The sequence below is a fragment of the Empidonax traillii genome, unplaced genomic scaffold (assembly GCF_003031625.1).
Source record: "Empidonax traillii isolate 1590-97213 ecotype Southwest subspecies unplaced genomic scaffold, ASM303162v1 scaffold35:size4298261, whole genome shotgun sequence".
NCBI lineage: Eukaryota > Metazoa > Chordata > Aves > Passeriformes > Tyrannidae > Empidonax > Empidonax traillii.
Window position 1 is genome coordinate 4,141,210 of NW_020955228.1, and position 144,179 is coordinate 4,285,388.

Below are 144,179 nucleotides of genomic sequence, written 5' to 3' on the forward strand. Positions count from 1 at the left end.
CTTTGTGTAGACACTTTTTTTGTTGCTTTTATTTTCAAAATCTTGGTGTTAATTCACAATTATAAATGTCTTTGGACTTGGAAAATTGTGTTTTCTGAAGGATTTAATCCACTTTTCAAATAAAGAACTACCCTGTATTATGTAGTTGGCTGGATAGACCACTTGGCTGGCAGGAGGGCAGCCAAATTCTCCTTTTCTCCTTCCTTTATACTGTGCAGCTTTGTCAAACAGGGCACCATCTTTTGGAGCAGGGAGATATTGATTATATTCCTTTTGAAGTGAGGAGGCTGGTGAAGCCGGGTCTGCCCCCTCGCAGGTGTGTGCCCCAGCCCCAGGTGCAGACGTAATGGCTGCCCTATGATGACTGTTCTTTGCTATCCTGATCCAGAAAGGGATTCTCCTAGCTGTATCCCTGACATTTCCCTGTGCTCTTGGCACCTGTGTACCCACAGGCTTGCTGGTTTTGTCCAGATGAAGACAATTGGAAGATGGGCTCAGCCTCCCCGTGGGTATAAGGTTTGCTGGCCTTCAGGAGCACGGACCTGCTGTGTCACAATTTTGGCAGTGTGTTAAGGAAAGAGAGTGCTGCATGTGTGAGGAACACATATTTTTGGATACAGTATTATTTAAACAGGGGAATTTTCTGAAACAGACCCAAATATTAAAGTTGTTGAAATAATAAATAACTAATAATAATAATAAATAAAATGGAAATAAATAATATCAAAATAATAAACAGTTTAATGAAATATGTGTTGATAATATTGTCACATTATTAGCAGAATATAGAAATTTACTGCTCCATTAGATGGGGTAGGAATTATGTTCTCTGTGTACACACACAAATTTTTCTTACAAATATAGGGCTTAATCTACATAATTAAAAACCCAGAGGCATGGTCATAAACCAAATCTAAACTAAATGAATGGCACATGTTTAGTTCATATGGAAGCCTTGAAAAGTTGTTTATGTCTTTGGACTAAAATCCTGGTACTGTTTTCAAATCCATAGCAAAGCCTTCCATCTCTTAAGGTCAGGACTCATTATACTGTACTTCTAAATTTCATCACTCCTGACAAAATCCCTTACAATTCACAGTAAATTCCTGCTAATCCCTGCATAAAGCTGCAAAGCTGCTGCAGAAAGGAAAAATGAGTGGCAGCAGTGACCTATTGCTACCTTTTTATTCCCTCCTGAGGCAGCAGGATGCTCTGAAGCATCCTTCTCTGTGGGAGATGTAGTTTCAAGACACCCCTTCTCAGGAGTGTGTGTGTATAGTTTGTCTGGTTTTGCCTTTATCTCTGTGGAGTATTCCTCGCATACTCAGTATATAAACATAAATGTTGGTGAGATACATGAATAACAGTTTTAAGCTGCTAGGTAGAGTACGGCAATTATCATATTTGGTCAGATGTGGACTGTGAGAGGGTTTGAATTGATTCATTTTTTGAGCAGAGAAGTCCTTGCTTAGTGACTTGGCTGACTTAGGACAAAAACAGCCTTTGTAGGACGCTTCTGAATGAGCATTCTGCACTGTAAGTTTGCTTACTTGACAGCTTATTTCTGAGTAAAGCACAGTCGGTGAATTCTGTTTTTCAAGTTTGAGCCACTCTCTCTCATACATGCAGTCTTAGCGTTGACAGCAGAAGTGCAGGTGAAATACCAAGCACCAATTACTGTGTTGGTTTTACTGTCATCGCTGAAACATTTATTTTCCAGGTCCTTCAGAAACTATTTGCCTTTGGGTTTGACCATATTAATCAGGAGCTTTATCAAACAATAGCTGTCATCTTACAGCTAATTTATTTGTCAGAAGCTTCAAGGTTCATTCTGTTAAGTGTATGATATATGAATAGTGTCCACATATTTCCAAGAAACAAGTTTTACATACTTCTGGATAGGCAGGTATGTGTTTGGTTAAAATGTGAATGGAATTGCCCAAAAACCAGATTACAGCAATTTTCTGGTTTTTGGTGTGAGTTGGAGGAGTCTGGTCCCAAAGAGGATCAAAAGATGCTTAGCTTTCAGGGCACAGATGTGGGCTTCTCAGACTTACTGTCTTAACTGGATTCTTGATGAGTTAAATATATGTATTTTTAAAAGTGTATCACACCCGATCACAGAACTAAATCTAAATTCTTTAAGAAGGGCAGTATTGCATCCTGTCTTACATTTTGTGTATATATGTGTGGGCTTGTACAACATGTTTGAAACAAACAAACAAGCAAAAAAATGCATGTTAGTTGGGGGGTGGAGGGGTTAGAAAGGAAGAAGATTCTTAAATAAATAAGTTAATCTGATATGCCTAGCCAAAGATGCTGGATTTTATTTACATGTCCACTTTGGCTACTAGTACTTCTATTTGTTTATTTAATTATTTTTCAATCGGCTTGCAACAGAAAAGAGATGCAGACAAGCTGCAAAGAAAAAAAAATCTCGTGTGATGAACATACTTAGTGAAGTAACAAGTGTAGCTTTACATATATATGTTACATGTTGATGTTTGTGTTGCTCATGGAACAAAGCCAAAGTTGGTGGAGCTTTCCCTCTAGAGCTAGGATGAGCTTGCATTAATATGCACCTCTATTTGCTGCTCTAGTATTATTTTTCCTAAGTTGTCATCTGTGAACATGGTTAATTACCTTGAATATTAAGAAAGTGCTGTAGAAAATGACTGTTATTTAGTTGCCTGATACATGTGGTAGCTGTGGATTAAGATAATGTAATTAAATGTAACAATGATTCAGAATCAAAAGATAGTTTACTTAGTGACTTGACTTCAAGTATTTAAGTTGGTGAAGTTTTACGCTTATAATAACCTGCTTAATGATAGTACACAGAGATAATTTAGGCTTCTAAAAACTTGTTGAGAAGTTCTTTATTTCACAGGAGATTTAATAGGATGAAACAACATAAAAGTAAGGAGCAATATAGATGCAATATGTCCCTCTTACTAATCTTCCTAAACAAAGTGCTAAGCAAACACTTCAGTTCCTAACTTGATTTCTGTAAAAAAGAATAAAAGCCAAGTATCACTTTTAATAATATTAATCATTGATCATTGGTAAAAATAGTACTGAAAAATCTCAGAAGTTTGTTCAGGGACAGAGGTGAGCCAAGTGTTTAGGACTAACACATGCCTCCCATTAGATTTTCCTCCCATAGGAAAGAGTATGGTGGTTTGGTGGTTTGGTTTTTTGGTTTGGTTTGGGGTTTTGTGGGGTTTTTTGTTTGTTTGTTTGTTTGTTTATGTTTGGGGTTTTTTTTGCCTTTTTTTTCCTAACATTATAGGAGTTTGGAGAGGATGATACTGAATAACACTATTTCAGCTGGGAATCAAACTGTTCTATGATTCTGTGCTCACTTTAATGATGATCTGAATACAGGTTCTTTCCAGAAGTTAACCCATAGCTGAGGCCAGATCTAAAACGTAATTCAAAGAAACAAAGATTTTCAACTCACTAACATTCTGTATTTTGCACTTGTCTGCATGAGGCACAGAGAACCCATGGATGACAGATGTGTCCAGGCTCTCATCCAGTGTAGCATAGAGTTAACCTGGGTAGTTGAAGCGTTTTTGTGCAGTAGTATGTTTTATTCTGAAACAAGAATAATTAAAATGTAAGATTGGAAATAACTTATTAAAAACAGTTCTTCAAAATATGGTTTAGGAGTTGTCATATGTAGACCATGAGTAAGTGAAGTCATGTTATTAAGAAAGAGGTAAGTACAGAAATATTCAAATGGGTGGTTGTCCTGAAAAGCACAAGGAGAAATCTCACATTTCAATCACCCTTGATGAGGCCTCTGGTGGACTATTGTGCTCAGGTATAAACATTTCACTTCAGGAAAGAGGATCTGTTGATAGTCATTTGGGTTGAAGAGGAAAAGAGAGAACAGGCATAAATCTTCAAAATAAGTGAAAGATTTCTGCATATAGGAAAGAAATAGTCTATTCTCTACATCCAGAACATAATGAACTTAATTTAAAGTGCATAAAGTTCAAGTCTGGTGACTGGAAAAACCACTTTATGCCAAACATAATGAATTGCTGGAACAGATTTCTAAGGGGTGACAGGCACTTCATTACTGGAAAATCTTTCAGGGAGGGATAGGAAAACCTCTTTTGCAAATGACATAGGTATAGCAAGCCTCATCTTGGAGCAGGGAGGTGAAATAATTACACTTGAATTCCCTTTTAGACATACATTTTTAAGACAGTGTATACATCACACTCAAACTGTGGTAAAGTGTTGTAAATTAGTTGTGGCAGTAATAATGAATATTTAACTACTAATTTTGTGTAAATTAATTTTCCTTAGGTTGCCACTTTTGGCATTGTTAGCAATCACATGAGTGTCTTGCATTTAATGTTTACCCTGTTTCTTTCCAAACTTATTTTCTCATTGATTGCATCTACTCTTTCAAAAGGCAGACAGCTTATCTTAACTTTAAACATGACAGTGAGAATGGAAGGCAACTTATCCTTAGAGAAATCATTTCTACTTGCCACTGTTTTTGTAATCTTTTACAGCAGTAGGCTTTTTTTTTTTCTCCAGAAAACATTAACTTACAATTAAGACTTTGAATTTGCATGAGACTTAAGGGGAAGAAGCTAGTGACTTATGAGAGAGCATATATCTGAAAAAGAAGTGAGAAAACACAAAAGGTAGAAAAATGCAGGGTAGGATTTCACATGAGAGTTGGACTTGATGATCTTTATGGGTCCCTTCCAACTCAAAGTATTCTGTGATTTCAAAAGTATCCAGAGTGTGGAGTATATGCCTGGATCTGGAAAGCCTAGTTCCATAATTCCTAGGATCTGAGCTAATCTGTCATTCTTAAGCATTCTAGAATTCATCTGTTGTGCACAATTTAAAAGCATATTTTAAAATATGTGGTCTGTTGATTAACACGACACATGCCAACAAGTATAGCTTGGCATGGTTCCAGTCCTTGCACTTCAGAAACATTCTGGATGAAATTTCAAGTCGAGAGTATTACAGAAAGAGAACTGTAATGCTTACTTTGCTGTTTGGCGGTTTTTCTCTTTATTTTCTTCTCAAGCTTATAACATTTTGGAAGCTTTCTAAAAAAAGCTTCATTTTGGAGATGTTTAGCCCAAATTGCAGTATTTCATTGAAAATATTTGGTGAAGAAGTGCATAACTGCAGATGTGTACATGATGAACACATTAAAAAGGTATTGAACAGTGCAAAACCAAAACATTATTTTCTTGTAGGTTCATAATGGCTTAATTTCTAGTCCAATAAGTGTGGGGAGAGAATTGAATAATTAACAAAAATATGCCAGTTACTATGGGAAGCCTTAAAAGGTCCAGCCTAAAAAGAACTGGAGGAATGAATACAAGCATTTTGGTCCTACTTCACACAGAAGTACATAAACAGTGTTATTGCTCTATAGGGTCAAGACCTTCAAAGATACATCCAAATTATTTGAAAATTATGCCCCGTCCCTTTCTCTTGTCACGATCCTTCAGCAAACATGCTTTTAGGTGGGAGAACAAAGGATGGAAGTTCCTGTGAGAGCTTTAGACACACATGAATTAAATTATCAAGTAATAACGGTTCCAACCATTGAAAACTGACATAGCTCATAACATGCAAGGGGGACATGGCCGTCTTTTCCCCCCAAGTTTTAATTGTGTCCAGTGTTCTCACTTCTTGTTTTATGCATCTTTTCCACTCTGGTTCAACTCAGTAAAGCTATGGATAGCTTAAAAATAGACAGCATACACAGAACTTCATCTAAAAATGAAAAAATGTGGGCAACTAAAACTTTTCACAAGAATTTGTTCATGGGTTGCTATCAGTAAAATAAAAAAAATGATTAGGTGTGGGGTTTTTTCCTTGCAGATTCTTAGAAAGTCCAGAAACCTTTATTTCACAGAAATATGTGGAGAAATTGAAATCCATTGAACAATACAAAGATCAGACCTGCTGTGAATGGAATTTTAGGTGGATGAAATTTGTTGGTTTAATTTAGACCAAGTTCTAATTAAGCCTAATCCTCAAAACAGCCTCCTGACTGTGAATTTTGATCCAATGGTATGTACTTATCATTGTAACTAAATCTGTAGCTGATGTTTTTCTTTGACTTCATATTCAAAAAATGACAATAATGTTCTAGGGTACGAATAAATCTTAATAGCTTAAGTCTTAGTTATTTTCATAGACTTATACCATCATTCAGTTTGGAAAAGACCTCTAAGACCATGAAGTCCAACAGAGAAGTGTAGGATCATTTAGCTTGGAAAGGACCATCAAGTCCAAGGACTGACCCAGTACTGCCAAGTCCACCACTAAGCCATGCCCCCAAGTGCCACATCTACACACCCTTTAAATACCTCCAGGGATGGTGACTCTACAACTTCCATGGGCAGCCTGTTTCAGTGCTTGGTTCTAATTCTAATGCTATTTGAGATTAGCTGAATATTTAGCTTTTGGTTCTTGTGCTCCCACCTTGGGGCCATGCTGAAGTGTCTAAATAGTAGAAACTTAATCTCTTAGACAAGTAAGGGAGCATCCATTAAACTGGGAGTGAAAATTATATGTAATTCATGCAAAGTTCAGGTTTTAATAACTTGCAAAGGATTCTGTTAATTTATGTTCATATAACGTAATATAAACCCAAAATAGGAACAGATGAGTGAATGACAGTTCTTCTGTTAATAGGTCTCTGGGGAAAAGGGATGGAGTTCAGTCTTTCATCTGCATGTAAATTGTACTGATTGGTATTACTGTCTCACTGCAATAACAAAATTTTTGTTTGATGCCTAAAATGATATGGACAGCATGTTTGATCTGTCTGAAATCAGGCAGGCAACAATGGATAGAGTGGCAAATGTTAACAATGTTACCAAACATTGCCTTGCTGACTGTGCATCTCTCTGGTGGGAGAGCTGGTCTGAATTTATGAAGTAACTCCTTCTCTGTGGTCATGGTTTAGCATCCACAAAGATGCCTCTTACTGACAAAGTCTCTCAACAGCCTCACACTGTTAAAGTTTTTAAAGAGCAGACGAGAAAGCAACTAGTATTACTAACTGGGTTTTTAGTGGGGGATGGGGAGCAGGGATGGAGGAGTATATGTTTTTTTTTCTCTCTCTTCTTCTCTAAATTCATACCTGTGAAAACCTTTCTGTTCAGATAAGTAACTCTGAGGACTCAAAATTTCTGACAGTTGGTTTAAAGTGGATACAAAGCCTTTCAAAACAAGCTTGCTAAACATTATTAAGAAATGGAGCTGGATGGTTAAGGAGTGTCTCCTGAGATTCGTCAGTTGGGTAAAATGGAGTGTGTAGGTGCATACACCTTTAAATGCACTAAAGGACTAACTATAATCTTGGGGACTTTTTACATGTAGTACCTCAATGAGCTGGATTTTCAGCTTTTTAAATTTTATTATCTTAGTGGGTTTTTTTTTAGTCTTTTGGGTTGGTTTTTTTTCTGCTTTCCAGGTATTATACATGCATATCCTGTAGGGTTAATTGTCAACTGTAGCACTTGCCACCTCTGAAAATCAAGACCAGACAGTCTTAAAACGATTTAGTAAAACTATATTGGTTTGATTTTATAAATAACTCTTTTTATTTTGTATAACATTGTAAGTAGGACTTACTACATTTTTATTTACCATAGTAAGGAAGGTTTTCTCTATCATCCTACCTGTCTCTCTTTGGTAATCTAACTGAATTAGAAGAATTTATAAAAGTGACAGACACTGGACTCCAAAGAGAGGTGACTGAGAGAGATTACTGTATGCTGGTACCAATCATGGGCAATCTCATAGCTATGAAAGAGAGGCAGACAACTGCTGACGAACTCTTTGAACCTTTAAAAGAGTTGGCTGCACTACTAGAAAGATGTGGACAGAAGATGACAGGTGACATTTGTGCCAAGTTGGAGGTACTGTAGCAAAAATAATATTTCATATTTACCTATGTGTATATATCCTAAAAAAGCAGTGTTTGTTTTCAGGGATGTAAATAATTCCATTCTCTTTATTTCTTCTCAACTACTAGCAATAAAGCCAGGTAGCTCTTTTGTTTTCTTTTTAAAAACTTGTTGTATGTGAATGATGGAAAATAAGTTCAAAAAGAGATGCTACATTTTGTTCTGATGAGGTCCATAGTTATTTTTTGCTATTTTCTTTTCTTAATAATGGCCAAATCATGTTCACATTGATAAGCCTCCTCCCAGAATCTGAACCATATAGGAGGAACTCAAGTGAGTGTATTTTCTATATTGCTTTGTCACCCATGGCACAGTTAGAAGAAGTTTAGGACTCTGTTAAAATATAAATACAAAAGGTGAGATTTGATTGTTGTCACATTATGCTGTCTTACAAACATCCTTAGTCACTTGTTTCTCTATATGTTCTGTCCCACACCCATTCTAGTTATAATTATTTTGGTTGTCAAGCTAAATTAGGGGGAATTACCTGAATTAAGTAAAACTCAGTGATAAGAATAGGTGGGAAAGCACTACAGCTGTAGTGGTTTCTACTGACACTAAAAGACTGACACTTTTTTCTACTGACACTTTTTAAGCTATGGTTTTCTGAGTAGCACCTGCATATGAGAGACACTTATTTGGTCTGTTTTGGGAAATGCAGTACACCTTAAATACTGTTCATTAGAATTGGGTGGAATTAGTGGATAGCAATTAAACTAATGTTTTTCATCAAATAATCTAATTAGTCAAAATTATGACTCCTCCCTAGTTTCAATGAGCTTCCTGTCCACAGTGGAATTTTTATTTCTGTGTTGATCTGGTCTAGTATTTTTTAGTAGGGTTTTTGGCATGTTCGTTAAACTGGTTTTCTACTTAATCTGAAGTGATTTCTCTTTCTTGTATTTTTCATACAGACAAAAACCACCTGTCGAGGTATTTTTTTCATCCTGTTGGAATTTTTTTCACATGGTTTACTGGATGTTTTTTTCTAGAGATCTTGGGAAGAATGAGAAAGGTATTTCCAGGTCATCTTTATATACTCGAAAATGTGTTAAAGCAGAAGAAGTAGAGCTCTCTGTTTTGCTGTGTGGAAGATAATTTAAATGAAGTTATATGTGATTATACATAAAATAACTAAGTTCATCAAGTTCAAGTAGTTTATAATTACCAATGATCCATAAAAATCAGTTCTTTTATAGTTGACAAAAGTTCTAGTACAAGCTATGACATAGAGTAAGTATACTTGTGGTTGAATAATTCATCCACTGTAATTTCTTATTCATAAGCAGCTGCTGGAGTATCCTTACTGTTAATATATAGACTTTAGTGATATATTTCTGTCATGTGTGGTATTTTTTGCTTTAAGAAAATGTTACTCCATTAAATTGGAATTGCCTGAAGAATTGAATGCCGTTAGGAAAAGACCTGCATCGGCAAAGTACAAAGTAACTCCTCTTCAGGCATCTGATGTTGCAGTTAATCAGAAGAAAATGCACTTCACTTGATATACATTGAATTGTTGAATCAGTCTTTTTTATATCATTTTTTAAAATAAGAACATGGTTAGTGACAAGTGTCATTACCTGTACTTCATCGAGGAAGCGGATGGAGTTCAGAGAAAGATTTAAAATGGAAGTTCCCTTTTGGTTTGATGTAGAAAATCCATATGCTCATCTCAGTAAGGTGAGGAGGAATTTCAGAAAAACATAATTGCTTGTAATCTTTCAGTATGATATTCATTGATATTTCAGTGTACACATTAAAATATTTGTGGTTTGTGAGGTTTTTTGGGGGGAGGGCAGGGTTTTGGGGAGTTGTTGGTTTTAGAGGGTTTTTTGTTTTATTGTCTTGTGGGGGGGGTTATTTTGTTTATTGGTTTGGGGATTTTTTTCCAGAAGCTGGTATAATTCTAATGCCACCAAATTCATGTTTCTTGTTTCTCTTGTTGCATATGCTATCTAAAATTTTAAAAAAATCAGAATACTTTCTTATGATCCTTTAAACAGTCAGTATAATGTGCTCTTGATTACAGCAGCCTAAAGTTGACCATTTAGTGAATCTTTTTTAAAACATCGTGAAGGGACTTTGTTAACATTTATACGACTTTAAGTAGTGGTTGACTAGGTTCAGAGATTTATCACAAGAGTATAAACTAACTCCTTTCTATGCAGCTTTTCTTTTATGCTTCAGATACAAAGTCCTTTGTATGCTTTTGGGAGCTTTCAGAGGCAATTCAGAGCTTTTTAACCTCTGCAATAATTCTCTCAGCTTTTCTTATTGAACCATATATACAGGATTTATAGATTTTGCTGACAGGCTTACGTAAGCTCAATATACTCTACAACTATATTTTGAGTGCTCTTTTCCTCTTTGAGGCAAGTCAAGAGCTTGAGATACTGGAAAGAGAAGTGTTACTAATGGAGGAATCTACCTGCAAAACTATTTGAAGTAGGTATTCCAGGCTACAAGCGTATGAAACCATGTTGAAAAGAAGTGCAGTCACTCAAGAAAGTTTGGTATATGCATGTTGATATCAGTATAAGATTTTCGTGTTGGTATTTACAAATTTAGAATATATTTTAATGTTATACTTTTAACTTGATTCTAGAAGTGTTATAGTTTTGTTTAAAAAACTAGTTTAAAATGCAGAAGATTTTAATATTGGTTTTGTTTTTGAAATTATAGTTGCTGGGTTTACCCAGAGTAAAAGTGTCTGTTCTCAAGTCAATCAATTTCAAGAGATTCTCAAAACAAAACAAACTTTTTAGTTTCATTTAGAGATTTTTTTAATACCAATAACTTGCTTGAATAGTTAAAACAACTGAGTAAAAACTCAGAAATCCAGAAAATTCCGCTTCAGGACTGAGGACTGTGCATTGGAAAGCCCTACAAAGTTAGAAATAGGAGTCCAGAAAATTCAGTGTACAGACCTGTCTGGGAAATCAGTCTAGTAAAGTTCTGTTTCCCTCAACAAATTGCTTTTCATGGACGTGGTTAGAAATATAGTATCAGATGAAAGCAAGAAACTGGTAAAATGCTTGGCCTTTGGGTTGAATTTTCAGAAGATAGATTATTATGTGTGCTTTCTAGGTAGTGGTGGTGTAGGTTTGGAAAAAAATTAAGGTCCAGGAGCTATTACAGTGTGATGGGCTTTTCCCTGCATCCATTTATCTCTTATGTACCAGAAGCTCTTCTTTACCAAATGTTGTTGATGCTGTTATCTGTACTTTCTGTTTCAGAGCAGCATTGATGATTGGACTAAAACCCAGTGGAGAGAGATTAATGTGGAACAGATGGATGTGCAGCTCTGAAGGTTTGCCAAGGCAGGTTCCATAGCTGTCTATTTCAGCAATTTATCTGTCTCAGTGCCAGCCCTTCCTCATTCTTCCCACCCACTTTGATGTTGCATTGGATTTATTACTCATGTCCAAACTGAATTTTCTGGAACATGCTTTGTTTTGGGGACTTTCCTTTAAAACTTTGTTCTTTTGAATGAGTTTCCACTTCCTGTGGAGGTACATGATAAAACCATGCTGTCACTTCTCTGAGCTGAGACAGTATGTGAAAGAATAAAGAGGTTGGGGGTTTATGACAGATCTCACAGACCCCACCTGTTGACAGTTATTTTTAGAGACAAGTGGAATTTGCAGAGGTCTATCTGCTCTGCTCACAGACATAGAGAGTGTTGGGAGCTGCAGGAAAGGTACTAATTTTTGAAGGGAGGACACTTTCTTTGCTTTAAGTATTTGCAATGCTTTGTTAACAGTAGCCCTGCAGAAGACAATTCCCATGAGATAAGGGAAGTATGAACCAAAAATAACAACAAAGGCCTCCCAGACTATTTGCAGGACACTAGACGAATAACTGTGGTTCACAGACAGTATAGTAGTTGAGTATAAAGTCTTGACCTTAATGGGTATAAAATTTCTTCTTTACATATTTATTTAATTCAGGAATAAAGAAGCTTAATTGCATGCCCAATTATTAGTGCTTTAAGAGAAAAATCAGACTTCATGGTAGATAGCTTAAATTGCTTCAGAATTGTGTACTCTGCTTAGCCAGTTCTGATACTGGGAGTTGTCATGTTGTGATAGGCGTGGTAAAAACAAGGAGAGGATTGAGATAACTGCATTCTCCTTCTGCTTTTCCATCATTCTCTGCGGCACATATGCCAGTTCCTGGAACACAAAAGATGCAGTTCACTGCCTGTGAGCTGATCATTTATGTTGTGTTCATCATGCTCCAGTGGGTATTTGAGTCTCCCTTACTCCTCTGAGCAGCGGTTTCAAATGTATTAATTTATGTATCATTTTATCTGCAGTAAATAATTAAGTGTGTTAAACTAAATGGCTCTGATCCAAGTGGAATAATAAAATCACTGTGTAAATATGTTATTAATACAGTTCCATTACTTTAAATGACGTACTGGAAAGTATATTTCTGGTCTTTGACTTACCTGCCACATAAACCAATTAGCCAAATAAAATCTTCCCTAGTCCCGTGCTAACTACAACTTTCCCATGTATCTGCAAATGCTTTCTTTTTCCAGGTTCTTTTTAGGCACTGGAAGGTGCTATAAGGTGTCCTCGGAGCCTTCTCTTGTCCAGCCTGAACAACCTCCACACTTTCAGCCCTCTGATTATCTTCATGTCACTCCTCTGGACTCGCTCCAAGAAGAGCACATCATTCTTATGTTGGGGGCACCAGAGCAGGATACAGCATTCCAGGAAGAGTCTCACAAGAGCAGAGAAGAGATGGAGAATCACTTCTCAACCTGCTGGGTGCTCTGCTTTTGATGCAGTCCAGGACATGGTGCATAGAATGAGTTCACAGGGAGACTAGACCTGAAAGTAGATAGAAAAGAAAAAAAAAAAAAAAAAAAAAAAAAAAAAAAAAAAAAAAAAAAAAGAAAAAAGTGAAGGGTACCAGAAGAGGCAACAATATTTAACAATATTTAACAATATTAAACAATATTTAACCCAATTGTTGATCATATAGCTGGAAAACCAAAGAAGTTTCTATGGACCAAAAAAAAAAGTAATTTCAATTTCTCAAAAAGAATCCCAGTGGTTTTGGTTCCTTAAGCTATAACTTGGATCAGTTGTTGGTTTTCAAAATGTGAATGATTTTTTTTTTAATCATTTTGAGAAAGAAATTTGAAGACAGATTTCCAAATGTTTAATTTTTTTTCATTTTTAAAGTAAAAATAACTATAAAGCTGAAAGCACATGAGAGTGAATGTAATATAGTGTTTTTATTCTATTTCCATATACCAGTCATTTATCACATACAGTTTTAACAAAAGAACATTTAAAATTATTTTAATTGCAGAAAGTCCTATACAGGGTTAGCATAAAAATCTTGTGATTTTTTTAAAACAAAAATAACAAAAAAAGGATTGACTGTCATCTTTTTGAATCATAGATTAAAAAATTGGGGTTTTTTTATTGATATCTTACAAAGTAGTAACAAAATACAGCAAATACCTCTACCACTCCCCAAGGTTTCTAGTCTGCAAATACTGTGCCTGTAGCTTACATTAAATTCAATGCAGCTGTGCAAACAAATTTACCTTTTAGTGTTAAGATGTACAGTATATCACAATACAAGACAAAACAAAAAACCCACACAGTATCAACATCAAGAAACATTTCACCTACGCCATTTAAGTTCACATTTCTGGTGCAAATCTGAAAGTATATCCAATATCTAGAGTGCATATAATTTATTTCATTGTGGTTTTTAGTTAGATACTGTTTGAACACTTTGTTATATGCTTCTGTGTGACTTTTCTTGGTCACGGAATTCTTTTGCTCTCTGCTGTCTCTTTGCTTTAAAGGTCAGGCTTTTAGTATGGGAAGATACTACCTTGCCCAATCTTCTGAGACTCCAGCTTCATGAAAGTAGAAAATGAAGTCCAAAGTGTAGTTGTCAATGCTGTGCAAGAGCTGAGTACTGAAAAAGAGAGAGGTGCACGTTTCTTTCTTCTGTGTTTTGCAGAATAGTATGTAACAAACTATTTGTCTGATTAGGTTTTGTTCCAAGCAGTTAATGATAGAAGTGAATATTTTCATGTGACTTACCTAGGGATCAAAATTCACAGCTTAGAGAAATTAACTTCTTGTTTGTGGTGTAGTTTACCATCACTGTGAATTAAATAATTTAATTAAAGTTACCAACTCAAAATATGAAATGTGATATATATATATATAGAGAGAGAGAGAGAGAGATGTTATTATTACTCTTCTTTTTTCCCAGATTTTGGCAGAAACCAACCACATATGGACAGCCGTTGAATGTTCTTATGAAGAGCATCAGAGGAAATAAACTCCTTTATTGAGGTCAGATGAACAGCTGCTTGAAACTTTAGATAACAATCAAGTAAAGATTCAATTAATAACAATACCATTAGTGTATCAATATTATTCACTCCCTTGATACACTTTTATTTAGAACTTTTTTCCTGAATCATTATTGCAGAGAGTTATATTTTCTCCATGTGTTAGTAGTGGGAATTTACATGTATGCTATATAACTGCATGTATTCTAAAAAATTCCTGTCTCCATGTAGGAGTTAAACAAAATCACAGCTTTCTAAGCTAGTATTTTTTTCTATTTTTTAAAAAATCCTTTAATAATACGCTGTGCATTTTCATTGCTTAAAGATGTCTTATGTTGTGATATACAGGAACAGTTACAGGAGAATTTGTTAAGCTCTTGCTAGCTCTAGTTCCTCTGTTTGACAAATTATTTTGATTAGTGCAGATTTTTCTTTTTTTTTTATATATTTTATTTTATTTTTCTAGTTTCAGCTGCAAATAATTCTGAAAAGTAAATATGTGGTATATTTCACTGAACAAGTGAAAGGTTGGCAAAATAAACATGGGAGATTCTGTCATTTTCATTTGGATGGAAGTTCAACACACATGGTCTTTCTAGAAAGTATTTTCACTGGCTCTGAAAACATCAGAAGCTAGCTGCCTTTAAGATACAAACAAATTTGATGAAATCAACAGACTTCAAAGTTAATAGAGTTATTAGTTCCTATTAATTTAAATCTTGCATTTGAATTCTTCAGAATATTTCATAAATTATACCATACTGACAATTAATTTGAGTATTTCTTTCACAGACTTGTTTCTAACCCACTGAATTAACATTATTATGAGAGTCTCAGGCTTACTTGGGAGAATATCAAAAGTGGATTTTGCATTTCAATTATTAAAATCAAAGTAATTATTTTCCTTGTTTTCCTCTCACACGGACTGGCAGTTGCTGGTGACATAATTTGAGACAAAGTTCTGGAAGTCATTCCTTCATGTGTCTTTAATATCTTCTTTATTTACTCATTGTTAGTTTTTTGACCTCTTGGAATCACATAGAGATGCAAAACTTCTGAGCTGCAGAAATCTCTTCTGCTGGACTCCATGTCATTTAGGACAATGATGGTTAAAATACAAGTTTACAGTCCAAAATTAAGTACAGAAATCAACCTTAACATTTGAACTGACAGAAAACATTGTGCTTTCAGTGTTCATTCTGACCAAAAAAGGTCACTGAACCCTTGCATAGTAAAGATTTTGCATTGTCAGTATACCTGTAATTCAACCCACATATGCCAGGGAAAGTTCTCATCGTGGGCAATTCTGAAAAGCTAATATATTATAATGTTCTATAGGGAAGTTCTATATTTGAAATTTTAAATATATTTCTAGTCATTTAAATCTGCAGTTTAAAAACATGGACAGCAGCATGTCTTACTATATACCAAAAAAAAAGAAGTATATTTATTTACTTTTTGTGTCAATGCGAACATGTGTTTTCAGGTTTGTAATAGTTCATACATCAAAGATAAAATTTACATCTTGAAAAAAGTGACTACTTTACACTCACATTCAGCTGGTTCTTTTCTGCTGCTGTCTTTGTTGTTTTGTTTTGTTTTGTTGGTTTGAGGAGTTCTTTTCATTTGTCTGCACATAACTGCCCTGTTGAGTACGAAATTTTTTTCTTGTCCCTTACTTGCCAAGGCTGGACTCTTTGGAAGGTCAAAGAGGATTTTGCCCCTAGCCAGACTTACCTTTTTAGGAACTTTTCTGACAGAATTCCCTTCTCTTGGGTTCCTTGGTCTTAATTATTACAAGATGATGTTCCCTTTCATTTTCTGGAAAGGAAACATATAAGGTTTGCCACCTTCTCTGTTCCTTACAGCTGTGTTCATTGTTATAATTTTAAATTAAAAGTGGATGGTATTGTTCTATTGTACTGTTTGATCTGATTTTTACCTTTACTGTGAGGAAATTCTTGGCTTTAAGGTGATTAAAGGCATGTGTGGTTAAAACCTCTGTCATATTTTCAGACTTTCTCTTTGTGGAAAAGCTTTGTCTGCGTACGTAGAAACCAAGCACGTCTTTTCCTCGCTTCTATTTTGTTTTTTCAGCAGACTTGCTAGACATGCTTTCAAAAGGAACACAGCCAAAACAGGTGAGCCTCGTTGTGAATGTACTTCATTCTTTATGAATGAATGTACTTAATTTTGTCTACAGAAAGGCAAGTTTTCCAGCTAATTGCGTGAGGTGATAGTATCATTGAACTGCACTTTTTTTTCTGAGCATTAATTTACTTTGCAAATAGGAACACTTTGCCTAAGGAAGGTAGTAAACATTTTTTCCCCCAGCTAGGACAAGTAGAAAGTATTCAACAAGGAGAGATGAGAGGCATTTTACATGTCCTGGGCTGTCTTTGCTGGAAATTTAGCCGGTGAAAGTTGCATTGATTTGGATTTTTGGATTGTAGGTTTGCAAGAATTAGAAATGGAAAAGGTCAGTGAGATCATCAAATCTCTTCTCCTTCTAGCACAGATTGATCAAATTTCAGGCATACTATGTGTAGTGATGATAAGTAAGACTGAAAGATCTATGGTGTCTAACTGAGCTGCTGACTATTGTACGAGGAATGTTTTTGTAACCATCCTTCTGTGTTCCTCCCTTGAACAATAATCTGCTACATTTTGTGGCGCTTTGAGAGCAATTTATATAAAAGCACAGGCACTTTGATGTATTTCAGGAGCCTCATACTGTGTTATCTACATGCCAGGTTATACTCCTGGCCTCGGTTAGTAGCCAGCCACAGCCATCAATTCTCGTGCTAGAGTTTTTAGTGTGCCCCAGGCTAAGCCTTTTTGAAGGGCTGTGACATATGACAGAAAAACTGATACTTTCCAAGAGGATGAAGGACTTGTGAGGCTCGAACATGGAGTCTTTTCAAACATGATGATAGACTCTCATAGATTCTTCATGTAACAAAATCTCAGTGATTTGTTTCATCCACATATAAAAGCAACCAAACAAACCTTGCATTCTAGTTGTCAGGCATAGAGTATGCTGATGTGTAGACATTGATCTTCAAAGTCTACAGCCTTTGGATAGGTATCTAGTTACACAAGGCATTTAGACCTCAAAAGGTAATTTGTGATATAAGCACTAGCCATAATTAATAACAATTTCAAGGCTTCTCAGTTTTATATTGAGCTGTCTTTGTCCTTCAGACTCTTCTGACAACTGAAAGTCAGAAGAGTAGTGTGATTAACTCCATTCACTGATTTACCTGTGACCATTTTGCCCCAGCTTTTCCCATAAAAACCTTGTGTGTAGTAATCATGCAACAGTCAGATAGTCATCCACTTTAACAGAAGTATGCATTAGTGTGATTGATACAAACCTAAGGTAAATTGTTTCCTTATACTTCTGCTATTTTTGGGTGGAGGTAGCTCATCATCTTACAATACTTTTTGACAGAGTTGCTGATCATAAATTTCAAGAGAATACAGAGGAATCTATAAATGCTGCCCTTGGGCAGAGAAAAGGAGTGTGTGCTATTTCATGACAAATGTGGATCCAATAGCCAGATACTGTGAATTATGTGAAACCTCCTTCATGGATTTTACCATCTTTGAGATGCTACTTTTAAAAATGTAAATTTTGAAAAAGTAATGGTAAATAAACAAATAATAATAAAACCAGAACATTTTGTTACCCAAAGCTGTGTAATTTAGTAATAATTTTAAGAAATGTCTATCTGCCTCTTGTACATAAGGTGCTTTTTAAAAGAAGTATAGAGAGTTTACTGTTGAGGAGCAATGAAAAAGAAAAAAAAAAAGTACTAAAAGTCACCGAACTGATCAAGATTATGGTTAAATGTTTCATTTCTCATACTTCCTCTCTTCTGCCCTTTTCATTTCATCTTTTTTTATGTAGTTTCAGATCCTCTCCTCTCATGCTTTAGCACATACCTGTCTAGACCTCCAGTGCTCTCACACGTCCCCTGTCATCTGAACAGGGTTTCAGCTGGTTTTGAGCGTTATATTTGCTAATTGGCCAGCCAGTATTTGTGCTAACTGTGTAGTGGTAGGTCAGAGAGAACGGATCAGCAACTTCTGAGACAATAACTTATTGTTCTCAGAACAGTGCTGAATGCATAAGCATTCACATTGCATAAAATCAATGTTGCTTGTGGTTCTAATGATTGATTGTCTCAACAGGGAGGCCCCAGACTGAATGGACAAATATATGCAGCTTGCCTCTTAGAGATAGTTTCTCCAAGATACAGCTACATTTGAGTACATAGAGACATAGGAAAGGCTATTGTCTGGGCTCACTCTATGTCTGTGAACACAAAAACTTCAGACTTTCATATTTGGAACTCTAAGACATTACGTCTGGGTGTTCCAGTCAAGCGGATATGTAAAACAAAGCAATGTCTGTCATCTCATCTAAATCCTAATGAAGAGGCAGTAACAGAGAAAATGGAGGGAAAAAATCCACTTTCGTTTCAAGTTGGTAAAACCTTTTAATGTAAAGAAAATCCTTTGTAAATATTAATGAGATGAACTTCCTTTATTTTTGGTATAAAATGTACCATTTATTTTATGTGCATAAATTTATGCATGTGCTTGGGTTTTTTGCTTCAAAGGTAGAGTCTTGGTTGCAACACCTTCAGGAAACTGTACACAAACAAATAAGTCTCTGCATCATGGAGGCAATAATGGCCTATGAAGAGGAACAGAGAGAAGAGTAAGTTTTTTACTACCCAGCCCAGACTAAACTCACTGCTTTACAAATCTGTTGGGTTTCAGATGTAGGAGTAGCATTTGGTAGGCTGGACAAGGGCTTGGCATCAGCCCCAAAGGATTGCCACAAGAAGCAGGAATGGATATTTTCCTTTTGTTTAATTCAAAGAAAATAACTACAGTGTGAAAATGGTCCCGTAAAAAGATATGAGTAGCATATTGGAAAATTTGAATACTATAGTAAATAAACCTCTATTTGCATCTACTGGATAAAGAAACACGGCTTTTGCTTCCAATTCTGTTGCCTCAAGGTCATTTTTATCCCATTTTAATTAATTATCCCACATCTTTTGTGGGATTATTCCAAACTGAGATGAAAGGTAAAGGCAACGATATTGCCCAACATCAATCATTATACTGTGCTAAGAACAGAGTATGCAGCCAGTATGCATACAAGACTAAGCCCATATATTTGTGTAAAGAAGCCAAAATTTTTGAGTTTGTTTTTGTCAAACCAACCAGTTTACTTCTAGGATTAGTTTTAGTCCCATTTCAGAAGGGTGGCTTCTGCCATTTCATTTTTGCTTTGCACTTGTTTAGTTTCAACTTCTCCTGAATGTTTCTGTCCTGTTGTGAGTACGCTTTCTCTTTGCAAAAACTTTCAGTAGTTTTGGTTTTGTTTTTTCAACATAGAATATCTGCTGAGGGGAAATGCAAAATAAGAAAGAGACTTTAAAGGGGTGGTGGATATCTGACAGAGTTGGTTTAAGATTTGCCTGTAATAGCAAAGATATTATAACTTTCTATTGAAATTAGCTGTATTTTCATCCTTAGAATGACTTGCGGTAGCTGTGTATGGAGGTTTTTTTCTCTTAATAATATGAAATCTGAATAATTCCATAGTCACTTCCTACTATGTAACCCCGTATAGTAATTTATGTCGTATTTTGTGATCATCCCCATATTGCATTGCCTATTTTTAAAATCTGATTTTAAGTCACTGATCTTTCATAAGGGCTATTTTTAGTTTGCCAACAAATGTTCTCATGCAATTAGTACAATTTTCGCAGAGTCTGGTGGATATTTCTATGAAGATTATAACCACAGAATTCACAATTCAACTTCATGCACATTATCTTATCCATCCATTCCTCCTACCCTGCCTGGTTGACCATTTGCAGTATTTGTGCTCACCTGGATTGTCATTGTTTTAGAGGTGATTCAAATGTCTGTTTTAACAGGATTTCTTCTGGCATCTCAAGTCTAATACCAGCAAGTTTGTACATACAAGCCAGTTTTTATGGTGATCTAGTTCGTAATGTAGGCAGAACTAATTTCTAGTATCAATAATGGTAGAGTTACTGAGGGTTCATCTGAGGTTTTAGATGGTTACCTAGATCCTTTCAGGTCACTTGGAGAAATGCTCTTGTTACCATGATGCTTTGAGAACTTTTATTGGTTGATCATCAAAAAACATGTCCATTGTCACTGTAGATGTTCATGCCAGAGAAGTATTAGCAAGCCTTTGAGCTCAGAAGGTGTGAGTTTGAATCATCTACATTTTGCATGCACAGGTATTCTACCTTCAGTAATTCACAGTGTGTTTTGATCTCCTTTTAGAGACACGCATGCATTTCTAGAGCAAGTCACTCCTCTCCTGTGGTGACTCTTTGTAAGTGCATACAGTTGACATTTTCAATGTTTAAACCAAAGTGCTCACTCTGTGTAATTTTGTTCAGGTAAACCTAAGGTGGCTGGCATATACTGTTTGAATGGACAAAAAATTTCAGTGGATAGGGATTGAAATAGGAAAGAATTCTCATTCTCCTTCTGACCTCCTGAGCCTCAGAAATAAAATGATTTTCTGAGACAGCATTAGGATAAGAAGAAACAAGGCTTGAGGAGTAAAATGAAACTCATTCTGGTCAAAGTAATGTCTGCTCCGAGGCAAAGATTGCATTTTTTGTAAAGAGAGGTCTTAGTCAGTAAGTGACAACGTGTATTGCTGTAATAGCTCTATTGAAATTATCTCCTATTACACTTGCATCTATATAAAAGCACAAATGCCTCCAGGTTCATCTAATCCTCTATAGCTGGTTGTAGTGGTTATTGGTCCTAAGTGGCTAGGAATGAGGTGTGAGACCTAGTGATGACAGAATTCCGATGGGTGGCATTTCTTCCATCTGAATAGCTCCTGCCTGGCATCATGACTCTACAAGGGCTTTTTAGGTCACCAGTTTCAGATCTTTTACTTGGTTGTCATAGCTATGCCATAGATGGGATGATGTCCAGAAACACTGTTTTGCCAGCATTAGTGATGCTCAGTTTCATTTATGAGCACTTGGGAAATACCCCTTGGCTAGTTATTACACCTTTGACTGACAGGTAATGACTGCTACTTACAAGTCTGCCTTACGTGTTTCTGTGAATAACAAGTTAAATGTTTCTTAGAAGTTCAATGCTCTTTCCTAACTCATATGTATAGGGTTGTTAAGACACATTATCTTTGAGCATGTGTGTGCATGTAGGTGTGCATACTTCTGTAATGGTATGATATTAATGACCGTTACATTTAAAATAACTGAAATAATCTTTGCATAAGTATGTATGCAGTGTCTAGTCTGAAGGGGAATATGAGTGGATTGCTATCAAGGTTAATCAGGATTTTTCAGCAATTTTTTTTTTTTTTTGGTTTCTGTGTTAGAGCCCAAACCAGTTTGTTAGTTTTTTTTACATCACATACAATGATTTTTTTTTTTTTCCTGGAAATATTTCTACTCCAGTATGGAATTTCTTTCTAAAATAAGTGATCCAAAAAGATGCACCCAGACACCATGGCTGGCTTAGTGCTTATGACCCTCAGTTAGAGGGACCAATTCTGGGACTTAAGTCTTTAAAATAGGCCAAGCAGCAACTACAGTCTCCTGTTTCCTGTCCTATGTGACCACTGATAGGATGTTCCTTCTTGCTAAAAAATGCTGATGTGGTTAATTTTCTAAAAGAAGCATTTTCCGAGTAGTATCACACCGTGATTTTATATGAACATGGAAGAGATACATTTGTGGTTCAGGACATTCAATTTTAATGAGAAAGTCTTGGGATAAATCATCCATGAAACATAAAGTTTGGGGGAAAAAACCCACAAAACAAATCCTCCTGACATTGCAGAAGTTCACTGCAATGTGAATAGTCACTTTTCTTACATTTAGGTGTTATATTACTGTAGCCCAAGCTCTTGGCCTGAAAGTGAGTGTTTCTCCTGAAGAACCAGCTGGCACAGATAAGACAGAGACCACTGAAAATTTAGGCTGTGCCCTTCATATGATGGGCATCTTTAACTGTTCAGGAAACATGAACGACAAGGTGAGATATTCTGCTAAGCAGTATGCAGATTGGTGTTTAGCTTCTTTTTCACGTGAGTTACATCAGAAACTGTTACTTTCAAGAAAAAGATGTTAAATCTTTCACTTCCGATTTTATTCTATAGAGAATATCTGTAAAGATTTGGTCCAGACAGGAGCTTGGAGGTGCTTTGGTGAATTCAGTCACACCTTGGTAGCTCAGTCAGTGAGGGCAGTACAATTAAAGACTATCCATGATACAATTAGGAACAAGAAAAAGGAGTATTTCAGCAGTGCATCTTTATTGTCCTTCGCAGGCTATAAATGCTGAACCATATCTTTTTTCAGAGCTCCTCTGAAACCCTTTGTAAATGAGGGAGTAGATAGAAACACTAAATCACCTGTGTAATATACTACCTTAAAATAACTTTATCTTCAAAATGTAGCAACAAACATCAATGAAATCCTGATCCTAAAGGATTCAGATTAAAGCTTTGCTATTGAAACTCTGGCCCTGTTCAGTCCCACCATGTGAGATCATGGCAAGATACAGGTGAGAAGTTTGACACGATTTAACTTTGCAAGAAGTCTCAGTGGTTCCAGGGTTTTCCAGTGTCCCATCTTCTTCTTCTGCTTTCTTTACTCGATGCTGTCTCCTGGCCTTTTCAAACCCTCTGCATCGCTACCAGTCTCATTTATTCTGCGTGTTTCAAAAGATGATTCTTTCTGTAGACATGCTTCAGCAATATGCACTCTTTGTGACTCTAGCAGTCTGATCTTTTCCTTCCAAATTCAGTGCTGGCTACAGGAGCCACAGATTACTAAAAGCTGATGGTCACCTCTGTTTGATAAGCTCTAGTAAACTTTCCCTTTTTGTAAGTGTTATCTTTCTTCTAACACTTTTTTGGTGTTACCTCTCTTTTAACAGGTTTGTATTTCTTGGTGAAAATATTATATTGAAGTCCACAGTTGGAATATTTATCACCATGATCCTCGGATGCGCAGGTCAGACAGAACTACCTGAAAACCTCATAGCTCTGTTCAGGCAGTTATGCTATTGTGTGATTTTATGGTATACTAGTGTCTCAAGTCCACATTTAGAGAACATATCCCACCTAGTGTTCCTAGCCCTGGTTTGCAATGAAGGGCATCTTCTTTTTGCTACAAAATTTCTGTTAAAAAAAGATCAGTATTCATGTTGTGCCTGCCTCTAAACCATAATGAAAAGGGATATTAAATGTCTACCTTGCTGGATTTTTTTGTTTTGTTTTGGTTATGTTTGTTTGTTTGTTTTTTAAATCTATGTCAAATTTTAAAGGTACCTGTGAACATATAGGAGGTACCTAAACATGTGCAAGAATATTCACTGTTTTGTGGTAAGTAGGAGTCCTCACAGCTCAGTTAACCTAGTAAAATCACCACTTGAAAACTGTCTAGCTATCACATTCTTGGTTGGGTGTAGGCATGAAAGTATTCATAGATGTTTCAAAACTACCAGCTGAAAATGAAGCTTCATACTCTCATCTAGTAAGATATTGAGTGTGTGATTGTTGAGAAGCTGTGAAAAGTACAGTGCACATCAAAAACAGTCATAATGCTTTTGCACACTGTGGGACAGCCCATTATCTTTTTCTTAAAGTATGTATTTATGCTTTGTATCTTACCACTAATGTTTCAAGGAAGAAAGTTTTGAACTTGAAAGATCTGAATATATTTTGCATGCTCTGCTCAGTAAGTTTATATCCAAATGGTGTTTCTGGAAAAAAGCAATTGCTCCAGCCGGATGGGCAGTAAGACAATGCCAATCTCCTCCGACAAAGTTTTGGAGCTGTCCTTTGAACTACATGGTGCAGGCCTTGCTTAAAAAGGAATGGTCACTCGCATTCTTGTGCAAAAGTTGTCACCTGACTCTTGCATTGACACTTTTCACTGATTTAATCAAGACTTGAGAAAGAAATTATTCTGTTATTTCATTTCTTCACATACTGAAGTTCAGTGAGGCAAGCTGCAAGGCATTGTCAGGCTGTTTGGGGAGGCACAAGTATGCACATGCTATCTGCATAGTAAATCTCTTGGATTTGTAAAAGATAGGATAGAACCAAGCATCACTTGCTTCTGTGAGCAAATTCAAATACAGGCAGTATTTTCTTCTGTATTTAAAGTACGTCCAGATCTCGGTGTGTTTTATTTTTTCTACTTTAACCATGGAATTCCTGATACCATAGACCTACATGCTTTCCCTGCAGAAAGACATAAAATCTGCTAAAGTTAGAAAGCTGTTTGCTCAGGCACATCTCATCCTCTTGCCAGCCAAACATCATGTTCCTTGAGCCCAAATTACACTCATTTTTAGCAAGCAGTAGGTAATATCTGCATACAAGGAGGAGTTTAGGATTTGAATTCCTATGCCTCTGCAAAGAATGTGTCTAAGATGCTATAGCTGAGTCTTAGCAAAAGTTGGAGGGAGACCCTCAGAGATACATTGTGCTTCCTTATAAATGGTGGGAGGACGGCTGTTAATATTTCACAACTTGACTGTAGCATTACCAAGCCTTCTCATTAATTGCCAACTCGGAACCCTCAAGGCCAAGCAGGATTGATTTGCACCAAGAGAACAACAATAGGCAGCCCCTCAGTTCAGACCGTTGCACAAAATAGTACAGAAGGACAGGGACCCCTGCCCTGTGTCTGTGCTGTGTGGCTGCCACCCCTCCTGCATTCAGAGTCAGCTGTCTTGGTGGCCTCATCTTCCACATTCAGCTGGTTGTGGTATTGACAAGAAAGCAGGAGTGTTCATTCCCTGTCACTACCAGGTGTTTCATCTCTCAGTGGACTACCAGAGAATGGAGAATGCATGTGATTTGGTTGTTTGTCTGTTATTTTTGTTGTCCTTTGTTTGTTTGTTTGGGAAGAAAAGGGTAAGGGACATGCAATAATATTAATTAGCAAAATCTCTGCTGAACGATGAAGTCAAATCATTGCTTTCAACTATGGTTTTCTTTGGCTTTGGTTGGGGTTTCTTTGTGGTTTTGTGGGGAGTTTTTTTGTTCGTTTTATTTTCAAAATCTACTTGTTGCATAAAGCAGAAGTCTCACATTTGCTTGGTTTTCACACACACACAAAAATAAGCCAAATAAAAAGTCTTCAAAATTATAATATGAACTGCAGCATTGAGACTCAGGAATTTAGCTGAATTCCCTGTAGCTGATATCTCTTAACAGCTCCTATCTATTGTATGGTGCAGAGGAAAGACAGGAAGATAACTGCTAAAGCATCAGCTCCACATATTTGCCACTTAATAAAATCCCACAAGAGAGACAGGACAGAATAAATTCTGTTTGCCTGATATTTCTTGTATATTTCAGTTACTCTATTTGCAAAAAGTGTCATAATTATGGTAGGTAGAAGAGCAAGTCATTTTTTATAATTGGCTGCAATGCATTGGGCTTATGAAGAAATGCCTCTTAGAGAACAGTTCGCTTAAAAATTGTTTAGCAGAGGGGTTCTTACTCTTTTTCTAAACTATGTCAGAAATACACTGCTGACTTAAATTACCAATCTTAATTTTGTCATATTCAAATGGGATAGGGATCAAAAAAATATTTGTTTTGCAGGAGTTAGAAAGTGCTCTGAGGGACAAATTTGCTGGTTTGTAGCTGGCCTAAACAAAAAAAAAAGTCAAGGTTTCTTCTTCATTATCATATAACTTAAGTAGTGATTTTTAAAATAAGGATATTGTTTAGCAATAGCAATATTAATTTGTGTTACTTTTAAAATGAGATTTAATGAGATTTCCCCCATTTGTATCATTAATATGTCTGTGATTCTGTTCTAAAAGTTTGAAGTGGAGGTTATATTTTAAAAAGAAATTGTGAAACCTCTAAAGGCAAGCAAGACTTCATATAAAAGCATTAAAGCCCTCCAAAATAATCAAAGTGCTTTAAAAAATTATGGCATTTTTAGTAATGGTTGGGTGTTGTACTTCCAGACCGTGTACAGATGCCGGCTGTGACCTCTAGTTGTCAGTGGCAAATGGCACCACTGCAGACTGTGGCTGCTCGAAGTTTCAGCAGTACCTGTCTCTATGTTTCTCAAGTGCCTCCTTTGTGTGCAGCAATGTTATTGAATATTAACAATCAACAGTGACTAATTAGCTGCTCTTGCTTTGAAGTAAGCTTTGACTGACACTCTTAATTGTGGCTCTTTTGAGCTCTACTTTTAAAAATGTTTGCACACATCAGACATTTGATTTAAATGGCTTATTCTCACTATGTTTAAATACTAGTCTGTGTATTTGAATTATGGGGTTTGTTTTCTTTTCTAGAACCTGTGCCATGGTTGTCCCTGGCATTGAACTGATCTCTGAAATTGCATTGGTTGCTGAAGGGTTTATTGATGCGTATCTGTTAGCCCAGGAGGTTTATCACCTTATAACCTCTCTGCAGGAAGCTGCTCCCTGAACAGGTGAGGGTCTCTGGGCTTCTGGGTTGGACATGTCAACACATACTCCATCCCAATGCAGGTGGATATCTATAATAATAGGAGAGATTTATGTATATAGTCTTATTTTTTATTTTGAAGACATTTTAAATCACATGTCCATCCTTAATAAATTATCAGATATGAATTTGAAAGAAAGTGCCTTTCCTCTGCTCTTGTGATATTTTAATGTGTTAATTTTGCACTAAATAATTGTGTATCATCACTTCATACCTGGGATGACTGACTCCAGCGTGCTGCAGTTTCCTATCCACATTAGAAAGACAACTTTATCATTTGAAGAAGAGAATAGCAGATTAGGAATTATTCTGAAAAGCAGATAGCGTATTCTAGTTGGATGAACACTTCTCTAAACTTTTCCCAGTAAATACAGTGGAAGACTGTTTGAAAAATGGAAAGGGAAGTGGGGGGTAGCACTTCTAAATAATTTAATTATTATAATAGAAAGAGTTCATATTCAGAAATATTATCCTAAAACCTAAAATATAAAAATGATATCATTTCTTCCTGGTATGTATACTGTTTTAGTCATTTTGAACAATATAATTTTTCCCAAGACATTCTTAATATTCAGTTTTATCAGTGTAAGAATATCTTAGACAACCCTTAAACATTAAGCTATAAACACAAATAGCAGGCAAGGCCGTGATGAAATCAAAAGCAACTTTATTTTCATGCCTGCATAATTTTGAAATTACCTCTAAATATCCAGATGATTTCCTGACACATTCTTGCCATTTTCTAGAGATAATGAAATTAAGCCATGCGTATCTTAAGATAATTAATATTGTTTGCTTCAGTAGAACAAGGATGCCTCAAGTCTAATGATTACTTTGTCCTGGAGGCACTTTATGAATTGAGAAAAGTAATTTATACCATTCTTTGCCAGTTCAATATCAATCATAGTATTAACAATAATGTTTGAAGCAAAAGCTAGAACGCTCTTGTTTGTTTGCTTTTAATGGAAATGGAAGAAATCAAATTCCTTCGACAAAAATTCTGGGCTACCAAGAAAAATATACACCAGTTCCGAGAGTTCTGAGAATATTGGCCTACTATGGGAACTTATAGAACTTCAAATATTCCTCTGGGACACTAAGATCCTAGCCCATGAAAATTCCTACAGAACAGGGTTCAGGGCTTTTAGTGCATATGCAGTGAAGGAAGGGATTTCTGGTCCTGTCATACCATGGCAAATAGCCTGTATGTCTTAAAGTCTTTGTGTACTGGACAATCCACACACCAGGCTGCTTTTAAGATACATAGCCTGCATTTCAATAACCCATGAGAAAGCAAACTAACAAAAAACCTCAAATTTACCTTGATCTAACCAAAAGCTTATTAAGCACAGTATTTCCTAATTTCTTAAATTTCCTAGTTTCATTATCAGCTGTATGTTTAACTTCTTTGCCTAGGTGTACCATTTCTAAAATGTGGAGACTCATATTCAATGAAGATAATTGGCATCTTTGTTACCTTATGAAAAAATTTTTTCTTACTGCTTGTGAACTGTCATGAATTGGAAAATTACTTTTTAGTTTTTATCATTTGTGACATATTAACTGCATTTGATTCACACTTATAGAGTTAAAAATGGTATATTTTTCAATTGTGAATTTGTTTCTGGTTTTGGTTTGAGTTTTCGGATTTTTTTTTTTTTTGTTTTGGTTTTGGGGGTTTTTTTTGTTATTGTGTTTAGGTGTGATAATACTAACTAGGCTGTATTTATACTGAATTCCTAGGTGTGGTTTGCAGCATATGTTCTCAAACCTTACCCAACTGGTAGCCAATTTGGGTGATGACAGCAGGATGGTTGCAACCCCAGACAGATTTTTCAGATTGAGGAAAACGTAGTGTGCACACACCAAGGAAACTGTTGACCAACATGAATATTGTGATGCAAGCTGACATAAGGAGATAGTAGCCACAGCAACACAGAATTTAGAGAGGAGTGATTATCCGCATACTTAGCCAGATGCTCTTATGGTAGCTGGTCCCACTGCTGGCTATACCAAAATTAGCCATCTGGGATCTCTACATGAGCTGTAAGAACACCTAAAGGTGTTGCTGTAACCTTAAATTTAGAGACTTGTAACTTCATAGTAGACCTCTTCAAAACTGGATATTAGCATGCTCCAGTCAGTCAAGGTGCTGTTCAAATTGTTTTGAAGTCCTTCTCTTTCTGCTTCTACATTACCTTGGAATGAGAGGGAGAGAGGTAAGTATTACACAGCCCTGAAAAAATGAAAAAGAGTATGTATATGTGTCGTGGACAAAGTTGTGCCTTTTGCACTGGGTATCTACCTTCCCGCTGGCAGGACTTAGAGAAGGATACAGGCTTGTTCTCTGCCCTTCACTTGCCAAATGTTTTTACACTTTCTCTCTAGACTGAGTATCTACATGTTTAACTTTGGTGATGGAGCTGGTGCAAATGTGTTGATAGTCTGCCCAGTCTCACCTTTCAGAAACAAAAAAGCATTGCTATCAGGTCAAATTGAAGTTTGGAAGCCGTTTTTTGCATTCCTTATTTCATCATGAAGGTAAAGTTGAATGAATACAATAATACTTGATGATGCAAATATTGCCATTTAAGAATAAGGAACAAAGTGGTGGAATACTGAAGATTAAATAGATATACATTTCACCCTTTTTTTGTCTTTTTTTCTTTAGTAGAACTCTAACACTACCCTAAAGCCACTGCAAGGCTACAAGTGAATAAAAATGTGTAATTTTGCTCTGTGTGTAAATCAATTGTTTTCTTCATAAAACCCACTTAGTTTTATTTCCTGTGCTAACATGACTAGTTAAAATATTTTCATAGCATTGTTACGACTGGGGACTTCAGGCTATCAAGTCAGTTTTGGTAATTGCTGGGCCCTTGGAACAAGGAGACAAGAAACAGACCTGAGGATCAACTAAAATCTTTGCTTAAAAACATCTAAGTGTAGGAGCTATTTCTGATGTTTTGCTTTGAATAAAAACAGAATCATAAAAAGAGAATTATTTAATGCTTCTGTGATATGTTATTTACTGTCCTTCTCCAGGTGCTTATATGAATCTAAAGAGACTTTAATTGCCCTAAAATAGTGACAGATGATATCCCAATTTTCACAGGCATGATCAGTGACCTGTTTCCAGCTCTGGATGTTCCTAGGAAGAGGAACCTACAGTTTGAACAGATGGGTAAACAATCTACCCTGAAGCTTCATTTGAAGCCTGAAGAGAGCTTTATTCTCAAAGTAAAATAATTCATTGCTTTTAATTACTCCCCTTAAGAGTTTCAATCAAAATAATTGCAAATGGATTTGCAATTGCAAATGAAGGTTATTTTTGAGTATATTATAGTATTGATAAGGTGTCCCTCAATGACTTAATATTTCAAAGGCATTTTGTCATGGCAGTAATGCTCCTCCGTATGATAAATATACCTGTAAGAAAACATATCCTGTTCAAAAAAAGCTGTTTATAGTTACAATCTACAGGGACAAACAAGTTTGTTTGTGCTCAGTACCAAGCATTTGTACTTGGTAGAAAATTCATTGTTGGTTAATTATTTATAGTGAGGTAAGAAGAGTGAAGGAGCAAAAACATATAAATAAGAAGGTGTGGATTTGGAATGTGCATGGCTACATGTGACTTTTGTGTGCCCGGGTATTTATGTTTAATATAATGCACATTGTGCTACACACATTAAAAACATGCGTGTACCTCTATGTATGCATGTATACCCCTGAGAAGGAGTTACCTGTAAGTTAAATTTAAGTACTAATTTTAGTTTGAATTACAGACAAGGGGGAAAAGTGAAACTTAGAAACACTGGTTAGTATACTGACCAAATAAAAGTGCTTATCTGGACTACTAAGAGCATATGTTCCCATCTTTCTTCAAGGAACATCCACATGTATTGTATGTGATAGCACACTACTTACCTTTATTAGGGTATGTTGGAAACAGGTATAACCAGGCTGGTTAACTGTGGCTGATCTCAGGATTTATAAAGGATTTTATGCTCTTGTCTATCTTTTTCCATTATCCTGACAGAAGGGTGAAAGACAAAAAAACTATACTTTGGGGTATTGTGACCTTTACAGTCAGCTTTCTGTAGAGTATTTTGTGTCCCACTAGCTAGGTGAAACAGAAGCTAAGTGCTGAGGAACATGAACTTGTTCCTGTTAGACTTTAGAAAATCAGTGTAAATGCTCTTCACTAAGGCAGAAATCCATAAGCAACCAAGCTATTTCCATTCTGTGAGTCATAGAAGTATTTCTTTGGAAGCAATGTATTACCTTAGTAGACTGACCTTGTATTTTGCTGTACAACTTGAATTATAGCTGTACAACTGTTCTGAGTATGGAATTCACTCTGCTAAAGCAGTGGCAAAATTGTAATATTGTGAGTAACTGTTCTGTATCTCTGAGTTGGCAGTCTTACTGGACTGTATGCCTGTCTAGCAGAATAGGATTTGTTCTCACTTGTTGAGGTAACTGCTTTCATTACCTTGCACCAATTCTCTTACCATTTTCTGGGAGACAGTTTTGTTTGATGCAACATCAGCTCAGCTGAGGCAAATCTGCCAAGAAGGTGCAAGCTCATTTTTTCCTATTAAAGGGAGTAGAAATGCAGAGGGGGAGATAATTGTTGTGAATAATTGTGTCTCTCTGATAAGAAGTACAACAGGAGACGAAAGGCACTCACTGTGTGTCCCTTCTATGTGGTAGGCTGTTCAGCTGGGGGAGCTACTGGCAGTGCCTCACTATGTTTGACGTTGGGAATGCAGGGACTGGAAAGAGTAAAGTACCTGCCTACCTATGCAGCGTTTTCTACCTCACATTGTAAAGAAATTGCTCTGGCACTCTCAGAAAACATTCTGCATGTTGCCTTTGCCTTAGGCTGCAGTTTAGTAACATGCTGTTTGGGCCATTCAGTCAGTCACATGATGTGCAATAGAAAGCTCAAATGTTACAAGCAAATTCTACATTTTACATATTGTTCGCTTGTCCCAAAGGACAGTTAATCATGGCACAAAGTAATGAGTATTCAATTTGACAGATAGACTAAGTAATATTTTGTTCTGGAAGAAAAAGCAGGATGTTTTAATGAGGTTTCTAGACAGACATCGAGGAACTTCTTGCCAAAACACTAGACAAATAATTCTATTACTTAATGCTTGCCTATTTCTGCTACTAACTGTTGACAGCTGCATAGATTTTCTTCTCCATTTAACACTTTCTATTAGAATTGACTTCAGAGTACAACCGTTTCAGAATAAGAGTATCCTTTCTTATCCTTAGGCTTGATGGAAATTTGGGACTAAATTAGCACGTAGGCAAGAGTAAAACAAGGTGAATAAATGGCTGAGTGCAGGGATTTGTAGTCAAGGATCCAGTTCAGGAAAAAGTAAAAAATTCCTATTGTGTCAAAATGGTGTCACTAACATGCTTCCTGTTCCTCTTCTTCAGGTGCTAAAACTTCCGCTCTACACATATGTGAACTGGAAAGAAATACCTGTTTGGAATGATTTTAAGCCAGAAGTTCTGACAACTGATTAACTGTTTGGCTTTATACACCATGAAACCTGATAATGGAAAGATGGCAAGTAGCACATGTGTTCTTACTAGGCATCATGCTCCATCCAAAATGGACAATGCCAGAATTCAGAGAAGGTGTTAGCAAGAGAATTCTTGCATTTTTTTGAGTTTTGATAAAATGAAATGTGGGCACAGAGCACAGGTGGTTCTGGAAAACAGAGTAGGATGCTAGCAGACAGAAAAGTATTAGCCTGAACAGTACTGATTCTGCTCTCTTAAAGAGTGAGTTATTTTCTCCACAGACCCGGGAAACCTCCCATATCTCACTCACCTCATTAAGACTAATGACAGACTCTCCTGGAATTAAGAAATAGGTCATTATTGCATAAAATGCGGTAATTTTGTTACATCAAGTGTTCTCTGATTTTTTTTTGTTACATTGCATAACCATCTAATAAACAAGCAAAGGAAAAAGCATGGTTTTGATGCTACAAAAGCTTCATGTTTCAGTGATACATCAAGTCTTCTGAAATTTTAATTGCAGTGCCATATTCTTACTTAAGCACTAAAGGTTCTGTTGAAATGTAATCTGCAGGTCTCCTGTCATCTCTTCTGAGAGAGCAAGCCAGTATTACCCATGAGGGGCCAAAAAGGTTAGTTTTAAATAGAGGTGTAGATCCTACGTGGACTGAGTCACTCAACACTATTATGGATGTTAATAAGGTGAGCAATTGAGAAACAATTACAGTGGCTTCCCCTCTACCTATTTTCCCATTTTATTCTTCCTTTATTTTTCTGGAGATAGCATGCATTCTTTTCTTTCATTCTTATAATTTCTTTGATTTTCACTATTGCTAAGTAATATTTTAGCACCTAATTAACAATATGTCTTGCTTATTTGGTACCACAAGAATACTTAAAGTAGCCTATATATATTGTAAGGGTGACTGTGCCTCCTAGAGTATGAGCTGGTGTAATTCAAGATGTCAATCATAGGATTATTGAAACTGGTATTCAGAAAGCCTCTCAGTAAAATATATTTATGACTCCATGACTGAAGTCCTTGCATCACTGTACTGCAAAAGGCTAGTGCTGGGAAATCTAAATAAGTCAGTTTAAAAACCGTAGCATCGAGTCTCTTTATTCCTTTCTTACTAATTACACAGCTAAACCAATTTTGTGGGCTGTCTGAAATGATGTAGCATAATGAAATCTGATCACAACCTTAGGAAAGGGATTGGAGATTAACCCATTCTCTTCAACTTTCTTCTGTTAGGAACATGGTCTATGGTTACTCAGTTACTCAGTAAGGTCCCTGTTTGGGCAAGCCACATAACCTAAGTTTAGTGTGGCTAAAGCCACATAACCTAACAGTGTGGCTTTTTCAAGAGAAATTTTAGACCCTAAGTTTAGGTTTCTGCTCTGAATCATTTTCTGATTATTTCCATTGACACTGAGAGAGATTTTGCCTCCTCTGCTTTTAGCTGATTTATACTGAGAAATGTAGATATAAACAAGGCATTATAGTGCATACCTCTTAGTGGGATTTTTTTTGTTGTGATGCTACAAAAGTTTGAAAAGGAAAATTCTAAAACTCTGAAAATTGCTTGGCGGTGTTTTGTTTACTCGATTACTTGAGAAGTATCTAGTCAAACTTGCCTGTTAAAGACTAAAAAATGCAGATGACTTTACTGATGTTTAAAGTAGATGAAGCCGATGTGAAGGAACAAATTGATGTATGCATTAACCATAGGTAAAGGAGCACCTTGCATAAGCTAATGAATCAGAAACAACATAGTCCAGGAGAATGGAAAGATCTTTTTGGTCATATTAATATCTGTTTTCCTATCAGACTTCAGAGAGTTGCTGTTCTGTAGCCATACTTAGGAAGGTCATCTCTGTGGTCTCACATGTGTACATACATGTACGTTTAAACTGAATTTAGAAGTTTTAGGAAATAAAATATTTAGTCTAGATGTGTGAAGAGTTAGCCTTTGTGAACAGCCAAACACCAGCTCAACCACTCAACTCAATCCAGGATGTCATCACAAAGTGGCCTGTCTTTAGCCCCTTAAACAGCAGGAGCACTATGATATTGCTTTGATGTTCTTAGTCTACATGTACACACATTTACAAATAGGGTTTTTTTTGTAAGTCTGTTTTTCATATGTGGTTCACATGAATGACTAGACATGAATAGTGTAACAATAAATGTTTTCAAACCACCAGGCTGAATTCAGCTGCTGATAGCTTAAGGAGTTGAAAGTTGAAATTTGATTATTACCTTGATCCAGAGATGAGGAAGTTCCTGCCCTGGGTGCATAAGGTCCTGAGTTCCAATGTGTATCCAAATGCACTCCTACAGGTACAGTGCACACCAGTGACCACACAATGAGCATTGCTAAACTCAGGAATGCTTCAGAGTCTTGTCACAGTTTCTGACATCGACTCAGATGTCCTGAAAGTAGTGCTCACTAGATGTGTTTGGATAAATCACTGCTATTTGGGCCACATGCCTTTAGTTGAATGATGAGAATTAACAATAAAGCGATGCTTTTGTTGATTTTTTTTTTTAAGCTCTCCTGAAGACATACCATGTTGAACTTCTTACTGGTTTATACTTTTTTCCCATAGACAGAATAATTCAGGCTCCAAGTCCATTTAACCATTGAAAATAATGCCTACGGCAATTGTACACCACAAATTGAAGTCTTAATATTTTTTTCTATTTTCAGCTCTATGCACAGGTAATTCTTTGCCAGCTAAATTGGCTTCACTTCAAGAAGTGTATGAGATCTAGGGCAAGAAAATCACTTTATCATCTTTCCACTATGCTCTCGAACAACTTCCAGAGTTTGAGTTATATTTGTGGAACACAACTTGTAGAAGTTATGATAGTATGCTGTATACATGTCAGTGGAGAAATAGGAAGCATGAGCTGTTAGTTGTAATTGCCTCAATTTGAAGGTTTGGTTATTTTTGCTCTTTTGTCAGTGTGTTCTGTACAGGATATGCAGAACAAGCGTTCTGTGTGTTCTCAGGTGTTTCATGGTGTTTTAATTGCATTACCCTGTAGGTCTTTTTAATGCTTGAATGAGTATGAATTTTCAGGGGGCGAGGATTAGAAATCTATGGACATAGAAACATGGAGCTGATGATCAGAAAACATTATCCATTATCAACTCTGCTGTAACAAGTTCTCTTTGAGGATTAATATTTGGTAGGAAAACACAGAGCTTGGAAAAGAAAAATTTATCAGCTAGTGAAGATTTTAGGTGCTCACTGTAGGTAAAGCAATTTATTGCCAACTATTTGCCCAAACAACTCTATGTATGGTGAAAGCTAGGAGAAACATTAAATGGGAATAATTGAGAAATTAAGCCAACTACGTCTTGTACCAACCTTTTCTTCTGTACTGGTTATAGGGAGACTGGCATTCTGTAAAGGCTGAGATGGAACCAATACATTTCAGCTACAACCAGATTTCAAAAGCTTCCTACTAGAAGAAATTGAATAAAAAAATTTAAGCAGAAATACTGTGTAAAAGAAATCCAGTAAAACAGTTTTTTGTAGTAGCTGTGTCTGAGAATGGAGAATGGTTTATTCTGTTTCATCATGTTTTAGAATTCAGTTCTAGCCAGAGAGAGAGAGAGAAATTACTGTTTGCTTTTAAAACTAAATGGTGATTTGCGCTTGATGGTTTTTTTTTTTTTTCCTTTTCAATTTTAGGCGATCTTTGTTCACACATCTGAGACTGCACATCTCCAATATTGTATTGATTTACTCATAACAAAAGGCAAACCAGTCTTGCTTGTTGGAAGTGCCGGAGTAGGAAAAATAGAGTTTGTAGGCAATAGGCTTGGTGATCTCTCTGAAGACCAACATCCCTTTCAACTACCTCCACAACATCAGCAGTGCTCCAGAGTAAGTTCCATACAGATGCCAGTAATTTATCTTCCCTCAACAGCAACGATGAAAAACATTCCACAGTTATTATGGTCTCATCACAGCTGCTGGTTAATGCTGTTGTCTGGGCCTTGGCAAGTTCATTGCTTTGAAAACTGGAAAACTTTGAAATATGCGGCTCACTCATTGTGGACCAGAGAAAATTTGGCTTTACCAGTGTTCACAAGAAGCCTTGAACCATCTTTGTTCAGCCTGAGTGTCTCTGCTTGGTGCTTGTAGATGCACCCAAAAGGATAGTCAGGATTTGGGCTTGCTTTTGCTAGGCACCATACAACACCCAAAGAGGGTCAATCACTGACTGGTGACCTTTGGAGTCTGCATACGTGAGACGGATGCAGATCAAAGGAAATGTTAATATTTTTAATATTCAAAATGTTAACAACTGGAGGGGGCTGTATGTTGGTACGTTTTGGAACAAGAGGAGTCAGATAGTCAAAGCGAAATAGGCTTATGAAAGCTCTGTGTCTCTTTTGCTCTTCCTGAACAGAACAATCAAGGGAGAGCCCAGCTGTCAGTGGATAGGCACTCTTTGCCTTCCTTTTTTTTCTTAACCCTTCCAGTAACTTGAACTGGTATAACTATACAGAAAAAATTACGTGCCCTCTTCACTGTACAGCTTTTCATAGCATGAAAAGCACTAGAGAAATAAGTTAGCATGCTGGTTTTTCCTCTCATAAGTCTGGGAGAATATGCTGAAAACTATTTTTCACTTTCATAAACTTTCCAAAATTTTAGAAGTCTTCAGATAAAATCTTTAGACACATTTACTTTTGCTTGATGTGTAATTTAACTGATTTTGCAATGGTCTATTTTTTAGCCAATCTACATTGCTCCTAATGGATCAAATTTTCACCAGGTTTTAAAAATAGGTATGAATCAAAAAATTTTAATTGAATAAGTTTTTACGCTGTTTTTTTTTTCCTGTCTTGTGTTAGTTTCTTCTGTATTCAGATCAGATAAGCAAAGACCATTTTCAGTCTACTTTGTACCTTAGTTTATTCTTTGAAGTGTTTCCAAATTCACATTAACATAGAAACCTGCATTAATAAAACTTAATCACCCTCTTGCCCCTCAAAATGAAGGAGAGATTAGGACAAAAGAAATCTGCTGAGCCTCAGAGTGAGATCATGAGCTGTTGTAAACTGCCATAGCTCCTTCAAAGGGGAATCAACCCTAAAAGGCGTTCAGAAATTCCTCTGATCAGAGAGGGTTTTTTCAGCTAATGATGCCATTCCAGTAGCAACCAGGACCATGGCACTAGAGTACAAAAGCATACTTTCCCTCGCAAACAGAAGCTGATGAAAGGAGCGCCTGGGCACCAAATGTTGTGTATTCTTCTTTCAGGAAACTTCTTAAATAAACCAAAGATGTGAAGTCAGCATCACAGGGGCTTACTCTGCAAGTGTATCACACACACTAACTGTCTTGTGGCATAAACCAGTTTATAAACCTTTAAGGATTTGCTTTGAAATGTTGGTAGTATTCCTTCATATTTTAAGTCAGTGTTGTAAAACTCCCACCTGCTCCTTCTAGGAAAATTTAAGAACAAAGAAGTGGACTCATCTGGTTGTCTGCAGCTCTTCCTTCTGTCTTCTGCTCTTCAGCCAAGCCCCTCTTGTTAAATGCTTTGCTAGCAAAACCCTCCACTAATCACAGTGGGTGAAGAACTGCACGACAATCCAGAAACAAGTATATTGTGCTCGCTTTCCATTGTGTTTACCACATTTTTTTCTGTGAGCTGTGATGGAACAATTTCGTACTCTCATGTATAGCTAAAAATTATCGCCTCATGTTATTTTTGGTTTTGTGTGTACCAATGCTTCATCCTGTAAAATGCACTCAAGTGATACACTGAACTGCCTTTATATGTCTTAGGCTATTACTCCAAGTGATTCTTTGGAACAGTCAAATTGTGAATTGGGAATTTTTTAGTAGAAAGAGTCATTCACAGCAAATTACACAAATGAGCACTTTAAATTAAGTCTCAGTTCATAAATAGGAGATTAAGAGCTGAACTTGAAGTGCAGTTATTCACTGCATTGCCATGTTCTTTCCGTAGTTTAGAGGTTAAAAGATTTTTCTTACAGATCATATCACTTTTAATGTGCAGTCTTTTCTGTCAGTTCCCATCTTATCTGTATCGACATAAATTTTTTTGAGGTGTCTGCTAGAGTGGGTGAGATTAGCATGTAGTGTAGGGTTTTATTTAGCATTTCCCCAAGGCATATGATTCACCCGCTCTGCCTCTAGAACAGCAGAAAATTTCGAAATGTTACTTGATGGAGGAACGTTCTGATGCAAAATAATATTGGTACATTAGGTCTGGGGTCTTCAATAATACTAAAGTCTGGAACACTTCCACAGAGAACAAAAATGTGTAAACGTTTAAAGATTATAATTGTGGACACTATATAAAATTTAGATAAGGTTAAGGATCAAAACTAAGAATTCCTAAATTGGTTTAAATACAGGTTTGTACCAAGCTAACGGAACAAATTTGTCTTTTACCTAAGATTTTAAGGGAACTGAGAGACTTTAAACCTGTCATATGCAAATGATTTCTGCATAAAGTTTTTTCTCTTCTGTGGTAGAAAGGCAGGGTAAGTGCAGTCACAGCCTTTTCCCCCCAAATTTATGATCATCCAGTTGCAAATATGTCAAGGTTCTCCATTTCTGTCCTGTCCTCCAGCACACTTTCTTTCTTTATCTGCTTTTTTTACTCCTTCAGTCAGCGACCCTCAGCTTTAAGGTGATTGTGACTAGACAGAAATGTCCTTGGATGCATTTGTTACCTTGGTTGAATTGGCCAATCAAAATCACTGTTGAGGCTTCAGATGATTAATTTCACTGAAAAATCTAAGATGACAACCCAATACTTCTGTAATCCTAATGGAAACTGCTAGCAGTTATGTATTTGTTTATACTGCTTTGCCTAAGAAACCAAAAAGTCTGCTGCAAGTCAGAACTGCGGCAGTGCTGTGACATACAGCCTTCAGCTGTCTCTGTGCAAGTGCAGTTTCCATTTCCTACAAGCTCTGGTGACCACGTTGTCCAGTTTTAAAGAAACAATAAAGTTCAAAACCATATACTTATATCCAATATAATGAAAAAAAGAGAAATGCCTGTTTTTTCCTATTCTACTTATTATACATGGAACTGTTAAACTTTTTTCTTTTTCTTCCTCACACTCCTTTCTTGTTGATAAATATTAAAGTCTTTAAAAATGTGGCTTTGATTATCTCAAAATCGATATCAGGTGTATCTCAAAATAAATATCAAGTGTATCCCAAACTCATTATATTTTTTACTAGACAAAACAAAAAATTTGGGTTAGATGCACAGAACTTTTGAGAAATCTTTTTCTTCTCGCCAAGCAGTATTGAGTCTGCATGAAATTCCCTCCCGTGCTGAAAGGATTTGAACCCCTGTATTCCCTAAACTATTCATATCTCCCTTTGGTTCAAATCCCAGCTCTGAATGAGGCAGACAAAACCGTAGAATTTAGGGTGCTCACTGAAGGTGAAAACCCATTCACTGAGACATGCTGAAAAGTTTTCCTTGAAGTCTACCAATTACGGTGGTTTTATTTTGAAAAAACATTTATGTGATCATTTAAACAACAAAAATATATGACCTAGGAAGGATAAGTATTAGTTTTCCAGTCTTGCTTTAATAAATTGCTAGTGATTTCTACAGGTTCTTGTTTTCATGTACAAAATAGAAATGGTGCAATTGGAAATCAAACTTTCATGGATGATAAATCCCTTATGTATCTGTGGAAAGGGGCAAAAGTTGAGGAACGCTTCATACTGAAGTTCAGTAATATACTAATAAATGCCTAATGAAAGTTGTTTGCTTCTGTGTGTTCAAGATGACTTAACAGCTTTCTCTAGTTATTCTTTCCCTTACACATCTAAGGAAAGCAGTGCAGTTGATAAAAACTTTATGAACTCAAAATTTATGTCTCAAGGTTTTACAGTCCTGATGAATATGTAAGGGTCTTTAAATTAATTTGTTGAGTGTTGTAATCAGGCATTGGAATGGGCTGCCCAGGGAGGTGGTGGATTCTCTACCCCTGGAGGTGTTTAAGAAGAGGCTGGATGTGGCACTTAGTGCTATAGTCTAGTAACTGTGGTGATAGTGGATCAAGGGTTGGACTTGATGATCTCAGAGGTCCTTTCCCACCCATCTGGTTCTGTGAATCTGTTCTATGATTCTTAGTTTGTAACCTGATGGTTCGCATTCAGGATCATGTAAATACCTCATTTGGAGTAATAGGCTAAAATTTAATACGATCATCTTAATTTTCCTTAGATTCCTGATTAAATGTCCTGATTAAATGAGATTTATAAATTATATTTTTACACTTTACATATTTTGTCAGAGTCCTTATTTAATCCTTCCAAGGAGAAAGAGAAAATAATCTACTCACTGATGAACTCTCTGAGTGTCGGGATACGAAGGGATTTCACATTCAAAGCATTTCAGTTTCGAAGGATGTAGATGGATATGCAGTGATATTTTCAAAAGCTGTAAAGTAGTCAACCAACTAAATCAACAAGACTCTTTTGGAATTCAGAAGCCTGTGGTGATGCTTTCTGAAGACAGTCTCTGAGTCCACTGAAGGACTTCAATGGCTCAAAAAACCACTTGTAGGTGATGAAATGTTTCACAAATTTTAGCCAACATGATTTAGAACTCTTGATTTTGTTTAGTTTCAGTATTTTTTCATATAGTAATAATTTTTATGCATGTTGTGCTATGTTTCAGAGTTGTTTGGAAGAAAGCTGGTGAAAAAAGCTGGTCATACTATGGTCCAGTAAGAAGTGAGCAACTTATCTATTCTGTTTATGATTTGAATATGGCTGAAGAGGATAGATATGGAACAGTTCAATCTCCTGCATTGATTTGGCAGCATATAGGTTATGGACACTGGTAAGCATTTACTTCTTACCTAATGTTATAATTTTTGTGTTGTGGTCCATGATAGAATCCCTAAGCCACATAGAAACAGAAAGCTTCACAATTAATTGATTCAAGAGCAAAGTATATGCTCCCTGGAGGTTATAAACAGTTTTGGAAAAGAGAAACAGAAAGGGACTATGGAAAGTCTTGGAAGGAAAGTATCCTTCAGCTGCTCTTGATGGAGCTGCTGGATGTTGACCTCATTGATTGACCCATTGAGAACAGGGATATCTGAGATACAAAAATTGTTTCACTAAATTCCAGTGTGCCAGATGTTAAACCTATCTTTTACCACCCTCTATCTTTTGTTCGCCTTGTAAAGGCAACAGACAAAATCCATAGAAACTTAATGATACTGGTCCAAATAAATGGACTTTCTCTACCAGGAGAAAAAAAAACACAGAAGATGGCCATTAAAGTTATAATTAAGTTGATTTGGGCAAATTCCCCTCTTAGTTTCTAAATGACAATTAAATTTTTTAGTATACAAAATATATTAGAATCTTTTCACCAGATTTATGTAAAAATAAAGTTTTAAGTTTAAAATCAACTTATTAATATTTTATTTCATTTTGTTACAGAAGGATCGATATTTTGTGTAAATACTTCGTTGCTATCATAAATGCATATTAGATTCTTGTTCTTTTACAAGCACACCACTTTTATACAAAATGAAGAAAATATTTGACTCACAGAGATATGATCTGGTGAATGATCTGGTAAGTAAAGAAGTTTTCAGACATTAAAAAAGTGAGTTAAATTTACGTAGCTGTCTCTCTGTGTATTGTCAAAAGGAGGTGCACAGACAACTAGGCAGGCATTCCAGTCCATTAGAAGGCTGAGTGTTGAGTTCTCTGAGTACTCAGTTCTCTGCTTCTTCACCATGTGTTCAAGGATTTTACCCACACCCTTAAAACTTTTGTTTCATGGGATGTTCTTTTCACTGGCATGTACACTGTGATCTGACTATAGCTGTGACAAAGTGAGGCAATAACCTCTGTACTGTTCTTGCATCTTTTAGTGCAAATGAATTGTATAAGTTTTTTCTCTAGGTCATACTTCATCCCATGCAGGAACGATACAAGGTGTCAGCTGAATATCTTGTTAAGGCACAAGATGTAAAGACTGAAAAAAAGGGAAGTGACTGCTCAAATCTGAAATATTTTTAGCTTGGTGAAATCAGTCTGGTCTAATTCAGACACATGCAAAGCTAATGTCTCCATGCTCTTCTGTTTTATTTCCAGAGGTATATGCTATTTGAAGATTTTTTTGAAGTCTCAAACCAAAAAAAAAGTTCAAAACCCTTTGGTTTTCTCACAAAGATTTCAGAGTTCAGATCTCAATATTCCTACTGCTTAAAAGATATGATGCTTCTTTCTTTTGAATTGCTTTGAATTCTTTTGAAACAAAATCAAAGCAAAAATTAAAAAAACCTCAATTTTACAAAACAAATCAAAATAGGAAACAAAGCTGACCATACCATTCATAAATATAATCATAAATATTTGAGAATCCTAAAATAGAGTAAAACTCATTGCATGGGAAGAAAGAGTATGTAGTATGAAGTTCTAGGAAGGATTTGTTGATATAAGCAGGGAATGGCCATTTGTGGCTTTTCCTTTTCCAATGTTTTTTCAAAGATGGTACCTACTTGACCTAGTTCATATGTACACTAACTTCTAAAAAAACATGACTCTTCACATTTAGATAATTGGAAAAAAATTTACCAGCAATTCAAAGCCTTTTTTTTTTAATTTTATTTTTTAAGTGGCCTCCTTTTAATTCACCTGAAGTGGTGTCATCTGAAGAGCCAGAAACAGTATCTATTGGATGATGCTGCTAATAAAGGAGGATGCCTCCTCATACTCAATGATGGTCTTTGATGTTTTTTTAATTATTGAGATCTGTAAACTTTGTCTGCTCTGATCTGTGATGGTTGTGTGCACTCTCAAACTGATTTGTACTTCATCTGACCATGCTATACTCATCCAAGTGTGTTTGGAGTGAGTTTTATTTTAAAAAAAGTCTTCATCATCAGAATTTTTTGTGAGAAGGTCATATCTTAATTGCAACAAAAAAAATTGAACAAAATATTATATGATAGAAATTGTGGGATTATTTTTAATTTTAAAATGTCAATCCTATTTTGATACTTCCTTGGCTATTTGTATCTCAGATTTCTTGTATTACAGAAACTATTCTTGAACTGAGGTTAAACCTGGAAATATACAGTGTTTCAGTGTTTTGTCACTGATATTAATCAAACTACATTTTCTTTCTCAGATATGATAGGCAGAAGCTAACTATTAAAGAAATTCATAGTTGTCAGTATGTTGCTTACATGAATCCAACTGCTGGCAGCTTCACTATCAAACCTAGGCTCTAGGTGTGGTTTGAAGTGTCATATTATAGCAGTCCTGTATTTAATACATGAAACAATTACTGTTTAGTTTTTCACCACAGTAGGTAGGAGATGAAAGGGAATAGGAGAGAAAACGTAGTGTTTGAAATTTAGTAGGGGTTCAAAATCTTGCTGTTCCTCTAGCTAAACAGAAAGAGACACACCGTTTTTATTATGGTATTGAGAGTCCCCTGAATTTCTTAGAAATTACAGTCTCATGTGGTACTTCACCTGGCAGATGTGTCCTTGGGGCTCATAGCCAGACTGCTGTGGAACTGCATCAAGGGTGAAGCTAGAATTTAAGTCTTTTCTGTGGCACACAAATAGATTTATGTTCACCAGTCTGCATTGTTATTTAACACTTCATTGACTCTTATTTGCTGTCTGATGCTGGAGAATCTTCATCTCTTTTTCACTTTTTATTTCCAGAGACATTTTACAGTATTTGCTTCAACTTCTTTTCTTATTCACTTTAAGACTAGCTCCACTGGTTAGACCCTGGTGCAAATAGTGCCAAGGTTTGGGGTTCAATCCTTGTATAGGCCATTCACTTAAGAGTTGGACTTGATGATTCTGGTGGGGTCCCTTCCAAGTCAGAATATTCTGTGATTCTGTGAATCAGATACCCCAGTTATCATCTATAGCAATATAGTTTGCTTCCACCTCAGTCAACAAGCTTTTACTCCATCAGTAATCAAGACTATTCCAGGCATAGTAAAAGCAGTCATATATCTTCACTAGGTGGTAGTTCAAAACGTCCCAGCAACTGCCATAAAGTTCCACTATACCTTTAATATGAGAAGTCTCTCCAATGACTCTCAGGTCTATATAATATGTTGATCAACCGAACAACACTCTATTATTGTTACTCTTTATTATCTAATGACATATGGACTAATGAAGAACAGATGCCTTTTGTACAAAGTACAAGACAGACTCTGCCCTAAGGTGACTATGGGCAGGTAGATGAGATGTGCAGAAAGATGAAGGGAAAAAAAAGGTATTTTGGAGAAATAGAGCAACGGTTTGTGAAGTTTGATGTACTTTTTTTTTTTTTTGAGAAGAGAAGATCAGTGTTTCAGAGGGAAGAACAACTTTCTGAAGACTAGATAGGACAAAACAAAGACTGAAGAAGCTCTGAATCAATAATCATAGTATCACAGAATCATTTAGGTTGGAAAATACCTTTAAGATCAATGCATCCAACTGTTAGCCCAGCACTGTCACATCCACCACTAATCCATGTCCCTAAGTGCCACATCTACACATCTTTTAAATACCTCCAGGGCTGGTAACTCAGCCACATTCCTTGGCAGACTGTTCCAGTGCTTGGCAATCTTTTCCATGAAGCAGGGGCTGAAACCAGTAGCCAGACACCAGAGCAGAGATTAAAAAGAAAAATGAGGAAAGGTTATAATATGGTCAGTTTGAATCTAGGTTGAGCAGTGACTTCCTATCACAAAAAAAAAATAATTGTTCCTTAGTTTTAAGTAGTTTAAACATAAGCAGTCGCAGATATAAACAGCTTTGCTAGTAGTTTGTTTGGAGCCTGCCTTTTTGGATGTATTATGCAAATGCTTTGAGCCCTTACTTGCACCTACTTTTAGTCTTTTAGTGCAGAGTGTGTGGGTACATCAATCACTACATTATTGTAATGTTTTTTCTTGACAATTTTTCATGTGCTCTTTTGGGGGAATTTTTAACCGTTATTTTTCTCTCTCACTATGTGGGAGAATGTGGAAGACCAAGTGTAGCTGCAGCCTTGGCTCACCTATTACCATTCTTCAAACGCAGAGCAGACCCTTGTTGTGAGTTGGTGAAAGCACAGGAATTGCTGAGTAATATGCTTTCTAGGAACTTCTCAAGCTACAATAAACTGCATGCCTCTCTGAACCTAGCCTTATTTGAGGGTGCCATGCAGCATGTGCAAGCAGAATATAATCTATAAAGGGAGCAAGTAATTCATCACAATGCTGCCAATGTTTGCATGAAGTTGCTTTTTACTGTTCAGAAGTTGTTGCACTGCAGAATCATAACGCTCTTATTGGAAGGCTTATGCACGGCACTGTGCAGCAATAATGCTGATAAATACACTTTATTGATGCTGTTATAGAAGAGTAGATTGTGGCTCAGTGTTAAACTAACTCCCATTTTGTTTGTTTAAATAGAGATTCACCCTTCTTTGCGCTCTATAGAAATTTACACCACTTATTTTCTGAGGTTGAAAGACAGTCTATAAAGTTGTAGACTAAGTCTGCCTTATCTTTTAAGTAGTTAATGACGTAACAGACCTTTATAAGAAAAGCAATATTTACCTTTCGTCTCCAAGAAAGGGAAAATGTTTTTAAAAGCAAAATGAGATTAGTGCAAAACAAGGACAAGTAATACCATATTAAATTATGACTTTGAGACTTGAAGTTGCTTTGCTGCCTAGACTTGTACTTTTTTAAATTTAAATCAACCAAGACTTCTAAGTGTCATCATAGATTTATTTTATTTATCCATAGCTTTTTTTCATATGCAGATTGACCTTATCTCAGTTTAATGTAATTTGTTTTTCTTATGTCAGGAAATATCTTAGTACCCATTGTGGCCCAAAATCTCAGCTTCTGTTCCTGAAATCTGATTAACTGCATTTGCTTTGTTTTTCTGCATGGAAGAAAACCAGCCAGTTTTCAGAAGATGAAGTGGAGATTTTACTGAATAAGTGAGGCACAGAGTTCATTGTTGCTCCTTGTCATTATTTGTAGTCTTTCTTGAGCATATGCAGTCATTCTAGTCATGCGTAATATCAGTGATTTCCAGAAAGAGACAGAGGCCCATGCTGGCAGAGATTAGTATCATTAAAGCAGTTTCTATTATTTGCAGTGTCAAATGGTTTAACACACAAACTTTTCTTCTCATTGAGCTGGACTAGGATTTCAGTGTCATCGTTTTTCACTTTGCACGTAATCAGGCAGGAGCTATGTAAGAGAAGACACTCTTCACTAAGCAGTCTATTGTAGAGGATTAAAGAAATGCTTAAATTACAAAGATAATCATATGGATCTTTCATAGGGACTGTAGATTTTGTTAGGCTGATTTAGAGGTTGATGTGATAATCATTAGAATTGCAGACAGAAGCCTTCTCAGGTATCACTAGTTTTGCTTGAAAATGGTGGTAAGCCATTATCTTCTCTCTGAAGCCTAGTGACCGAGAGTAGTACCTCAGTTCACTGAATGAAGTGGCAGGGCGTCTTAGCCTTGCAATTTGGCAGTCCTACAAAAGTGATTGTGAAATTAAATCCTGTAACTTTTTTCTACACCTTTTATGGGGCTTTTTTTTATGGATCCATTGTGAAATCATGAATAAGGCTGACAAAGTTCTACAGTAAAGTCAAAGAGAATTGGCTTCCAGTAATGTTTTGGTTGAAAGCGTTTCTACCTCTTTATTAGATGCAACCAGATTAGACACATTATCCCTTTATTTAAGAAGGCTCTTATCAATGTATATTCAAGGGTTACTTATTTCAGTGTCATGAGACACAGAGAATGAAGGGGATGCTTTTTGGTTTGTTTTATTTATACATGGGAAAAAAATTAAGCGTAAGGTCCAACTTGCTGCCTCTAAGCTCTAATCTACTGAGTTAGACTTTCATCCCTTAGAATTCACGTCTGATTTAAAAAAAATAAAAATTTGTAAATATTTTTAGGTGCTTTTTTGAATTGCTACAATATCAATTTCAAGAGAATTCTTTTAATATCTAAAACATAGTTTTTTGGGGGAAGAATTACTTCAATACACATATTTCAAAATTTTAGCAATTAAATCTTATCTGATATGGGAGAAAGTTCTTATCTTACCTTATTCATCCCGTAGTATCCCATGATCAGCAAAGAAAAACATGCTTTAAGTAGTCTGGGCTAGATATTTCAAGAGTAAATTGAAGTTTGATGCAAATTTTTCATTAAGTCATTTCTTGTCCTTCAACCTTTGTGGTGCAAACTGCCAGACATGAAATTCTCATGTGCTTCTAGGGTCCAGTAAACCCCCCTTCAAATTAACTAGATCTCTGTTCTGAATCCAGTCAGGGTCCATCAGGATCTTGGGGTGATGCTTTGGAGTGACTCAGTGTAAAGAACAAGCAATCAGACAGGTCTGGTCACTGTAGAGGTTAGTGTAGACCTTCAATATTTGACAAAGGAAAAAAACTTTTCTTTCCACTTACTAAAATATCGGAAATAAATAAAATGCTGACGTGAAGGTAATGTACCTTAAAGTGTCAGGAGAACATTACCTCAAAAATAGACAAAAAAAAAAAAAAAAAAAAAAAAAAAAAAAAAAAAAAAAAAAAAAAAAAAAAAAAAAAAAAAAAAAAAAAAAAAAAAAAAAGGAAAAAAAGAAAAAAGCGAGTGTAGTGCAATAAAAAGAAACTTAGAAACTTGACTAAGGAGATAGTTGAACTCTATGTTACTTTATTGGTGTTCTGTCATCAGGTGCTGAATCACTTATTTCCTAGAATTCCCTAAGGCTTTTGCATTTCTGATTGGAGTAGGTGGTAAACTGAGCTTGTCAAGGCTGGCAGCATACATCTGCTCCCTGGAGTTTTCCCAATCACACAGAAGAAAGTTTATGGGATACAGGACCTCAGGGTAAGCTGATAGGTACTATTTGAATTTGTTGAGTTCACTGTTTCAAGAATGTGTTTTGTTGTTGCACAGGCTTGATAAAATCACAGGCAAGACAGTAGAATTTGCAGTAACAACCCCTGTGGTTTCCAGCTGGACCTCTTTTTTTCTTTGTTTTTGAAAAAATGGGTGGGCAGAATGTATTTTAGCGTCTGTTTAAATGTTTCACAGAATTTTGGTAGTTTCTCCATGTTTTCCAAGGCAGCTACTTCAGAGGTTACAAAGATGTGGTTGGAGTTCTGATAGTTAGCAGTTTGTTACAAATTTTTGCAAATCATTGAACAGGTATTGATTTAAGGGTACAAAACTAAATTGGGTGAACATAAGAAGAAATTTTCTCCTTGTCACATGTTGTCATTTAGTCAACTTAAACTGTCCCTATGCAAAGGCAAGGAATATAGTTCAGTGAAGTGCTCTTATCAGGCTCACTGTCTGTCTGTGCCCTATCTGTGTGAGCCCACAGTGAAGGAAGGAACATTTTCTTCCTCTTCACTCCATGTGGACAACAAAAATAGTTCTGTATCTCACACATGGCCAAGTAGCGATCCCATTATGGCCAGATTTGGTGGATAGCTGTCCCCAAAAAGCCCTTTTGTTAGCCTTGGACCATGGCCAAACCCCCACAGTGTGTGTAGACTAAGGTTTTTTAAGCCTTTGGCTTTTGGAGGGAGGTACATGCTGTTATGCTTTGAAAAATGCTGTATGCTTTTCAGTGTCCTCATGATGTCTAACTTCTTGTGCCCTCCTTCCCTCATCAGATGAGATGCAGTGTAGGATGTGAGCTTAAGTGGTCATTTCCCCCATGCTGTTTCCAAGGAGGGAGACTTCTAAGCCTCTGTTAACAAGCCTGAGGATTTGCTTTGCTAGGTTGTGTGGCAGCTTGTTCATAGCAGCCAGCACTGACCTTATCCTGTATTTCAAACGTAACTGCACTCAAACACAACTCATGTGGGTTGTTTTCTTTCTGAAAACCCAAGCCAAAAAGCATTCCATATTTGTACCACTATTAGCACAATGGTCCCAGCCATGTTTTCGTCTTGACCATAGCCAAAGTAACAGTGCACCAGAGCACAACTCAGTTTTGTTGGTTTGGGGTTTTTTTCACATGAGAAAGCCTTCCTAAATAAATTCGCTAAAGAAAAAAACAAGTCTTTCAGAAACAACAGAATTTAAAATGGATCTGACTCTTCAATGCAGTTCCCAGACATTGTTGGTATAGTTGTGGCTGTTCTTGATGGGGACTTTCATGGCTGCAATATCACTTTCTGGTACACTCATGAGAGGATTTCTTTAATCTAGCCACTAGGTCAAATCAAAATGTCCGTGTTTGATATGGAAGAAAAACTGCAAACTGCATTTCCCTTTGGATGTTACGTGGCAAGTTAGCGATATGTAAATAAAGTGAAAAAAGTAAAGAGAGGTCAGCAATGTGCTGCCATCTGCTAACATACATTTCACACTTTTCCTGTATCAACATTTTAACAGATTATGAGTGATTGCCTCCCTTCCTTACAGGTAGATCTTGCCAGTTTGTACATCAAGACTGGGGCCAAGAACATGCCAACAGTGTTTTTGCTGACAGATGCCCAAGTTCCAGATGAACGCTTTTTTGTGCTGATTAATGACTTGTTGGCATCAGGTGATTAAACCAACACATTTCTTGAAAGATCTTTTCCAATGACAAATGATCTGTGTTTTCATTGAACTTTGAAGAGATTATTTCTCTCTCAGGTATTTATAGGGAGAGCTTTTAGAGAGACCAACTCAACCAATGCAACTTGAGCATTGAGTCTAACTTGCTTACAAAGGAATTGCCCACTGAGAAGACAAATTGCTGGGGCTAATCATGCCTAAGTGCATTGATTTGGGGGGAAATGGAAACCTCTCTTTGACTTAATGCTATGTTTGCTTTGGTATGATTTCACTAATTTTAAGCACTGTCTTCATGATTGCACAAGTGTAACATGTAGCAAAGCAGTTTCACCCATGTTTTGAAGATTAGAGAATTGGATACTGAATGTGGGGATCTGGGGATAGGATGGAAGAAAAAATGAAAATAATATTCAGCACAGTTGGAGTGCATCTTGAAAGATTTTGTAAAAAGTTACTATTTACGTTTGGAACCAGATTTATAAACAATTCACTGACAACCTGAAAAAAAAAAGGAACTGCTGTTCTGAAGCACATATAATTTATGAGTTAACTTCCTATCAGGGAAAAAGCTTTTGCCATTTCAAAAAAATGTCATTTGCTTTCCCTTAAAGAAATAGAAAAAGGGTTTTTTTAGGCAAAAAAGCATAGGGAACAGGAGAAGACTCTTTTGTGACTGGATTTTTCTGGGATCAACATAGCTCTAGTTATATGCTTAAATCCCACTGGGCTAAATACTGTGTACATTATTTGTCATATGTTTTATAAGGCTTCTCTTACCTACTCCTTTATCTTTTCACAGGAAAGGTTCCAGACCTGTTCAGTGATGAAGACTTGAAGGTCATAGTTGCAGAGGCTAGAAAAAAAGTCTGAGTCCTGGGCCTGATGGGACATCAGAGAGCACTGCTGGAGGTTTGTCTTGAGTAGTGGCTGCAGTTGAAAGTAAGGCATATTGCAGAGGCAAGAAACAATGATGAGCTGATCAAAATAGCAACATACTTCAGTTATCTCATAACCCAGCATATGGTGGCATACTTCTCTTGAAAGCTTGCTCACTGAGGTGTAGCACTGAGTTTGCCTCTCTCATGTTACCCCTGTAATTTGCCTCCCTATGAGTTTTACTCCTAGATCTGGCCATTGACATCCTGCTGTTCATAGGAAAGTCACATAGCTGCTCTGTGTCTTAGTTTCATGGTCTTATGTCTTGAACATAATGATGCACTTCAGAGAGAAGTGAGGTGCTGATGAGGAGTTAGTGGTGCTGTTAATGCAATTGTAAGTATGTTCCCTAATTACACATGCAGTAATTCTGTATGTGTACTCAACTCTAAAATATTTGAACAAATAATTGAAATTTCACAGAAAATGTTAATTCATTCTACTTTTCCTACACCATTTAAAACTGGAAAAAAAATATCCATGTAGCTTTTAAACCTGTAGTTTTCAGGTTTAAAACTGTTTAGTGATACACATTAATATGATACTACAATTGCAACAAGTGCCTTTCCTAAACTCTGTTTAAGAGACAATGTTGTTGAGGCAGACTGTGGGTTTCTCCTGAAAGCACAAGCGGGGAAAACTGGGTTTGGAGTGGCATCTTTAGGAACTTTCAGTTTATGTAGTCTTCAGTTTCACACATCATCTGAAACATCCGTGTAGCTTACAAGAAAATGAGAAGTCTGAAAACCATTAACCCTCTAAAAAGGGAATGTTTAGAAAGGGATATATGCCTTGTACTTTGTGCATTAAAATGATTTGTTTGATTTGGATGAGAAGAGCCTTCCCATAGCAGATTATTCTACAGTGGTCTTCAGTGCAGGCTTTTTTCTTCATTTTCTGAAATGTTTAACCACCACAGATCTAAAGGCCATTCCGATTTGATTATGAGGTTTTTATCAATTTCTTACACTTTGATTATGAATTTTATATTGAGTTCTTATACTTTATAACAAACCACTTTCCCTCCCCCCCCAACTATTCTTTTTCCAATTCTGCTTTAGTTTTGCTGATATTCTCTCCTATCTCTAACTCTGCTGCCATTACTTCTGTCCCTCCACAAATTTTTTCTGCAGCTTAAAGGTTGGTGGAGACCTGTATGGAATTTAGTGTAACATATTCTATATTGTTTTCACTTTTACAGACTTAAATAACATGGTCAATAGTGGTGCTTACCTTCTGCATATCTCTTTCTCACAGTGCTATTTGCCTCTGTTTCATGACTATTCTGTTTGTGCATGTTTTTTTTAAGAAAGGACAGGGGGAAAATTATTTCTAATATCTTTCTCAATTTTCTCTTTTCACATTTTTTCCCTTTTTGTTTTCCTTGTTTCTACAGTAATTTCTTAATTTATTTTCTTTTTTGTTTTTCATTTTAAGGGCTTTTTGAAAGGCAGCTTTCAAATGCCTTTTACCTTGCAACCATTTCACCAGTCACCCACTGTGCAAATTAACTCTACTGGAGGCAAGAACAGAAGATATCTATTCATGTTGCACAGAAGCAGAGGCATTATAGTAGTAAAGGAGATATAAATTTTATGAGTTAACACACTGGCTAATATCTATATGAACTTCTAGTTAGTGCTGGGTGACCTATCACCTCCTCCTTTCCCTATATTAAGAATAAAAGACTAATATAATGTGAAAGAGAACAGAAGGGACAGTTTTGACTGTTTTATAATGTTAAAGCACAGTTAAGTGATATAGTCTCATTTTCCAATTGTATTTTAGAAAAATACACAATTCCTACATGAAGCCACATTTCCCTTGTACCCACATATAATCTTAAATTCTGCAGTTCTGTTTATGGTGAGGAATCTGTCGCTCAGGAACCAAAACTACCCAGTGCTATTCCTTGAATCACCATAGCTCTTTGGGTTTGTGTTGATTTTGTTTTGACTGTTTTCAATCTGGACCTTGCAATCCATTCTGCTGTTAATGTAACGAGAACGTATCATGTACGTAGGTGCAAATTTAAATTGAAAATATGTCAGGTGAAGACAGCAGATTGCACTTCTATAAAATATAGGTCCACAGCTGAAGGGTATGTGAGGACATACATGCACCTGAGAATTTCAAAAACTTTCATGATGAATCATGAAACAAATGATAAAGGGAGAATGCTGCTCCAGCAAATAAATTTGATGGTCAAACACTGCAAAAGTTAATGTGCTGACAGTGCTAAGGCACACATAAGATAAGAAGTTTCTAAGGCTCAGTGATTTACTGGAGCTCCAGAAGTTTTTCAATGTCTCAAACTCTGTGCAGTAATCAGTCTTAAATACTCTGCACATTACCAAAATTTCTTGGAAAACTAAGGGCCAGAAGAAGCAATTATTTCTTGAAAGCATGGATATGAGATCAGTCAGTCATGCTGTCTCTTTAGATCCATATGATTTTATTTCATTCTTTTGGTCATGGTAACCCTTCACCTTTTCCCCAAAAATGTGAACATCATGCTAAATGCCTTGCAGCCCTCATGCCCTACATAAACATGTTCTCAAGTATGCTCTTTCCAGTAAGCATACTCTTTGCATCACTTCATATTTGTATGTTTTTAAAGTTCTCATCTCAGTTTCCTCAGTGCTCCTAACCATTACTATATATTCTAAAGCCAGACATGGGGGTTTTTTAAACTGAATCTCTATTATTCAGTCTGAATGTAGACAGTTTTCTTCATGAGCTGTGGGTCTACTACAAATACTGTAGTATTTGTAGTAGACAATTGAACAATTGTCTTCATTGCGTATTTTCCTCGTGTTTCAAAGTTTACAGTCCCTCAGTGACTGTTGTGAAGTCCCAGCATTAAGAATTAAAGTTACTAGTTTCAGGGGAAGGCCATTTCTCCAATTTCTTTCCAACTTGGCATGACTGCTTTAGTCGTCACATTCTTATAATAGTCTCCTCCTTCCATAGTCCTGTCAGGATTTAGCTGGCTCCCCATTTTCTATGGCATTTAGCAGTACAGTAGTTTAATGCTTTAGTCCAAATTAATGTCAAATTATAGGCAGAGTGGGTGTCCTGCATTGCCACAGGCAATCTTGTCCATATTTTTACTATTATTTTTCTTTTAAATTATTGTCTTTCATTCCAAATCCTCTTTTATTAGGACACATTAGCCTTTTCCTTGCGGTCTGTTTCACCACTGACAGAACATCTATTTTTATCTGTGAATCTGAGAGGAACTTGTGAAGGCCCATCAGAGCTCAGCTTTTGGCCAGCTCTCGTTGTTTTTTCCTTTGGGGGCATAAATACACATATCTATCAGCTTGACTGCTTTAATCCCAGACAAAAAGAACTATATTTTTTAGGGTTTCTGATTCTATGTTAAACTGATAGTGACCCCAGGTTGTGTCTTGTTTTTTTTTTTTTTTTGGGGGGGGGGGGTCGTTTGGGGGGTTTCTGTTTGGTTTTGTGTGTGTGTGTGTGTTTTGGTTTTGTTTTGGTTGGTTTTTTTTTTTTTTTCAGTTTGTTTGATTCAGTGGGGAATAAGTATCAAGGATTTCTAAGTTCTGCAGCATATAAAACATCTGTTTCTGCAGTTGGCAGGCTCTTACAGTAAGAGTTCCTGTTTCTCTATGAAAACCTCCAGGCTTTTCTATTTGGATGTCAGCCATCTCTTCTTGAGTACTCAGAGAGCTGACTTCTAAGGATATGTCTGTATTAGTAAATTTATGAAGGGCATTTTGTGGTCCTGAGGACTAGTAGCATGACATGACTGGCATCCATATGGCTTAGCTTTCCCCATGCTGGGCTTGCAAAGTGATGGTAGTGGCACAGAGCTGTCAGGACATATTCCTGGTCTGTACAGCTCCTCACTGCTGATGCAGCACTGCTTAGTTTCATATGGGAAAACCATGCAGGTGGGTGCACTAACACTTAAATAGGATGGGCCCCATCAGAGCAGTGGTCAGGCATGTGCCAAGGTGCTCTTTAGTTGTCTGTCTTTCGCTGTTTGAAGCATTTGATGAGCCTAGAGACCTTGCATATCTCAGATAAACAGGAGGAGGTTGAGCCAAAAAAAATAGTGTAAGAGACGCATCTGCAGTGCGAGTGACATGTGAGTGCGAAGCTCAAATAGGACACTTGAGAAAATAGGGGGGTTGTGTTCTTAGGAGTAAATGCTACGTGGAAGTTGATATTGATTTCACATTATAACAATTCTTTCTTCCACAATGATTGTCTTCATTATTCAGTTATGCAAATTTAAATTTAAAAAATGTCAGATGAATGATTCTTGCATAGTCCCTCTCAATCCGCATTTCTTTCAAAGAAAATGATGGGTATATCTTGGAAAGCGTCCTAAATTTTTCCATTACTATATGAAATACCTTCTCTGTGGTATTTATATCCCAGTTTTCTTGCAAAGCACTCTCCATTTCTTACAAAGAGAATTTCCTATAAATGTTTTTTTTTTCTCTGTCAAATTAAACAGTAATGGATGGCCTGGACAGAAGATAAATGTTTTTAAAGTAAGGCCTTCTTGCTTAGGCAGAAATTGTTCAAAATGTAGTTGGTAGTAATTACTCAAATTTTGTTACAGCTCACTTGCCATCAGACCACACAGAATCTTCATTATTCTGTGTGCAAAGCAAGCAGTGCACAAGGTCCTTTATAGTACAGGGAACTCACTGGGGGGAATGCAAACGAACCCCAAAAACATGCCATATCAAATCTATGTCTGATGTGAATTTACCAAGCTTCACTAAAGCTAAAGGAGAAAGAAAAGCTATGCTGTGGTGAGGTTAGTCTTTTTACGACTAACTTTTGAAGTGCATTTTTTACCCTTTTTTTTCTGTTGTCCACAAAAAACTAATTAACAAAGAGATAGTTATCTAATCAGGGTATTACATTATATCTAGACCTGTGCTGGAATTTCCTGCCTAACAATACCGTATAGTAAAAATCTCTCAGTTGTAAATTGGTGTTTTCGGGAAAAGTAATGGAAATTATAAATTGTGTGTTTCAGTTTGAGCTCTAGGACCAACTATTCCAAGAAGTAAATTTCCACATATGAGCAATGTGAGGAGTGTAGGAGGGTGTAGAAGGTGAAAATTCAAGCAAGACTGTGTATGGTTTCACCTTTGGAGGTGTGATAGATTCAGTTTGGCACCACTGCTATAGCAAGGGCACTTGTAGGAAGCATGTCAAAGCAGAGACAGATATCTCCAGGCTCTCCATGACTGCTGCTACCAGAGCAGAGAGGATGTGCAGATCTTAGAAAGTGGCTACTAGTGGAATAGAAGAAGAAAAAATTAGGTGCCCTAGGCTTCAACATTGCTTACCATGCATCTTGGTGTTACAACTGAACATAGATTTTCTTTCAGAAAATGAGGTGACATGAGGGAGAAACGGTGTCTAACTAAAGCATACATGGTGTAACCAAGAAACAAATTCAGGGAAGTGTTCAAGGTTTTTGAGAATCGTGAAACAAACTTAGCAGATTCTTCCTGTACATTTCTTCTTTTTCTCCGATTCGGAGTTTTGGGGTAGATAACATTTATTCTAGTATCTTTTTGACTCTTTCTTCTGTATTAGCCCTTCTTTCTCATCAGCCTGATAAAATTTTGCAGTAAATTCCAAGATCTTTCTGTATTTTTATACAGTTTTAGTGTAATTTTCACCACTTGGCTAGAATTCTATGTGGCTATTTCTGCCATTTGCCTCTTCATGCTGAACATATTCAAAGTAGGTGATGTTTTCTTCTGTACCTTAAACCAACTTGCTGATTAGCCTGTCTTTGTAACATACCTGAACAACCTCGACTCCAGTGTGTTTTTGCATGGGTGTCTACATTTCTGCCTAAATTCTTGGCTATGGAGGAGAAAGGACAAACAAACCCTATGGTTCAGCATAAAATCCAAGCTTTACAATATTATAAATGTCCCAGCAAATGTTTTTTCTTCAAGGGATATTTCTGAATAATGGTAAAGATTTTCTTGGTTTGACTTTGTTCTGCAATCTAGCTTGTTTGCATAAATTCCTGTCCTGTGTTTTCCACTGCAGAGATGTATTTTTAGAAACTGTGAGATAGTGGCAGTTCTTTTACATTTTCCATGTAATCTTTCCAGATACCATTGAACCTTTTTACTATCTATTCATCACTTTACTCTCTGACTGCTTTAAAACTCAGTGAAATATTGTCCCAGGTCAACCTCTTCCTTTCTTCACTCCTTTTTTGATTCTTTTCTTTCAGCATTCTGTTCTTCTTCCCTTTCTATCCAGTTTTCTCTTAATAAACTTGTCACTTCTCTGACATGCCTGACTGGGCTCTATCTGGGCTCTTGTGGCTGTTGGACAAGTTATAAACTCCTCTGAAACCACTTGGATGTTTTCTACTGGAATTAACAATGTCAGTGTCATATGGTTTGAGATGCCCTGTACAATAAAAATAGCTCCTTTGCTAAGAAGTGTGTAAGAGAAACTTCAGTCCTATTTTAACAGCTTGATGTTTGTAATTTTACCAGTGAATGAAGAGCAAATTCAATGAGCAAAGCATTTGCTAACTGTAGTAAGTAGGTCCACAGGTATGACTGAGGACTACAATAACCCTTCCTTCCCAGATGTGAGTTGCTTTGGGTAGGCTTGATGTTATCAAAAGCCAATCACAGTTTTATTTTCCTTTGAATATTTTAGCCTACCCTTTTTGGACTTTTCTTTCCACGTTTGTAAAGGCTTATCCCTAAAAATTCCCATGCAAACTAAAATCCAGATCTCCTTTTCTTCCTGCTTTTTTAGAGGGGTTGCACTGTGTATTAAAGTGTAAGGAAGAGGCTCAGATAGATTTAGAAACTCAAGAAGTGGGTTTCTATAAGCATGACCAGCTGAAAGTGCACCTTCTGGCTGTCTGCATGCCAGCCATCCTTCTGCCTGCATTATCATCTATAGCTATAATATATGATTATATATACAATATATTATTATTATATATTATATATAATATATATAATCATATATATATTGTATATATACTATATATATTATACAATATATATATTATTATATATACAATATATAATATATGAATAACGGATGCCAGCATAGATAGAGGGAAAGGAAAATGCAAGTATGCTATGTTTGTACAATGGAAAAGGAGCAAAACCTATTTGCCAAGGTCACTGACGAGGTTTATTAGCTCCAAATTTGGTTTGGAGCCTTAGCTGTTTACTGGCTGTTGCTGGCCCATGGTTAATTGTATACCTCTCTTTGATGGTCTGTGATTCTTTTCTCTCCCTTTTCCCTCCCTCCTCTCCACAGATTGTTCTGTGTTTCTTTCCAGCCAGTGCCGCCCTATGAGCATGAGCTCGGAAGTTCCCAGCCATGGTTAAGCGCCCTGCTATTGACTGGTTTCGTGAGTGGCCACGGGAGGCCCTTTGCTCTGGCAGCAGGAGGTTCATTGAGGAAGCTGAGGGGGTCGAGGTACAGAGTTTCAAGCTCATCAGTTTTCTAAGAAAGCAACGGAGATCATTGAAAGATCAATAACTGAATAAGCTGGAAGAAAAAAACAGTGCTCTTTTTACCCCTTCTTGCATACTTATTGCCTTTGGTGTTGTTCAAGCTCACTCCTGCTAAAAGCTGAATTTTTATGGCATGTCACTGCCTGCTTCCTTCAGCAGAGTTTAGAGAGCGTCTGGCACAGGCAGAGAAGTGAGGGAAAAAGAGGCATTTAATTCATCTCTGCAGAATCCTTCAATTCTAGGCAATTTAGCATCTTATAGATACAGAGTTTATTTAACCCGTTCCAATGGAGTTGAATATATTCATTAGTGCTGTATCAAGTGAGGCTGAAATACTGCAGTGCACAGTCCAGGGGAACTAAAGAAGAGTTTTTCCTCTGTTCAGCCATTAGAGAGGTGAAAATTTCCCCTGTATGTCATGACATGGCACGACATGGCAAATGCCTTTAGAGTTTTAATATCTAGACAATTATTCTCCCTTTGTTCCTGATTGATGTGTTCCTGATAGAGTGTGACTTGTTTGCTTTCAGAAAAAGGAAACAAAATCCCATATTTGTTAGTGAATTTCCTTATGGGGAAAAGGAATATACTCGTATTATTCTAAGAATTTTACCAGGCTGCCTCTGTTGTCCCTTCCAGGGTGGGACAACACTGTCATGCTGGCAGTGAGACTCGTGGAGTCATTCACATAGATCTAGAAAAGATTTAATTTCCTTCAGTGACTGCAATTGCAGTAGTTTCATTGTTATATTTGGGACTGTTTATAAGGGATTTTTAATCACAGTAGGCCAAGGATTTCAGGAATGCCCAAGGAAGAGCTGTCTGTTTTTAGTCAAGGGTGACACGATGCAAATCTCTGCATTTACAGCATTTGTTCTCCATTTAGACCCATATAAAATGCTTGGAGACGTCGTGAAATTGAGACGGAAAGGGGAAGGGATGTCTGAGGCTGCTTCCAGGGAACCCCCGGGCGTTTCCCCTCCCCGGGGCCGTATGGGGAGCTGGGCTGTGGAACCCGATCCAGGTTTCCTGGCTGCCGGCCCTGCAGCGCTCCGGCGGCACACGGATGCCTCCTGTAGGACTGCGGGGGAGAGAGAGATGTTTGCAAATAAGCCAGACATTTGTATGTTCCATCAGCTCCTTCTGCTTTATTTTGACATAGACTTATAGTGTCATCAGGGTAGTTATTTGTTGTCTGGTGAGCTGGAAGGGGGGAGGGGGTGTTAATTGCATTAATTTTTAATGTGATAACAACTTCTTATTTGAAGGAAATGGATAGTATTTCATGGAGAAAAGAAGATAGAATTTATTTTGGCTTAAATATATTGCTTTTTCAGATCCTTTACTGAGAGGACTATATTTTTCTTCTGTGATAATACATCTGGTCATAAGAATTCCGTCTTTTAATATTATTACATGTAAATATATCATTATCGTATATCCTATATAACAATTAATTCATAATATAGTATATTTAGTATATAATGTATTGTTAAACAGAGTTTTTATTTTTAAACTTTTTATAAAATAATTAGGCACTGTGTTCCTCTATAATTCATTTTTTTAGATACTAAGGAAATATTTCACTAACCTTAGCAACTGTTGATGTGTTTCTTTTTTAACACCGGTGTTAATTGCTCCTGGTAAATATCTTTCCTGTTTGATTCCCAGCAGGTGACATAAATGTCACATAACAAAATAACGTGACACTTTATTGAAAGCGAGTTAAGGTTTCTGTGCCATCAATATGCGTAAAGCAGTACAGGGTGCCTGAATCCTGTCTGCATGTACAGCCTGTGAGAAGACCAACAGACAAGACAGCAGAATTCAAAAAAATATTAGGATGAGGCAAGGGAAAGATTTGAAAGTGATGGGAAAAGGGAACTCAGAACAGAGGCATTGTAATAACAGAGAAACTATGACAATGTTACAGGGGAACTAAGTGAGAGACAAGAAAAAAAAGCAAAACTGAACCAGAACGGTAGGAGAGGTGTACAGCAGGGAGTCTAGGGAGGAGTAAAAGGAAGGTGAAAGGAGTAGGACCACAGAAAAACAGTTAGTAAAGAGAGGGGCAACTGGACAGTTGCAGAGCTGTATTAGAATATCAAAAGAATTAGAGAGGCTGGGTCGAAAAAGACCACTCTAAAGAAAAGGGAATCTTACCCGAAATCTGACATCCTCTCTCCATCAAAGATTTATGGGAGGTGGTCTCCTCTCCTTCTCGCTGGTACTGGTCTATTAATATCATTTTTTTCGATACTTCAGGAAAGCCTTTATTCTTAGTAAAATCTTGTTAGCTAGGGCTCACATGTGCCTGGGCTTCTGTAAAATACTGTATGATTGATCAGCAGGTGAGGTCTATTACTGACTATTTTGGCACAATTGGCTCTTAGCTCCTAATTGTCCTTTTCACAGTTTCAAAAAATAGAGCAATAGTAATTGATAGGGGACTTTGGGTTTATTGTTTAACAATATTACAGATTGTTTTGAATTAGGGTACCTTGAAATTAGGCTAATGATTTTTTTCCCTTAAGAGTCCATTACAAATACGATATCATATTTAAATTTCTTTGACAAAAACTGGGACATTTCTGGGTTTAAATGGTGAGGGAAAACCATAAAAAACTCACAGTGATTGTGGGAGTTGAGAAGGAAGTTTTTGGTTTTCAAGTTTTGGGGTTTTTTTCTCTATCTCTTTATCTTCAAACCTATTACTTTTCTGGAAGATACAGTTTATCCGGGAAAAGAAGTGGGGTAGATTGAGGTCAGCAGGGAGATGGTGAACTGCAGTGTCAGTATGCTCGATAAAGGGTATTTTGAACATCCCTTTTTCCCTGTGTGAAAGCATCTGAACAAGAAGAACAAGTGATCCTCCCTAATTATGGTGCCTATTGAAAATAGACATTGTGAGATCCTTTTCACCTGGAAGGACGTTGATCAATGTGTGGGTTAAGGAAAAGAAACAGTGAGTTCAGAGGTATTTGAAAGGAAATAGAGAGTATCAGAAATTTAATCAGTTCTGATGTCTTTGACTTCTTGGGAGAGAAGAGAGGAAAAGAGCCCTCTTCTGTTTCAGTACTCAAATTGCTGAACCTAATTTTAAAAGAGCACAAGAAAAGAACAGGGTGTAACAGTTTTGAAATCTAAGCTTAACAAATCTACAAAGATGCCTTTATACCTCATTTAATATAAAAAGTGATCTACAGTATTTTAAAATAATCTATATCCAAATTCAACAAGACAGGCAACCTCCCTTTCTTGCTTTCAGCTGGTTTCACATAGCAACACTGAGTCTAGAATAAAAGAATCAGAATTGTTTAATCCACCTCTTGAAAATAACAGCCATGCATATCTCCTCTGAGTATTTTATTGTTGCTGTGTTTTATGCTGCCTCTCTGCTGCTTAGCACCAAACAGCACACACTGTTGAGCATACCAAGGATAAATTAATTATGCTCTTAGTTTATCATATTCCAAAATACTTTACAGAATGTGGTGTGGCAAAGAAGCAGCCTAGAGTAATATTTTTGTTTTCTCCCCTTGCCTCAAACTCCCCCCTACCTGTCCACCCACTCCCCTTACCTTTTCTTCTGGCTTGGCTTTTTTTCTGTTTTGATAACTGCCCATGAGATGTGTTCATTTTCAGTGACATTGGTCTTTTTTGCTCTTTGCATGACATGTTTCAGCTAGCTCAACTTATCTGCAAAGATTTATACGTATGATAGTGATGACTGTTATACGTCCTTAGAAAAGATATAGGGAGGATGCAGGCAAAATTCCTGTTTAAACTACTCATAACTTGCCTTGGGGTTTTTTTGAATGCTTAGAGTCAGTCAGCCAAGGCCTGGAGCAGAGAGATTGAATAAGAACGAACAAGCTTCACCTGTTATATTTTCTTTCAGAATGTATATAGATTTAATGCTCAGTTGTCTTTTGGACTAATGAATGGTTTTGATTTGTACCAGTCTAAGCTTCATTGCTGGCTTCAAGCTACTTTATGGTTTCTAGAGAATTGCAGTTAAATCAGATTTTGTTACTGTATCAACTCTTCTTTATTTGCTTTTTTTTTTCAATAAAGAAAACTAAATTAGCAATAATAATTTCCTTTGCCTACAACTCTGAATGGGCATATATTGAAAAGTACAATGTAGTATTAAAAAAAAAAAATCCTGGAGATAAATGAATGGCAGAATAAATAATTTATGCTAATGAAATTACTGCAATTAGTAGTTCCACAATGACCCTTTTAAAAGCCACAGCTGTTAATGTCAGGAAGTGCTGTCACCGCTGACCTTATCATAAGAGAAAGTGACAAATTGAAAATGCAGGGAAGACCAATCCTCAAAGAGGTCTGTTCGGGAACGATTAGTGTTTTCTGAAAACCAGTGTGAATTACAACCAGCTGCTCTCTGGCTCAGCGTGTCTCCCATGCTGTGCCATTTTGTTAAGCTCGATAACAATAGTTATTTTGCCCCATTGAGACAAGTTGTCTCGGGCCACTTCCAGCTCTACCGGAACCCACTTCGTCCCTCACTGATTTACAAATGAGACTGTTGTTAGAGGGCTTTTCAGGGCTGCTGAGTAGAGACCTCTCATAAGGATCATGTGTAAGGAGGTTGTCTTTCGCTGGGAAGAGCTGTACTGCAGGGTGTGTATATATCACAAACAATGAAAAAACGGAGAAAAAGGCTGAAACACATTTCAGTTGGAAGCTAAATGCTGCTCAAATCTGCATAAAATATCTATTCCTGCTGACTAGCCTTGCTTTTACAAACAATTTTTTAAAGATGAATTTATGCTACTTTGCTTCAACTAATGATGTTCTGATTTTTTTTGTTTGTAAAGCAATTTATTTGTTTTCCCTAAATGCAAATAAATCTTTATTTATTTCTTGTTTTAATTTCTGTTTCTGTAATCATAGGTGAAATAAGTATTCTTCTAAACTAGCTCTTAAAAGTCACAAGAAAATAATGAGTTTTCTTACTGAGAAAAATGGCAAGTCTTTCTGCATCAACCTGATTGTAATAGTAATGATGTAGGCTTAAAACCTCTAACTGCATCAACAACCACTCATGAGCAATTTTCCCAAAGTTCCCTAAGCATTATTGACAATGCTTTGGTAAATTATGTGTGACTTTCCAAAGAGTTGGTGTAGCTCATTTAATTCATATTAATTGATTTTTAGGCTTCCCTTGATTAATTGAACTGTGTTCGTCTTGTACAGAATGCAATAAATAATCATTAAAATGAGGGAGATGTGACTCCACAAATTATAAAGTTTAAGTATGCTGGAAGTCATAGAGGACAAAACGAAAGTTAGTTACAGTGGTGGAGTTAAATGGGCTTTCTAAGTATTTGCCTGTTAATTTTGCATACAGTACTCTTGCTAAGACACATGTGCGTGTATTGTAGTAATATACGTGAATAAGGTCCTTTAAAGCAAAAAAATATTAAAGTTGGGGTTTTCTGATTTCATATGTATTCTGGGGAAGTATACTCTGTATTGGCCAGTTCAGTATCCAAAAAATTTAGAAAAATAACCTTTAAACTATAATTCTAGAACTACCTCTCTTCTTGCTGTCAGAGGTAAATAAAGACAGGCATTTTATCTCTGCATTTTGCTCAGAAATACATGCCTAAATGACCATCTGGAGCTGTTTTAAACGTGTCTAGCCTGTTTTGATTTTCACAGCGCATCAAAAGAAATTTCCAGTCTCATAGCTGCGTTTTTGTCCCTATGATGAGAGAGAAACCTCATGTGTTGTTGTGTGACACCCAGCACAGCCTGCCCAGAGCCACAGTAACACTCTGGGATCCTTTCTGCAGCATGCTGAGATAAGTTTGGAACTGGAGTTATATTTGGTGGCTGGATATCTGTGTGGCACGTGGGGAAGTGTCAACTAACACAGCTCGGAGTGAATCTGAACTCCATTGAGTTATAACTACTTTTCTGGTCAGATACCCCTTGAAACTGAGAGGTCAATTCAGCACAGAAATGTTGCTGATTTTCTAACATTTTATGGTATGTAGAGACTCAACTTTCAGAAGCACTCCACAGTGGTCTAAATCCTGCCCTCATAACAATTGGTTAGTTGTCGCTGACTTTGACAAGCACAGATAAGCTGTGACTTGTAAAACTTCAAAAATCTAAATCATGATGTCCAGTCCTGTTCAATCTGAAGTTAATGGTAAGAATGCAGTCCACTCCAAAGAGAAATTTGATGATATGTGAAGTATGTGGGAACCAGTGTGATTACAACAACTGCTCCATTGTGTTTCTTTAACCTATATAGGATTTCTCTTAGACAGGATTTCCAGAGGTGAAGTAGAAAATTCATAGGTTAGTATACCTGCATATAGTGATATAATGACTGACTTAATCTCTGGTTTTAGCTTTTAGGAGTATTTATCAAAAAATACATGAGTATTTTGAAGCACTGAGCTTCTGTGGTGATGGGAAAGGTTCTTCACCCAAAGGGTGGTCAGGCAGCGGAACAGGCTCCCCAGGTAAGTGGCCATGGGCCCCAAGCCTGACAGAGCTCAAGAGGCATTTGGACAATGCCCTCAGACACATGGTGGGATTGTTGGGGCATCCTGTGCAGGTCTGGGAGTTGGACTCAGTGATCCTTCCTGATGGTCCCCTTCCAACTCAGCATATTCTGTGATTCAAGACTTAATGAATGCCAGTGCAAAATTAATTAATTTGTATGCAGAATGGTTGGGCTTTGTGTTTTGTGGATTTTTTACAAAGAAGCACTTGGAGGTGTTTAGCTGTCTCTGGAAAGAAGGTACCATCCATTTAAACAAGGACAAAGTCTAGAGGGAGGGATAATATAGTGGGGCTACACTAAACAGGTGGGAGGGGAAGCAAACGCCACAGTAAAAGCTAAACCCATGCAAAGAGAAGATGCAGTTCCATTTGTGGGGGTTTTTTTGCACGGCCAGTGACAAGCTGAGGAGAAATGGAAGCAGGAGGAACGAGTACAAAACCTTTCCCTCAGCTGTTGTCACGTTCTTGTAAGGCTAGTGCCACTTAGTCCCCAGTTAGTGCTTCTGCTTACAGTTCATTTGTGGTTGGTCAGTCCACAAAGACAGAAGGGAGGGGAAACTGCTTGGAAGCCTTTCTGCCATCCCACCCACTCACATGTTCATAACCCTTTTTGCCAATGCTGAAGATAAGCAATAATCCAGTGATTCCATAATTGAAAATAAAAAAATCTGTATGTTTCTATGCAAATGAAATTCTCATTTGCAGTCTTTGCATAACATTGCATCTTGATGCTACTGCATGAGGTTAATAATTGGAGCTGGCTGGCTTATTCCCACTCTGTCAGCTGCAAAAAAAATAGTCAACAGAAAAGAGTGGCTGGGGTTTTTAAGTCTGTTTTTAATAAGGTATCCCATGATAGTAAATTATTAAAATGTTCTTTTTCTCTGAGGTTTGATTTGATGATGACCAATTGGCAATTTGACAATTTCAAGTGCTGCATGCTGTGCTGGTTGACAGACCCACAGATCCCATCTAGCCAAGCAGTTAAACGGTGAGGCTTTTTTACCCTGTACTGAGGAGTTCTACACAAGAATATCAAATGCAGCACTGTTTTTTTCATAAAGAAAAAGACATAAAGTCAGCTCAAATAAATGATAAATAGAGTGGAGAGATTTGGGATCTGTTACAACTCAGTACAAATCAGTTACAACTCAGCTTTGTCTTCTCATTTCAAAATGGTCAAATTTTGAAAGGGATAATTTTGTAGATTTTGTAGGATTTCAGGAGGCCACCAAATCAGAAGAGCCCTCAAGACCTTTGATATTATTAAAGTGTAAGCCCTGTAACATTTTTCTTTCACTTTGTCTTATCATCTCTAACCAGATCAGGTTAATAAAATCCCTTTGGCTAAAATATAGCCTGTTATCATGAATAACTGCCAGATAAAATGCTTGGAGAGATTGCAGAAAAACAAAAAACAAGCCAAACCCACAGGTATTTGAAACAATTCTTTTATATGTGAAAAGATACTGTCACTGGATATTTTGGTACATGTTTCTCTATTGTCAGGCAATAAATTGCTATTTCAGCAGACCAACAGGTAGTCTTCGTTCAGTAGTCTCTGACTTTGTCTCAACCTTTCAGCAAACCTCTGCTGGAATTATCTGCTCAGAGTGAATACTAAGCATATTCCGTAATGTCCTTCTGCCTTTACATTGGTGCCTTTGCTAGGTGCTGCAGCTGTGCCTTTTTTGCACCCCTGAGACACCTGGTTACAACCACAACCTGAGCAGCAGGACAGACATCTGAGCACTTCGGGGGAGCTGCTCCTGATGGGAGCAGTTAGGCTGTCATTATTAAATTTTTAATGTCAATAAAATTCTGTCAGATACAAACAAAAACTAAAAAATGAAAAGACAACGCTTTTGATAGAGACCCACAAAACATGAATTTTGTTTTGAGTTCAGCTTTTGGGTTTCGGAACTATGGCTAATGACCTGAATAATGCATTATCTTTAGCCCTGTAGGTAGAAGATCAAAAATCCAAGCTTCCTTCTCAAGAGGCGGAACTGCAACTGAAAAATCAAGATACTGAAGCTTTGATTGCTAAGATAGGGTTTCAGACTGGGGAAGTGAGCCAAGAAAAGGCCATTGCAGATGCAGAGGAGCTAAAGGTCAGTCTAATTCCCCTATTTGCTGGTGTTGAACTATATTTAGCACAAAATAAACCTTCTTAGGGGGAGAGTTTTGAACAACTTCCTCTCCAGGGAGCATAAAGTCTAAAGAATTATTATACTTACACATGTAACAGCATTTCACACCGTGATTACCACTTGACCTTTCTTTACATTATGCCTTTTCCCAACCTTTTAGCTGTTTTAATGAGATGAAAGAACAATAAATACTGAGCTCGTTCAAGCATTTAATGGATGTGGATCTTGAGAATCAGACCTATTTGTAATACAGTAAAGGTCAAAGAGTCATCTCTTAGCACTTCAGATTTCTAAAGGCTTTGAGGCTCTAGGTAAATTGAACAACTCAATTGATACAGAAGTTCATTCCAGCGTCTCGCAATATTGCAAGGTGCAAACCTTGAATCTTAAGATTATGATAGCATTCCTAATAATATATGTCATCAGTGTTGAATCTCCTTTTTTTGCTCTCAGTTCAGCCTTTTTGCTCCCAGTTCAGTTAAAGACATCCATGTTGGAAACACAGAGGTTTACAGGGGTTAGTCTTCACCACAGAATGAATAGAAGTGCATAATTTCATCTGGACTCTTAAATTTCCATCTACTGTTACAAGGATGGTTTTGAAATAAAGCACCAGCAGTATGGAATGATGTAAACTGAAGTTCCTCTGCCTTTAAATTCAGAAGGTCTCATTTTGCTACAAAATCTGGTGTACAGTGTGCCATTTATCCATACTGCAGAGAGGAGTTCTTAAATGATTTATAATAGTTCTTAATGTCTGATTTTGAACTGTAGAAACTTCAAGTTGCCAAGAATTTTCTAAACAGTTTCCAGATACTGACCAGGAGACTATACTGTAAGAGCAATCAAAATAGTCTCTCATTTTCCTCAGTTTTCTTTCTTAATCACTTATTATTAAATGACAGAAAACCTTTCTAATGGCCTTGTGTCCAATCCTAATTTTTTGAGGGAAAAGTGATTTTCTACCAACATAAATGAAGAGAGAATCAGGACCTTTTTATTTCTCTGGATTATATTAATTATGGACTTCATCCCTTTGCTGATCCATGTCTTATATAGGACTTTAAAATTACCATGAAGTTTAAAGTCCAAATAGTGCAAATAGTTAAACTTGCACAAATGGGATCCAACAGCTCAGCATCCTACCATCCAACCACTTTTCAGTTATGCTTTTCCTGTATTGGTTCTATATGCTTCTGATGGATTTGGATGATCAAAATGCACCCTTACCACAAATAGTTCATTAAGCAGCTAGGTGAAACACATAGAGTGATTATTGTGAGATAATCACATCTTTGGGTCACCTTGTTTCCAGGATGAAGTTCATCACATGACACTGCTGATTACTGTACTCCACTGTCCATTGCTTTATTGCACTTCTGAAATGTTTTTAATGGCAATTAACATGTCATTTTGTGCTACAATAACATAAAACTTTCATAAGGTTGACAATAGTTTCTAAATACTAATCTTCTATAATATATTGGTACTAAAAGAAAGAAAGCCCAGAAAATGAGAATACATCTTCCAGCTAAGTAAGTTGTAAAGACTCTTCATAATTGATTAAAATGTGTCACACTTTAAAATTACTTTTGCTTTCCTGTTCTATAGATTTCAAACTGGAGTTTACAAGAGCTTTTTGAGTTTTACAACATTAAGCAAATAAATGCCTTGAAGGTACTGACTTGGAATGAAGTCTTAAGAATACCTAAGAATGGAAGTCAGTTTAGATCATACTCATAGGAAAAGTGAGATCACTCTGGATTCCTCAAAAATGTGGCAGAGTTATATACCTGTATAGTAATAAACAAGGATCTTACCATAAACATGATATTGATATGGTTTTAAAATAGCTGGCAGTTACACTTTTGTCATTTTACCAGCAATTTGTGTGCTCTGAATACTGCCAGAGTGGTTTACAGATTAAGGTGCATATGCCATTGCCTTTTAAAACAGGACCTACCTCTTCAAAGGAAGAAAATATGCAAAGCAGGCATATGTGTGATAGTGGCACTAGCTGGGGACTAGGAACAAAGATGGATCCAGGCTGACTAGCTTTTTTTTTATTCACCTCCCTCAGCTGAAGTGCATTCTTTATTTGGTTGGTATATTTGAGCCACTCTGCTCATGGTCTGATTGTGAAGGGCACATTGTTTTCTAACAATTTAGCCATCATTCAAAAGCTCTATACTGTAGCAGTATTTATACGAAGGGGACTAAACTTCCGGAAACAGGGATGACAAACTCCTTTCTCCCTTTTTGAGACGTAGTAGATTTGAGAAATACTGTCCTAAAGCTTATTTACAATCTGTTTCGTTTATTTTTCCTCCCCTAAAAAACAATTTTCTTGTTGCATATTTTCTTTGGGCATCAGCAAGCAAAGCATAAATAAGCAGTAGGAAAAAAGAGAGACAGAACTATAATCAACTTGTGTGACTTATGTTAGATGTTTATTTTTAGGGGAAAAAAAAAAGGCACATTAGAAGCACTATGTAGTGTCAATTTAATTTAAAAAATATGTTGGGGCTAAGATGCAAACCAAGAAACACTGGGAATTACATCCTAAAAACTACATTACAAGAGATGGAGGAAATATTTAACTTGATTAGTAACTTGTCATTTATAATATAATGCATACTGATTTTTAATTTTTGTTATTTCCACAGACAGTGTCTGTGTGTGTCCTATCTAATAAATGTGTACATGGAAAATGCCTGCAACAATTGTAGAAACATGTTTTGTAAGGATATTAACTTCTTAATACTTGTTACTGCCAACGCATAGTGCTTGATCCAAATATTAACATCTTCATCAGTGCAATATCCTCTTTCTCTATAATTAGACTTTGTTTAAGCAAGACCTGACAGGAAATGGGCCTGTGAGATGAGCATGAGGTACTAGGATAAGAACGAACCAAATATAACTGACTTCAGCCCCAGGCAATGTATCTTTAAAAATTAATGTGATAATCTTCTGAAAACATAATTACCAATGATACAGAAGACCCTCCAGAGTTACTCTCTGAGATACATTTGTAGCAATGAACTCATAATCGGCTTTTAAACAGGTAATTAAATTGTTGCAAAAATTTGTGGATACACTCAGGTTTCACTTAAAACTGATGCTAGCTGATGTAAAGTCACTGATCTAAGCCTCTGTTAAATCAAAATAAGTGTTTTGATAAAGTTTTTTTAACTGATATCTGTTTAATTTCCAAACCTGAAATTAAGGAAGTACAGTGTTTTCATATAGGATATTTTCTCCCATTCTCTCCCTTGTTGAAGCCTATGGTTTCAGACTTGAAACTGAGGAATTAAAAGAAAGAGGCAAATTTGGCAGAAAATGGAGGATAGTTTGACAAATTTCGTATATTTACCTATAGCTTTTCTAAAGGAAAATCCCCTTTAAAGGGGAAAAATTGGGAAGGAAGGAAAATAAGTTCATGGCTCCCAAAATCTTAGTAAAAATCTTCACTTTCTTTCTGCCATATGTTTCTTGTTTAGCTCCAGCTTTGGCATTTGGACATAGATCGTGTAACACTTGAGCTCACCTACTGCAATGGCATAGGCTACAGAGCCTCCCCTCTAAAGACCGTCCTAAAATTCCCAACCTTTTTGTACAGATCCCTTACCTTGTCTCCTATCCTGCATTACTAAATAACATCCCATTCCTCAGGCATATCAGTCAACCACTGACCTTGGTGTCATCTGCAAATTTGCTGAGGGTGCACTCAATCCCACCATCTGTCACCGATGAAGATATGAAACCCCTGAAGGACACCACTTGTCGAGACACTGAGCCCACTGACCACAATTCTCTGAATGTGACCACCCAACCAATTCCTTAACCACTGAATAATCCACCTGTCAAACCCATATCTCTTTATATTAGAGAGAAAAACTTGAGGGGACTGAATCCAAGGCCTTACAAAAGTCCAGGTAGAAAACGTCCACTGATGTAGTCAGTCCTTCACAGAAGGCCACTAGTTTGGTCAGGCAAGACTTGCCCTTGGTGAAGCCATGCTGGCTGTCTCAAATTCCCTCCCCGTCCTCCACATGCCTTAGGATAGCTTGTAGAAGAATCTGTTTCATGATCTTCCCAGGTATAAAGATGAAGGTAAGTCTGTATCTCCACTCTTCATGGTGATTTAAAGGAAATGTTAATTTTCATCATGAGGAACACATGGAATTTGGAGCTGAGCACAAAACTGCAGGGAGAGCATTTCATTATGTTTATATCATCTCTACCAAATTCCTCAAGGAGGTCTAAAATCACGAAATGTGTTTGTGAGGGTGAATACTTCAGGCTTTTTGGGGTAATAGTGTTTTTGCTTTGTAATACATAACATTTCTAAAACAATAAGCTAGTGGAGGATTCCACTTTTACACTTGTGATGAAAGTAGGATTTAGCTTCTGCTTCTCTAAAAGTCAAACACAGAATATATACTGGAACTTCTCTTCTTGCAGGTTGATGACTCTTCACAAGATTTAATCAACTATGATAAGGAGCATATTCCTCAGAATTGTCTGAAAGTCATCAAGGAACATTACTTGAAAGATGCAGATTTCAACCCAAATTATGTTCGTACAAAATCCTTTGCAGCAGCTGGTCTCTGTGCCTGGGTCATCAATATAGTAAAATTCATTGAGGTATGAATATATCAGTTCCTCTCTTGAACTGGCCCTGATGGGGGAATTTCTGTTACTGAGGTTTTTTTATCGTTTTAGTAAGCTCAGTTTAGTGTTCTGAGGAGAATGTAACAACAACCACAGATAAAGTGGGAAGTATTCAGTGCTTAACAGTATGTACACATGCATTTATTTTTAGTAGAAAGTGGAAAAAAAGATGTAGGGCTTTTCAGTGGTCATTGTGATGCAACAGTGGGGAAATATTCTCCAGATGTACATGTTTCACTTGAAACATCCATCTGAGTCTGGCTGTCTGGAGTGTAAGACAGAGCTTATAATTTGCGATTCCCTTGAGCACCTGGCAGCAGAAGTCCTCCATTCATCCTACTATTATAGTATGCTATCATTTAATTACAAAATAGTAAAAGACTTATCAATTTTATTTGAAATCTACTCAGGTTTAATGCCTGTCTTATTTTCACCTGTATTCTAAAACCATGAAAGTGATACATGTAAATTAACTTTAGTTGGAGAGTAGACCCACTAAGGGTGCATTCAGTTCTGCTTAATGCATCTTTCTATAAACTGTAATAAAATCTACTGTAGTCTTTAAGTCAATAAAAAAAGAAATCTCCGTGTGTCCCACTGTTGTGTAGAAAAATGAGTCTAAAGCAAATATATCTAAAGAAAGATTACTAGGATTATTGGAAAGTCTTTCATCAGGAGTCACTGATCATTTTTATAATAAAGTGAGACAATTTCTTGTCTAATGTACCAATGTTGTATGTCTTTTTCAAGGTGTAATATGAGGCAGAACCAAAATGTTGTGTGCTGGCTCAGGCTAACACTGGATTAGCAGCAGCTACAGAAAAACTGGAAGCCATCAGGAAAAAGCTTCTTGTAAGTACTGCTTGATTAATAAGCCTCCTTCTCTAACATCTTGAGCACACCTAATTTCATTAGTTTTATTTATTCATTTATTTGTTAATATATTTTAATTTTACTGATTTTAGTACCTTGTAGTTAAAAGATTAAAGACGTGCTCTCATTATCACTATTTCCCCCCAAATGTATTGAAGAACATTCCATAGTTTGGGTGGTACCACATGAACTGTTTATCCAAAATGAATGAATTTCCTCAAAGCTATCTAGGCATACTATAACCAATAGATTAGTAAGCTGAAATTATAGTTAATATAAGCAACTGGCTGTGATTTTTACAAGGAATAAATGCGAAGTGTATATGTGCGTAATGGCCTATTGGAGTATGAGAATAACTTCCAGAAATGGCTTTAGAAGTTCATGCTTATTTGTGTTAATGTTTGTCATTAAACATGTGATAAAAACAACATAAAATCTCCTTTGATTTTTTGAAAGGCCCACAAACGCATATACACATGGGTGCACATGTGCACATGGAATTGGAAACTTTGATTAGTCTTTTACAGACAAATGTCTTGTGAGTTAATGATTGAATTGGAGACCATACTTGCCATCAAGTATCTATTGAACTTTTGAGAGGGATTATTTGTTGTTTAAGTATTCGTTTAATGGAGCAACCGCAACACAAAGCACTCTTCATACAAGGACATCTCATGGTATCTTGGGAGACTGTGGGTGGAAGGAGTTTCTGCTGCAAGCTAATTACTGTTACTTAGCAAAGAAAACTTCAAATGGTTCAAAAGCTATGGCATTAATTAGTTTTAAAAGATTTGACTTGGGATAAAACTTTTTTTGTTGGTAATATTTAGGTCTGAAATCTCACAATTTAAGACATCAAGCAATTAACAAAGTAGTCTGGGGATTATTCTTACTGTTTTCTCTTCAATTAACAATTTAAAAGAATGACTGAGATTCACTTCTTTGGAAACTCTTGGAAGCCTGTAAATTATGGTATTTGAGAATTTCATTCTTTATTTAAGCAATTCCCTGCTTTTTTCCTGCTGTTGTAGTATCCAGTTTTTTTCACTTCTGAAGGGTTACTGATGCAGTTTTAATGGGTAAACCAAGATAGCTTTTACCACCTCACTTCCTCTTCTGATCCCTCTGACCTCCATCCCAAAACTCCCATCAGCAGCTATAGCAGATATTTGGCTTCCATCTGAAACAGCCTTAGCTGTGTGTGACTTTGGAGTTGCCCATTGGGGTCAAAATGCATCTGCCCTAAGGAAGCTTATATCTACAGTAAAAGACAACTTTACAGAAGAGTCATTGTTTTTATGTTTTTATTTCATAAATCTCTACTGATATATGTTTATTAAGTGCAGACACTTACTTTGACACAAAAATAGCCTTGTAGTGGTGTTTTGGGGAGATTTTTTTTTTTTGCTTATTTTTAAATCACAGCAGTCACCCCTGAAACTTAAGGAATGTTTTATTCTTTTAATGTGTTCCTATCAGAAGAGCACTAATACGTCTCTGTTCCTTGACTGACAGTATCTCAAAGATGCCTTTCCTGGTTTAGTTGACCTTGCAGTTCAGTCAGCGTCTAACTTTGAATCATCCTGTGTTTTTATATTTATTTACTTCCCCTTTCCTCTCCTCATGAATTTTTCTGAAGGTTGTTAGCAGCGATTTTTCTCTCTGCTATACTTAGTTCCTAGTAGGAAGAATTCTGCACCACAGACAAAGTTGCAATTCCTTTGCAGTAACCTCTTTCCTGTGTTAGACCAACAGTTGTCACGCTGTCATTTAATGTGAATATTTTCTTTAATCACTTTATAAAATTCCTACTGCACATTCAACCAGAATTCTGTTTACATAGTTGGAGGCTCTTGGTAAAAATATTATTTTTATAAGTGAATCATACCCTGGCTGATCCACCTGATGAACTTTTTAAAGAACCTGTAGCTGTAATTTTTAATTCTCCAGTAGATATTACTCATAACAATAATAAGCACCAGAGCTATGAGCTCATATTGTTGAACTAATAACTCTGTAGTTGGTTAAATTCACTGGTAGTGATAAATGCAAAATAATACATATTTGAACTTTTTATGAATACTTCTTGATTGCTGTTTATTCGCTAATAGTTTAGAGAAGATGTGGAGCTGATTGTGAAGAATCCAAAGAAAACTTTGAAGTTAGCCCAGAATTGAGCTGAGAGTACCTTCTAGCCTATACCATCTTATGATTCCAAAACTAAAACAGAAATTTAGTTTTTCAAGTAATATTTTACAAGAAGATGAACTTCAGTGGAAGAATAAAAAGGAAATACTTGTCTGTGCAGTGTGTATATTATGTATGCTAAAATGAATTTGTGACACTAAAGAGAGCAAGTGGTAAAAGATTGTTAATATAGTAAAAACTGTTGCATACATGTCATTCAGGTAAACTTGCCTTTGACTTTTTTCTTGTAACTGAGTTGTGACTTAGTCCAGAATTTTGAAGATGCTAAGAAGAGATTCAGTTTTTATGTATGAAAATCCTTAAAAAATTCATGCACTTACATAATTTTGTCTTAATCCACCATTTCTTTACTAAAGATTATTGGCAAAATTATTTTTTTAAGGCAAATTATTCCTCTTGGCCACTTCTGTATTTGCTTCTTGGGGCCCTCATAGTGCATGTTATCTTTCAGGAAGAATGTACAGTCACCATTTTTAAGTATTCTACCACACAGCCGCCAATTATTTCACTTTGAAACCTCAGTTACAGTGCAATTCTTTGCATAAGCCAATGCAAAATATTATTCATTCAAGTGTCCTGCAAGTTCCAGCTAGGAACAGGATTCTCATCTAATGTTTTTTTTCTGTTTGTGAGATGACTGAAGTTACTAATTTCCGTAAGCTGCTTACCTATACATATGCCACATCCAAACAGGGTATGCTGTGCATAAGCTTACATACACTTGGACTAACAATGATTTATGTATTTATTGTAGTTATGGAATGGAAACCATGTAATTCCTTGTTAGCTGAGAGAATTTAAAATGTTATTTAAAGAAAATATTTGAGAGTGATTGAAGTAAGCTAATTTTAATTACATGTTTAATTTTATCTAATAGTTGTATGGCAGACTAGAAATGATCAAATCATCTATAAGTAATGCTTAATGTGAAGACACATTCACATAAAAGCCATTGATAGTTTCCACAGAACTGGCAACCAGAAGGAAAAAAAATAAATTGCAAGTTAACTTGCAAACCAGAGCTTGCAATAAGAGCTTCAAACAACCTGTGAATCTTAGAAGAAAGTTTATTATAGGAGAATTATAACAAGTTGGGGATGTAACACCCACTTCAGCTATAGAATATTCTGTGACTGACAGATGCATTTCCTCTGATGGTTAGTGTCCAGTTTCCTACCTGTGAAATGTTAGAGGATGATGGGAAGCTGAGTTCATTAGTAAGGTTCAAGTAGATGGAATGAGCTCTGCAGACTGATGGTCCTAAGTGTCAGTGATGGTCCTAAATGTTAGCTCAGTTGGTTAGAGCATGGTGCTAATGACGCCAAGGTCACGAGCTGATGCCTGTACAGGCCATTCACTTAGGAGTTGGACTTGATCGTTGTGGATCCCTTCCAACTCAGAATATTCTGTGGCTCTGTGACTGGTGAATACAGAGGAGGATCCTTTCCTGTGTTTGCATTCTCCTTTTTGACAGAGTTGACACTCATTAACTCCATGAAAGCAAACACTTTTGTTTTAAATGTAGTCACAGCTGGCATTTCACAGTCTCCACTTTGTTTTCTGGTCTCATCCTTTTTCTCCATCTAAACATGCACAACATGGTCAACAGTGAATAAATATGTCTGTAGATTTTCATCACTATTCAATTATCCTGAACTACACTGTTCAACCTTACTTTTAAAATCAGCTTGACTTCCTCAGCTGAAAACTTGTATTAATCCATATGCTAAAAAACATGATGTACAACATGATGTTCCACGGGGAGGAATGTTATGTACAGCAGTAGCATTAACCAAGATGAGCTGATAAAAATATGCAGAATCAGCATGAAAAATTGATATTTTGCTGTCATCCATTTTTAAAGTTAGAATGAAATACTGTATACATATTCACCTGTATTCTTTGATTTTTCTAGAGAGTTCTACGTCTAGAAAAGTTTCAACAGATCCATTGTTCCAACCATGGTACTTTTCGGTCTGCTTCATTTAATTCTTCATTCAGTATTTTGTAATGTGCACCCCTGCCCTATGCAACCTGTTCCAGCTGGCTCATGTCAGGCTGAATTTTAAAGGTAAGGAAGTGTGTAAGTAAGTCTGTTAAATTAGTATAAAGAGAAGGCAAACTTGTATTCTTTTCTGGGAAAAGTATGAACCATGCAGGACTTCTTAGCAACAACTACCTACGTTTTAATTACCTTAGCTGCTGATAAGCCTGTGTACCCCATCAGCCTGTAGAAAGCTCTTATTCTTTATTTTAGTTGTGTGCATACACAGACCGTAAACGCAAGAATTCTTGTAATGTTAAAGGAAAGTCACTCTCACTATATGGACATTCTTCTGTATCTCTCTATCTGGGCTGTAGCTGACTGTATCCAGCTGAATGCGGGAAGTTACCTCTTTTCTTCAGTTCATTTTTAGCCCTTTTCCCTTCCAGTAATTTATTTACCTGTCTCTTTCTATCTTCCTCTGTCAGTTTTCTGAAGAATAAACTTGAAGGTAGAGCATCAGATATTAGTGACCTCTGGTCCTGCATTCATGCATGCTCTGTACTCCCTGACTCATAATTCAACTTCTTTCTGTTGGCAAAGAGAGAGAGGGAAGGAGGGTTGTACATATTTTTCATATGGAAGTTTTTGTGGCCAGCAATTCTCAGTGGTGATAATTGGTCCAGCTGTTAGTAATAAATAATAAATCTTCAGTCTAGGCAGCACAGTTAAACTGATCTCCTTTCACTTTTCACGTGTTCCAGAATATCTTTAAATGAGAAATGATGAGGGAATTGAGTGCATCCTCAGTCAGTTCGCAGACAACACCAAGTCAGGAGGAAGTGTTAATCTGAAGAGTAGGAATCCTCTGCAGAGGGATCTGGAGTGGCTGGATCCATGGGCTGTGGCCTAATGTGTGAGATTTATACATTGCACTTAGAACCTGTTGGGTCACAAAAAACTAATGCAACGCTACAGGCTTGGGGCAGTATGACTGGAAATCTACCTGATGGAAAAGGACCTGAGGGTACAAATTGGCAGCAGGCTGAACATGAGCCAGCAGTGTGTGCCCAACTGACCAAGAAGGCCAATGGCATCCTGGCCTCTATCAGAAATAGTGTGATCAGCAGGATCAAAGTAGCAATTGTCCCCCTGTACTCAGCACTGGTAAGGCCACACCTCACACTCTGTATTCAGTTTTGGGCCCCTCATGACAAGAAAGATATTGAGGAGCTGGAGAGTGTCCAGTGAGGGGTAACAAAGCTGGTGAAGGGTCTGGATCACAAGTCATATGAGGAGCGGCTGAGGGAGCTGGGGGTGTTTAACCTGGAGAGAAGGAGGCTCACGAGGGACCTTCTTGCTGTCTGTCTGAAAGGAGGGTGTAGTCAGGTGGGAGTCAGTCTCTTCTCCCGAGTAACAAGCGATAGGACAAGAGCAAATGGCCTCACACTATGTCAGAGAATGATTAGATTGCATATTAGGAAAACTTTCTTCACCAGAAAGGGTTATCAAAAACTGGAACAGGGTGCCCAAGATGAATCACCCTCCCTGGAGGTGTTTAAAAGACATGCAGATGTGGCAATTAGGGATATGGCTTAGTGGTGGGCTTGGCAGTGCTGGGTTAACAATTGCGCTCAATGATCTTAAAGGTCTTTTCTGACCAAAATTATTCCATAGTTCTATGGGCAAAATTATAATAAATATTGTTACAGTAATTTTATTTAATGGCAAATATACACAGACTGGTACTACTGCAGTAATTTTAAACATTTTAAGTTTTAAAGACGATTAAAAATACTCTGTGGATGGTCATGCCTACTAATCCTTTCTTGCATGTTAAAGCTTTAATATACCATAAAGTCCAACAATTGCTATATATTTATAGTAAATTGAATGAAAATAGTTAGGAAATAGGAAAAAAGGTTGTTTCTTCACAATTATTTTATAATTTATAATTTATATCTTAAAAATTATTTTATGAGTATTTTGAGTGAAAATATATCAGATTTCCATTCTTCATGAGACTAGTTATCTGGTATAAATATTTGTGAGAATTATGATTTTACATTCACATGTATATTACAATAAGTATGTCTAGACTATGCAAAAAAAACAAAGAAAAAAAAGAGAGGGAAGTAAAGTTTATTAGTGTTAAGGCTAAAAAATTGGGACAAGTTCATCCTTTTTGCAGATGTGGTGCGGTTTGTATTATTTATCGTTACAGTCATTGATACTTACTTGTGAGAGAATTTAACATACACTGTGCCTGAAAAGGACTATACCACGGCATTGTCCAGCAGACTTGCTGTGGAGAGTAATGGCTCTCTACTGTGATTTGTGGAGCATAGTTCACTGGCACTAACTTTCTCAATGACAAACATTTTTGAAATACATGATTTATCCCATAGAATTTGGAGTGCTGGGGTATAAAATGCAGTATGTAATTCTGCTATTGCAAGACTTTATTTATGTTACGTGCTATGAAAGAGTAACTAAAGGGAATGGTGTGTTTTGTAGTGACAACTTTCCTATTCTAAAATCATAGGATAAGAAATACTCTGATATAGGAGTTTGATATTGTGTTTAAAAAAAAAAAAAATCCCATGGAGATGTTGGGACATTCCTTACTGTTTGTCTCACTCTCTCATCTTTACTACCTGAGCCTTTGATGGATGAAAGTACTTGAGCAATAGTCAGATCTATGTTATCATGAGATGTCTAGAAATAATTCTCTTTTAAAAAAGAGTAGAGAGCTGTTACTGTGTTCATTCTTCTTATGCCTTGAATGGTAGACTGGTGAAATTTTACTTACAGCCCATCTCTGTGAGGTGCCCTTATTTAGTATAGGTCCTCATTAGCCTCTCAGTTTGAGATGCATCACCATTAAAAAGCGAAATGGCTGCCTCATTTTCTCTAAAGAAATCAAGTCAACCTTCCTTATTAATCTATAAGGCGCAACATTCCCCCTTTGCCAATTCCCTTCTTATTTTTAATTTATAAATAATTTTTGAATTTCCTGGTTGCACACCACCAATTCAAGCACCAAACATGGCAGAAGAGATCTAAATCTTTTATCTTGCAAAACCACCCAGCTTTTGTGGAGGTATGCACTCCTTACTGCTGTTGGAGTTCTTTCATTAAACCTGAAATAGGAAAATTTTGTCCTAAAGTGGAACTCGCTGTTGTTAGCTATGTAGTTATTCTACAGAAATAAACCAGTTTGAGGCAACTTGCGTTGAGGTACGTGCAGTATGAAATCCCTGAAAGCAAAGTAGGGGCATGTTGCTGCCTTCTGAGCAGGGTGCATAGAAGTGTTGTTAAGGGTCTCTGGCCAAGGTACAGATCAACATGCAGGAGATCTGCCTGTTTTCTGCCACTAGCCATTCTCTCTGCCCATGAAAAAATTGCTGAATCATCCTATGTCACCATGCCTATATACAGAATGAAAATGATAATTCTGTTTTTGCATTGTTTTGGCCTATATTGTTGTTAGAGTAGTTATATTGTGCCAGGAGCTGCAGAAAGAATACAGAACACAGCAAAACCTTTCCTCTAAAGTTTGCATCCTTGAGACTTTAAGGTGCTGTCTACAACTATTGTCATTAAACTACATTATTTAAAATAAAAACAATAATAATTAAAAAATAAGCAACCCCCCCCAAAACAAGCTTTAAGCTATACTATTTACCCATCCCTTTTATGTGTAAGCTCACTCGACAAAGCTGTTGAAGACAAAGTCCAATGTCAAGATGATGTGAACTGAACAAAAAAAATTACTGAGCTAGCCAACAGGATGGTCAACTGCCTTGATGTCAAAAAATTTTGCCTGAATGTTCATCCTAGTGTGATTTTTTAAATAGTTAGAATATTTTGTTGAGCATGAGGTTAAATTTTTGAAGACTGTGTGGAAAAAAAGGCTGGGGGTCTGCAGGGCAGGAGGGGGATGACAAAGGTGACAAGGTGACCCTTATTAGAAATCATCTAAATTTTAAAAAAGGACTCAACCAAACAACCCCAAGCCACAAATAAGCTCGCAACAAAATCCTGAGAAGTAAAATGTGCTGTACCATAATTTTATTTCCTAAAAATCAAGTATTGCTGAGAAACTGATTTTGGCATGATTACTGGAGAAAAATCTTAATAACTAAGTCACCACATTTATATACAACTGTGAACACATTGTGACAGCCTGGGCAGCTTCTAGTTAATGAGCAGAAAGACTGAATAATCCTCTAGGTCAGGATGGAGTCACCCTGCATCTGCCCCTATTGCACTTTAGATTGTAAATAAGTGGAAGGCACCAGTCAGATATTTGCTGATTGCTTTCGGTTTTTTTCCTCTTTTACAGAAACTATTAATTTTGAAATAAGAATGAAATGTATTTATGTTAAAATTATATATATTTCAGTGTGGTTGTTAGCTTTATTTGCAGACAAACACCATTAAAGCTAACACATGCCTATTTAACGGCCAGTAACCATTCAAGTAAACCACAGCATTGCCAGCATTGCTGAGCAATGAGTCTCTCAGATCTTTACAGAAATCGTGCTTTCTCAATTCAACATGTAGAATTTTAATGTCCTTTTGGACAAATAAGTATATATGACAGGAAGCACAAAGTACAAAGAATATTCACACTGCTGTGTGAGTTCTCAAGCCAATTTTCAGTTGAATTTCTTAAAATCCTTGTGACCTTGCTTTCTAAGATCAGAGTGTGAATATCCTTGTTTCTGCAAATCTCTCAGCAGATGCTAGAAATCAAGATGAAATCAGTTTGGAAAAAAATATTTTAAGAGTATAAAGCTATCCAAAAAACCCAGTGCAATTAAAACAGATAAATATTTTTACCTGATTTTGACATTAATATGCTAGAAATGTAAAATATGTAAATAATCTTTTCTTTGGGAGAAAACCACTGAAGGTGATGAACTATCTGCACATGAAAACTTTTGTTTGCCCCATGAGATGCTCCCTATTGGCCTGACATTGCAGACCTCCAAATCCTCTGGAAGCTCTGTGGAAGTCAACGGCCTTCACCCATAGCTAGTGTCCAAGTCCTAGATTTGAAGATTTACACATTGTTAAAAGAAGTTTGTCTCCAAAATTTGAAGTTTTATTAGTGATTTTATTGTGTAAATAAAGGGGTAAAATATTTTAAAGGATTAATTGAGAATGTCAAGCCTTTTCCTCTGAGAGTAAATTCTTTTTGACTAGAACAGGAGACAGTTAACTTCTGAAAAGCATCAAGACTGATGATTTTGTCTATATAGCATTGACCTGGAAGCTCAGCCATTCAGACTAATAAATCAGGCAATTTATATTTAATCATTAACTAACTCCCGAGCTGAACAGCTGTTCAAAATTAGAAATGGGTCACCCCGGCCAGGATGACATTACAGGCAATCTATAATGCATTAGAATAAAATTATAGTGATTTTTAACTGTCTGGAAATTTATTACACTGCATGTTCCAACTCTTAAACCCTTGTTAGCCAATGTCACTAGTGATTTATGGTGCTTGGCTGGTATGGTAAAATTACTGACGATTTAAATAGACAATCATTCTATGTTTAGTAAATCTTCAAATTTCAAAGGTATTTTGGAGAATGAGGTGGGTGCTCTTTATTGTTTATGACTTACCAGTTAGTGACAACAAGAATAGAGAACGGATAAATCAAAAAGCCCACTTGTAAATTAATGGATTTATTATCTTGTTGCCTTCAGTTAATGATTTAAAGAAAAATCCAATGACTTCTGTAGGCAAAAATGGATGTCTAAAGCACTTCAAAACAAAACTCCTGTATTGCAAAAGTTGCTGTTAGAGCCTTTAACAGGAATGGTCCTTTACATGTAATTTTTTGGGTATCTCTTATGAATGGTCTAGGGGTTTAGGAGACCTTCACACACAAAGTTCCTGGGTTTACATCGAGAAACATTCACATGCTAGCTCTTTCAAGCACATACTTTGATTAAAGATACTTCTTTTTTCTTAGTGGCTACTTTATATTCCTCTTTTATAACAAAAGAGTCTGAGTCTTCTGTGATCGCAGAATTCTGTGTCTGTCTTCACAAGATAGGATGTTTAACCATTTCAGTAAATATTTCTGATTTTTCTGAAAAATATCAATGGAAATAATGAATAAAAAATTAACAATTAGTTTGTTATTTTGTGTAAAGATAGAAAATTATTTTTTTAAATGAGAGTGAGTTGATATTTATTAGTTGATTTTATAATTTGTACAGCTTTCAAGAACAAGCACATCTCCGAGTATTCTTTTAAGCTCTAAGGCAGCTGACACCAACAAAAAGCAAGCATTTAACAAAAAATTATATGAAGTATGGAGTATACATTCGATTCAGAGATTTTCATTGATTTTTGATTGCATCATATAAAGGACTGGAAAAAATATTATTAGATTACTGTCATTGCTCTGAAAAACAAATGTCTGTATGGACAAATGTCTTTATGGGTAAAAAACAGTCCTTACAAGGTGCTTTCCTTCTTTTGTCCTGGTCCTTACTCTGCTTCTGTTCCTCTACTCACTGGAGAGTGATTTCTTGAGGTTTCCCTGATGCAAGTGAATAAACTGTGAAATTATTTTATCTGGAGTATTTCAAACAAGACAAACAAAGAAGAAATGTTATGGCAGTCTATTCAAATTTTACATCTAGAATTTCATCAGTTTGAAGATTACTCTAATGGATGATCAATTTTTACCTTCCTTTCCATGCTGAAGCTCTCTGAACATGCATTCATACATACATTCATTCCTTTGCTGGGAATTGCATACACAGAACAATCGAAGTATAATGTGCCAAATACTGCTAGTTTGGGTTTTATGTCATGTCATGTATCTCAGTTGAAAACAATATTATTCATATCTTAAACATTAACTTTCTTTAAAGAAGATACATTCATTTTTCTGAAATCCTTTTGTCACTGTTTCAACATTTTAAATAGGTGGTGGGCTGTTTGTAAAACATAACTGGAATAAAATGACAGCTTTCTACATCACTACTTCTAAGAAATCATCAATATTTGAGACCATTCCTGACTATTCATACAAAATATCCCAGGGTAAGCATGGTTAAGATAACCTCTGCAGAGTGCACAAGGGAAATTGAGTTTCTCTGTAGAAAAAAAAAAAATATGAAGAACTTTGACAGTATCGTTGCAACAGGAAAGAACCTTCTGAGATAATCCACCCCACTGCCCAGACTGTATCTGTTAGACCAGATTGTCCAGGGCCATGGAAATTCTACAACCTCTCTGGGCAAACTGTGTGTTTGACCATCCTCATCTTTCCTCCTGCCATAATTTCAAATCATTGCAGCCTTAACTGAATGAAACATCTGGAGCTATTAGATAAAAGAAGGCAGATAAATAAGAGTAAAAAAAGTCCTGCAAGTCTTCATAGAATATGGTTTGGGTTTGAAGGGATCCTAAAAATTATCTAAGTTCTATCCCCCCTGCCATGGGCACGGACACCAACTCTACTGTCTTGCTCCCTCCTTGGAAAAAAAAAAATTGTGAGAAAAAAAGTAGAATTTACATCTTTATGGAGGTCAAAACAGCTTTTTTTTCTTCTTCTTCTTTTTTTTTTTTTCTTTTTCTGAATATTACTGGAAACGCTTGTACTGGCAGTAGTATACCAGGTGCTGAGTATGTTGCAGTGTGTCCACCATGCTGTATCTGATCTAGACAAAACTGATTACTGAACAAAATCTATAGATAGAATATTTCATGAAGAGTTCTATCCTATTGTTCTCAGCTTCAAAAGTTTCCAGTCACCACCAGAAAGTATGTATTGCTTCCAGCATTTACAATCTTAGGAACTGTATCTCTTGCTGACAGAGTACTTCTCCTACTGTACTTTTGTGTGCTTTTGTTTTTTAATATGGAGATGAACATTAAACATTCTGTCACTTCCATGTTGCTCAGGAGATAATGTTTTCTAATTTTGCTGTGAAGTCTGAAAAACATACATTTGATCCAGTGCATCGAAAACTTCAAAGCAAAAAGAAAAACTTTATGTGGTGGTATCTTATTTACTAGCAGCACTCGTGTTTTTATTTTGGACCCTTTTCAAAAGAATATCACTAGGAACTGATGTGACATTTCTGGATTCCTTTTCTAGAGGCACAAAAAGGTAAAATTTACGGGACAAAATGGGAGTCTCAGGAATCTGCTTTGTTAAAGTTGCTATCTTTCAAAAATTTGGCATACAGATCTGGTATTTCTTTTGCAGTATATGTATATATGTGAACTAATACATATATATTTTTAATATATGTATGCATGCCTACACACACATAGTTTCTTTAGATTAGAAGTATATTCCGAGGGGCATAAGAGAGAAAGAGGTTGTCTTTGGCAAAAAAAAAAAAAATCCCTCCCCTTTTCAGTTCTCAGTGCTAAAGTCTGTTCTTAGTGACATCTTTGTAATAGTGAATATTCTAAAAAATCCAATGCGCAGGCTGGAAGGTGTAAAGTCCTTCCCCGGTTCTTCGTTCGTGAAGACTGGCCATTACATTATAAGAAGTGATAGAGCTGTTCAGAGAGACCTATTCTGCTTAGCTTTTCAGGTCCAGAAAGAACATGTAGTTATGATAATCCCCATTTTTCTGTACACAGGGGAAAGTGATAGTACTCAGTAAGTGCACAGAGGTTCTAATCCTTAGAGTTGTCTTTGCAAAGCTTTCTTTCTCCTTACTCATGGAACTTTTGACTACTCCTTTCTTCCTTGCAGCTGCAAATGCTCATCACCTCTTCCTACTTCTTTCCTGTGTTCATTGTGTTCCCTGTGTTTCAGTGCTGTTTAGTAATAGTCATGTATAGAAGGAACGTCAAGTAGTTCTATGCCATGAAGTATCAGCTTTGCCCAGATACAGTCACAGTAGATGTATTTATATGTTAAAATATTTTCCTTGCACTGTGTGAAAATTAATATTAGAAACCCTGATAATACCCCAGTGCCAGTGTTTTTCACAAGGAAGTATTTCAGCTCGTGGAAACAATTGTATTGCTCGTCTTACAGTCCAGAGATAAAACAAATCACGTTTTCAGTCTTTTGATATATTTAGAGGAATGTGTTACACATGGGAGATAGATATGTTGCATGCTTGCAGAGGGTGGTGTATGCCTTTTGGGACTTTTGTTCCTGTATTTTCAGCAAATTCATCAAAAGTTAGGTTTATTTTGGGCTCAGAGAACAGAATCAAGGGTTAGACAATTTAAAATATTATTCATTTTGTAATAATAGGATGTTCCACAGAAACTGCACTAGAGGTGTGGTGCTATTCTTATTACTAATAATTGTGCAATTTTGGCTCAAATTAAATAGATGTAATGCTTCTAGTTTTAAATAACCACCAGATAGATATACATGGGTTATTTTGTTTCAGTGTGTACTTTCAAAAGATGCTCCAGTCTACAAGCCAGCACTGAGGACTAGACATGTCCAGGGAGGAAGAAAATTTTCATGGAAGAGTTTTTAAGACACTTCTGAATGGGATAGATAATCGTTCAGGCTTAATACTGATGATGCTTTCCTTTATTTATAGGTTTTGAATTCAATCCAAAACCCACAAATAAGGAAGTCTTAGATAACACCATGAAGGAACTGATGTGGGTTTGCCCTTTGCTTCAGCAAGTAAAAAATCAATTCCAGGCATCTGGTATAGAGCTTCTATTATGCTTCCACCAGCCACTTTTGTTTTTTTCCAACTTAGTTATTCCCTCTCTCTTACTCTGCATTAGGCATTTCCCTTCCCACCCATACCTGTTCAGTAAGCACTGCTTTCAGATGTTGCATTTCTTTTTGCTTTCACCTCCTTGTAAATGCCTGTGACAGTGTAGCATCCAACAAGCATAGCTGTCTGATGGCTGCTCTATCACTGCTTCCTTCTTGGTGAACAGGCACTCACACAAGATCACTGCTGCACTTGGTGCCCCACAGGGAGCTCCAAGGCTGCCTTTGCCCTCAAAGATGGTCCCATTCTCTGGCTTTTGAGCACAGCTGAAGTATATTAATAAGATGCCACAGGAATCCTGGTTTTATAATTTTTGTGTGGATAAATACTGATTTATGTTCCAGAAATAGCTACTTGAGAGCATACATAAGTATTGAATTTTCACTATCAGAACACACTGAAATTTATAATATAGAGTGGGTTTTTTATATTATTGAACTATAAATATTTTTATGAAGTAAATATCTTAAGAGAAAACACATTTTTTTGAATCTGTTATAAATATGGTAAACTGCTCCTCGTCACATTTCCTAGAATATTCTTTTGCATTTGAAACTCCCCAGGGATCCTCCTTACTTTTCTGCCTTACTTTAATTTATATCAACCTGGTTTTCTTGTGCCTTGCACTGAGCCATGTCTTGCTACTTGGTAACCTTGCTGGATGATTATATTCCACTCTGATTCAAGAAGGTTCCTTTTCCTGTGACGGAGGGCCTGGACCCAATTGCCACATTGACGGATGATGCTACGACTGCATCATGGAGTAACGAGAGACTGCCTGGTGATAGGATGTCAACAGAAAATGCCACTTCTCTAAGAAACTGCGAGTGCTGACCTCTGATGATAGATCCCCAGCAACAGGGAATTAAACGGATAAAGAATACATGCAGAACTGACCTTAAGTCATACGTCTAGGACAGAAAGGGTATGTGCACACTGAAGAATTGGCTTTCATGTTTACTGCCCTCAGGTTCCCCTAATTTTTGTAAAGGGTTGGTGTTTGTTGGAATGCACTTACCTAAAAACTTGAAATATTGCGAGACTGCTGCTTATTTATCCATAGCATCATTTTCCATTTTAAAAGATGCTTGAAAGGAAACTTGCTGTGTTCAAAGTGTTGCGGAGGAAATTTGTTTCCAACCAGTAGAGGTTGGAAAGAAAGTGGAGGTTGAGGTGTGCTTCTTGTAAAGGGTAAATTGCTTTTTCAGTCAGTAAGGTGTAAAGCCAGATGACCTTACTTGGCCTGTACTGTTTAGTCAGCAGAACACAGCATGTGCACCTCACAGAGGGAAAGATTCAACCCAGTGTGCAGCATCCAAGGGAAAATATTACTGAATTATATGTAAGTTAATAGCACTATTGTGTAATTGATCTGTTCATATATTTTCTTGTCTTTACTTAGATTTAGGGGGATAATGCTCCATTTCAAAGTTTATTTTACTGAATTCCAGATATAACACACAATTACACAACACATGAATGGTCATAGTAACGCCTGATTTTTTAAATGTCTTAATCATCTAACCCATCTGCTTTGAATGAGCTCTTTTCCCTCACCTGCCCTGATTTGTTTCTCATTCCTTTCCAACCCATGCAAATAACTGTGATTTTTCCATTCATACCCTCTAGTACCCTGCTGTGTGAAGCTATATTGTCTGCTTACTTCTCCTTATATTTTTATCTACTCCTTTTTCCATGCCTGTGGAAACAGAGTTCTCCCAAGCTATTCAGATTCTAACCCCTCAAGATTGTTTAGATGAGGATATACCAAAAGCTGTAACACAAAAACATAAAATGTAAAAAAAAAAAAAAAAATCACAAAAGATGAAATATATATGTGCTCCCCCAATTTCTCTGTGTTAATTCCAGTATCTTCAATGTGGGGCTGTACTCTCATATTTGCTTATAAGAAAAGCCTCAGCAATGTATTTTTTGTTTAATATGAGGACTAGCAAGAGCATAGGTAGAAAGATAGATGCTGAACTCAAGACTGTCAAACTCTCAACCACCAGGAAATTCTTTGTGAACAGTTTTGCATGGTTTAATAATGTTCTTTCAGAAAAGCTTCTACATTTATATTATATAAATGAAATCTTTTGATAACCAGCATTTATCTAATATTTGTGGGTTTTATTTATTTTATTTTTCAGGTCAACTTTTCTGAAGACCATTGAAAGAGCTTTGGCTTTTGATGAGACAGTACTGATTGAAGACATGGGTGAATCTATTAATCCCATACTTGATTCCCTTCTTGGAAGACATACAGTTAAAAAGGGAAGGTATGTTTGAGTAATCATAATTTTTTCATGACAACTGGATCTATATTGCTTTCATTGCCACATTTTGCTTACTGCTTCATAATACTTCATGAAATAAATTATTTCTTTTTGAGATGCACTGGCTAAAAACTGATGAGTGGACATTAAAATGTTAATATCTGCATCTGATTAGAGAGCAAAATTCTCTTCTCAGTTTGCAAATTGGACTCAAAATACAATACAGATGTGTGTTTCTCATACTAAAGTGGAAATCTCTACTTTTTTTTTTTTTTAATTCAAAAAAGGAATAAAACAAGGAGGAGTAAATATTATAGTTTGGCTTGAAAGAAAAGAAAGTATTTGATTTCCATGTTAGGCATTTATAGCAAAAGGGAAAATAGTGGAAATTACATTTGCATTTAACAATATAGGGGTTTCCAGCTGCAAAATCAGCTTAAGAAAGCTGTGCCTCCACTTTGCAGTGAATTGCCATAACTGCTTTTTGAGCCATCCCATGAAATAAATCAATGAACAGCTTCGAAAAGAAAAAATAAAGGGGAAAAAAAAAAAAAGTAAGGCTACTGAGGAAAAACTGGTATGGTAGAACACAGGGCAGAAGGGTAGAAATAAGTAAGCCAATGTAACCCTTTACAGTGGTATTGCCAACCTCCCATGCATCAACCAGTCCAGTTGATCCTGCCCACAAATCCACTGAGGCAGATGTCATCGTGGTGCTCATGTCTCCTCGGTTTTACCTAGAAACATAGGCTGTTAGCAACAAAACTCATGTGCCCCATTTCTCATGTGAGTGCTCCAAATAACCATTCAGGGACTGTTCTGATCTCCCCCTCCCAGTGAAAGGGCTGCAGATCTGTCAGCCTTGTGAGCTCCAGCCCAGAGGTTTGTAGCTGGGCATTCAAGTCAGAGATTCAAATTCAAATTGGGTAACAAACAAAGCTGAGTTAGTTTGTTCTCTCTGGTCCGACACAGCAGTGGTAGGAGTGGTAGGTGGTACAAGGGGGGTAACCTTGTGTTCTGACCCTTTTGAAGCGTCTGTAATCTCATTTTTCATTCACATGCCCATTTTACCCCTAGATTTTGAAAAGTCATTGTCAAACTTAGAAAATGTCATCAAAAATATTTCCTAAGGTCTAATTTAGATACCATTAGATACATATTTTCAGGATGATAATAGGGAAAATAAAGGAGCTTGTACTCAGTGCAAGAGAATTTCAGTCTGTGACGTCTTCCATCACTTTTCTCAAGAACTTCCAATGTGATTTTTGAGACTTCTGTGCAGCTATCAACCTAAGTAATAATGTTGCTTTGTGGTTGCATGAGAGTACACTTTGTAAACCTCATCAAATGTTTCATCTGATGAATTGAAATGCCATGCTATTGTTTATGTTCAAATATGTATTTATTTTTGTCTGAAAATATTCCTCTCTTCTAGTCTTGTTTGCAAACAACACATCAACAAGCTACATTTTTCATGTTGAAGAATGTGATGTTTATTCTAATATAAAGTCAAAGATACTCTTCAAGCATTTCTGAATGGGTTTCAAATGCTACTCTGAGTGTTTAGAGTGCTTACACAGTTTCAGATCGTCAAAAGAGAAAATATTAATAAAAGGATAAATAAAAACAGTATCTAGTTTTGGAGAAACTACCAAAGCTTTTTCTCCCTCCTTTCTCCCATATTTCAGACATTGGTGACTGCAGAGAAAATCTAGGCAGTACAAAACAGTTCAAATCTCCTTGCATACATGAAACTCCTGGAAGATGCACTCTTGCTCTGCACTGTGAGACCTTGAAATGATCCCTCTTTGTTACATTTTTCTATAGTGGTATTTGAAATATTTCAGAGTAAGAGAATACAGCTTGCTTTATAATCCATAGTGAAGAAACTCTACTGAAAATAAGAATTATACTGGTCTAAAAGAGAGATCAGGAATTTCATTGGTTAAAAGATCTTTAAGTCATGATAGAGGGAATAGAAATAGAAATAAATTGGATTGAAAAGGACAAGGGTCACAGATATATAATTTTGCCTTAGTAGCACATGTAGCTTTCCATGTAGCACAACAGCACTGTACGCATGGACGCAAACGCAAATGTATGAAGCTATTAAAAATAGGTCCTTATGCTGAATATTTTAGGCAGCATTACATGACCTAGCATTCTATGCCTCACTGAAGATGCACAGCTCTCCTTTGTGGGGCACTAGTAATATATAGAACCCTTTATTACCAAATAAGCAGAGTTTTCCTCATTCTGGATTAATTTCTGTCATTAGGTTTTTTTAGTAGTTGTGTCAGGTACTTTGAATATTTTTTCCTAATAAAGAAAGACTAGAAAGGTATTTGTGATAGATATGGTGCAGTCCAGCAGTTGAAGTTCATTAATAATTGGAATGTTGCAGAGTATGAAGTAATGAATACTAATTACTCCTTTCATGTCTGACAGCACCCCATGGACCAATACATCAGCCCAGACTTTAATTTGGTTCTAGTAATGGTTTCATCAATAGTACATTAATTCTGTGTTTGAAAAGATGTACAGTTGAACCTGACCCACACAGTAGATACCACTGTCATAAAATGGCCACATACTGACAACAACTGGATAATTACAAATAATTAAATCCACTGAGCTTCAGACAATCCTAATTTTAAGTAAAATATATCTTATCATATTAATCGACAGAAAGCATAGCAAGGGAGATTTATCAACTTGTACTCCTTCCCAAGCACATTTACTAGCCTTCTTATTAGAGAACCTGCTGATCTGTGAAGCAGTTTCATGAAAGTACTTCTCCCCCTTCCTTGTTCACCAAGATGGTTTCTTCTGTTGGACTCTTGGATGTTCTGTAACATCAGCTCCTGGTATTGTTTCTGAATGAAGCCTGCAAAAGAAATTCTCAGCTTAGAAGAACTTCAAATGGATATAATTTATATTTTCCTCAAAACCACGTGACTGCAGGGTGAACTACAGGTACTTGTTATCTCTGAGAAAGAGACTTCCTGCTTAAGCACCATAGTATATATTTAAAAGCCTAACAAGTCAAAGGTGTTCAATTTCGGATCCATTTTTAATTTTAATTTTGGAGCTGCAAAGTGGCTCCATTGTTCTTAATGTGACGCCTAGGGCTTTTCTGGATTTTTAGTTTTTTGTATATTTTAGGAGTAGTTGTGCAGTAAATGTAGATTTTAATGTAGCTGTATAATCCCTTACACTTTAGCACAGTAGTTTCCACTTACCCAAACCCTTTTCCTCATTTTGCCTTGAACTTCCTAGATTCCTTTAGCTTGTTTAAGACTTCTCTCAAGGTAGGCCTTCATTCTGTTTAAGAACATTTGCACCCTGGCTTGAACAAGAAGACACACCAACAGACAAAGCAACCTTCAAAACCAGGAACCTTGGAGGAACTCCAAGGACTGGACAAAGAAGAGGATGAGGAAGGAGGAGTCTTAGAGAGCCTTGACTCAGTTTCCAGAGGAGTGTGCTGGGGCCAGAACTGGGAGGTGAATACATCTGGCATTGGATGGACTGTACCTTAAACTGTGGAATCCCCTGGACATGTGGCGGGCATGTGCTCCCATGGCTGAAGGTCTTCTGTTAAAACTGCTCTCTACCTTATCTCTACTGGTGCCTGGTAAGTAATTTTTTGGTTCCCGATTGATTCTTTCAGGCAACAATGCACTTTAGACTGTGACCTTATGTTCAAAATGGCTTTAAAATGATAAGAATTTTGCTAAAATATTTCAGGATATTTGATTTAAGAAATAGTAGAAAAGGGAAAAAATAAAATAATTTCAAAAAAATCAGTTGTAATGCATAGCTGTATATAAGCAGAAAGGGCACAAGAAAAAAGTAAGTAAAATTGGGGTCCCACATGTTAGCAATGTATGCAGAAATGATTCAAAATGCAAACACTGAGATTTTTTGGAGCAGATAAATCAAGGCATAAAAGTAATCAGGTACCAATTCTAAAATGGTGTATGGTTTTGGCCCTAGCCTCCTATAAGAGGAATGATGCCATTAAATTGTTTTGGTATGGATGGCCTTTGATATTTGAATTTTACCTGTGTGTTTCCTATCCTGTCTCTGCATCACTGCTGTTTTGAAGCTCACTGGATATGAGTATTAACTATAATAAATAGATCAATATCATTTTGACTCATAGGAGAGAAGATGGAGGAATAAATTTATTGTCCATAAGACTTCTTTTTGCTGTTGCATGAGCTGTTACACCTGCTCAAATCCTTTGCACAGTCACAAAGAGGTAGTCATGTCTCTTCAGTTGCAAGATTAGGTTATTACAAAATTCCTTAAGATGTCTTGAAATTTGATTTATGTGCAAATGTAGCTTGTATGAACAAGTTTTCCTTCTTATGTGGCATGACTATTATTCATGAAGCAGCAAGACAATTCACTCGCTTTCTCCACAGGGAGAAGCTTTCCTTGCCTTGAACTTCTTGCCGGCTGTGCAACTTCAAGGCAGTACTTTTCCCACTGAACTAGTTTGACCAACTTGCACAGTTTGCCTGCTGAGATTGCCTAGTAACAGCTCCATTCTGCACTTGTTTTTACCTGACTTATTCAACTTCATTCTCTGCATTACTTGTTGGAGTTTGCAAGTCGGTTCCAGAAGCTTTTTATTTTAACCAGCAGGAACTGAAAGAAGGCTCCTTAAGGAAATGCATTTATGCCTCTTTCTTCCCACTGAAAAATATTGTTTCCCTTTCCTTTGCTGTCCAAGAATTTACCACATCTTTTCATTCTTGCTGAGCTGATCCGAAACATCTCACTAAAGGAAGATATCCTAACATTCTGCCATTAACAGTCATGGCATGTTTTGGAGAACATCTGCCCTGGAAGGCACTTTTTTAAATTTTGTGTTGCTTGAAAGTATCTGCTAAGAAAAGATGTTGCATAAACTCTCTAGCTGTTTCATGATATAAAGTCAGGTTCTTATACTCAAATTTTTTTCACCTCTGTGAGATCCTGTCTTTGGAAGACCTAGGCATTGTTACCTTAGGCAGGACGGGTGGGAGGGAATAGCATGTCTTTATGTCAATAAATCAAATTTTGACAGATCAGACAAGATGTTGCAATATTCCTAGTCTTCTTATAGCTGAGAGTTTAGTGCTCATGTTACATTCTGGAATTTATTTGGTTTTATATTTGCTTTTGCTAAAAACAATTTATTCCTCAAGGTGTATACAGAATTTTTAAAGTGCCTTGTGAATTCCTTTTGAACGCCTTAATCTATTTTATTTCAAAATCTACAAGAATTTCAACAGGTAAAAAACTAATGGAGAGCAATCACTCTTTAATTTACTTCGTATGTTCTTAAGTAAGAGGGAGATTGAACTCATGTGAAAGATTCCCTGTCTATTCCATCCATTCTATCTGCCTTTGCTGATGGAATAGGAGATTATGAAGAAAACATTGCCTAAAGTAGAATTTGTTTTTAGAAATTTCTTTGGTAACCATCTTTTAATATTCCTTCTATCAAGTGTTTCCATTATTAGTGCCGATATTGCTACATCTCTTCATAATCCAGAATTAACCTCTAAACAGAAGCATTTCATTGAAAAAGATGAAGTCATGCTACTGGATTACCTTACTTCTGTGTTTATCATTGTTGCATATACTCCTTGAACCATACATGAGCAATAACAAAACATTTCTTTTTCCCAAATCTGTAGTTAACAGAAACCCTAGAACAGCTGCAGTAATAAAACCCACTGAGTCATTATGTAGTTTTTGCCTTTCATAGTGCTTCTGTGAATTGAGAACCCATCAAGGATGTATTTGCATCCAGAACTCCAAAGCTTAGTATATTGCCGCACAGACCTTCTGAAATATGAGGTGACTCCCTTAGCAAAGGTTTTTCTCTTGATAAAGCAAACTGAAGAACTTGTCTTTCAGATCTCTTCTTGTCTAATCCTTGTGTGTGTGTGTATTGAAAGTAAAGGAAAATTGATTTCTCCTTTTCAAGCTCTACTGTTTTGTTGCCTCCAGCTGTAGCCAGTTTTGAAAGCTGTATAGCGACCATGTCGCAGAACTGGACAGTGAATTCATGTCCACCTGACAAAGGTTGTATAATCTGAAGGACATGACTGTATGGTTACACACATAAGCCTGGAAAACCCATCTTCAGTAGTTGGCCTGGCAGTATTATACCACACACGTGTCTGAGTATTGTAGCGCCATGGGTTTCCTAGCACCAGGGGTTTTTTTAAGAAATCACTTGCAGTATGTAATAAGCGACTGTCGTTTCCACCTGGTCCTTGGTGAAATGCAGAAGGGTCTCAGCACACTATTTCATTTAGACTGTCTTCTGGCTAAGGGCATGTCAGAAGCAGGCAAGGATGTTAAGAGCTAAAATGTATGTCCCTGAATCCAGCAATGCCCTGTGATAGACTAGAAAGAATGTAATGTTAAAATTTTTACATTGTACTTGTTTTATTCATATTCTGATGTGACTTTCATGAGTTGTGTTTTAAATGTTTAGTATCTATACTATTGCAATCACTTTGAAAATAGAGTTAACAAATGACAGTTTGAAATTTGTGAAGAGCTTGTGACTACCTATGTTCCATGGTGTTAAATTTCTATTGACCTTTTTTTTAAAGTCTTATTACTAATATTTAAATCTCCTTTCTTGTCAGAGAACATTCAAAGCCATTGCTGCACAGAAACATTGGTTTTGTGCTCATGTGTGGCAGGTGAATCCTGAAAATTGACGTACTGCTCACTGTGCAAGTAGGTGATAAAAAGTTGTGTCACTGGCCCACACCAGACCAGACACAGAGCACACACTGCAGCCTGTAAGTAGTCTTTCAGTTTTTTTCTTTTGGTACTGTGCCACAGAGGTAGCAAGGTGAACTTTATGTTGCCTGGCTGCTGGGCTCCAAATGGTACTTTTGCAGTAGCAGTGTTGCTGTATAGGACAGGCACCTTTCTTTCAAGATGGGGGACCAGGAAATGACATCTCTTGGGTAACGGATTTTATTCAGAGAATAAAAGGTGAGCTTAGTGTAACTCAATCTTTCAGCCAGCAAATAACTGATTTGGAACATTTAGTAGATTACCTTAAAAATATTTTTTTTTATTTCAGTCACCAGCCATTTTCTTTCCTCTAGTCACTATCAGTTTGCTGTAAATATGTATCTGCTTAGTTTTTTAGGATTTACTGCTGAGCTATTTCAGAAGACGGAGAAGTGAGCTATATTTAAGGAAACTGTAGTTAAAAACTAACAACTGTCTCGTTAGGGTTTGTTTGAAAACTTTGCTAAGTTTGTGGTAAGTAATAACGACAGACATCCCTAAGCCACAGACTCTTCAGGACAGCAGTGGATAATCTCCCTGTGTCTGGTGTATATGCAAATTAAACTATGCCAATTAAGAAATGCTCTATGTATTCTTCATATAATTTTGGTATGTTCAATCATCCTCATTTTGTTTCTTAAGTTGCAGGCACGTAAACTTTGGTTTGTATCCGTTTTCTATGCTGCCAAGGTCATACAGTACCCATCTTTTTAAATCTGAGATACTTATGGGGTTTTAATTCAGTGAGATCCCCATTCTAGTGCATTTTATTCCTTCCCAGATATATCAAGATTGAAGACAAAAAATGTGAATTCAATTTCTGTCTCATCCTTCACACTAAGCTGACTAACCCTCACTACAAGCGAGAACTGCAGGTTAAGGCCACTCTCATTAATTCCTCTCTCACTGGGGACAGGCTGGAAGACCAGCTGTTGACTGAGGTTGCTAGTCCTGAAAGACAACACTTATAAAAACATAAGGTAAAGGCTATCTTCTGATTTTTCTGTTGCCTGTTCCGGGATTTTAAGGCTAGAATTAATATGCCTGTTTGAATCAGCTGTATAGTAATTGTTAGTAGCCCATATATGAGAAAAATTTAAGGGTCAGATTCTGCAAAGTATTGAAAGTAATTCTACTGATTTGCTCAAATCTGCACTCCCAGAGGGCTCATCTTGACCTAAAGCTCTCCTAGAAATTAAAATTTATTGTGATATTATTCCCACAGTTCTCTCTACTGCTTAGTTTGCTCTGTGCATTGCATTTAATTTACAACGCAGGATTAAAGCCCTCTCCAGTACTTTATGCTTCAGTGATCTTAAGCCAATAAATGTAAATAAAATTTCATGCCAGTCCATAAGAGGATATGATGGCACTGTTAGGAGCTGGGATATTTGGTTAATAGATCACAGTCTATCCCTGCAAGGATGCAGTTCTGGGCTGCTGCAGTCATGCCAATGTATAGTAACCTATGAGGAGAAATGCTTTTATAGGTGGTTATAGAAAGGACTTTGAGCAGATTGTCATCTATGAGATTAAAAAGAAAGAAAAATTACTTAAGGCTATGAAATTAATAATAAGAATACTTCCTATTTCTCTACTGTGTCTTTCCAGTTATCTCATGTAATTTACTAATTTCATCTGCAAAGATTTGTTACACCTGTTTGAGGTACTGTTGCTTCATATAAGGGCAAACTGGGTCAGAGAGTTTAATTACCCCTTGAAGAATGAAAGCCATATACTTGGGAACACAGTCTGAAAACAGCTTTCCATTTTCCTCTGACCATCTGCATCTGCACATTGTTCCACCTGGGACTGTACACTTACAACACCTGTATCACCTGGGGTTTTTGGTGTGAGGGTAGAGTCTGATTGGGAGCACCCCATAAGACTAGTAAAGCTCTTTCACTATCAGAAGGTCAGTCCAGCAGAGAAGTTTTCCCACTATGTTTGCTGCCAAAGTGAGCTTCTCCAGCCTTGTGCTATTCTATGGTTTCCTCAGCTGCCACGTAGATTACCACTTGCCATCGCTGGCAAGATCCCAGTCCTTTTGTGCATTCTCAGGAGGAAGGACCCTGGCAGAGAGATAAAGTTCTGGTCCATGACAACCTTGTCCTTCTCGCTATGGGTGTCCAGAACCTTAGATCTACTATGCTGGGAGAGAAGATAAACTGTCTCTTTCAGAAATTAAATTAAATTAAATCAGCTGATGTAATTAAACTGAAAATATAATTCACAAATAGTATAAAACAGTATTTCTTGCTGTGGTTGTTCAAGTACAGTGTTTTCATTCCCTCTGTTAATCAGTCCTGGCCAAGCAGCAGAATGGTTTCACGAATGAGCTCCAGGAGCTGGAGGATGGATGGCATGCTGCTCAGACTGTCAGCTGCCCAAGGCAGTCTCTTAGATGACAATGAACTTGTAAAGAAAATCAAATCAATAAAGTCAACTTCAGCAGAAATACAACACAAGGTAATACAGTTGAACTACTTTTAACAGCTAAAGTCACCTGTAAAATGTGTATTATTAATTATTTTTATTGTAAAATTTCTATGAGCTAGAATAGGAATAGTCGAATTCCTCTTTGTCCAGAAAGGGCTGTCCTCCCACATAATCACGGTTTCGTATCTATTGTATGTAGTTGTCATATATTTGAGGGTTTTAGGTGCTTTAGGTCCTGTCCTGTACGGATAAGAATGTTATGGTAATTGTGTGGGATAATTATGGCACACTAAAAAATAAATAAGACAGCAGTCATCCTCTAAATAGCTGAAGCCAAAGAAAACGAAGCTCAGATTAACATGACACAGAGCATTACAGACCAACAGCCTTAAGAGCATCCATTCCTTGATCTGTCAGTATCAGCCTGGGCAGCATCAATCCCATCTACCAGTTTGGCATAATTGATTTCAAAGTGCAAGGAACAAAATTCTGCCTCCAGCAGTGATGCCTGATACAATAGTTACTACTTGTACCAGATGTTTACATTTTCAGGGCTGTGTGTTTGAGGAAGGAGAACACGATGTGGCCTCCTGCCGGTCCATAACAAGGTACATTCCCACGGGTCTCTTTGTCGGCTGTTTCCACTCTGACAGGGTTTTCTGACTGGGCTTGCAAAGTTTGCCTTCCTTAAGTCATCCCACGGGGTCAGGAAGGAAGAGTTTGGAGAAATTCTGTATAAATAATTCACTGCAGTGAATCTACCAAATAATCTAATGCTGTAAGGGAGATCACCAGCTACAAAATTACCAGCTTGCTTAAATGAGAGTTTCTGTTTGCTGAGTTAAATAAGGAAGCAGAAGAGTATTGCTTTTAGCAGCCCTCACCCCTGGTTTGCTGAAAGACAGAAGTGCCTTGCTTTTTAGACTTCTTAGGTCACCTCTTCTTAGAAGCCTACTGTAAGAAACTAGTTACCTTATGAGTAGAAAAGCAAAAAAGCAAAAGTGAGGAAAAATTTCTGATTGGTGAAATTGGTATTTATTTGGTTTGCTGTTTCTTCACTATAAAGTGATGCCTGTGTGCTCAAACCCTATGGCTGTGCAGTTTCTGGCACAGGGGGACTGCTGCTTCAGTATCAATAATTGCAGAAATTCCAAAGATGCTTTCATGTAACTCTTTTCATTTAAAATGCTGCAATGATTTCATGAAGCTATGTGGAGGATAAATAGCATGACTTAGCTGCTTGTGTTTGGATAATTAGGGTTGATCTGTTATGTAAAGTAAGAAGTAAATAGTACATATCCATATCACATTCAAGCTGCTATTTTTCCTTTTAATTTAATTCCCTTTAATTCTGTATGCCCTGGGAAAAATCAGGGATCAGTTGTACTGGGAGGCAGAAGTGGTTCTGAAGCAAGTTTGATGACCTTTTTAAATTTTGTGTGCTGTCAAGATTCTTCTAAGAAGTAAAGAAATAGAATCCCTTGAATTGGATTTTCTTCTTCGATTCAGAGTTGAACACATGTGAGTCCTGTTGACTTCCTAAGTACTCAGTGATAGAGTGTCATTAGAGTAGTCTGGGAAAATTGCTTTTCAGTTCTAAATCTTTTTTGGTGTTATTTCTGGACACATGCCTCAACTGGACAATTTCAAATAAAGTCATACATTCTACTGTATTTCTTTTAGTAAAACCAGTGATGCTTTCAAAAAGGAGCTTTCTTTGCTATTTGGGTGCATTTTTCCTTAGACATCTCATACTGTACTTTGTGAGGAAATTCTATTTTGCCATAATTTGTCCAGCTCCTAAAAATGCAATTTTATTTCATGCCACTCCTTTCTGTAGTAAATGTCCCATACAGGGTTTCCAGTTTGTTGTATCTTGATGTTTAACAGTAAGCAGGCAGTATGGCAATACCAACCACAGTAAACTTTTATCAATAACATTATTTTTATGTACCTTTGCTTGTGAGTAACATAAATATAAATAAATAAAAAAATCTGTGCTATATGTAATTTAATAATTTAAGGCAAGTCCTGAGTCCCTTATAATTGGTTAAACTAGGTTTTTTTACATAACTCAAAAGTATCAGTGTCATCCTGTTTCAGTCATCATGTGGAAAGTACATCATCTGTGTTTATGTCTTTGGCTGTGTCTGTGATGGATGTGTTCAGTGGGGTAGATAAAGGTATTGAAAGATCCACCAAGAAATGGAAGAAGTGGGTGGACTCAGAATGTCCAGAAAAGGAAAAGTTTCCCCAGGAATAGATTAAAAAAAAAAAAAAAACACCAGGTATGAAATCTGAGGGTACATCTTTCAGGGCAAGTGTGTGTAAGGGTGGCAGCTTGTCTGACAAAACTGGCTTTATGTGCCAGTGTTGCCTGCATATAATGGTTTTGTCGATTTAGTTATTGAAGAGGCCCTTTTCATTCAGAAGTTGCTGTTTTCTGTCATGTGGTCCCTATCCCACAGGGAAATGGAAATGATTGTCTTGTCTCTTGCTTCATCACCTGCTTCCCTTCCTGCCTTCTCATGATTTCTCTGATGAAATGACCTCCACTGTCAGATGCTCAAGTCTGCAGTGGTGCAGACTTGAACCATTTATCAAGGAACATCAAGGAACATGTTTAGTGGATGTTTTGCCATATGGATAGGAACTCTGTGGAAGAAAAGCTTGGCTCAAGGTATATGGAAATTGCAAGGATGGATTTAGCAAAATGCTAAGTGAGCAATCCAGCCACACTGTGTCTTTCATTCTGACTTCAAGAATAGACCCACTTCAAGATACTGAGATATTAGGTAAGCCTCTTACTTGCTTTACTCGCAATAGAAGCAACTTGCAACTGTCCCCCTCAAAGGAAAATTGAGCTCAAAAGTGAAATGGAACATGCAGGGGTAGAAATGTAGATAAATCGATATGTGGTTATATACCTGTGTGTATGTTCTCATACACATAAGCATGTAAGGGTGGTTTTTTTTTTTTTTTTTTACTAAGCAGAACAAAGCCTTCTGGAGTCATCTGTCACTACAATGGAGTATGCACTACTATGGGAAAGTTCAGCAGCAGATTCAAGTTCTAAAGTTTCTTCCACCCCTACCAGATGCATGGCAATGGGGTGGATGAAAAGTGTAAGGCCATAACCACTACAGGATGAAGAAATTTCTAGACTGAGCATTCCTCTGCTTGGCATAATGCAGGTTTCCTTTGTACTGTTTTCTACCTTTTGACTAGATGAGGGCCAGAGGGCAATTTTCTCCATGCTCATGTAATCTTGTGCCCCCTGTGACTAAATAATGGTCATTATACAAACTATATTCAATTGTATAGAGCTCTGTGGCTTTATACTTAGGATTACTATTCCCCACAGACAATAGTGAGAATACCAGGTTAATACATCTGTGACCTCACTGTGCTCAATTTAAGCTCAGGCCTCACAAGGTGAGAGGCTTGTGCATTTACCCACTGAACCAATCAGTTAAAAAACTGATGTGATATCTACCACATGTTGCTCCTTTTTTCATAAGGGAATTACTCTGTACCCCCTGTAAGAGTTTCTAAAGCTCAGTAACAATGCCGAGCATCTATCAAAATGTCAAAAGGTTCATTATCTTAAAACCAAGGGAACAGATTTCTGCAGGCTTTTTCTAATACCAGCAATAAGGCCACTGTTGAGAGCTCGCAATTTTGCTTGTTGAAATTGTAAGGGTTTAGTGAAGTGCTTCAGAGGAAGTAATATGCATTGCACAAGTGATAGTGAAATTAATGGGGGCATTATCATTCTTTTTCCTTTCTGCTCTGCTAATTTTCCCATCTCCACCCCCTCTGTCACTCACCCTTCCCCAATTATTTCTATTGCAGGCAAAAAGCTTGGGTTCATTATAGACTGTAGACTCTAGAAGATTTCATAACATCTCTCTTGGACAAAGGCAGGAAATGGTTGCAAATGAGGCACTCAAGAAGGCTGCCTGCCATGGCCATGGGGTTCTTTTCCAAGTGAGTGTCAAGCAGTCCCTCTGATAGGGAATACCTTCTCAGCTGGAGGGATGTTTCCAGAACACAAAATATGCGATGGATTACAGCAACAAAAGTTTTAAACACCTAATAATCTTATTCCATTTGCTTTTGCTTTTGGTTGTAACAGGATAAACATCATATTAATAGGGTGTATGTCATGTGTTGCTGAACACTGTCACCCTCCCAGGAGGAATGGGAGAGATAAAACAGAAAGCCCTTGGTGGGTAGGTAGGATTGCCCTCAGGCACATACTTCCCTCCCCTAATTAAGAGCTCCTGTGCCATTCAGCAAGCCATTATGGAGACTTTAATGAAATGGGTCTGACTGCCCCTGGGGAAGCTGTATAATTAGCCCTGGAGTGCTGTTTTTCAGAGATAGCAACCCTGGCTTTGGCCATCGTTGTATGGACCAAGAACACATTCTGCAGTGGACAAAGAGATCCGTGCAATCCCTTGGTGAGCAGTGGTTTCCCAACACAGTAACAGAGTAAACAGGAACACTGCAGCTGTAAATGCTACTGAAAAAAAGGTGCTCCCTTCCAAACGTTTTATGCTAAATAGCCAGTGTGTATGTGTGACAGCTCCTCTGCCCTCAAGCTAAACAAGAAAGGCATGTTCCAGGCCTTGATATTAGGTTGGTCATGAGAACGGAGTGATTCCTTCCTCTTCTGGTTTTAACCTCAGCAGCCTGGTTTGTCTGTGAACCAGGTTGCCTGCAACAAATGAAGAGATGGGCTAGACTCAGTGGTGTCTGCTGGCTGAAATCTCCATGGGATTAGTACTAGGCACTGTGGGAGCACACACAGACTGCTCCCTTTATCATCAGTGAAAGCAGAAGTCTTTAACCAGATTTCATATGAGTAAGATAATCATGCTAGTCTGAAAATAACCCTGCTTTACTTCTAGTGAACATAGAAATATTGTTTTGAAGAGAAGAGCCGAGTTGGTTTTCAGGGGAGTTTCAGAGTTCTCAGCTTCTCTGGGGACAGGATGAGAAAATGGGAGATGGCAGAGGCAGTGTTGTGTGTCTGAAGTCACAGGAATTAAGGGGGAACATCTGAGAAGCTTCTGATGTTACAGACCTGCTCAATTTTCCAGCCCATTATTCCTGGCTCCTGAGGGAGGAGAGAGGCAAGAATTTTGCTGTAAAGATTTTTGATAGTAAAGGATTGGGGAAAGTCTGAAAGGACATTCCATAAACATGTTGGACCAAATCTCAAATGATGATAATCTAGCTAGAACTAGTGAGATTTGGATGTACTCAGTGCTTCTCAATCTTGAGTCTTCTGGGGTTTGGCCCAGAACCCCTGTAAGTTTATGTTTCCAAAAAAATCCTAGACCAAAAGATGAAGTATTTTACTATGGATTTTATTTTAGACTAGGGGGTGTATAATTAGATATTTTTAAAAAACAAAACAAAACAAAAAACCAACCAAACAAAAACAAACACAAACTAAAACAAAACAAAAACAAGCAACAACAAAAAACCCCAAACCAAACGGGAAAAAAAACCCCAAACCACATCTGCTATTCTGACTGACCTGAAAAATACTTTAAAAATTAATTTGGCTTCAGGTCTTGCAAAAGCAGTTGGCACAGTGGTTGGTAAGCTAGCAGAATAAAAACTGACAAATTTTTTTTGTATCAGGTTTAACTCTTCTGTCACTCTTAATTTCACAAATTTAGACATCTGATATATTGAATGTTTATTTTGTTATATATCAAGGCTCTTGGTTTTATTCAGGTTAGAAACTTGTGTTGTATTTTTCGTGGTTAAACTCAGCATTCTGACTTAAGAAGGTTTTTTTGTCAGACATAAAATCCTTCACCTTTCTCCAGACTCTGCAACCTGTTGTTTAGTTCAGGATGATGATCCATTTCCTTTTAAAAGCCAAGAGTTTATCCTACAGAAGTTTCTTCCACACGTCTATGTTTTCACGGGTACCAAAAGTAACTTTATGTCCATTACTTCTTAAAGTTAAAGAGTACATGTCAGAGAATTAGAGATTAATTTATGCAGGTTTTACATTCAATGCCAAATATTTTAAAAAACAGCTGAAACCCTGTGCTGAATCTTATTTTACTGAGATTCTACTACAAGCAATGGAGGTAAAAAAATATATTAAATTTCAATTTCAAGCACAACTCTTGGAAAACTAAAATTTGAAGGACTTTGAAGGCTTTTTTATTAAGCGTTAAACTGCTACATTTTCTACTTGGGATAAAGTCTATGGATGATTTATGCTAAGAAACTGTAGTGTTTATTGAGTAATATTTATAGAGTTCTAGTTAAAGACTCTATTTTTGTTGGTTTCAGTAGCACAACAGTTCTTTCCTAGGGGAGATCTGGAAATAAAAATGTCTCTATCAACACTTGTGCATCTGGGAATTACTGCAAAAGCATACTGCCCAATAGTCTCTGATCATTAAGAAACCTGTTTCTTACTCTCCTTCCATCTCCAGGCTTGTGAGTGCTCCCTTTCAGCTGCCGAGGCAGGCACAGCTGTCGATAACACTGCTGGTTGATACTGCGTATTATTCCTTTTTTCTTTGGCAGGATACCCTTGAGCTGTGTACCAGAGAACGGAAATTTAAAAGCGTCCTTTGTCTTCTGTGCAATTTTCACCCTTGCGTTGCTGGGAGACTGAAGTTTGGCCCTCATGGCTGGAATGGAACGGTTCGGCACCGGAGATCTCCACGTCTGTGTCACTGTCCTCTGCAACTATTTGGAGGCCCACATGAAGGTAAGAAGTAGTAGTCAGGTAACCACACACCAAGGTCATTTCAACTCAGTCAGCTGTTTGTACTGAATAAGGGGGACACAATCCTTTCTCTGGAGCTGTTATTTAAGTAGCTGGCATTATATGATGCTCTTGCTGAGTATGAAAATAAACCAGAACAAGGGGGGTGGGGGGTTGAGGGATTTTTTCTGGCAGTGGATGCTTGAACTTTGTAATATAGGTCAAACCAGTTCCACATCAGTAGCTAAGGGGAAAAAAAAAATGCCCTTCATTATGTTAACAAAAACAGGGGTTTACATGTGCATATATGCCAAATTCATTAGGCAGGTAATGAAGCATTTGCACAAATGTAATTACAAACAGCAATTCTGACAGTTCATAACACTGCATTAATAATCACTACAATTAGTTTTGATGATGGAAGCAATTTACAGCACGTCACATGTATAAATAATGGTGCATTTCCTGAATGTGTCATTATTATGTATTAAGGATGCCACCTTGTTGTGACTTTCTCAGTAATGTTCCCCTTGAGTCAAAGTTAAGGGTAGATGAGTGATTTTATTTCTGAGCTACAGCATATTTCACACTTGTGTAGTTTAAATACTGAGCTGAGGTCACTTGTCTAAGTTCTGTATGTGAAAATGTGAAATGCTTAAATAAAAGCAGTAATTATTTATTACTGAATGATATAGGATATTACTAAATGTATCCTCCAATTTTAATAATTTAAAGAAATTTCAGAGGTATTAATAAAGAAAAAAAGATAAGTGTAACCCCTTGATTATATGGTTTTCTCCTTCTCTTCCAACTTGTATTTGCTCTTACAAATTGATTTTCATTCTGTCTTCATACCCCTACTGACCTTTATTTAGCTAATAGGACATCAAAGCGTTTTTCCTTTTTGTGGTACTTGGTGTCATAATAGTGAAATAATTGCTTAATTTTATAGTGATGATTTAATAATGTTTCCCATTTAGAAAACAAGTCTATAAAATCAGCTTATTCCAACCCTTAGTTTTCTTTGCTAATAAGTCTTGCTGCTTTAAGCTCTGTTCTTTTCAAACCACAATTCATAAGCTGGATAATTAATTTTACTAATTAACGAGAGGGAGGATTCTGATGGCAGGGAGTACTAGAAAGATCTGTAAGATCAAGAATTATTTCTTTTCTTGGTAATATTGCTTATTGGCCCTTCTCATTGTATTGGTTAGTGATTCGTTACCCTGTGGCTTTATAAAGATTTTTTTAACATAGATATTGGAGAGAGAAATAAGATAATAGTTTTTTTTAAATGTAACTTTGTATACATGTGTATATATATATATATGTGTATATATCTATGTAAACTCTCACATTTTATTATCCTTTGGAAACAACTTTCTTAAGACAATTATGGATTGACCAGAAAGCGGAAAGCATAAACTGGGCAACTTAAGCTAACCCATCAGCTAGTGGAAACTGCCATAACTCAATCGTCACTTGTACCTGTTTTATAGTGTTTTCCTGTGAATATCCAATCTTGCATCTCAGTTTGACTTAGTTTGTTTTCCTTCTGCTAAGGCAAACTCCAACATGCTAACTCTGATAAGTTGAGGTCTCCTTATGTGAAGTACAGGATGCTTGATCTTGCCTCATTGCCCCACTCTTGTCCCCCACCTTCTGATTTCTACACATGTATTTATGGAGTTGTCACTCGATGTTGTAAGGGGGATGTAGATTCTGTCCTCACCGTTATCCATCCACTGAGCAATGTCTCTGTGTTTTTTGGGGTACAACAGACTACTTTTCTATACAGTACAATGGCAATTATGTGAATCTGACAGGCCAAAATATTTTTAATTCAAACTCTTCAGTTTTCTTACGCTACTGAAAATTCCCCTTTTTTATCAGCAGCTTTGGTTATCCCACTATAATCAATGCCCCAGAAATGTGCAGCTGAATGAGCTCGTACTGAGTTAGAATATTGATATACTCTTGTAAAAGACAAAGGAAGGGGCTGAGATAAATATATATGAAATTAGAAGAACATTAAATGAGGTTTTGTTGCCAACAAAGAGAGAAGTAGGTTTATTCTAACTCCAAGAATGTTTCATATTAAATTCAAATTGTTCACATTTTTCACAGGGATTCTCTGATCAGTCTTCCTATCACAAGCATGCAGTGTTACATGTTACATTCCACTGGCTTTTTTTAAATTTGTTTTTTCATTCTCTTTAAACCAGTTTAACATGAAGATAGGTTAGATTTTCACATAATCAAACTGCTACATAGAAGTCTATGTAGCTGGCAGTCTGGATTAGCTGCAGCTATTTTACTTGTTCTGTTCTGTTACATCATGCAATATTTAAAGCCTGTAATTAAGTTTTTACTTGAAGTGTTGGGAGACAAATACTGCCCCCAAGGGCATAAAGGTTCCTTTCTGCAAAGATTTCCTCACAAACTGGCATATTTTGCAAACGAAAGGGGAGCAAAAGGAAGCTTCAAATGCTGTGAAGCCAAATTAAAGAGAAAGACAGTAGTTTCTTGAATAAAATGGTTTACCACTCTTAATCACATACTATAACAGTGGCATTATGACTAAAATTCTACAATAAACTTAATGCTAATGTGATGTGGCAGTCATGGGATTAATATTAATTCAATTTTCACCAAAGTTCTTGAATACTTCCCAAATTCAAATAATGGAGAATTTCAGTTACTAAGTGTTTCCTAGTGAGGAGATATAAAAGACTGCAATCAGATACGAGTTTTTTATTTCTCCTTTAAGAAAGGCACAGTAGGTTACCTTCCTGTCACTCATGAGGATTACGCTTTCAAAGATCTGTATGAGAAAATACATGCACTTGTTCATGAAGTTATGTTCTCTTATATCATGTGGTGTCTTAAAAATGTGCTTTTCTCTTTTAAGTTTTTTATAAGGGATAAGGTAGAAAACATAACATAAGGCTCAGATAATACATTTTACACCATTACTGATTTTAGTCACAAACTTGCTGTTTTTACTCAGACACCTCTCACTGGATTGAAATAAAAGGAATCTGTTTTTCAGTGTAGTTTGCTGAACAAACCAAACCCAGCAATGCAAACATATACCCATGAAGCTTTCTGAAAGGAAGCACTTGAATTTCTTTTTTTATTTCTCTGAGCAGCATTTATTCTGAACAGCCTTGGTTTCTCCTTTAGAAAGCTGACTTGTTTTATTCAGTGATGCATTCTATTCCCCAGGTAGGTTCCATGGGAAAAAAAACTTTCATTATCTCTTTGGTGAGATCATATAGAGTGGCCACCAATGCCTGGGACCTCAGGCCCTGCTCTATATATCTGCAAGAACTCATCAGACCACTTCTGATAAGAACTCTCACATCCGTGTAAAGGTTCTGAATATCTCTATAGTATATTCAGCCTAAGGGAAATTGAAGACCACAAACTTTCTCATCTATGCAGCTCCACCTGTAGCTGGGTCTTGTCTGACCGTGGAGGAATAAATTTTACTGTGATTCATCATGAGCAGATTTTGTCTGAAAGTGTTTGTGACTTGGCATACTGCTTGTTTACTTCTTCAAGTACCCTTACTTGCTAACTTGAATTCAGTATTTCGTAACACTGCTTGTATAGTGATTTAATGACATTGGGTACACTTAGATTTTCATTTTCCTAGTGATACTATTTTAAGGTGCTTCAATTAAGAAAGGTCTGGGTTGGCATGGGAAAGTATCTCTTATGGAACTGGGTACTTTAACCAGCGTAACTGATAGATTCACCAGTTTCAGCAGTCGAAAATGACAGTATCCTCAAAACTTGCACTTATTGTTTGCATATTTTCTTCCCCAGAAAAATAGTAGAATGGAAATGTTATACATTTTCTTGCATTTTCCCATTTCCAAAATAGGGAAAATAGCTTGTAAAACTATTTTTAATTTTCTACTACCCTCTCACACACCTGTAGCTGTGTCAGCTTATCACCAGCTGACATATACTGAATATTCAAATGTTACTGTTGAGTTTTTGTCCTGGACAGCAGTGTATGTGCAGCATCCATGAGTTCAAGGTGCCAGATAGCCAAAGTTGCTTCTAATCAGCAAAAAATGTTAGAATTTTTGAGGCTAAAAAAAGAAAATGTTGCTTTAACTTTAGATCTAAGAAGTCTTGCTTGGAAATTACTTAAATCCATTTCCATATACATACGTTTATATGTATTTATGTGGATGTATATACAGCATGTGTGTGTATAAGATATATAGATAGATATATAAAAATATTAAAAAACCCAGACAGTTTCTGGGTTTGCTGAAGTAGTCACTTTAGAGAACTGATTGTACACAATTTTCTAAAAACAGCCAAGAGATTTTTCAAGTACCCTTTGCAGACTTGTTATTTTTCATTGCCCACAGGTAAAATCCTATTTGAGAAGAATATGGAAATTAGCATGTTACTTGTGAGCAGGCCATTTGTGGAGCCTGGCTTACTTGGGGGAAGTGCACCTTCCACCCTGGTGACGGGCTGAAGCTGCCTTGCGGCTGGGAGCAAGATGAGCGGGGCTGATGTCTCCTTGGTCCCTAACAAGTGGGTTTTCATATGTCAGAGTCACACTCAGATGAAGGTAATTGGAAGTAACTGCTCAGAAGAAGATGCCCAAGAGTAAGTTGCCATGGAGATGAAAAGGCTAAACACCACTGTACTCCTGACCTCGAAGGAGGCAGATTTCTCCACATGACAGCTGAGGTCGCAGGGGCACGGTGGGAAGCTCATCCTGCTGGCTCGAAGTCTGCCTGTAGCCCATGGATAAGTGAAGAATTACTGCTTCCAGTTTAGGTAGTACATTAACCTTCACTAGCCTGAACTTTCATTCAAATAATTGCAAAATAAGTATAGGTGGTGAAACCTGAACAGAATCACTACTATTTGTACGGCCTTTGGAAAGTTTAGGGACCCAACCTTGAGCTTGGATCTACTGGTGTTTTAAACAGTGAGATATCTCTCCAAGATTTTTGCTATAATTGGAAAATGTTAAAGCTCAGAATTATCAGCAAAACCAGAAAATCGTTTATTCACTGGCAACCAAATGAATGTAAACAGGATTGCCTTCATCACTGATGGGACTTTGTGTTCACTGGGGAGACTACCTTCTCTTTTTACCTATTTGCCTTACTAATGAGTTCTTTTAGCTATAAATTCATTACATGAGGCGCATTACAATAAGCCACTGAGCTTTGATATACCTCAACTGGGATCTGTCATAAGGACAGAAGGGTGGGGAGTTCCTGCTATGAACCCCAGTAACCCACAGCCTCCCTCTGTGCACATAACTCCCATGGATACAGTAAAACCTGATTTAAGTACCAGCACAGAGACTTGTAAGTACAAACTGTCTGACAGAATTGATCTTTTACTCAAGGTAAATAACAGGGCTTTTTTCAAAACCTCAGCACTACTTCAAAGTGGTCTTAAGATATAGCTTATTGTGGGTGAGGTTAGTGGTGCAAGTTCAGGCGCAGGTAAATGGTTGGTTGCGGAACCAAATGACTTCAGAAATAAGTGCTTAGTGATGTTATTTTGAGCAACAGCTTGTTGTTGACTGTTCTAAATGCCAAAAGCCATTAAATGGTATTGTGATTTTGTAGAGTGGACCCTGCATTAAGAAGAAATAGCTCTTGTAAAAAGCACCACTTAAAGCTAGAAATATTTTTCAGCAAAAAAAACTTCAAGTCTAGTTTAAATCCCAGACAGCCCTAGGACAATAAGTTCAGATAAATGCTTTGAATCCAGTGAAGTTCTTACAGCACAGGAGCTGGGGGAGTCTGGAAAAGAAATGTGATTGCTACAGCTTTTATTCTGTCCTGTCATCTGTAGGAGTACTCTTATACACCAAGAGTACATCTCACCAAAGCCCTGTCTACCTACTTAAATCTTGATCTTCTCTGAAGTCCCAAGTCTTACCTTAAATATCCTGGCAGAGTTAGGGCCTAGGTGCTCTGTAGAAACAGCACAGTTAATAGTGCTTGGTTCAATACAGAGCTGATTGAGACCTTAATTTTTTTCTCCTGCAAAAATCATCACCACTGTCTTTCTCACTGAGGTCAAAGTAGCAGCACAAAACCCCAAGCAAGACTCCTGCCTTTGGAGAGATGCAGTGGAGTAGTGAGATTTTCTTTTCTGTTCCAGCTCCTGGCTGCTAGGGACATTCTCTTCAGACAGGCAGAAGAGAATGGAAGGGACATCAACACTGTCCTGACTGGCAACAGTTTATGTGGAAAGTGGAATGGGATCAGTGTTTCTGACAAGATTGCTCATATACTGACATGTGCCATCCCAGTTCCACATTCCACTTACCTGTCTCATCTTCCTCTCTCTCCCTGTGACCCATAAGGTTATAATGAGTGCAGTGTGTTTGTGCAAAGCTCCTAATTAATGACAGACTAAATAGAACTAACATTGTGGCTCACGTTAATACACAACAGGGTTGAGGTGAGTTGAGGCCCGGTCTTGCCTCTCCCACAGGTGACCTGTGTGACTTTCTCCTGCCTCAGACTCTCATCTGCAAAATGGCATAATAATCCTTGCTTGTCTGCTGCAGGGGTGTAGACATTCAGTACTTAAAGTACGCTCACCTCACTAGCAACAGTCCTTAAAATAGAGCATCCTCATGAAGGAAGAAGTAACAGTATTTTAACACTGCAGAAAAAGGGACTGTCGGGAAATTGTGCAAATATGCTGAAAATACTTTGGTAACCCTGTTCCATTGTATCAGAACATACAGGTATCACATCCACAGACTCCAAGCAAATCTCTGAAACTTTACAGATGCAGAAGAATTTTTCAAGAACTGGTGTCAAAATTATCAATAACATTGTTGATTCTTTTCTGCAGTTTGAAGGGGAACCAGCACTAGGTTTCTTGGTCCCACCAAATCTGAATTATGATGGATACCATAAATACATAGATTAAATGCTTGCATCTGAAAGCCCTGTACTATATGGATTGCACTCCAATGCTGAGATGGGATTATTGACAACAATATCAGATAATTTCTTCAAAACTCTTTCAAAAATGCAACCCATGAATACATTTGTAGGAGAGGGATCAGGCCAGCCTGCAAAGAAAGATGTAAAGTTCTTAATCTGATGTGTTGTCAGTGCTTTAATGACATGTGAAGCACACATCTGACTGTATTATTTCAGCAAGAGATCTAATTTCTAGGGGGGAAAATGATGCATCAAATTAGGAAAGATTAAATGAGTATTAATAGTAGTGATGATAATGCACCAGCCTGGCCAAGGTGCTGCACTAGGAAGGAATTTGGACCAAAGAGATTTGGACTAGAGGAACATCTAACCTGTTATGCAGTTCATTTCTTTTTCACTTTGAATTAATTGTGGGGTGGGAAACAAGGTACAGATCTATCTTTTTATTTTCGTATGCTTTTACAAACAAGTACAGCAATAATAACTTACTAGAAAAAAGGCATGGCCGGTTGAATTGGTGGGTCTAGTCTTCACCCCTGTCCTTTGTTCTCATCTCCTGCATGATAAATCCCCTGAGTAACTTTCCTGCTCCTTCCCACTTGTGCCAAGCATAGGAAGTCCCTCCCAGCCTGAAGTCCTGGCTTCCCTCTGCCACAGTGACAGCACAGCCTAGCAGCGATGTGCACGGTCTCCATATCAGGAAGGGCAGCCCAAGCACAGTGCTCTCCCACCACTTCCCTTTCTGGGCCCTTGATCTGATCAGGACCCTTGTGGCTGCTGCAAGAGCTTCCCTCGTAAGCAGTAGCCAAGGAGGTTTTCAGGGAGTTTTATTTTTCTGGTAGTCTGTAGAGGTGAAATCTGGCCAAAGAGGCTGTCTGACCATCTCAGCCTTAGCACTTCTCTTGTACAGAAGCTGGAGTTTAGCAGAACATTATCATTAGCATCTATAAGCTATCAGATGCTAGGTTAAAGGGGCAAACCCTAATAGAAGGATAAGCTTTGTCACTTAATATAGAGTTAACTGGGCACTGTAGTTTTGTTCATGGAACATCACTGGTGCTGTACTTAAAAGATCAAGTGAATAAAGGGTGAGCAGGGAAGGAAAATGTAACCAGAAATCTCAGCTAGTTCTGTTTCAGACTTTGCTGTCTTCTGCACCTTCCTTTCTGAGTGTAGGTCTGAAAAACTACATCCACAGCCCCGAAACTTGCCATATGATGAGACTGAGCCTTGAGCTCCTCATCCTTACCAGTGTTAATTAAAGTCTCCCATGACTCCCTCTCTTCTTCTGCATTTCTCAGTTCCTTTCCTTACTCCCTTCTCTTTCTCTGGGCACTTTTTTTTTTTTTCTCTTATCAGTATCAGATCATGGAGGTTTTGCAGGAGGGAGTGTGACAGCTCTGCTTGCAAGTGGCCAAACAGTGCTTCATCTCCTGGGGGGAGTTTGTGCTTTTCATGTTCAGTTCCCATCCGCTTTAGGGAGTCTGGACTATTATATATGGCATTCATTTATTCTGCCAAAGCTAGGACTGAAACAGAGGCTGAGCTGCATTAATGCCGCGATTTCAATTCCTGCTCATTGGTACTGTTATGAGTTGTTCTTCATTTATGTTCTGTCTCAGTTACAAAGCAAGCCTGAAGTGAGGAAGAGAGGCTCTTTTGGGGGGTGAGATGTGTGTGCCTGTGCCTGCACTGTATTTTGCCTAACATCTAGGTTAGGAAGGGCTGTGGGTGGTGGAGAGGGTGAAGGAAGCTATTAGGTACTAGAGAAGTACAAACCTCTAATCACACTCACCTGAAAATCAAGATAATTTCAGGGTGCATCCTACCAACAACAGTCATCCCAAATCCACGAACAATGTGTTAGCAGGCCTTATGGGTCAATATTACTTGAAAAAGTAAAGCTAAATAGAAGCTGTTAAGTGTTAATTGTTTTGCAGTCGTTTATCTCAGTACTGTTGCCAAAAACAGCAAAGGTGAGGAAGGAAGCCTCACTGTTTTTTATCTATGAAAATGAGATGTTTGCACTCTCTTGGAGAAGAAATCAGACTTGAAAGTAGAAGAGACAAAAAGAGTTGACTGCTGGGATTTCTCATGGCTCTGCTGTATTGTCCTGGACAGGTTAGGAATGTCCTGGATGATATTCTGGAGATGCTTCCTGAGAAGTTTAACATAGCAGAATTCATGCAGAAGACAATTTCCTGGAGCCCCTATGCCCTTGTTTGCCTTCAAGAGTGTAGGAGGAGGAAACCTCCTCCTTTCAGAGATCTGTAGCTGGACCTCAGTATGAAGGCAAGTGACTTGTTTAACAGTACTGTTGCTCTTCTATGCATTTTGGGGCTTTTTCATGCTTTTTTTTGGAAATGAAAGAATAGCTATTCTTTATGGTACCAGTATGCTTTTTATTTTCCTGCAGACAAAGGGGGAGCTGATATTTTCTCCTCACATGGAAGTGCTGCAACCCGCACTCTTCTATGATGTTGTGCCAAACACATGGACTGAACTAGCATATTCATCCACATAATGCTTTACCCACTGGTAAGTACCCTACAGTGGTAGGGTTTAGCTTCTAAGTGCAGAGCTATTCCAGCAGCTTTTTCCTTTTTTTTTTCCCCCCAAAATTTGTCCTAACGAAAGTCAGTTTTCCTTTCAAGTGGGTTTTGTAGAAATGCCAAGCACTTTCCTGAAGGCTCCATCACCACCCTTTGTCCCAATTACTAGGGGTGTTCAGCATCTTGCAGGATTCCTTTTCCCCTAGCCTGCCACCAGCAATAGCCATTTGCAGGTGGCTAGACATGGATAAAACAGGCAGTGTTTTTGGAATTTCCTCTGATATCTCATGGCAATGTATGCTGCAGTATGCCATTACTCGGAGCCTCTGTCTGACTCTCATGTGCTCCTGATTTGTAATTTGCTCTGGCTCATCAGAAGTTTAGATGCACCAATGAAGATGGTATCAGGTAATTTGCATTTAAGAAACCATCAAGTGTTAGCAAATTTTGGCAGATTCTGAAGGTGTGTTAACATGACTTATTGGTGATGTTCAGGTTTCTCCCCCAGACAGCAAGTTTTACAGGATTGAGCATACAATACATTCTCTGCTGCCAGCAACCTGTCTCTCATGCTGATAACCTTCTGTAATTGATTTTGGACATACTTACATTAGAGAAACAACAAATTCTACTAAAATGATGACCTTACCCTTACGTAAGCATATACTTTCTGGTGACTCCAGGCACATACTTTCTCTGTGGACTAAAGGACTCGACATTTGAGACCTAATTTTTTTTTGTCTAAAAAGAAGTAGTACATATAGATTAAGGAAGAAGCTACTGACGCTTCTCTTTTAAAGTTACTGATTTTCTCTGGTGGTCCAGATAACTCAACATCTGGACACAGACAGGACCTTGCAGTTCCAACAGTGGTGTGTCTTTCTGGGTTCCATCCTCAGTCCTTTGACAGGTAAGCAGTGTCATGGTTGTAAGTCACCAAGCATGTGGTTTCACTGCCAGGCTTTTTTTTTTTTTTTTGTAACCATTGGTGTTAGCTATGTTTGTGATGCTGTTTGGAGAGTTAATCACAGTTTAAAGAAAAAGATTAAAATCACCTTAATATCAGAATAACCATCTCCTGAAAGCAGGGAGAACAATCCCAACTTGTTTTCAGTCTACTCAGAAGCATGAAGACAAAGCAGCTAAGAAAATAAAAGCTTGAATTTCATAGTTTAAAAAAGGTTTAAGAATGCAAGTTTTTCTACCCTTATTATTTAACCAATTTAGTGCATATGTCATAGTACCATTCTGTTTTATTCCTTAACGCAGTTACCAGGCTAAGGAGAAAAATAAATCCATCTCCTGATCCTCTTTGTGTAGCTGTTGCCACAGTAGGGGATAAAAAACCTTCAGCAGTGTATTGATATCTCAATTTTTGCCATGATCACAGCCTGTATTTATTCTGAAAACCACAGTGAAGCTACAGGAGAGCCTGATTATTAGTGCAGCTCAAATTCTGCCTGGTCATCAAGAGCACTTCACTAGCCTAACAGAAAGGTGGCCAGGAGCTCCTCATAGAACACTGGCCAGGCCACCACCATTCCCAGGAGATGGGCACTGGAAGCTCAGGGAATGTGTGCAGCCCAGATGCTCAAGCACTTCTCCCTGTACTTGGAAGCAGAAGGGAGTGGCAGCATGAGGGCTGGCAGGCAGCTCCTCTTCTCGCTGCTGCTTATGTTGAGGGCCCCAAATAGTGCTTTTTGTGTCACAGGCATAGAGAAACTCCCACTGTATTTTTCACTTCTTTTATTACCTCTCTCCAAGCTTTCCGTTCTGGGTATTTGTTCCTGCCAGAGCCGGGGGAGATGCAAGGACCATACAGGTTAGGATAGATGTTAGCACAGGCTTCTTCTGAAGGGGAACTCGGCTGGAGAGGTGTCTCTGAGCCTAGACAGCAATGTGGTCTCATTCCCGTGATGGAGAGCGAAGTTGGCTTGTTTTGTACTCTGTAGAATGTTTGATTCCCAACAATTGTTTTCATGCAGCTTTTTTGCCTTACTTCAAGTAGCGGCCAAAGGAATAAAAAAATTTAAAAATCAAAACCAAAACAAACAGGTTTGAGCACAACCGGCCCGAGAAGGGCAGGTTGACAGTTCTGACATTAAAATTTCTGTCTGGATATTGAATTCTTGAAAGCACTATTCTTTTTAAAAGCTGCAATGCAGAGCAAGAACAATTGGCCTTTGGATAAGGTGTGCTTAACTGCAGATGTTACCAAAAAGACCAAAGAAGATTATGACCATCCACCAAGAGAAGGAGCCTCTATCTGTGTGATTCCCCTGGAAGGTAAGAAATAAATTTAAATTGCTTGATCTCAGTAGCCTAGTTCAAGGACTCTAGCTTCCATTATTAGCTAGTTAAGTTGCATCAAGGCTTGGACTAAAGAGCTGTGACTCTATGAACAGCACCAAGGAAGTTTAGGAATGGTGGTGGATTGTTGGCATTGGTCCCCTGTGACTTTAAATTTCATACCAGCTCAGTGTCCTACTCATTGACTACACTTCCTGCATTTAAATAACTGTTGTGTTTGAACAAGGTCTGCACTGTAGTAAAGTCACAGCTCTAATCTAGTTGAGATTCAGAAGCTTAAAGACTATCCTTGAGACTGTAAATTTCACAACACTCATCATGTAGAAATTTTTTGCAGCTCTTAGAGGTGCAGAATAGTACTTAGCACATGTTGGTAATCTGGATCAAGTAATCTAAACAATTGCAGTTAAAAAAGAAACAAAAACACGAAAACCCCCTACAAACTATCCCCCCCCCCAAAAAAAAAAGCCCAAACTCAAGCAAAAAAGCCAAACAAATAAAGACCCCAAGCAAACAATAATTAAAAAACACACAGACACACACAAAACAACACACGAAAATCGTCTTTGTTTTATTTTTTTCTTCCACCTTGGCAAACTGTTGACAGTTGTAAATAAACAGATCTAAAGAACTCTGATTTTTTTTATTTGCTATGCCATAATACTTATAAGCCTTTGGGGAGACATACCAAGAAGCAAGGAAGTACTTGAAAATCCCTGTATTAGCATGAGTTTTAATGACACGACTAGGTGGGCAAAGTGTAAGAATTAAAAGAAATTTTTTTCATCTGGATTTTCAATCAGTCAGTTATTGCAGTAGCTGTAACGTGGTTGTAGTCTGTCCCTGAATGGCAATCATGCTCATCTTTTGAGCTGCAACCTCTCTTTTAACAACTTTCAGAGGATAAACATCATACCTTGTTTATCTGAATCTGTGTTTTCCTGAGACTGAAGCATCTCATTTAGGAATGCCAATTCAAGCCTGCTGTCAAAATGAGATTTTAGTTTTAACTTAGAAAAACTGTAAACTAAGTTACAGCTCATTAGAGGAAAGGTGAATGACTCTAAGAGGCAATTAAAGAAACATCGTTGTTACTTATACTCTTCACCAGACCCACATATAATAAAAGGAGAGCAACGCTTTTGGAAGGGAGTTGCTCCTACAGAAGCCCCAGAGGGAAAGTCAGGGTGAGAGAGTGGAGCAATGACAAGGATGTTGTTTGACTGTTGCTTTTAGAAATGGTGATGTGCATTTTTCAGAAGATTTTTTTTAAAAGCATTTGTCAATTCAAGGGTAATACTGTACATTCCCCCTCTGGATATGAGGAAAGCATCACAGAACCTTCTGACTGGAGTTTGCATTTGCGATAGTGTTTGCATACATAAAGTTTCCTGTCACATAAATCCTCCTAAAATCCACAAGCATATGCATTTTATGTGCTAGTTTATGTTAGAAGAACACGCAACAAATCCAGCAGCTTCAGAAAGTGCGTGGCCCTTCAGCAGCTCAGAACTCATCTGTCTTAACTACACCAAAGTACCTGTTTGGCATCTCACAGTACAAACACATGCTAAGTGCTCCAGTGTAGTTCTCCACCTTTTGGTGGAGAATTCACCACAAACTAGTGGAGAATTAGGGTAAAATCTGAGCATTTGACTTTGGCAGGAACATTCATATTTTAAGGCCCAAGTGTAAATACTTTCCCTGCTTTCAATAAAAGAGCACGATGAAGCCAGGTCCAGTCCAGGCAGATGCTACATACTGATCTTTGTATTCATACAAAGTGATGATGCACAATAGGATAACAACAGTCCACACTAAATCTGCATGTTCAAATATAGCTTTATCTGTTTAGCCACTGTTAAAACCCAAAGTATTTCAGTCTTGCACTACAGAACGCTATGTGAACCATGTGCTACGTTTATTGCAGGCACCAGGTGAGAAATCCAACTCTGCTCAAGGAATTGACTTAGCAATGCCAATCATTTTTTTAAGGGCAATCCCAGTGGATCAAAGGGAAACTAATAATGTTTATGAATGTTCAGTTTGTAAAACCAAAAGCAGAGGGCCAACTTATGTTTGGACTTTCAATTTGAAAAGCAAGAAGTCAGGTAAATGGGTTCTGGCAGGAATAGCTTTACTCTTGGCAGTTTAGTGCTAACCTTTCAATAATACATGCTGCTTTCTCAATCTGCCTTGTAGTTAAAGTAAAAGAAGATAAACATTTTTCACAGTCAGCTGGGGCAGGAGATTTGCGTCACAAAAACACAATCCTTAGTGTAATGTTTATGTGCTCTACGTTGTTATTTCCTCATCCATCAGTGTTGTGTTCATGTGTTTCTCCACCTAATGATTATTGATCATTGTAATGGCAAGCACCATTACACCAGCTATGGGAAAGTAAATGGGAAACATCAGCATCTGGGTGTGGTTTGACTCACAAAATACTCCTCTTTAGATTAGTCTTTATTCTCTCTACATAAAATCAAACTTGTATCTTACAAGAATTTTAACATATTTTAACATGCAATACAAACATATGGCATTTAAACAAAGTTGTCTGAAAGCCTAGTTGTTCAAATGAAAAAAAAAAATCTAAGTATGAACTGTAAGGAAAAAAAAATAATCCTGAACTCTGATTTAGACCAGTTATAACCGCTGGGTAGATGGTTCAGGCAGCAGGTGCACTACATAAAAACTGCTGGTTTTACTGGGATGATGTTTAAAATTTTAAAGATTTTATTTTATATTTTTAAAGAAACACTCTTCTAGTTTCATGTTTCGGTGAATAATTGCACTTTGGAATAAAATAAAAAAAACAATCATCCTCCCACTGGTCGATTGCATCAGCTTTGGTTGGAATATAATGGCATCAAATGAAAGTACACCTCCCTTCTTCGCAGGGACAAGTTCCATAAACCGCAGGTGGATGAATAGGTTCAGAAAGCAAGGGCTGGAAAACTGAATCTTTATGGTCAAGTTGGTAGACAAGGGTGTTTTGTTTCTTTAAAGACACGGATGCTTTGAAGGTAGTTGTTAAACACCCTTTCTGCAAACTTGCACAATTATATAAATAAAAATATTGCTCAAATTGATCAAGTTCTCTATCATGTGCTCAGGTAGCTCTATTAAAAATTAACCAGTCAAGGTTCAAGAGTGCCATTTCACTTAAACTCTAGGTCTGTGCATGTAGATTTCTCTACCAAAACATTTTCCTGAGAGATCTTTTGCATAAGACCATATCAATCAAAAAGTTCCCAATGCAGAAATAAATGTACTATGCACTACAATTCTATCTTATATAAAACAGAGTAATAAACTTTTGAAGTCAAAATTTTTCAACATATTAACCAGTTGCAGGCACAGCTTGGGTTCAGTGATGTCAATTGCCATCCGCCAGTTGTTTTTGTAAACTAGAAGGCATGAGAAAACAATGTTAGTGCTTTTTAGGAAATTCAAGTTCCCCATAAACAAGTGTTTCCATTATTGAAGATAACACCTTCCAAAACAGCACTTCTATACGCTTCAAGCAACCAATAGGGATTTCAAAATAGGCAAAGGCATTTAAATTTCTTAAGCAAATTAGTTGTTTACACAGATGATATGACTCACTTCAAAGAAGCTGATTTCAGCCTAGGAAAAAAAATCTGAAGTCCAAGAGACCTCATTTGCGTAGCTGCAGGATCTGCCCCAGGCCACAAGAAGTCAAGTGTTCTTTAAGGGGCTACAACTGTTTTACACGGAGTGACTACAGAGCATGACCCTCACCTTTCCAGGTACTCCTTGACATTGTTGTAGCCGTAGAACTTGGCGAGGTGGATGAGCATGCCAGTGGCACAGCGCCCATCCCGCCGGCGGCAGTAGCTGCAGTTGCACACCCCGCGACAAGGAGGACAGATCCAGGCCTGCAAGGGCGTGAATATGGGACAGGGAGTAAAAACAAGTTATGAGCGAGGTTATATTGGCATTTCCGTTGCTCAGACAAACATGAGTTTGGCTTCCCTGCCATGTGACTGCTCAGGGCAAGGTTTTAAAAGCCTCTATCAGCCAGGCGGTCAACCCTGTTAGCAATTCCCAAATTCTGCAGGATTAAAGAAATCATTAAATGCTTGAATGCTTACTCTGAAGCCTCAGGTTCTCTAATGTGCTCAGTATTGATTTTCAGATAGACTAAAGTCATCCGTAATGCCTAATGATAATTCATTCTATGCTAGGCTGACTGTAGTCAACTCCCTAGAAAAAGACGGGTGCCCATTGTGACAAGTTTCTTTGGCTCTGCCTGCTGGTACAGCACAATTTCTGGAATTGAATACCCAGCTCTTACGTGAAGTCAAGCATCTCCAAGCTGCTCAGTAACTGCACGCAGAAGCACAGGCGCTAATACAGCAGCCACTGCCAGCACCTCAGAGCCATTAGTTTTCTGCTGTCCTTCAGAACAGCCCAACAGCTCATCTCTAAAACAGAGGTGGAGGAGAGGAAGGAAGTCTCAAAACAAGCCAAGCACTCTGTTCTGCTAAGAGGTCTTTGTGTATCCATGTGCCTCATTCTCTGGCAGCAACCTGTGCTCTCTCCTTGCTCAGTGTCTCAGGGGACAACAAAGAAAGAGGAATCAATCCTAAGACTTCCTAAGAAGTACCTAAGGGTACTTCTTTTTTTTTCTCATATTTAAACACTGGAATCTAAAACAAGGAGCCTGCTTTGCTTGCCACGTTACTGAGAGCATTAACTGAGAGCAGGTCCAGAACCTTCCACCTGAGTTCTAAACAAAATCAGTGTCAGTCATTACAGTACTACTGATCTTCTCATGGCAAGGAGGTTTAAACACATCACGTTACCATAAGCATATATTATTCATTACCCAGGCCCAAAAAATTATACTTACTGGATCAAGCAGAGCTGATTTCACATCTTCACCGTATCGATTTCGAAGACATGGTCCACAAAACTGCCCTCTTACTCCTCCACAGCCCTGGTTGCGACAGATTGTCTTTGTATCTGTTGTCTTTTGTCGACACTGGTGGCAAGTACTACCCTAAAAGTGGAAAGGAGGGGAAACATCCTAGGGCATCTTAAATACTCAATGACAAACTTTCCTAATAATAAGCACAAATTTCAAACCAAAGTAAAATTCAGCAATGAAAATCTTAGTAAGAACCAGAAGTTCTGTTATCATGATAAATCATATAGCAATGGCAGGAATTTTCCAGGGACAGCATCCAGCTTCAGTTAGTTGCGTCGCAAGTCTCAAATTACACGAACCTCATGTTGCAGTTCTGATCCCTTCTTCCACCTATGAAAAAGCTAGAACTATTCAGAAAATGACCGTGTGACTCATCTCTGCCAATACAATGAAATACATAGCAAGCTGATCTTTATGACAATCAATAGCCAAATCCAGTGAAAGAATGGAAGAGTTCCATCAAGAACTTTGGAAACTACCCAACCTGTACAGAAATGTAATTTCCAGGGGGTACAAGGAATATTGGGCATCATTATTATTTAATAATGGTACAACCAACACAACATTTATATTGAGAATGTGAGATAAAAAGGATGCTAACTCTTATCAGCGGTGAGTCATAGCTATAGCAAATTTCACTTAATAGCTCTGTGGCAAGAAAGCACTTCTTTCCGGAGGCAAAAAGGTGGTGGGGTGTTTCAATCAGCACAGCCTAGCCTGACAAAGCTTTCAAGGTTGTGCTTGCATAACATAAATAATGACAAGCTGCACTCTCTCCAGAACCTCAGGAAAGCCCACCTTTTAGCAAACTCCAGTGAACTACTGAGAGACTTTTAATTTCAAGCAGACAAACTGAAGAATACAGCAGCCACTTACTAGAACTTTGTCATAGATTTTGTCTCTAACAGTGACTGCAATGTTGTCCAAGTCCTCTTCAGTAATATCTTCTACTGGACGATGAGACGAGTACTTTGATGATCTCCTTCTTTTGCGCACTCCACAATCCCCCTGCTAAATAAACTCATCTCAATACCTTTCGTCTGATGTCACAAAGACTCTGTCACCAAGCTTGGTAACAAATTCTTTCATTTTTAATGTGTTTGCAGTCCCGAGTGGGCAAACTGACAGGCTCATGCACCACTGGAAGAACATGCAATCGTTTCCAAATCATCACTGCCTCTTTCTCTCCCTGTCCTCCCTAACTTTTTCTCTACTACATCTTCTATTAATTCTGCTTCAATGTTCTTCCTTTCCATCATTACTACTTCTACTTCCATAAATCCTTGACATGACTTCTGCTAACTTTTTTCTTTGCATTCCCTGCACTCCTCCTCTGTAACCCTTCATACTCTATTTCTTCCCTCTCGAAATAAGAAACTACGATCATCTGCCTTCCCATGTTTTCCTCCTTCAATCTCCTTGCACACTGATTGCTTTCTCCCATGACAACCTCTACGGCCCTGCAAAAAACCCTCTACTGAAGTTTTAGGTTAGTCCTGCCATAGCCAGGCCTCCCTTTCTGTTGTGGTTTTGCTCTGAATTTTACTATCCTCTTTATGATTTGGAGGAGAGTACTCCACTCACTATTAAGAGCTCTTCTTTCCTTCCAAATATCCTTCTCTTTGACCCGTATTCATGGATAAATTTTATCTGATTCTTAGCCTTTCCCACACCTGTCTCATAAGACCTCATTTGTCCTTCACTCTAAGATCAGCTCCATTCTGTTCAAAACAGTCATTTGCCTGCCCAGGTTCTCATTCAGTGCTACTCCACTTTTTCTAGTGGCCAAATTCTCTCTCTAATGCTTCAGCTATGCCCAGCACTCTTTCCTACAAGAACTGGTATCCAGTCTGTGTGGATGCACACTTAAAGAGTCTTTCTCATAAGAGCTAGGAATTTTCAGATAACACACAAGTAACAGACTATAAGTAAAAACTTCTTTGTTATGCCTAGACAACACAGGTCACAACCAGAGCCCACTAAACAGGTGAAAGATGAGGCACAAACACCTGGAAATAACTTCTGTAGCTAATCCCAACCAAAGACTCTCAAAAACTTTCTGTAAGATGTGATGTCTGGTCTAAGTGCTGGCCAACAATTTGAATGTTTCCTAATTCCTGACTACTGGAGATATCAAAGTCTGGCAAATACCACACTGAGTCTCTTCAAGAGGTTTTGTTGTCTGTAGCTACGGATTTGTTCTGCAAATTTGACGGCCGACACAGTAAATTTTTCCAAGGCAAATTTTTCTGGTGGACGAGCATTTCTGGTTGGGTTCATTCGACGTGCTATCTGGCCTTCAGAAAATGTCCTCCTCGGGGTTTTCTTCTGTTTCTAGGAAGAGAAGAATATTCCAGAAACTGTCCTTTCAGTTATTTGTAGCATTAAACACTAGAAATTATCTGAAAATGTCTGTACCACACTTGTAGTATCATAAATTAATCTGTTGTTCTCCCGCTCCTTAATTGTTAAGCCAAACCTCACCAATTTCTAGCACTAAAGTATTCTCCCTACAGACTATAACCTTCTGCTCCTTTTAAAACACCACAAACTCATGTCAAATTCTATCCCAATTAACATCACAGAACTACACCAAAATTTAAAATGTGTCATATTAAGCTAGAAGCTAGTTCTCACTGTTCTTTGGTAGCTAAATACTCAGATTTTCCCACAATCTCAATACACCTTTGAGGAACAATCCAAATTCTAGTTTATTTTCTTTTAAACTTTTTAAATTGAAAGGGCACTATTAAGCTGCTTCTCCTACTTCATGGTTCCTAAAACTTGGAAATTCTTTAGAGGCGAAAGACATCCTTTTGATATTGTCCCACCTGCCAATTACTGTGCAATTGAATTCATGTATCATAAATCCTGCAGGGACACCTACCATAAGGCAGCTACTAAATCTGACAGTATAAACAAGATGCAGAAAGTAAGTCTGCTTGCTACCATACACTTATATTTTCTTTCAAAGAAGTGAAAGGCACATTACAAGGAGAAAGGCTGGAAGTCAAAAACCAAGCAGATGAGGTAACTAGAATACTTCTTGTGCCCTCCCCTTTCCTCCATTAAAGGAGGAAATACTAAATAAAATACTAAATAAATAAATACTAAATAAAAGTAGCTGGCTTATGTACGTATTTAAAGTATGTTTAAGGCTCTACAACATTTAATTAAAGCTAGCAAGTGTTCCAGCCTTTCAAATTCTATTTAACTTGGCTTCATCTTTTCACATAATAACCACCATGCCAGCATTTCTAAAAGGGGGTTTCCAAAGACACGGCTCTGCAGTTTTTCCTCACATCTCTTCTGTTTATAATATATGTGGAAAAATGCTACTCTAAAGAGAACTAAGTGAGATTGACAGTCCTCCGCTTGAAGCTGAGAAAAGTCAGTTGAAACAACTACAAAATCATTCCAGTTTGTGTTAATGTGGTTCAGCGTCACGAGCATTGCTCTAGTGGGAAGTGTGGGTTTTAGAAGAAAAGCCTGCAAGAGGGAAATGAACAGGATCTAATCCCAAAGGAAAAAACTATTCTTCTTTGCTCCCACATACACGGACATATGTGTACCATCTCAATAGTCTTTCTAGGGCAAAAAATATAAAGCAGCCTCTCATCTCAGTCTTCTTATTTCTTCATACTGCAGAATTCCATTTCCTCACATAATCTCTGGTACTTCCTGACCAAGAGCAAATCTATACAAATAAAGTCCCCAAACCTAAAGCAAACCAGAAGAAACTTGGTCAAAGTTTCTGATTAAACACTTTAATCCTAAGTTTAACAAAAACGACTGTCACCACTAGTCAGTACCAAAAACTTACCAGAGGAGTTGAGGTGGGTGTTTTCACTGGGAACAGGTCTGGTATGGAATTCAATTCTGCCAGCAGCTGGGCAAGCTGAAATCAAGTCATGTCACATTTAAAGCTCTCTGCAACTTGCAAACAAGCAACACCTACCATCCACTCTTCACATGCACTTCAAATTATATCTAAACATATGAACTTTCAGTGCATGAAACCCTTCTGGAGGCATTTTATTTAAATGGAGCTCACAAAGGGGTTCATTTACTCCTGAATGAGCAAAACTCTGCAGTCTAGCAGTGCTAACTTCATAGCTCCCACAAATTGTTACTAGGAACTAGAATTAGACAGAATTACATAAAATCTTGTCGAAACAGCACTAAGAGAGCACAATACAACATGGTAATGGCATCTATGACTGATAAAAAGAAATTCAGTTCATATGACAGGAGGGAGGGAAGAAAAAAAGACAGGGTGCCCTTGGCAGAAGACAGTATGATGTTCCCTGTGGACTGTTTTACTGAATGACTGCTGATATACCTCTGCTTTTTGCCAGAGCACTCAGTGTCCCCTTAAGCAGTGCAGATACAACCAGTGAGTGACACGGGTACGCACTCATTTACAAAGTCATAAAGCAACCGAGCCCCACTGGCAGTTCCTGTAACCACAGCACATGCAGCATCAGAAGCACTTCAGTAGGATGATCTTTTGCCCTGTGTATATGTCCTGGAGGTACATTACCACTGAAGCAGTGGCTGACAGGTCCAAAAAACACTGATTTGTTCTGGAAGTCCAGAATGAGGCTATCTTCTGAAAAGCCAGGGATAGGGGAGATGAGCCAAGCTAAAGGTCTCTTGAGACTGCCATGGCAATCAAGAGATTAAAAGCTGAATACAGTATTTCTTAGTAAATACTTCAGGGTGGCATTTACTGAGAGCTATTTAATGTCATTACAGTACTGCACCTAGGATGACACTGAATTTTGGAATGGTTGAATTGCAAGGAAGAATGGAAGGTGAGAAGGGCCAAAGAGCAGCAAGACAAATACAACAGCAGTGGGCATACAAGAGAGGTTAGAAACAGGTACAAAACTCAAGCAAGTTTTACACAGGAGCTGCACGCCCACACACTCAAGACATGAGCTTAACCCCAAGGCTGCTTGGAAGCTGCAACTTTTCCTGAAATACAGTAAAACTGAAGGAGCTACTAAGGACTGAACACAAATCAGATTACACAGCAGCATGATAATTAGAGAGAGCTGGTGGTACACTGGACAATTAAGGAAAAAGCATTAGGGAACAATGAGTGTCTCACTTTTCCACACCTATGTGCACACATACACATACTTTAAACAGTTATATAGTAAAGTATAACTAAAAATAACATCCCAAACAACTGCAAAAATTACATTTATCATCCTTAGCAGTTTCTACCTGGCTTTCCAATCAGTACCTGCAGCAGATCTGTCATGCACTAACAAAAAGTAGAAACTCTATTGTGCAAATGACACCATGAACCACCTGAAGGGACCAGTTGTTTTTCTGATGTTCTGAATATAAGACCACAAAACTTGGGCATCTGTAACTTTGTTCAGATTCTCATTAAAAATGCTTGGTTCAGCTCTGGTTTTAAACTTGACCAGTCTAGTCTTACTTGAGGCTATTTTAGAGGTAAATGTCTGAGTGCTGAGAGACCTGTAGGGTTTTCCCAGGTAGAAAAATTCACCGTAAGATTTTCCCAGCACATCACCAACAGGGACCCCAAAATTCAAGTATGCTGAAGTTAAGTACTCTGACATAAATGTCAGAGAACCACTCATAATCTTACCATGGCTTTATTTTCTTTTATATTTATGGCTCTCTTAATCATTGCATTGGAACTTTCCTCCTGTGTTTCTTTAATGTCTTCTTCAGACTCTGAAGCAGAGCCCTCTAGTTTGTCTGACCACTTGCAGTTTATTTCTCTTGAAAGAGGTGTGAGGGATTCACTGTCCTTTACAGGTAAGTCAGACAAAGACTGTTCAGGCACTTTTTTCTCAGATGACTTTCTGCTGGGAAACTGCAAAGCAACACGAAGGCCAAAGCTTCTTCTCTTGGGAGAAGCCTTCTTCGCCTCTTCCTCCTCTTCTTCCTCATTACTCAATAAATTAGGGCATTCTTCATCACTCAGGTCTGACTCCACTGTCTAGAGGCAGGAAGAATCCCATGTTACATTACTGGTTGTGACACACTAAAAGTAATTTTTAAATCATTAGTTCTAGACAGCAGTCTCAGCAACCAAATACAGAATCATAAATTCACCTAAATCAACAAATTTTTAAAAGTTCACAGTACACGACTTCTTCCTGTGCAGAGATCAATACAAAATCTACATATTAATATAGTCTGGGATACAGACATGGGTGTCTCCAGAGGGAGAAACTTGCCCGGCACAGTCAGTCTACAAGCAGGGGAAGAAGTTCATTTCTAATATGTGATGCTATATTAAATAAATCTCTTTTAAGGTAACGTATTTTAATTCAGGACGAAGAAAGAACATCACAGTGTATCAGAAAAATTCCTACTAGAACAGGAAGTCTACACAGAAGAGATCGGAAAAAATAAGTCAATATGAACATTCACATGTAGGTGTGACTGCCTTTACCAGAACTTCTTTCTTGTTCACATGCACCTCGTTTGAAGCAAAGCCTTCAAATTCTTCCGTTTCAGAGTCTTCAGTGAAAATCCTCCGCAGTTCTTCAGTGAGGTATCTGGACTGAAATTGGCCTCCCTGCAAAAATACCATCCAGTAGCTGTGAGAGACAGACACAGAGTAGTCACACAGCCACAATAAATCAGTTTTGAGGTTGAAGACGGTACCAGTTCCATGGCATACACTGTGAAAGCATTTAGCAGGCAGAGCCTGCCAGAATTAAAAAAGAAGACCACATTCAGTTTCAGCACTGAGTTATTTTAATCCTGAAAGATTTTTTTTTTCCCTCATTTTGAGCACAGGGCTTTAACTGAGCTGCTTTTTGTGGAGGAAACTTTCTTCTTCATCTCTTCCTCCCCTTCTTCATTACTACCCAAAAAAAAATAAACTATCAGTTTTCTTAAGCATAAATTATCATGTTGTTTTGGATGTTTTCTTGTGCGTGTAAAAAAACAAGCCTTGAATAAAAGAAAATACAAACCACAATTACAGTAAGAAAGAGCCCTCCTTTTTTGACAGTGCAGTAGAAACAAGAATCTCATCTAGGCTTACTGCAGCAGTACAGGCTCTTGGAGATGGGAGTCTGCTCCTCCTCACACTGTTACACCATCACTGAACTGCCAGATACCAACACAAATCCACAGACCTTTAAACAGCCTGACTAACATCCCTCTACCTTCCAACTGCTCAACTCTGTGTTTTTAGTGTAGTTTATTATCCACACATGTTCTAGGGTAGACAGATCCTAAATTTCTGCCTACAGACCGGGAAGTAAAAAGATCTCATTAAAACATTCGTCACAATATGCACATTACATACCAATTAAACACAATACTTTTACTAAATCAGAAATGTATTTCCATACTTCCAATCAGAACTAGTAAAGACCACTTTGTCAACTTCTCCATTAGCCTCCCAAAAGATTTGTTCCTATGAAATTCAGAAACATACAAGTTGTTTCCCCAATTTTCGTCTGCTATTTCTTCTTCCCACATGAAAAAGAAAAATTACCTATAATACAATGCACTTGCTAAATATCTTTATTCTTCCTTTCAATTCCCTCCCTTCCCAGACTTTAATTACACACTTCTTTACATTAATATCTGGTGAAAAACGGATACAATAAATGAGTGGAAAAACTTAGACGGGACTGGGCAGGGGGGAGCTACTGCATATTTTCTTTCTTTACACTTTAAACAACTACAAATTATTACGGGTAATTGGAATGAGCTTTCTCTGAGCAAAATTACTTCATTCTTTTGCAGTGCAGCTGCTTGAGAAAGGAAAAAACACAATAGGGAAGTTACTTAAAAGTTGAATTACATTTCTTGAAGGGAAACTGATGTTTTTATGCACTCTGTGTTTTCACAAAATTGTACAATGAAGTTTGGGGGGGAGAAATATGCTGTTTGTTAGCTAAAGCAACTAAAAATAACACACGTAGAGCTATGCTGTTGCATCTACAAAGAACAGGCTACACAAAGTAAAATACACATCAGGGATACCTATAGAAGAAATAGTGGAAGCTCAGCAGAAATGCAGAGATTATGGGAGCAGGACTGCAGAAAGCTCTGAGGAAAAGCAGGCACACAGAGATCATTAGTTGTTAACTCATTTATGCATTAGATCCAAGGGAACACCTGATGCACTGACATTCCACTCATCACCTCAGCAGGGCAGCTACCTTGTCTCCTCTCCCAACAATCGTAGAATTTTTCTGAGCTTCCCATCATTGTGCCCCTCACTCCAAAACCTTTTCGTTTCTTGCACAGGTACCTATAGTCTTTTGTAGCAACAGTGGTGGCTGGCATCATAAACTCCAAATGATGTTCATCCTGATGCAGGGCCCTGATGCACAAGGACTGCAGATTATGTTGCAATTGGATGAAACTCAGGATATTTTTATGATAGCATTTAGTGCTAAAGGAGTTAAACTCAATACTGATGGACATTTAAAGTAATTCTCAGCCCAAGGGAAACACAGGCATGGTAAGGAAGGAGGCTGCAGTGCCAGCTGTAAATTTGATACAAGTCTCACTAGAATTCTCAGTAATGCATGTTAAAGTAGCAGTAGCATTTTTCATCAGAGGATTTTAAAATGCTTTTCAGCAAAGACCATTACCATAATCTCCATTTCACAAGTTGAGAAACCAAAGGAGAGAGTAGTAAAGTAAGGTGTCCGCAGCCCCCAAGCAGGCAGCAGAAGCTCAGGCTCCCACCAAGGTTTCCCCTCCACCCTCACCACTACCTCTCCCCAGTGATCCTTCTTGATGCTCCACGCAAAGCCACAAATACAAGAGTAAGCTACCTCCTGGTTTTATGAAGTTATCAGTACTGCTGTCTAGCAACAAGATTACAAACCAATTTGGACCCAGTATATTTCACTACATTTTAGCCATCATCTTTCTCCATACATAAAGATGCTGGCTCTACCCCCCAAAAGGTTTCTGCACTCTCCTTGCCTCATTTGCCTACAAAGGTCCAGAAACAGTACATACTCCTACAAGCCTTGTTGTGTCTGTTTCATTTGCTAACACTAATCATCTTCCTTGCCATCAGCACCTCTTAACCAAGTACTGATCTGATGGACTAGGAAAAGGCATTTTTAATTTTCTTATTAATCAGAGGAACCTTTTTGAGAGCACAAATGACAAAGGTATCTAATAATACATTAACCCCATGTCTATCAAATTATAACTTTCTAAAAGACTAAAAACTTAATTTTTGTGCAGACAAGACAGCATACCAGTTGTATTCCTTTCTTGTGAATTCAGCTGTTACCTCCAGCTACCAAATCAGAGAAGGAAAAAAATCAAATCCTTGCAGTGATCCAAGCTACTTCACCATCAAGAAAGCAGAGAATGAGCACACATCACAGCAGAAGCTGATAGTTTCTGTGGGTCACCACTATGAAAACATGATTAAGTACAGAAACAGCACCGAGATAAATTTCTGGAAGAAACAGCTTGAAGTCTGCATACTCACAAATGGCCATCCAGCACTCATGCATTTCCACTGCCTTAGATATCCAGGGCACACCAGCTCACGATGGTAATTCTCTCTTTCCTGTTTGCTACACTTACCTATTTCACTTAAACTCACCTTCTAATGAAACCCATTTTCTTTTCTATATTATGAAGTTTTCAAAAGCCATCATTAAATCCTAAAAAGGATAGCAAGTTTGTTTACACTTATTTTTAATATGAGAACTGCAAATTATAGTTTGTTGTGTGAGTTAAGGTTCACATAGCTTTGTCACAGGCTCAGAGTACTACTGCACCCAAAGTCCATAACTGGACCATCCATTCCTACCTTTTTTCCAGACTCCAGGGAATCAAAACTAGCATAGCTGTTTTCTGACAACAAGTTCTGTCTGGAAGCATCATCTTGGAACCCTGGAAAATCTTCATTGTCACTGGGGGCATTAAAAATGTTGGCCACATCCTTGCGTATCTGTTTCTGATTCAAAACAAGACAGAAGAGTCAGATGTGCCAGCTTAATAGGAAGATTTAAACTGGCAACGGTACAACTTATTTTTATACTCCTGTGTAAGTACAAATCTGTATGACAAAATATGCTATGTGTAAACTGTACCCCATTTAGCCAAACTCCAGGAAAATTCTGTATTGACTGTTTTAATCCCTAAACAGAAACTCATGATCTGGAGCGAGAAAGGGGATGCGACAGGCAGGGTGTTTAACTCCATGGGAAAGTACTTCTCAGACATAAAAACACATGGTGAGAGGACACTTCCTCATTTAAAGGAGTTGTTCTCCAGCCCTGAATATTCAACAGAACACCGCTGAGATGAAGTTCAGAACCAAGAGCAGTCTGCCCTTTTCCACTGTCATAGACAATGAAGGTTGCTTGTACAGGCCCCCATATAATGATTTTTTATTATTATTTTATCTTTTTTTAAATTTAGTTGTGCCAAGGTGAATGTCCCAAGGGAGGCTCATTCTCCAAAAACAATGTTGTTGGAAAAAGTTCCACTTCCATTACAAAAGCAAGCAGTAACTTGACCAAAGTATCACTCTCTGAAATGAGCTACAGTAACGAGGCAACATGGGCCCAATGTTATTCTGCTGAAGTCATGCTGTCCGTATTTGAACCCCTTTGGTTCCTCCCTCACCCCCGCCTTCTACAGCCAACAGCCAGAAACCACTGCTGTGATGGAATTCACTCAGAACAGAGAAGTGTTAAAAATGAAGCATTATGCATTCGAATGGAAAAACATACTAGGAGCTGTGCGCCTCACTGCTATGAATAAATTGCTTCCAGGAGCCACTGTATTAGTTCTTGTGCTAATGTACAGCTGAGTTAGCCACTGCTGTGATTACTGTATGCCTAATTTCTTCCTCTTCATCTATTGCTTCTGCATCTGCACCAGAGGAGTCATTATGGGGGTGTAATTACTGATTTTGGTCCAAAAAACCCAAACTCTTTCCCTGTAGAAGACCTGTTTTTTAATCTTTTATGCATTCCCAAGAACTAAGGTAGTAGTATTAAGTAACTTACTGCAGAACTTCAAAGTTTTCATTTGTGACTTGCTCCCTGTAGCCTACCTACAAAGAATCTCATTCAGTCATTGATGAGTCTCCATTTTACGCAAAGGGCTTAAGATAATAATAGACAGATCTGATGCATACAAGGTAGGCATACTCCAGAAGTTTAAAAAGAGCATCCTCACGATGCAGCTTGCTCATCAACATTATTTCCACAGCTGAAAACTTGTATTTCTACACCCAAAATCACAAGTCAAGTTTATACCCAGCAGAAATCCACTGCCATCAGCAGACAGACATCAAAGACAAGCATGCTCCAAACATCTCTGCCACGATGGGTTTGTTTGCTGTCATTTATTGTGTAATGCTGGAAGCCACTGGTATTTTCATTTCTCACTCTCAGTATACAAGTAATGTCCTTTAAAGATACCTGCTACAATGGATAAATACCAGAAGTCTAGGAAAAGCTGGAAATATTTCACAGTTGCAGAAGAAGTCAGTTTTATTTCTAATAGGAGATTTCATACCTACTGAACTCATTTACTTTTGCTCGTAAAACATAGTTACTTGTTTAAAACCCCCCTAAGGCACTTTCGAAAACAGTAGCAAACCTTCCCAGCTACTAACAGCACACAATCCAAAAACTGCCAGAATAACCAATCCTATGTTTTTTCAGCAGAAATCCAAAGTTCGACGTCCCCATCTCTCAGTTCTCCCTTCTCCAAATATGACAAAATACCACCAGTACATCCAGGAGCACGCTCAGATGTGCTGGGCTGCACAGAGTTACCATACCCACAAAACCAGGAGCAGGCAGTTCATGTATGCCTGTGGATGCTGGCAGGGCTGTCACCAAGGGCCTAGGCTGACAGAGACAGAAAACAAGGCCAGGAGGATTGTCAGATCTGTTTCAGTCAGGAGTGACTGGAAAAGGAAGGCACCTGAGGTCCCCAGCTGTCACAAGAACATTTTACCAAGCACTATTCCCACGAATTCCGCCTGTCTTGTTAGGCAAGGAAAAAAAAAAAAGCCTGAGGTGAGCTGTTTTACTTTCCACATTAACAGGAAGAATTCTCATGTTTCAAGTGAAAAAGCAACTTTCCTGATACCAAAGGAAAGATGCAACTTGCCCTTCTGCAGGCTGTGAGGAGAGAATGCTTGCCTGCATGCACACCCACGGATTTGGTGGGAAGCATCAGCTATTTCTACGCCACTGACACCATATTTAATTTTTTTTAAGAGTTATCTTGTATGCATGACTTTCCTTGCCAACTGTGACACTAACATATTCTTCTCCGGCAGTGATGTATCAGAAGAACGCACAGTATGAGAAAGCAGGGCTAGATGTAATTCTCTATTTTTGCTCCTACCATGAAAAAAAAAAATCAGTTGGGCTGTGTTCCCTTATTCAAGTTTGCACAATGTATGGACATTCCTATTCAAAGCAGAGGACAGACAACTTCAACCATGTTCAAACTCAGTCAAACTGAAATAACCCCAGTTTAACCCCAAACAGATGCTCACACAAAGCAAACCCGTGCAAAGTCACACCTTCAACATGCACTGGAAAGCCTCTTGAGCTGCCCCAGGTTCAGCATGGAGGCAAGCTCAAGGCATGCCACCCAAGGGTTACAGGCACTAGATTTGGCTCGTACCCCAAAATAACAACCGAACAGGGAAGCACTCCAAAGCTGGCAATTGTGAGCAGCGCTATAAGAATAGAGGGGCCCCAGCCAAAGTGTCAATAGGTGCCAAACCAATAAACCAGAACTATTTAGAAGTCAAGATCCTGTTTTTTCCAGTGGAATCATATAGGCAAATAGCATTGTAAAAGGCTGCAGGCATCATACAAATGTGTTAAAGACATGGAAGGCAAAGAGTCCCTTATTACAGCACAAAAGTATCACACAACTGGATGCACAGTCAATGGGACTGGCAACACCATAACCCACCTGAGACTCAAGGGCAACAATAAATCTAGGAAGGCAAGGAAGATCCCAGATGATCTTCACAATTTCTCACCAGCATTAGACCACAAAACCCTGAAACTTTCTGGATAGTGAAATATATTCCTGGCACAAGTGGCAGGAGGTTGAAAGGCAAGAGTGTTCAGAGAAAAAGAAAAGCAACAAGTGATAGAATGAGCAGTCATCACCCACTTTTACGATCTTTGCAGAGATAATGTGATTCCAATGAAGGTGAAGATGGATTATGCCTGAGTCTGTAAATCTGTCACAGCAGCAACTCCTGGGACTTTCATGGTGCCCCCTGAAAAAGTTCTGGCAATTTCACCTCAGAAAACCTACTGCTAAATCCAAGTACTCCATGAAATATTGATAAATTCTGCTATTTTCAGAACAGTGGAATATGGTTTTTATGCTGCCTTATTTAAACTGATAAGCTAATGCCTATCAAGCTACTTTATCCTAAAGTAAGGAATGTCCAACTATCATGCTGACATGGTGAGTCATTTAAAATGACCATCTATAGGCAATACCTGCCTGAAAACTATTTCCTATTTTTCAAAAACACTGATAATACTGTGAATATCAGCATGCTGTCATATGAACACAATGCAAACACTCTGTCAACTGCTACTATCTATTCCTTTGCACTATCTAATCTCTCACCGATTCAAACAGTTGTAAGAGCTATTTCTGAATTAATTCTGCATAATTCAGGAGCATCCTTTTCATCTGTGGTGGTGCCTAATCACTTTCCAAGCCCTGGTGTTGCATGGAAAATGCTTTTGTACAATACCACAGGCATACTACACATCTCTGCTCTGTGTCTCAATTACTAATGTCCAGGCTTTTTGGGTGCAAGTGCTTTGTCAGCCAGCCCCCCTTTAACAAGTTCTGTGTACTGAAACTGCTGTGTAAGGACCTGGTAAATTAAGACTCTGGGAGGAGAAATGGAACTGCAGGTATTGCAATTCAAAACAATTTTGTACTGCTAACTTCTTTAGCAATTGTTTTCAATGAGGGCACATAGAAGTTAATTTGCCTGTCAGCAGACAATATGCGACTTCAGAGGCAAGGAAACTTTCGCCACCACATCCTTCTGGTCCAGGTAAGACTGAACTCACCACTCACACAGACGAGGCAGAGCCAGCAGAAGGCTGCACTCAGACAAGTACAAACTCCCACGAGAAACAGGAAAGCACCAAAACCAGACTGTGTCCTTCTCTCCTATGCTGAGCCTTAAAAGAAACATGATGTGCAGCTAAAGCTCTGCACTAGAAAGGTGACTAGCAGAGTAAGAACCTCTTGTTCCAGCACCAGAGGTGAGAATTGCTATTCACTTCTATTGTCAACCAGGTTTCTCCCAAACTGTTTTATAGTGCCCTTATCTTCACACTGAGAATGAGGGGCCTGAGGTCACACACAGGTAGAAGGTTTACAAAGTCTCTGACAGGACAGAGGTCCCACGTTCTGATGTTTCTACAACACTCTTATTCCACAGAAACCCATATAAAGCCCTAGTTTTCCACCATCTAGAGCTGAGATGCTGACTTTCTCCTCACTCCTTCCCACCACCTGGGAAGCTCACCGTGACTGAAGGGAAGTCAATTTAGATTACATATAAGAACAGTAAAACGCTGGAACAGGTTGTCTAGAGAGCTGGTGGATGCCCCATCCCTGGAAACATTCAAGGTCAGGTTGGATGGAGCTCTGACGAAGCTGATCTAGCTGGAGATGGCACTGCTCATTCGGGGCGGAGGACTGACTGGATGAGGTCCCTCCCAACCCAAACTATTCTATGAATCCATAGCTGCACCTCCCACGGGGATGAGAAGCGCACACTAGACTGACGCATCCAAGCACGCTCCAGGCTCGGAGCAGACCGCGGCCAATGGAAGCACGCCTGCGTTTGTCCCGAAGCCTCCAGCCTCACCAATACTTACATACATGTTCGTGGTGGCATCGCGGTGTTTCAACACCACCAACAAAAAAGTGGCCAGAATTTAAAAAAAAAAAAAAAAAAAAAAAAAGAGCTATTTCTAAAGTGGCATCCCCAGGCTCACAGAGACTAATTAATTAACCGAACTCCTCTCCATCAGCCTTTATTAGAGCCGCCGCAGATCCCAGCACCGCTGCAGCAGCTGCCCCACGCCGGTGCCGAGCCCTCGGGCGGTTTCCACCCCTTTCCCGGCCTTTTATAAGCCCGGAGCCACCGCGCCACGTGGAGGGCGCCCGGCGGGACCGCGGCTGCTGCTCCGGCCGGGACCGCGGGCACGGGGGGCGTGGGCGGCACGGGGGGCCGGGGGTGCCGCCCCGCCGATGTGCGCCCCCCGTCCCGCTGCCGGGGGGGCAGCGCCCCCGACCCCCCGCGCCGCGGCCAGCGGACAAAGGCCGCCGCCGTCCCGGGCAGGCGAGAAGCTGCGGGGCCAGTTTCCTTCCCCGCCGCCCGCCCCCGCTGTCCCGCAGCCCGCGGGCCGCCTCACCGTGCCGCGGGTCCGCGCCGCCGCCGCCCCCCGCCGCCGCCGCCGGCCCCGCCGCGCCATGGCCGCCCGCGCTGCCGCGGGAGGAGGAAGGGGACGGAGGAGGGAGGAGGAGCGGGGGGCGGTGGCGGGGTGGAGCCGCCCGCCGGCGGCGGGAAAGGCGGGATGGGGACGGGGCACGCTGTGTAGCCTGGCTGGGGATGGGGAAGCGCCGTGCGGGTGGCGGTGCGGGCGCTCCCCCCGTGGCACCCGGCGTCGTCCGTTCTTTCGTACGCACGCGTCGCAGGACAGCAGCTGTTAGGCTGAAAGGAGCGGTCTTTGCCTTGGGGCAATAGGCTTTCATCCTCCAAATAGTTTAGGCTGCTTATTTAGTACAAGCGAGAAGCGTAAGCCTCTTGAAAACCTCTAATAAAGGGGGAGAGTGCAGATGATGTAGCTTTAGAGTCGTGAAGGTTAGAAAAGACCTCTAAGATCATCAAATCCAACCATTACCCAGCACACATAATCGCCACTAACCCATGTCCCCAGTTGCCACATGCACACGATTTCTGAACACTTTCAGAGATGTGATTCCACCACTTCCCCAGGCAGCCTGTTCCAATGCCTGACCACTCTTTAAGTGAAGAAGTGTTTCCTAATATGCAATCTAAACCTCCCTGGCAGAATATGAGGCCATTTCCTCTTCTCTTGTTGCCTGTCCCTTGTGAGAGGAGACTGACACCCCACTCTGCTACAACCTCCTTTCCGGTAGCTGCAGAGAGCAATCAGGTCTCCCCTGAGCCTCCTTTTCTCCTGTCTAAACAACCCCAGTTCCCTCAGCCAGTCCTCATCAGACTTGTGGTCCAGACCCTTCCAGAAATAGGAGGGCAATTAAAGACTATCTGAACTGGAGGATCTCAGGATAAGGTCTAAGGGTTTGTTTCACACCCAGGTTTCTGTCTAGCAGCATTTGAGTGATCTTCCACAAGCCCTCTAGTATGGATAGTTGGACCAGAACAGCAAGAAATTCGCTTGCCTACGTAATCTGGCTGAAATAAACTTGTGATAACTACCTCTATCATTTTTTAATTGATAAAAGCAAATCAGAGGAAACAACTGTGTTACTCTGTAGCTTGCCTTCAAACCCGACTGTGAATTACTATGCTAAAAATAAATTCAGATTGTTTTTGACAGTTTAAATACCTACTGGATGACATAGACAAAACTTATATATGTTTTCATTTAGGGGAGCACTGTGCAGTCTGCCTACAGGTCTGACTAGGTCTTTAAAATACTCTACTGTAATTATTGACTTAAAATAAAAGCCAGAGAAAAGGAACATTTTTGTTGGAAAGTGAAGGACAGGTGAGTAAATGTTGTTTTTTGATATTCTCTGAATAGCCACCCTTAAAAGTGGAGGAGCCACTTCGTGTACCATGGTATCTGATCCTCAGTGTAACACATGGTGGACTTTCCATTTAAGTACTTCCAAGCCTTTATATTCCAACCATACGGAGAGTATTTGTCAAGAGAGAATACGAGGAGAGTTGTTACATGCAAACAAAGAACCGTTTAGCCAAAGCAGGCCATTTAAATACCGGTTTGCATTGCAATATCCACTATAGAGGCACCTGCAGTTGTCACTCAGGCTGAGGAAATAAGAAGCTTTGAGCATGAGGTGGGGAGGAGGGAATTCAGTAGAAGACAAAATGCAGGAATTATGTATAATATCAGCAAAATTGAAATGTGGACTTCTTAAAATACAAAAGAATAAAGATCTCTTGTGTGATACATTCCTGAAAGACTTGCACTTTATGTATTCCACTGCCGACCCTGGGTTTGGTTCTTTCACTTGTCCCCAACAGTCTACATTATGAAGCACTTCGTTTGTTAAAAGCTGTCAAGAAGCTATCTTGGATTGCGAACAACAGATTTGAAATGACTGTTGACTGTCCTGTGCTAAATTAGAGTGAATAAAATTGCATTCTCTCACAATAGAGATGTGCAGCTATTATGCTGTTACAGATACATTTTGAGCTGCCTGATCTCTTCAGCTATTTTATGCAATTTGTTGCTTTGTTTCTCTTTTTTTTCCATTAAATTTACACTTCATTTTGTACTTTCACATTCATTCTTCTTCTCAACATTTTCAAGCCCTTCTTGTCAGTTGTTGCTCTTTATGTCGCTCTATTAGAAGTGTGAGTTTGGGTTTTTTTAAATTTTGTTACTTTAATTTTTTCTGCAGCTGTATCACAAACACGTGTCAGTGTGGACTTTTCATCACTGAATTCCTGCCCAATTTTTTCCCTCTTTTCATATTACTTCAAAGTTCATTTTTCTACTGCCTAATAGTTTTTGTGTTATTGCCTTGTCAGTAGGATCTCATCAGCTGCTCAGATGAGGTTCACTTGAATTCTGGGTACTCTTTAACTTCAGCCTTACATATTAACCTGAATTATTTTGCAATTACTGGGTCCAGAATAGTTTCTGGCCTTGCTCATCATCTCATGAGAGCATTGCTGATAATGCCTTAATCCAAGTTTTCAAACTCATAAACTATACAATGAAATTCATAACAATGAGTTCTGTCTCGGGCTCAGTGTGACCGTTATAATTAGACTATAACTTTCCAAACAGATCAAATGTACACTGAAGGAATTATGAGCTGCTCAGAATATGTATCAGTTATAGCAGATCCATCAGTTTATGAGATCCTCAGTAACCCAACTCTAACATCCTGATGCACAGTAAAATTACAGGACAGAACCACCATCTCCAAAGTGACCTTGTAAACAGAAAATTTGTTTGCCATGAGTTTCAAATGAACAAATACCATTCTAGGTTATAATTTTGAACTTTACTGCTGTGTATTTACCAAGCTGGATAAACTATAAAATTAATCCTTGCTCCTGAACTCTGTTTTCACTGCCCCCTCTAACAGTCTCCAATTTGGGGGCCATTGTAATCACAGCTGGGGGCTTTGCTCCCATCTTCCTGCCACCACGCTTCTCTGAGACCTGTCAAGCATTTTAAGTAGCATGCACTTTCCCACACTTCTCAATGAATGCTGACATACCTAACTTAAAAGGATTACTTTCTGCTGAGAGGAATTGTAATCTTCTTTTCCTGCTCTGCAAATCCTCTAGTAAGTGAAAAAGAAAGGCTAAGATCTGTTCTGCTGTGCAGGGCAAATCACCATCTCAGAAGGTATAGAAGAAAACAACAAATCCAAGATTTACTTGTGGTCACGCTTGTCCAGGAGCTGTGTCCCTGACTATTAACTCGTTGACATCCTCCATCATTATTTTTGGTGCTTTGATATTTTCTGTTTTAGTTTATAAAAGCTGTATGAATACATACACAATTGCTACTGTGAATGGTGCTCAGGACAAAACACTTCTCTCAAAGATACCTAAAAGGAGCTACAGATACAGAAATGCCTTAACTTGACCCCAGGTTTTAATATTATATATTCTGTTAACAAAACCAAGAAAAATACTTTTAACTTATAAACAAAACCTAGCAGTTTTTCAAACTAAGGTCAATTTGCAGTATTTTCAAAAGCTGTCACCAAAGATGCTGGTGGTAGTGATGAAGGTTTGTGCTCCGAGGGTGGGTTGTGGGTGCTATCCGACACAACAACAAAATCACAAATGTTCCTACTACCTTGATTTCCACCCACTCATCTCAAAACCTCTCCTCACACGTGGTGGTTGATGCAACAAATTGGCTTGTGGGTGAGGCTGAGGGCAAAGACTGGGTGATCTTATGCTACCAACTGAAAACGGAGCCTCCAGTTATTCTTTTGCAATAGTAATCTGAAAACCGTCTTAGAGAACCTTCCTCATGCGCTCTCATCATTCTCTTAAAAGAGCTGCAAGAGGGGGGGGGCAGTTTGCCAATAAAGCGTTCGTTGCTGAAAATTAAATTTTCCTTTTTCATGTTTTGTTATGGTTATAAACTTTGTTTACAGTCATTCATAAAGTAGATGAACTACATTCAATGTCCCCTCCCCCTTTCCATTCAGTTATTAGACAGCAAGCTGTACTCACAATGTGGATGAACACCAGCTTCAGGCTTCCTCACGTGAAGTATTTTCCTTTCCAGTATTACACTGCTGCAGCAAAAAATCCAGACTCCAAATTTATGAGAAGATCTTTTACATGCTTTACTTGATCTAATCCTGCAAATCTAAGATCAAGGTGAACAGATATGTCCATTGCTAATGCATCCTAAAATTCCTTGTTGATATTTGGAAGTGTCTGTCACGTGTTTTTGTTAAATCTTATCTGTATTTCAGCCCGCTCTGGTGGATGACTGCTTCCAAACTGGTGACTGTGTTAGCTGTAACTGATTCCTCCTTGGGTAAATTCTGCAGCATCAGCAGAGCTGGAACATTTCAGCTGAACATGGGAAATGCCCTTCACTCCTCTACCTTCCCAGCTGTTCATCTGGGACAAATGAGTCTTATTGTTTCAGAGAGATGAGCTCTAGATTTTCCTTTCAGTGGAAGTGGGGGATTTTTTTGTATCCTGTGAGCTAAGATTATCTAACCTTTCTCCTCTTGCTTTGCGGGGTTTAAAAAAAGGCTAGGAATATTCAAGAAAGCTCCATTTAATCCACATTCTCTAGTCATTTCCTTCCCAGTTCTTTCTTCTGTGTCATCCTTTTAATTCCTTTATGAGACTGATTTGTCAGTTCTGTAAATCCTGCTAAAGATCATTGTCGCTAGCAAACTCCAGACTCACCAAAGTTTTCCTAGCATAAATTTCCTCAAGAAACTGTCTAATTGCCATTCCACTTTGACATCTGAAGCTGAGAGAGCAATCTGCTCTGACTTCTCATACGCAACAAAGCCTTTGCATCAAAGCTCTTCTCTTGTATGAAAAGTCATTCTTCATGACTTCTTGGGGTGCTTCAGGCTTGCTATTTTCATTGCTTTTGCAAAGTTCAGTTTCAGTTTCCATTTCAAATGTATTAGTCAGTATTTAAGTTTTACAAGTATTTCTACCATCTTACATAAGAATTTCTTCAACTTGATTACGTGCTGACTCAATGGGTTTTTCTCCTGGACTTCTTAATGTCTCTCAGAAAGCACCTGCATGAGTTAAGCAATGAGTTGAAAGCACAAAGAAACACAGCTTGTCTCATTTAGAAGGGGAAAATGAAGATATGTGCTAGATATTTCTTTGGTGCATTCTGGTTTGCTTGCAACACACTTCAAGACCCTTTTCTGCAATAAAACAGGAAAAACAAAAACCAGGCTATTTTATTCTGCATGGTTCCATCTCATCCAGTTGTCTACCCAGAACTAGAGTTCACTTTCTTTTAGCTTCCATTCGGGCCATGTGTCCTCACTCTTTTCTGCGTCTGAAACCAGTTACCATCTCAGTCTTGTGTTTGTATTCAAATTCCTGCAAAAGCCTTCCCTTCTTTCCTCTGAGATAATTTTTACACTGGTGTTTTATATGGCCAACACTTTGGCAGGTGGCCTCTATTGTGTTTGCTCATTTAATTCATAAAAGGCTTAATCACTTCTTTTACATAGCATGCCTAGAATCTGGCTAGTGGACCCACCAGCTTCAACCCATATTAGACACACTTATTAGCAGCTAACAGTATGTTTCAGCATCACATATGGTGTCACTTGCCATGTGGGTTTGCCTATGGATATCCTATCTACACTACTGCTGGGAATATAGTGAAAGGAGAAAGGTAGAATTTTTTTTGCTGTCTATATAGTTTCAATTTCAGGTGAAGGAAGCTGTGTTTCCATTCTGCAATCTGCCCTTTTTTTCATCTAGCCCCCTTTTGGGATCTTACACAAAAAATATGTAGTAAGCAGTAATGTAATATTATGAATGGCACTGCACATTAAATAACATAATAAACACATATATCATTGATGTCCAGAGCCACAAGGTTAGAGGATGCAAAGACAAAGTGTAAAGCATATGAGGTAAAAGTGTGATGTTTTGCTTTTCTGTGACCCAGATGTTGTGCCACCTGAGTTCTCCTGAAAATCCAAATTATGTAGTGTCCTCCTGCTTTCCACAGCCACTAAAATGAAAGTGGAATTAACTAATTACCAGGAGTTGCTAACAGTATGCCATTTACTAAATCTTTGCAACAGGAGGGGATGGAGCCAAGACAACATGACAGAGTGGATTGGACAAAATGCAAAGAGAAGCAGGAAAATTTAGCAGTAGCAGCACAGATCTGAAGGTGAAAACTGGGAGACAAAAGCACAGAAGAAGAGAATAGGCTCCTGTAGCTTTTGTCTCTTGTCCTCTCTGGCAGCCAAAGCAACTTATCCCTTGAGATAGCTAAATAGGATTGAATCCTAGTCCTGATCATGCCACCACCTTTCTGTCTTGCTATGACAGCCAGCTGGAAACTCAAGGTAAAGGCTGCACTGTCCTGTCTCAGAGGGGATGACATGAGATGAAATGTTCCCAGGACCCCCAGCTCCCCCTGCCAGTGGGAGAGAAGGGTGAGCAGTATACTCAGAGCTACAGCACTCTATTGTCTCAGGTCTCAGGTGATTTAGGTAATGCATCACTTTTGCCCATTTGTCTGTGCTTTATTTTCTGGCAGCTGGGGTATGCCTCAGCAAAGGCCTATGTTTGTGAGAGACAGTCTCCTAGAGAAATCGTTTTATTTCTGGCTCATATCAAATTCTATTAACTGGGAGAAAGGTGGCTATATTTAGTAGTAAGAAACTCTGGCTCTCACCCAGCTTTTCATATGACTCCGAAATTAATTTACACAGAGCACATAAGTGGTACTTTGGCTAAGGCACCTTCTCCTCATAGCCCAGTCCTGTGGGAACAGCCTTGTTTTCCCAGTTCTTCAGGATGTAGCCTAAAATCTCGAGGTGCACTCACAACCTGCACTGGTCTAGAAAAACAGCATCACTAACTCTTTCCTCTTTTCATCACAGAGTGGACAGGATCTTCAAGTGATATTCTG

At 37.9% G+C, this 144,179-nt stretch overlaps 2 protein-coding genes across 2 annotated transcripts; one reads left to right on the top strand and one right to left on the bottom strand.

Moving 5' to 3' along the window:
- Positions 1 to 7,796: 7,796 nt before the first annotated feature.
- DNAH11 (dynein axonemal heavy chain 11) lies at positions 7,797 to 96,779 on the top strand. The gene is given in 41 exon segments (XM_027877954.1): positions 7,797 to 7,921; positions 16,333 to 16,383; positions 16,385 to 16,457; positions 17,739 to 17,827; positions 17,829 to 17,863; positions 18,613 to 18,635; positions 18,945 to 19,174; positions 20,439 to 20,512; positions 20,515 to 20,579; positions 21,271 to 21,368; positions 21,370 to 21,426; positions 22,251 to 22,392; positions 22,510 to 22,664; positions 23,311 to 23,427; positions 26,707 to 26,794; positions 26,796 to 26,846; positions 29,704 to 29,778; positions 29,780 to 29,797; positions 29,915 to 30,121; positions 31,601 to 31,635; positions 31,637 to 31,676; positions 32,342 to 32,474; positions 33,006 to 33,133; positions 36,140 to 36,334; positions 37,194 to 37,245; positions 45,476 to 45,668; positions 48,219 to 48,325; positions 48,328 to 48,374; positions 49,926 to 50,049; positions 50,863 to 50,948; positions 50,950 to 50,986; positions 57,797 to 57,816; positions 58,314 to 58,475; positions 67,030 to 67,176; positions 68,827 to 68,892; positions 71,683 to 71,865; positions 84,955 to 85,017; positions 85,020 to 85,097; positions 87,398 to 87,639; positions 88,861 to 88,989; positions 96,590 to 96,779. Coding segments are annotated over 41 exon segments (4,230 nt in total).
- A 22,494-nt stretch (positions 96,780 to 119,273) lies between these two features.
- CDCA7L (cell division cycle associated 7 like) lies at positions 119,274 to 137,291 on the bottom strand. Its single transcript, XM_027877955.1, has 10 exons — positions 137,232 to 137,291; positions 131,591 to 131,737; positions 128,231 to 128,356; positions 127,415 to 127,771; positions 125,609 to 125,683; positions 123,937 to 124,119; positions 122,662 to 122,793; positions 121,708 to 121,857; positions 120,594 to 120,730; positions 119,274 to 120,238 (listed from the first exon to the last, which is right to left on the bottom strand). Exons 1-10 carry the CDS (start codon positions 137,289 to 137,291, stop codon positions 120,208 to 120,210), a joined length of 1,398 nt encoding a protein of 465 aa, XP_027733756.1. The 3' UTR covers positions 119,274 to 120,207.
- Between the last annotated feature and the right edge of the window lie 6,888 nt (positions 137,292 to 144,179).

Bases quoted from the DNA above. Each gene is read 5' to 3' on its own strand.
- CDCA7L (XM_027877955.1), bottom strand. From the start codon at position 137,291: ATGGCGCGGCGGGGCCGGCGGCGGCGGCGGGGGGCGGCGGCGGCGCGG. The intron at 131,738-137,231 runs GTGAGGCGGCCC...GTTTTGAATCAG, and splicing joins CGGCGCGGACCCGCGGCACG to AAACAGATACGCAAGGATGT. The intron at 128,357-131,590 runs GTAGGAATGGAT...GTATTTTTGCAG, and splicing joins CCCTGGAGTCTGGAAAAAAG to GGAGGCCAATTTCAGTCCAG.